Raw genomic sequence first — 144,179 nt, 5'->3', positions numbered from 1 at the left:
CTCTGGGTCGACAAAACACATAAATTTTCTTTTCGCATTAATCAGAAAATGTGCTGGCGGATTTCTAAACTAATATGTTTCACCAAGCAAAACGAATGGCAATTCCCTAAATGTAAATAAACAGTACAAGAAGCGAAAACATCAAATTATTGGAAACAATATAATCAATTTCTAGTGAAATTCGATTCGTAGATTGACCACTAAAATTTCCCCCAGAAATTTCAATAAAAAGAATCAAATTACAGTATGGAGAATATATATAAATTCGCAAAAAAATCGAAGAGAAAAAAGAATTTGACCTTCAGACTATTATCATCACTTGAAAATCACATAAAAGTGAGACTGGTTTATTTGGTGAAATCCATCGCAATGAAGTCAGTATATCAATCTGGAAAATCGACCAGAAAAGTCGTTGGATTTGGCTCCTGAAGGCTCCAAACCAATAAATTTCACAGTGAAATGGCCAGATAGCGGAGAAAAAAAGATTGGTTAATGGAATGAAGGACAATAACTACAAAAAATTTTATAGTTATGTCGATGGATATCCTTTGGAGAGTGTCTCTTTGCCATTCCATAAACTGATCTTTTTCTTACTCTTTCGCCAAATGGCCATTTTCTACACACACTCTAAAAAATTATTTCTATGCAAATGTCCCATATCAATAACGTGTAATTTTGTACTTGAAGAAAAACAAACTCCCATCGGGAGACATAAAAATTTGGTGGAAAAGTTTGGAATTTGTGAGGGACAGAAGGATTTTCAGAGAAGAAGGGTTCCCATATTTAAGACTCAATCTCGATAAAAAAAATTGAAAGTATCGAGAAAGTTGAATAACATCTTTTAATAACATTAAACTAATTGAATTCGAGAATAAAAAAATATATAATACAATTCAATCCAGCAAAATTGCTAAGTTTTCTGACTCAGCACTTTTGCTTTTCTCTAAGCGAAATATCCCCTTAATATTTTGTATGCAGATTAGAAAATGAAGGAAGACATAATTCTTATCAGAAATACAAAACTGGTGCAAAATGTTGTGCAAGAACCTCTTTAATCCCATAGAGCTTTCTGTTATATATATTTTCATTCTCTTCGGGTTCAATTGTACACAACAATGTGTACAATTTCCCATAATTTAGAATCTCAATGTATTTTATGGACAGATCAGTTGGAAGTAGACAACTTCATCAGGCATCTCGCCTTCGTTTTATTTCTCCTTCATAGATTAGTCCTATAAATTACACCATAATCAGTTGAAATATCATCAGTGTATTGAATATTCCATATTGATCGTCACTAACTATTTTTAGCTAGGTTCTTTTGCTCACCCATAGAGCCTGGGCAGAGAGATAATCTCTGTGAGAAATCCAGTTCCTCATCTCTTGCACCATTCGTTATTTGAGCATGATTATTTAGATACCTTGCATAAATTAATCCGTCAATTGAACATATTGAGGAAATTGTCTGGGAGGACAAATAGTTCTGGGATTGACTGTTAATTTCTACAAATAGCATATAATTAACTAAAGACAACAAATGCATTCACATTGTCCATATATTGTTATCTAAATTGCATTCACTGATTTTTGCATCCGCACGAATCCTTGGAATATCATATAGTCATTTGTGAGGCACGCATATTGGGGCTGTGCTCATTTCCAACCATCTCATAAGGCCTCTGAGATTCTATCAGAGCTGCGAAACAGCGAGACGAAAGGTAGAGATGAGGGCTGAAATACTTACAAGGGCTGTGATTGCAACATTGGTCGAAAGCCAAAGTAAATGTTGAAAATCAGCATCGTATCTACGAAAACGTTTACTTGAATTATGGAACTATGGTTCAATAAACTACCGTTTATTGAACTAAAGAGGGTGAAAAAGTGTTCAGGCTTTGAGGAATGTTTAAACTCTTGACGGTGATGCTATTCACCCTAAAAACAGATTGCTCATTAATTATTCAGTTAAAGAAAACTACCGTAGAAGTGGGTGACTTTGACTCCCTCTTTTGTTCGTAAGCTTCTCTTTAATTCTAATCTTTGATTTTTGGTAATTTCCGACGATTAATTTAATAGGTGTGGAAACCGGTGAGCGTCGGGTAAGAAGAAGCAAAGAAAATTTTAAATTCTTCCGAAAGAGCCGAAAGCTTTGGGAAGAATTTAAAATTTTCTTTGCTTATTCTTACCCGACGCTCACCGGTTTCCACATCTAATGTTTAAGAACGGTTATCGCTAATCAGATATGTTAGATCGGATTAGCAAAGACCATCCTTAAGTTATAGTACTAAAGAAAAGCTTACGAGTAGTAGGGTGTCAAAGTCACTTGAACTTATACGGGTTTCATACCTAAGGCTTGGCCATAAGGCTTAACTTTTCTAATTTCGTATCAGTTGCAAAATTTTGGATAATTTTGACTTAGAAATGGACTATTAAGGGGAATTAATCTATTTGAATCAGAAGAGCATATTAAATGGTTTGCTATTTAGAATTTTGGGACCTTCGGAAACTGGGCTAAACCTCTAGTCTGAAGACGGTCTTACGGTATTTGACTTTATAAGGTATAAGAACATCATGTTCAAAAACGTGCTCTTTTATGCCTATCGCAGTTCAAAACCGATTTTAGTCGGTTTTTTAAATCTAACAATAAACACTAAATTTGTCTTCGAATTTGTCTGGGATTCAAAGACCTTTCAAATGAGTCCAAAATACTATAATAATTAAAAATATTTCAACTATTTAGAATTAAGGGTAGTTTGATAATACTAATTTTAATTAACTTAAATTAACATAAAGAAAATATAGAGCAGAACAGTTTTTAGTACAGGGGCCTAATTAATATCCAGTGGAATGTTTTCGACCTAGTAATGTTTGGTTCTAAAAGTATTCTTATTCTTACCCTTCTTACCAGTAATGTTCATTATTACTAAATTCTATAGGATATAAAAACTAAAAGTGATACTTTGTTTACAGCGGAAATTCTTGAGTCACTTAAACTTTTTTCACATCCACTTTTCGAAATGAATTAAAAAGTTATAGATCACTTGCATATTAGAAAATTTAAAAATGTTGTATAATGTAAATTTATTCTAAAAAATTAATATCTTTTGCTCAAAAGTAAGGCGTAGTTCAAAACTGCGTATGTCTGATGATATAGGTCTATAGTTTTAAAGTTCCAAATTTTCAACCGAAAGCTAAAACGTAATATCCTTCAAAAAGGGGTGGTAAAGCGTTCAGATTTTGTGGAATGTTAGAACTCGTGGTTTGGATGATATATCTCAAAATATCGAGATAGAGCTTGAAGTTTCACTCCGAAGATAATTAATCAGTCATTTTTGGTATCTGGTGATCTACTTCGGTTTATCGAGGGTGACGTCGGTTTGTCCGACATGCAGATCTCGCTAGGAAAGTCACAACACCTAACAGATGGAACAAAAATTAAACAGATTGAATCACTCAAAAGATCGCTCAAAATAGCTTAGAAGTAATATAATTGAATTTCGAATAAAAATTAGTTATCGGTTATGAAGCGGTTTATTACTGACTCATAACCCAATTGCAACCGGTTCAGTCTTGCAAGAAATTCCAAGACCTTTCTAACAAGCCTATATATGACACCAATCGGTTAAGAAATAGCCTCTCTAGAGCCTTTTTGAAGCTTTAAACTTAAAAAATCGTTATTACGAATGATTCAACGGTATTTTCATATATGGACGAAATTTACGCCTGGGTAATTGCTAAAACGTATCTAAAGATAAAAAAATCACACAATTTTTCGACTCATATCGAAGATTCTCAAAAAAAAAAACAACATAATTTTGGAGGGGAAGAGGAGGGGTCTACCAAAGGGCCCAAGTCTCTATCTCTAACAATTTGACTTCTAGAGCTGACGACAACCGGATGGATCAGACGGACAGACGGGCAGACGGATAAACAGCGTCAAGACCTTATGTGAATTCTAAAACTTGGAAGAGAATGATTTTGACTCCAATTATTTATAAACTTGTAAGCTGTTTGACTCTTTCAACTTTTATTCTGTACGACGTTTCGGAGATCTATACAGGGGCTCCCAGGATTATGCATATAGAAATTATGCATATGACGGGATTATGCAAATACACTTATACATCTTCTCCTGCCATTAGCAGATCATTTGTGAAATCATTTTTGAAAAATCTCAAAATGTGTGCAATTTATTCGATGTGGTAACTTATGAATCGCTGGCGATGAAAATAGCCCAAGAAATTGACGCCAACAATATTTTGCATATTTTACGGCGTTTCCATAACTTATGCAAAAGAAGACTCCTAAAAATATGTAAAATTTCTATACGCATACGCATTCGCGCGCTTTTCTTGGTTCCGAAAATATGTATAATTCTGGGATCGACTGTGTCCCTTTTATCAGATCTACAAAACATTAATTAACAATTTTAGGTTACATACACTGAGAAAAAACCGGGGGTGCGATTAACTTTTTTCCTAATAAATTTAACATTTTTAGGTGTAAAAATATATTAACATTTTTTAATGTTCATTTTACACCTTTTTAAGGGTAAAATTAACATGAAAAGGGTAACTTTAACCCCTAATACAACTAAAAAGCATAATATTTACACCGATTTTGGATCAATACTGTAGGGTAAAATAAACATTTCCGGAATGTTATTTTAACTTTTCGGGATTTCTCTCAGTGTAGGAATCTTTTGTCATGCAACTGGAGAAATTTGTTAATTAATGTTTTGTAGATCTGATGAAGGGGATAATGGATTCCCGAAACATCGTATGGAATAAAAATTGAAAGAGACAAGACGGATCTTATCCCTAGTGTTATCCATTCACCATTTGTTAGACCCCAATAGACCGTACCTTATTAGGACTTAAGAACGATCTTAAACGACCCGATCTACTATTTCCAATCGCATTCAAACATCTTTCAGTGTTAGAATTAAAAAAAAAACTTATGAACAGCAGGAGGGCAAAGTCACCCCCAGAGGCCAATGTCAATCGTTTCTATGGAAGCTATTTTATGAACTGATCCGACTTAAAAACGTAATTTTACGTTACTTAGCAGAAAGAACCAATATGCTAGAACCCTCAAATTTAAGTAGTTCTTTTAGTATAAAGTTTAATTATTTCGGATATGCTTTAATGCAGACTTAAAACTGGAGTATCTCCTTGTCAACAATCAACAAATTTTGCGATATTAAGTTAATATAGCTTTTACTTAAAAAGTACATCAAACATTATTTTTTTTAAATCTTTATGTTACACTTTTTTGCCAAAGTCTAAACTAAAAGATACAAGAAATCTATTTTTCCATATTTTTCAGTCCCAAAGAAAGTACTAGGGGAAAGTGCTCTCCCTTCGAATGTTCATGCCTTCGAATAATGTGAATCTCTTTTGTTTTTCGTAAAGGATTTACACTAAATTATCACGGAATTATCAACAATTGATGATAAGTCAACTAATATTTAATAGAAATGTGTTAAGTCTCCTAGGAAAACTAAAAGAAAATTCACATTAATCGAAAGCATGAACGTTCGAAGGGAGAGTACTTTCCCCTAATTGTTTTTTATGAAACTGCAAAGAAATATTTAATTAAAAAAATCCTAGTATTTTTTCTTATCTCAGGATTTTTTGAGTGATCATTAAAGATTCAAAATCTACATTTTCCCATTCAATATCAATATCTGTGATTTGTGGAAAAAAATCAAAAGTAAAAATTGTTTGAGGAAAATTGCTGGGTGCGCACCTTGCGAGATTCTGTTTGTTTGCTTTCCGAGTACGTTGATTTGCTCATATTAATGTCTCATTCCAATCCAACAATCCTATTCACACTCTTGCAATTTGTCGCACGCTCGACAATGGAAGAAGGCATAACTTGGCTCAATTGCAATGACTCTAATCACTGGTGACAGTCAATATTGCATTTTATGACGATTGAAATATTTCTGTTAAATGCCTCTCGTGCTTCGAGGCTTAGTGGTTTCTTGTGAGACTTTGATGAATGCTCTATCTGCAGGGGATTCTGCAAAAAGTCGCCCACTCAACTGCCTGTCAGAACCTCCCAGTCAATGGTTGTCCAATCACATTATAACCACTGCAATTTGCTGTGATTAAGTTGAATTGCAGACGAGATTGCCTTTGTTTTGGGAGTTAAAGTTGTGAGGGAGCAATTTCTTCGAATTATTTCTTGCGGATGTTGGGGGCCAAATGGGGTTGAAATTGATTAAATAGAACAATGAGAAATATAATCATTTTAGAATTAGATGAAATAAATCACGACGGGCGACGTAGTTGAAAGAATGAGGTGGAGTTGTTGGCTTCCTTATTAAGTGAAATCTCTCACTTCCGTAGACTGAGTTTTGATTATGTATTTTATGATTTAGCCGGAAATTAAATAAAAAGTGTTCAATAATTTCTTTCTGGTATGGGAAATTTCTTGAAGAGAAATGCTTTGAAAATCTCATTACTTTCAAAAATTCTCAGATTGATTGCAATATCTGTTACTTAAGAAGTAAGTTTGACTCTTCAATAAGGAACTCAATAAGTTTATCAATCCTCTTTTGCGAGATATAATTCATTAATATTCTCCGAGATTTCTTCTTGCGTGATGTTCTTGCAAAATTAATGCCAATTCTTCTGCTAAATACCCAGATAAACCCACAATTTATTGTATTTTAATTGATTATCGCTCTCATATAAAATGATTTTTGCTGAATAACTCCAATTACAATAAAAATATAAAATGGAAATGTCATACATAAAATCCTTCTTATAAATATCACTGAGCTTTTTGCTCATTCTTCTTCTTTGGACGATTTCTGATGTCTGAGGAGAACGCGTGAGAAAATGTGCGATAAATATGCCAAAAAGGCATTTAGTAAGCCCTAATCCTTTCCGAGAAGCTGTCCCATCAGTATGGTAAAATTCTTGTACTTTTTACACACTTCCTCGAGCACCACATTCCTTTTACGAGACAGATCGTGTGACAAGGTCTCAGTGGCTCCAGTAGCAGGAGACTTCATCAACAATAAATCTTTTACAAGTTTTTCATTCATTTCCTGAAATTGGTTCCTCTCCACTCCCGAATGCCACAAATTTACTCTCACCTTTGTTGTGAAGTCGCCTTTCTCACCTTCCACTCCAGAGGTGGTGCTTTCGAAAAAGAAGCAGCTATTGCAATTAATTCTAATTGAGAATATATTGAGAATTTATTTTGTCTTACACTGAGAAAAAAAGAGGGTGCGATTAACTTTTTTTCCTCATAAATTTAACACCTTTTAGGTGTTAAAATATATTAATATTTTTTAATGTTCATTTTACACCTTTTTAAGGGTAAAATTAACATGAAAAAGGGTCACTTTAACCCCTAATACAACTAAAAAGGGTAATATTTACACCGATTTTGGATTAATACTGCAGGGTAAAATTAACATTTCCGGAATATTATTTTAACTTTTTCGGATTTGTCTCAGTGTAGGGTCGAATGAACATCTCTTCGACAGAGAACAGAGAACCCCTATTGACACTTTTGTCAAAATGTTGAAATTTATTTAATGTAGGGGAAAGTGCTCTCGCTTCGAACGTTCATGCCTTCGAATAATTTGCATTTCTCTTGTTTCTTTGTAAGAGATTTACATTAAATTATCACAGAATTATCAATAATTGATGATAAGCCGACTAAAATTTAATAGAAATGTATAAGTCTCTTAGGAAAACTAAAAGAAAATTCACATTATTCGAAGGCATGAACGCTCGAAGGAGAGACTTTCCCCTAATATGGCGTTTTTCATTAATCTACGTTTTCCGATGAGGATAAGATTTCAAATTTTGTATTCCAAATGGTACAGAGTAGGGTGTCAATAGATCCTGACACGAGTTCTTAAAGTCTCAATAGGTCTTCCTTTCACCCTAAATGAGAAATAAAGAAAACATTATTGAAAATTTGAGTTCATGAAGTCAAACTTGTCTTTATGAAACTATTCATTAGTTGAGTCTCTCAATACAAGTATTACAGCCCTTTTTATTCTATTTATTTTATTATTATTTATTTTATAAATTCAGTAGAATTTAGAAATGGTTAAGCAATGCTTAAACATTAACTGTTCGTAACTTTTTGATTTCTACTTAAAGTTTTTAGTTCCTGTTTTGCAAAATTTTTCTTTTCGATTTTGAATCACAGGGTTCAGTTCAGTATTCGTTTTTATGTTTTCGTCTTAAAATTTTCAGATTTTAATATTTATATATCAATCGTTAGATAACTTAAAAAGAGAGGAGTCTAAAAGTTGTAACATACTTTATTGAAATAAGAAAAAAAATTATGTTTATAAAAAATGATAAAACTTTATATTTAAAAACGAAAATTTAAGTTTACAATTTACGGTTGAATTCTTTTTTTTAAGATTATTTTACGGAATGACCCGGCAGGGGTAGGAATAGCAAGTAAGAATACGCTTACAAGTGCTTAGGCCGTGGTCCCTTTTATTCCATCCCTGTTCCGAGAAAATTCATATTTCCCGTCTCTTGCTTCAAGCAGCCTTTTACAGCCGGTTTAGTACTGTTGTCTGCCGTGTGAGAGATTGGCTGGCAGGGACACTGTTCCGTTAGTCGGTAGTATGGTCTGGAACAGTTCGGATCGGGGTGCAAAACTAGATCGCTACCGAGCAATTGGCCGTAATAAGACCTAGTTTCCTTAGGGAATCTTTAAGGGCGAAAGAGCTATCTTGGGCCATCTTTATGTAAGGGAATTATAAATCATTACAAAGCGATTATGAAACAACAAATCGTCGGTTGTGTCTTCCTCTGTCGTAACTGCATTCGCAGCTACAAATACAGACGTCCCCTCTTGCGTAAAATGCTGATACAAAAGAAATACAGATACTACAGAGGTAGACGTAACCGACGAAATATTGACAAAGGGACTGTTGGAAAGAAATGAGTTTATTAGTTATACCGCTAATCACCTTTATGAACCTAGACGACTGATGCCAAACAATTTTTGAGGTTTAGGAATTACAATATCGAGCATTTTGCTAGATTGGAGTGCTTTTTTAACTCATCATCATCATAATTTTTAACCGCTTATCCCTATTGGGGTCGCGGACCCATGACATTCAATTTTTGTAGCCCACGCTTGTCGATGCTCCACCACTTTAGGAAGATGTTCGGGTTCGATCCCAAGGCGTTTCAACGCAAGATTTTCAAATTTGATTCAGCCACCTTGTCCTAGGTCCAATTGGATGAAAAACTGGTGTGATGTGTATTGATAGGGGACTCTCCGGTGGTGGCCAGTGGATTTGAAGTCACTTCACAAAGAAAAACACTTCTTCAATCTTTCCCAAAGCTTTCGATCCTGGATGTGGACTTTCTTCAGTGGTCGACTAAACTATGTTTTTTGTACTTTATGAGGATCGTTATTTTGTGTGGGATTGAACAATATCATCACTTTCAGATTATCAATTAGGAAGGTTCTTTCAGGAAATTGTTTTCACTGATTTTCAACTTTTGAGCAATTTTTTCTTAGGTACGGATATGATGTTAATTAACAGAAAACGCCAAATCACATCATATCCGTACCTAAGAAAAATTGTTCAAAAGTTGAAAATCGGTGAAAACAATTTCCTGAAAGAACCTTCCCAATTGATAATCTGAAAGTTCAGCGATGATAGCTTACGATTTTGAATATAGCTACTAATTTGTAGATTTTGTCTTAAGTACCTTGATTTTCTGTATTTGATATTTGAACTTTGGTTTGAAACTTTCGAACTTCCTTTTAAAAATTTTTATATTTTCGATTTTTTAGATGCTTCGTATTTAGAGTTTAGGTTTTGATGAAAATATTAAATTTAGCATTTGGTCTTCGATTTCATCGAATTGATTTGATTCTCGAAATAAGATTGAACTATCAATTTCGCTACCATAGCTTGACTTACCTTAAAATCACAATTCCACAAAATCTTTCACATTTATGGGAATTTTTTCCTCTGTTCCAGTATTTGTGGGCAACAATAACAGAAAACGGATTCATTGTGCAATCATTCAACTTAAACTGTTCTTTTTTCCTCAGAACACTTTTTTTGCTCGTGTCTCGAAAAGTGAGGGCAAAAGACGAAGAATTCCCAAATGGCATACATTTCCGAAGATTATAATTGTTCAGGCTCCATGATTTTTGGAGAGACGTGTTAGTCACCTTGGCGAGGAGATTATCGCAATAAATAATTTAATTCTGGCCTAACTACCTAGCAGTTTCCGCAGTAAATTCTCCTGTAGGTGGAATTAAAGAAATTCTTTTTTAATGAAATTCACAAAATCTTCTTTGTATTTTGTTACAATTTCAATTCTTACAAATTGGTCGTTGTTCCTGCTATTTGAGCACCTCACGCGAAAAATATGCAGAATTCTTGAGAGGTTTCCTTTTATCAGCCATAAGTCATTTTAGCTCCAGCACCAGTGTGCCTGTCCCACCTGTCGGATTTTATTAAATCACCAACAATAAATTGGTTTTGAGTAAATTATATCGCTGTTTGCGAAATGGTTGACTTGGTGTCAGCAAGAATCCAGAGATGAACTCAACAATGTTGCAATTGACGTTGGGTCTCTAATGGAAGGGGTTTGACTTCATACTCGGAGGTATACCATAATTCCAGTCTATTAAACAGCCCCAGACGAGGAATTAATTAGCGTCGCCATCGATATTCTGGCCTCTTTGCACGACTTTTCCACTCTGATGTATCTTTTGTGCAGGAGGGGCCATTATGCAATTGTGCGCGGGTGAAAGTGTCTGAAATACAAGAATGTTTCAGTTGTTTCAAGAGATTAATGAAGTGGTTTCTGCTAATCGACTACATACTAACATTATGAAGCTTCTTTGAAGAGGTATTTTTTTTTTTAAAAATATATTATGGATTTTGAAATTTTACTTACAAAGAAGTTTAAAATCAATTTTTGAATAATATTGTTTCGGATTTTATAGGAAAAGAAAGGCATTTTTCATATGTTTTCAGTAATATTTTATTCTTTTGGTATCGTATACTGAAAACGTTAAGACATCGGTGGATGCATTAGTAGTTTCACTTCCTCATATTATGTTTTTCCATTCAATTTGAGTTCTATTTTACTCTCACAAAGAAATCCATAACAGAAAAAAGCAATATAACTTTAAAAAAAGCAAAATTAACAATAATATCAATAAATTTAAACTGAAGAGCCCCCGAATCTCATGCCCTGTGAACCCCTAGAACCCTAGATCAATTAACAAAGCAGGGAGATTCTAGATTTTAAATCTGAAGAATTCTTGGAGATCAAACCGAAAGCTTTGGGAAAATCTACTTTTTCTATAGAACTCCATCCCTGGACGTGCACGGGTTCCCTATCATTGAAATCACTCGTCGGTAAATAATGTAATACTAAAAAATGTGTGTCAATCGATACAAATTTTGGAAAGATTAAATCAAGTTTTGTACAGATATTTTTGAAAAACTAAATATTTTTCCTTTCGTCCGGGATTAATTTACCGTAAACGCGGGTAACTTTGTACCTTTTTTCGCTATTTTTCAACTTTACTTACAATTTTACGGATTTATTTTATAAAATTTTACAATGTTAAAAAAAAAAAGAAAAAAACGCTTGCATTTGGCATAATATGCGATTGACTTTGACCCCGTTATAGAAATACCACAGATCAACAATGTCTTTTAAAAAACAACAATGATGTTCTTGACATCTAAGAGCAAAATGCTCAAAATCTACAAGATGGCGTGATCGCCAACTTGATTTGACGTTTCTGTCTGCCATTTTAAATAACTGTCAAAACCTAAAGCTCGTACGATTGAACTGAAATTTTAGTATGTTGTATCTGATGTCGATACCTTTTGAGAATGTACACTCTTAGAAAAGTTTAGACGTGATGTGATTACTAATGAAAATTAGTTGTTCGGGCGATTATTATCAAATCTATTTAAAATAGTTCTTATATTCTTAAAACATTATACTCATAATAAATTTATTAGTAGTGAGAATATAAGACAATATTTACGTGGATAAGTTGCGGCAATTATTTCATAATGCTTTCATACAATTATATTTGCTTGTGTTAATTAAATGAAATCATTATCCCAACTAATATTGGTCACTAATTCCTTTTAGTTCTCACAACCAATGTAAATAGATGGGCCTATATTTTCATAAAGTTATGACTACTTTTCCAATAGTAAAGAGTGGTTTTATTTTAGTAATGCGTTGAAGCTCTTTCGAATTTTAAGCAACTAATAAGAAATATGCATCACAATGAATGCTATATAGTAACCACAACTAATATGATATAGTTATTACAGCCAATAAGATGGGTATCAATCCCATTTATTTAGTAATTGGAACTAATATGTTATAGTACCCATTACTATTTTGATTTAGTTGTGATAACTAAATGAAAAGGATACTTTAACTAACTGTGGTCCACTATTTCATTTAGTTGCCCAAACTAAATATATAGTTGGGTCTATATTTACTATATTTTATAGTTCTAATAACTGCATATGAGCTTGTACGAACTAATTTTTTCTAAGAGTGTATCTATGTTACGGTCTAGGTCAAGAAATTCGCTAGATACAGAGTACAAACTTTCAAATTTTGAACAAATAATATTTCCTCGGTCTTTAAGATTTAATCTTAAATATCTGCAGCCTAAATGAAATGTCTTTCTAAGAACTAATAATAGTTGAGGCTTTTATTTTAAATATTAATTTGCTTGTACAAAATAAATTTAATAATTATTTGTTTTTCATATTTGTAACCAATTTTTTTATATCTTCAAATAATATGCTGTTATAAGCAAAACCATCAGCTTTTTCTATGTTTGTTTATAGATCATATCTCTTAATGATAGGGCTGCTATATTTTTAATTATGGTTTCAATAAAGGATGCGCCCCAGTTCTGTATTCATAAAGGTGTCAAAATTTTTAATCTTGAGCCCCTGTATACAAACAATCGCATGACCTAGGTCAGATTATAAATATGTTCAGAAAAGGTCTTGGCATCAGCTACAACATACTAAAATTTCAGCTCAATCGGTTGAGTTTTAGGTATTGAGAGTTATTCAAAAAGAAATGTTCCTTCCATATGGTTTTATGATAATAGTTGAACCAAATTAGTAGGATTGTTTCTCAACCCAATCAAGATCACTTTACGTATAGTTGAAAAATAATAAAATTTTAATCCCAGCTGTAGCTAGTATATCCACTAAGTAATGAAAATGTAAAGTACCGGTTATGGAATGTGTACTGCAAATTCAACTTATATCCTCTCTGTTGGATTTTAAGGTGGTTTATAATAAACTGATGTATTTCCCATATGTAGCGTAAGTGTGCCTAATTCCGTCCAGCTTGTAATTTCGGCCACCTTTTTTGTTCCTCGAATTTCCACGAATTTTCAGTTTTTACATCCTCTAGAGATTATACAATGCAAAAGAATAACAAAAAATGTAGCTTCGACAAACGAGATGACGTGAAAAAGGCATTGGAAGAATTCCTGAAGGGCAAGGAACTATGAGAATGAAGGTGGCCGAAATAGGGCACCAAAGCTATGTCTACATTTTTATTCATTTTAAAATGTATTAAGAATGATTTTAGAGTAAATAAAGACGATAAACTGTCTACAAGGTTCTAAGTAATACTCCTTAAGTAAAAGGAATAAAAGAAAAATCTATTTCTATTAAAGATATTACATTTCAAACTTGAGACTTTTGTGCTTGCATGCAACTATGCCGAAATTAGGCACACTTACCCTACTGCCGCCGTTTTTGTGAGTTTGAGTATTCTGTAAAATTGAAAAGCTTAAAATAATATAGAATTGCGAACTTTGTAATGGGTATCTCAGGGGTCAATTTAATCATCTGGGCAGTACCATACTTTATTTAGGTAGATAAGCCTGCATCACTTACCAAATCATCTGCAGCATAAATTTGATGTGTGTCAAGTTGGACAAATCTGAAATCCCATTTTTATTGTGGATGCAATCACCATGGGAATCAGGGGAGAGACCAGCGAGGCACTTCTCTTGACGATGATATGCCTGGAGACGGCGGAGTCTGGACGATCGAGAGTCTGTCGTTGCTGCCGGCTAATGTTTTCAATGAGATTCACTCAATATTGTATTACATGCTTTTTGAAGAAGCCAAGCAGACAGGCGCCCACCGGGCCCACCTTTGGCCTGCGTCATCTCTCTATTTAATACGTCTCCTCCGTCTTATATACCCAAGTCATCTAACACAACAAATGATCTACAAATACATTCTCATACCAAAAAAACACGAAGAGGTCGAGAGGAATAACACATATTCAAGTCTTTTGTTGATTTTGCCCGAGAATTTTTTTTTAAACCGTGTATAGAGAACTGCTGATAGTGCTTTTGTGGTCCAAAAAACTACTAACTTAGTCAAATAGACCATTACCCTATGATATAGTCTATCGAAGAATATTGAGAAGAGACAGAGGGAAAACAAAGAACCACCCAACATCGTGTCTCGACTTCTTTCCATAAATTTCAATTTGAATTAAAAGGTATTTTTATTAACAGATATATCAAAAGATTTTTTGGCTAAAACGCAATAATTAGCATCAACGCGTATGGTGATGATATTTTAATATGACTCTTAATTTGAGACAATGCAGAGGTGGCAACAAAGATATCACCCAAAGTGTACGGCAGATTAGGAGCACGAAAAGATGCTGGACTGAAGAAACAATTTATTTCTGAGAGTGAGAGAAAGAGAAATGAGCTTCCCATAATACAGAAAATTATCAGCTTATGCGGAGATTAAAGCCATGGCGTTTGCTGAAGAAAACAGTAGTGTCTTGGAGAGCTCAGGTAACACGTGGGTAATGCGCCTACGAATCCTTCATTCGTCGGTCTCTCACCTATTAGGCCTCCTTCACTCTTTTCTCACACATCCGGTCGCACTGAAGGTGTACACTTTGGGATTTTACAATCGCGCTCTTTCATATTTTTGCATCTCGAAATCCCATTCATAAAACACTTCACGTGCCTCCAAAAGAGTCATTCAGCTCAACATGAAAGAGAAAAACAAACTATCAAAGTGCATAAAACCGTACAAAAGGTCTCAATATTTCGTGAAATTTTGGCTTAATTTAAAATGATGAAGTATAAAATATTTGTTAATGATTGCCCAGGAAAATTAAATGTACAAAATTCAGTCAATCCACCTGTTTGCACTTGCAAAGTGTCTAATATAAAACGTAATGTTACTAAATTTGAACAAAATATCTTTAAACTTTGGGAAAAGTCGTGACAATTTATGAAATGCCAAGGAAGGATTAAATAAAATTATATAAAAAAACTTATGTAGAGGAGAGTGGGACAGTTTCAGTTGTACGTGCTTGTATTCATGACTTTCGAAAATAATAAATTTTATGATACTAAATTAGAAGGTGGAAAACGGGCTGATTATGCAATAGAGTCTACTTGAAGTTACTCCATTTTTTACTACATAATTACTTAGACAAAATTAAAACCGCCACTATTGACATTCGATGCACTTCGAAATTGAAGAAGCCCCCATGCAGATCTATGCAAAAGAAAAAATGCCCTTTTTTCTTTACTAAATTAATTTAAATTAATACTAAATAATTTAAATTAATACTAAATTAATTTATTTGAAAGTGATTGAACAGAATCTGTTCGCTTGGTACGTAATCCCAAGAAGTTTTTGTGTTTATGCACAGAGAGCGACAATCAGAACAAGTGATTCCCAACCACAATTTTAACCCAAATAGAGACTGGAAAAAATCCTGTCTCCACCCTTTTTAAATTAATTTAAGTCCGATCTGTAAATTTTTTTTTCAAAATCGAATAAAACCGTATTTTCATTATTTTCGAAATACACCATACAAGAAGTAATGGCGGTCGCTGAAGACCAAAAGTCGATATATCGAGATTGGTTTTAAATATAAAACAAAAAGCGAGTTATATGTAGGATTGTTGCATTACTATTTCTGGCTCGTCCATATTTGCGGCTTCTTCGCAGAAAACTTGAATTTTTCTCACAAAATGTGTAAAAAATGTTACACACTATATGTTTCTCACAAAATGTGTGTGTGTTTTATGTTATCTCAGTTTTTGGTTTAAAACATCATAAAAAAGTATCTGAATACGTGTTTAAGTCTTTTTAATTTGTATGTCACTGAAAGAGTGCGTCATAATCGATAAGCCACTATCAAAACACTAAACCCTCGTTTTAACGAAAAGTTCGCTAAAGGCGTCTACACATTGGGAACAATTTTCGACAAAAATTACGTTTTTGACAGAAATTTGACGTTTCCCCCTACAACGCTGCAGGGAATTTCCTTCAAAAAAGCAATTTTTGACAAAAATTGCTCCCAATGTGTAGAGGCCATAAGTCTCCAAATTTTTCGGCTTACGACCTCTACACACTAATAGAATGCCTTTTTAAAGAAAATTTCCCCTATCCTTTTTAGCAGAAACGTCAGAATTTTTTAAAAAAGGCAATTTTTGACGAAAATTGCTTCTAGTGTGTAGACACCATTAGACACAACTCGATCTTTTCATACTATGACTTTAGCGCTAAGTCTCTAGTCTGAATCCCGTATAATACTTGTTTACCATTGCAAGACTTTTGAAATGAATCCGGATTAAAGCCAAATATGACCACAATTTTCGGAAAAATTATAGGGCATTAAGTAAGTTTATTAATGGGTATTCTTACATATCATATTCCTCACAAAATTCTGTGCTCCCTGAACAACCTTACACTTTGATAAATTGTTTCTCACAAGTTTCTAACCACGACTATAAATGGGTAGTTTAAAATTTTCTAATCAACTGCCTGTTTCATCTTTCGAAATTAATAACTCCCAAGGTACTATCGATTTATGATTTTTCGTTTTTTGGTCTCGATTATTACTTGCGGTAAAGATATTACTTGGGAGGCACTCAATGGGTCTAGTGGTAGAGTACTCGCTCTATGATGCTAGTGTTCCGGTTTCGAGTCCCCTTTATGTCACTAGGAATTTCTCTGGAATTAAAGGTGTTCAAATTGTATCCAGTGAGTCTCACTGCATTTGATTCCACGGGGCATGGGACTGAAAACCCCATCCCGTGTAAAAAAAATAATAATGTATGTATAGAAATCCCCTTTAGGGATGGCCTAGTTCCTTTATGGAATGTTGTGCCGTTGCAGTGTTTTCCTATCCTTAACTTATGAAAAACAAATTTTCCCAGTTTTTTTCGAAGTTAAATGCCCCAAGACGAAATCCCTCGAAAATGAATCGGTATAAAATTTTAGTAACTTTGTACCTATCGAAAGGCATCTCAGTGGATCGCTGAACAGAGTGTTGGATCTATGAAGAAGAGGTCCTCCAATTCAAACCACGCGCCAATGAAACCTCATGCAATCTTTGGTAAAAAGCAGTGCCATTGGTCACAATGACACTTGATAAAGGAGCACAGAAGAAAAGGTTAAGAGGTATCAATTTCATTAATTCTAAGAAGTGCATTACGAACAGACTAATTCTTTGAAATTAAATATAATTCGAAATAAGCGATCGATACCTATCAAACAAAAATAGCTTAACTTCTTTTGGATAACCGGACTTGAGTTATAATGGGTGTAAATTCAAAAATTTATCCGCCTGTATCTTCCGTACTAAATTCACATTTAGATATTCAGTTCTTCGTATGTCGAATTTGATGATCGCGAATAAAAGGTCTAACCACAAAATACTATAACTATCTGAAACATCAAGGCTATGGTTGCTAAAGTGGCAAAAAATGTTATCCGTAGGGGGAAGTGGGGTACTTTTGAATTGGAGTACCTGTGAAATAGGGCTGTTTGCGCAACTAAGGTTAACATCGATTTGTAAATAAGAGAAAGGTCCTATTATAAGGCTACCTCAATTCAAAAATGGTCCCTCCCCAACCGATTCTGATGATTGAGACACAATTATCGAGGACAATTCTGTCTAAATTACACAAATACATTTACTTCATTTCACCCTTAATGTATCCATTTGTCCGACGCAGAATTTAAATAAAAGTTATTTAAGATTAAATAGAGGGATGTGGGGCACTTTTGAAATTGGGATGCACTAATTTCTCCTATGTTTCAGTGGAACTGAGCCATATCATAATGTAATTTAGCATTTCAATCTATTTGTGAAAATAAATTAATCACGATAAGGCTTAATTTTATTTAAATATACGTGAAAAATCCCAATGTATAAGGTGCCCAACTTTCAAAGGTGCCCCACTTCCCCCTACTAAAATTGTGCTTATTGACAAATGTGACTTGAAAACACAAAATCACATCCCCAATCCAATTTTCACGAATTCACTAATAATCTCACGAATCGCACCAACAATGCCTGATCTAAGCTTATCTCTGATTTTTCCTCATACATTTTTAAACTCTTAAGTTATTTATTGAAATTTTGATCACCTGGACGGGTCCACTCTTTTCTTGCGAAGAAAAGCCTATATAGTAGACGTTTGAATATTAATGAAAATTTCACGGATTCAATTTTCTGAAACTGGGACTTTCTTTTTAATAGCCGTACAGTATAGAATTTCATCACAATTATACCGACAACAAGACTAAATTTCCAATAGACATGTAGTCTCACCGAGTTTTTTAACCTCCTCCATAGGTAATTACATAAATACCGACTAAATAACCTGCTGAAATATCTTAAGAGATGGTGTCAATTTTCATGGGATCCTTATAGGGTTAGATTAAGTATGAGAAGAGCAAATATATGTAAATTAGTGCCTAACTGTTTGGTGTTTGAAACTCACTGGAAAATTCCCTCATTTGTCTCTTGCAGATGAACATAACGAGCGGGGGCTTCGTGCTATTGCTCATGTATTGCCTTTCGGGCAGTTACATGGTCAACAGTCATCGATTGGGGCCTTCAGAATCCATTTTGGACATCATCAATACGCGCCACATCGACAGAGTTCTGGCTGAGAGGCGTCAAAATGCCTCGAGGGACGAGAAACGCTTTCTCCTGCAGAATGATTTGGATGATGAGGATGCAGATACAACTGGTGACTTTGACTTTGGACACAGACGAAGACCAACGGGTGTCTTAATGCAGTACAATGATAGTTCTCCTTTTGGCACCCCAGCCAGTCAGGACATCTTTGCGGATCTTCAGGCTTATAGGGCAGACAAACTACTCAAATCCAGCAAGAATGCCCTGGTAGTAACACGGAAGGAGTACCTTAAGAAAGATTGGTGCAAGACTGAACCCCTTGTCCAACGCATTCGCGAGGAAGGTTGCCTCAGTCGCACCATCATCAATCGCTTTTGCTATGGTCAGTGCAACAGTTTCTACATTCCCAAGAGTCCAAGACGACCACGGAGGAATCGTGGTCGACATCAACTTCGCAATGGGCATGACTTTGAGGACGAAGACCTCACAGGAGCCGCCTTTAAGTCATGCGCTTTCTGCAAACCCAAGAGATTTACATGGATTACCGTAACCCTTCGTTGCCCTTCCATGACCCCACAATTGCGAAAGAAGCGTATCCAAAGGATCAAACAGTGCAAGTGTATAGCTGAGCCAGTGAATTAGGATCTTTGGAAGCTTCACAAAATTATTAGGTAAATGTTAAACAATTTGAGTCCAGTACCATCATACTTCTCTAAACAGGAATATAGTTATTGAGATAAGTTTCACCGAAAAGTCATTTTGAAAAACCTTTGAAGTGTTTCAGAAAATATCAGTTAATTTAAAAAATTATTCACATCTAGAAATGAAAATTGTTAGTTAATTGAATATGAAGTTAAGGGTATCAAGAACTTTATTCTTAGTGCATTTTTGAACAAAGTTTTAAAAATATGCATTAAGAATTTTTATTATATATACGAATAATGATTCTTTTACCTTAAAAAAATATTTAAAAAAGAAATTCTATATAAGATATCGTTTGACTTATAGAGCAATTTGTATAAAAATAGTCAAGGGCAATACTTTTTTTTTAAACAAAATTGAATTATGTAAATTTTTAGCGCATATTTGGGATTACTCTATTCATCTTTTAAGAAAGTCACACCTATATTTTTTACTGCTCGAACTTCACGGAGAGAGCTGTATATAATCCATCGATTTTTTTATTTAGAGTCCTTTAATCGGGTCCTGGTCAAAATCCCGAAAGCCAAAATCTCGAACGTCATAATCCTGAAAGCCAAAATCCAGAATTCTTAAAAGTATCACATCTGGTCATAGCCACTCTCATTATTGCACACGCGCTTCCTGAAGGCAAAGGAAAATTTTCTGTGTCTTGAGAAATTATTCTACATATTATTCTCCATTGTAATTTCATCCCTTTCAGGATTTTGAACATTCGGGATTTTGGCTTTCGGGTTTTTGGCCCTTTCAGGATTTTGACGATCAGGATTTTGGCTCTCGGGATTTTGACTTTCGGGATTTTTGCTGCCTCCGCTTAAAAATAAGTCTCAAACTATTAAACGCGAGAGCAGCGTACCGAGCCGGTTCAGTACTATTTTTCAAAATTTATTGAAAAAGATCCTTAGAATTTTGATTGATATTTCATGAAACATTTCAAAGAATTCAAGCATTTTTTTTAATCTTAACCAATACAGCAGTAGATTTTGAGGAAATGCAAATTTCAAAAAATATTTTAGAGCAATTTGCTAAAATTCCCAAAATCACTTAAAAGCATTTTCCCCAACCACAATATTTAATAAAAAAAAGCAAAGAATGACTATTGCTTTGTCAGAATAAGTAATTTTTTGATGTTTCCCGAGGTATAAACTAAAAGCCGAAGATATTTATTAAGAAAACAATTAGAATATATATAATGAAATTTGAAAATCAAGTATTATTGTCCCTAGAGATAAATAATATTTAAAAAAATTTCCTCTAGAATTTACCAGGATTGAGAAACAATTTTGATAAAAATGTTGAGTATTTTTGTTTTTGGAAACGATTGCCTGAGAGATTTTTTGTACAGTACGGATATTTTGAGATGATGTTTGTTTTTCTAAAATTGCTTAGGAGTGATATAAAATATATCTTAGAATAGAATTTATATATTTTGCATATTAAAGAAAGGAAGAAAAAATTTATGAAGATTTGACAATTTTTGATAATTCTAGATAGGTACAGGAGAAATTAATTGAATTTAAACGATAAAAGAGAAGAAACTGTGTTTTTTTTAGCTATTTATAATTAACCATGTATATAATTAGAATACCAAAGTATATAAATATTTAATAGCCATTGGCAGAATTCCCCGCTTCTTTAATTTCAAAGCCCTACGTACTTCTTAATTTTCTATTACCTGATTGTCTCCTTCAGCTGTTTGATATTATCTCTCTGTAACAATTAGATTTTGAACTAAATTGTGAAATAAGTCAGCAATTTTTCAGTCAGAAAATGATAGTGCATTGAGCGAATGGGAAGTAAAGAGAGATCATCCATGTATATTCCAAGTATTACACAAGTCAATAAATAATGGGCATGTAGAAATCTAAGTTTATATAGAATTTACACTAGTATTGAATATATTTGTATATAAATAAGAAGTTTATGGAAATGAAAATATTGTTTTGGCGACTGTAATCGCAAATCTCAAGTGGTATTGCTTCTTGTTTCATCCACTAGAAGTGGATGGAAAAAACACCGCCCGCCAGTGTTGTATTTCGTACATTAGTTTATGGGAAGGATGACGTGAAATCAATGTAAAGGATGTATATTTTTTTTCTTTGGAAAAATTTAATTGATTGCTAAAATAAAAGTATATTGAAAGAAATTCAAAAGTAAAGAGCTACCGCAGCTCATCTTTTATTGTTCACCAAGAACCGTCGTGTTAGATCTTCAATCTTATTCTGAAGACTGGGTTAGCTGAGATTACAATTCTTTAAAAGTCACAGCTATTGAAATATTATGGTTCAATCAAACCATCTCTGATCGAGTTTATATTTACATGGTAGATGTTTTGACCATTGTTTTCCATAGATATAATCGATCGCATAACCAATAATATATGTCTTTTTCGTCCTTCGTCTCTTCGCACCCTCAGGTAACTTTTTTAAGGATCAAAATCAAAAATGTTGTAGTAAGACTATTCAGTCTGAAAGAGTTAAAGGAGGAAAACCCATCCTTATGAAGACTCTTCTAAGTCCACGATACTCCTATTAATTCTGAGTCCCCCTGTTCAGTTGCGATAGTAACTCTCGAGTGCTAAGGTTCTCCACTATAAGTGATATTGCAACATGGGAGCACTCCATGCTATTGCACTTTTATGGTCCAGGACACCATTAAAACACTGAATCGGGATGTGCTACCGACCCCGCTGTATTCTCCAGATTTGGCCACTTCCGATCATATATGTTCCGATCGATGATGAATGACACACCTGAAGTGCACTTAGCCAATATCAAAGAAGTGAAAAATTGGGTGAATATTAGGGCGTTTCAACTAGGAAACATTTTTTTTGGCAGTATTCTCACGGTGCTGTATTTGATGAGACAAGAAAGTTTTTCTTCTACGACCATCTGATCAAACGCTGTTTAGAGGTGGCTGAACGACCTTCTCTGTAGTGTAAAATCCGGTAAAATCAGAAATTTGTTCTACAGAGAGGGTCGTTTAGCCACCTCTAAACAGCGTCTGATCATATGGCCGTAGAAGAAAAACTTTGTTGTCTCATCAAATACAGCACCGTGAGAATAGTGCCAAAAAATTTTTTTCCTAGTTGAAACGCCCTAGTGAATATCTTGTTTTGAGTTGTAAACGGACTTCTGTTATCGCCGCGATATTCATGTAATGCTAAAAAGATAGTAAAAATGTGTAGCTAGCGAAAGGCGAAAGCCAATTCTTTGAATGAACTAGTTTTCGTATTTCACATAAAATTTTTAATGTTTCATCGGTTAAAATAGGCTTAAAACTTAGTGGAGGACCTAGTAATTAAGACAAACCTTTAAAGTCACGATATTGATAATCTACACACGCTAGTGAATTCCCGATGAGTTATTCAGATCATCTTAATCATCAAGAACAGTTACCCGGTCAATCGAAGTAATAAGTTCATCACCCGAAAGATCACGCGAGTAGGCCGATTATTTGAAGCAGCGATAAAGAGAAACACCAGACTTATCAGCCAAAGGAGTATATCAATTAGAAAAAGGAATATACTATTCAGTCGAAGCAGCAGAAGGATCAGTGGAAGCTGCAAGCTGATCAAGCGAAGGGCTCAAATTCATTCAGTTAGGCAGTAAAAATTTATCCCAAACGTCCTAAACTCATACATTGAGCCATAGCTTGGAATCATATGTTAGACGTCTTGCATAAATTTACTTTAAGGGAAAGTACTCTCCCTTCGAACGTTCATGCCTTCGAATAATGTGAATTTTCTTGTATTTTCCTAAGAGACTTACACATAATTATCACATAATTAGCAGTAAATGATAATAAGCTAACTAATATTTTATAGAAATCCGTAAGTCTCTTAGGAAAAATAAAAGAAAATTCACATAATTCTAAGGCATGGACGTTCGACGGGAGAGTACTTTCCTCTACTTCTACTTAGGGCCGAAGGAACAGGTTAATCAGTTGAATCAGTAGGCTTATTAGCCGAAGCTAATAAGCCTACTGAGACGATCAATCGAGGCAGTGGAAAGATTAATCGAAGTAGCATGCCGATCAGCCGAAGGAACAGGCCAAGTAGTAGAAGAAGTTAGATGTAGTAGGGGAAACTGGGGCAAAAAGTCACAAAACGGATATTTTATTGTTTTACAAGCTACTCGAGCGCTTCAAAAATTTCTAATTAGCGCAGTTTTATAGGAAATTTACCGCTCTACAACTTTGTGAAAGTAATTTTCCTCTATTTTGTAAGGAAATACGTTTATCGAGCCAATTTCTAAAAGGTAATTTTGTGAATATTCTCAAAAATGCTGGGGTAAATAGTACCAGACATTGGGTATTATCATATTTTGATTCGCTTCATTACGGTCTTACGTAAATTTGAAAAAATACCTAGACGACATATTTTCATAGAAAATTTATTCATCTACACCTTTGTAAAACATCGATTTCTCTGCGAGAAAAGTGGGAAAACGAGAAAAGCGCTTTTCAAGCTATTTTAGAAAAAAAAAACACACAAAAGACTGCAAATCGTTTGACCAATGCAAACAAGAAGCGGCGAGACATGATAATGGCGTTTCTTTTCGCCGTGAGGCATCAGAAATTGCTTCGCTTTTATGTTACTTTTTACCCCAAGTGGACATTTTTAATAAAATGATTTCTGGAGAAAAAAAAACTTTTGTGAAATTCTAAAATAGATAGCGGATTCGTATTCAAAAAATTCAAATTATTTGGAAAATATTCACCAGTGCATCAGTTTTGGAAAATAAGTAGGTAATAATTGTTATCTTCTGCAAGGAAAATATTTCAAAAATAGGGCTAAAAATTTCGATATTTTTTATTTTCTAAATTCCTTGTTCGAATTCTAAGAAACTTACGACATTGAAGAAGGTCTATGGAGGCTATCTATGGAAAAAATTTGAGCCGCTATCTTTTTTACCTTGGCAGATATTGAATTTTGAATTTTTCGATTTGTGACTTTTTGCCCCAGTCTCCCCTACACTAAATATTTTTAGAGTTATAGTAAGAGTTATAATACAGTATAGAATAGTACAGATGACTTCTAAATTCGATCACTTCGCAAAGCTGAGGTGCAATTTCGAGTTTATTCTTTTTTATTTCCTAAATAAGTTTCGGAAATCTACTATATTGAACTTAGATCTTTAGTTTAGAATTTAAGATCCTCAAAAATTACTCAAGGTTGCTCACAATCAAAATTTTCAATAAGGGAATCATATTTATCATAAGCTAAAATACGTCTATTGCTAGTTTAGTGTCTGGAAAACTGAAAGTGACACCACAAGTCTTTATGCAAATCCATCTCTTATCACATGAGATAATCGTCTGTGCGAGGTGATGCGTTCAAGTCATCGTATTAATTAATTCCGACAGCCATTTAACTGCATCCCTGTGATTTTGAAATATAGGCTGTCATCTTGTGATGTATTCATGAGAACTGACCAGGCGCCAGCCTCTAGCACGAGTCCATTCTTCAGTGCCAGTCACATTTTTATATGCCACAGCCATGTCACAACATACCTCACATTTGTGGCCATACATCGTGTCGCCTCATGCTACTTAGAAGGAGGACCCAAAGAAGGAAAAATAGAAGATTTTGCAGTTTGATAAATGAGTATCGTGTCACGGCTTTGAATTTTAATTTCTCCATCACACCCCAGCGAGCACAGTTAGCAGAATAAAATAGGATTTTCAGCATTTTTTTGCTGAATCGGTCTGCTGGCCAATCAGCAGCTCTCGAACAAAAAGTGCTAAGCAAATACATAAAAATGGCACTGTTTAGCGCTCGCAGTGGATGATGGCAGAACTAAATACTGCCGGTAGATGGCGCCAGGAAGCATTTAGCAGCAAATTTTCTCTTTCATTTTTTTTCTTTTTCTCTCAAAATGTCAAAATGGACTTGGAATTTCCCCTGAAATTATTTATCAACTTGGGGGATATTATAATCACGATTTTTATTACTTATATTATTATAAGAATTATGCTGCGGTATGCTGCCTATAGAGAATGGTCAAATAAGAGTATTAAACATACTCCCGACCAAAAATGTTGCATTTTTTAGTGAATTGCTTCATTATTTTCCCGAGAAAAAAAAATATTTTTTTCTGAGCAAATATTCAGTCGGGGGTTATAAAATTATTCATTATTTATGAAAAATATGTTTTTTCTTTTGCAAGAAGCATATTTTCCTCAATTTTTGCAATTAAATATTGGCATTTTTCCTGAAACAGCCATTGATGTATTATGCTCACAGTCGGTCACAACTATTGTAATTGATCTTGAAACAGGATTTTTCTACTTTTTTAACTTTTTTATGGTAAATAAAGTTGCAGATGCATTTAAAAAAATCCATTTAAAAGTTGTGACTCCCCCACTTAACTCTTTCGCCTCTTTTGGGACTCTGAGTACACAAAGCAGCATATGAATACTTTGTGGAAAACAATGTTTTTTTTTTTAATTATTCAGAACTAAAAATCCTATTCTTGTGAATGATTACAAACTATAAGGATATCTAAATGTAAAATATTTTTTTGTAGGACCTCAATTAATTTCTGAGCAAAGATATTTTTGATTTAAAAAAAAAGTGAAATTGGCTTACAGTATATGCTGCGGTCCGGAAAGAGTTAATGAGTTCAATAATGCCTTTTAAAAATACTACAAAAAAATTTCTATGGATACTACAAAATAAAATATAATTGTTTTATCACAATTTAAGTTGAAAAATTAACATAAAAGCGTTTTTGTTTGTTGCGGCAAATGCGGAAAATATATATTTTTTTATGTTATAAAACGTTTTATATTTTACAAGTGAAATAAATGTATGATCCGTGCACGATGCATATGCATAATGTATATGCTGCACTTTTCTATTTATAAATTTTCGATTATAAATTTTCTAAAGCGCATTTTTACGCAAAAAACTACTTTTATTATCGCGGTAAAATAGCAAACCAACAATTATCGTTTTTTTAATACTGTACGTATTCTTTTTTAAATGAAAAATTTATTCAATTTGATGATTCATTTTTTAAATTAAAATGATATGCATTTATATTTTTTAGAAGAGAGTTTTTAAATACCTTTAAAGTCAGGAAAATATGCTAATTTGTTGGAAATCATTTCAAATAATTTTGAGTAGAATGTGTATACCATTAAATAAAAATTATAGAGGCTCTAAATTCTATATGTTCTTGATCTTCTTGGTATTTCCATGAAGTTCCGAAGTTTTTTCAATATTTCTCGAATTTAGAATTCATTAAATATCAAAATATCTTGAGAATTCCCAAGAATTTCTTGGGTTATTAATTTTCTAAAATCACAGCGGACAAGAATTCTTGGCAATGCAATTTTAATTTAGGTGTAGTATATTTTTTTATAAATGAATTCACAATATTTTTTGATAAAATTAGACAAAAAAATTAAATTTATTGGTCGGAAAAGGTTTAAGAATACATATTATTCAAAATATATTATAAATATGATTTTTTAAAATTTTTGTGAATTTTAAATTTTTTGCTTTATTTCTTAATGTCAAATGTGGTTATTGTAAGAATCATAAAATTGTAATAATGGAAAAGGTTAACCTTAGCTTCTACTCAACTCAGCAAAGACAAAAACCAAGTGCATTAAAGTCTCTCACTCGATTGGGGAAAAAGAATAACTTTGACTAATTGCCACTACGATCGCTAGTGTAACTTCGAGGTCAGCAGAGCTCAGCTGAAAAAATATATGTTTTTAGCTGATTTGAAAAAGCTTAGCATTTGGTGCTCGCTGGGACACTGCCCTCTTGCCTCAATACAAATTCAGTTCCAAGCGATAGAGATCTCTATTAAATGTTGATGCCGTGCAAAAATACGAGAGAAAAATCCTTTTTTGACTATTCTGCTTGGAAATTAGACCATGTCAGTTGACAAATTTTCAGTTTATATTGACAGTGACAGCGGAAAGCGTTGGCTTTTCGCACCATATTCTCACTTTTCATGCCATAATGTCTGGTATAGCCCAAGGTGTATTATTTTTCTGCTAAATGCGTGAGAAGAAGAATCTGCTGTGTATTGCAGGGAGTTCAGGAAAAATCAGGTAAGATAGTGGAAAAATGGAAATCAATTTCTTTGAATTTTCCCAAATATTTCCATTATTAAACATTTATGTTATTTTTTACTTGCCAAATCGATATTCTGAAATCGGAGCATTTTGAATTTTAAAAACCTATAACGTGGTGGACAATTCGACGGTTCCATTCCATACTACATATCCTATCTCAAAATGACAACTTTTCAGGAGACCAATTTGAAATTAGCGATTTCCTATACTGCCCGGGTATTAGGTGAGATTCTTAATAATCTCACCTACTATTTTTTTTCAAAAATTTGAACATCTGTGTAGAGTAAAGTAGTACAAGTTGGACAATGGTACAATTTGGACAGGGCTTTTTTCTTGATAAATTTAGTACTTCATTTTTTATTTGTATATTTTTAATGCTTTAGTTTTATAATTTGGTTCCTTCTTTGAAAACAAATTTTGTACTGTATATATCAAGAAAAAAACCATGTCCAACTTGTACCGGCGAATTGTCCAACTTGTAACACTATGTCCAACTTATATCACTTTACCCTACTCGAACGTCGGATGATCATCAAATTTTCACCAGTTGTAGATCTCGATCCCAGGAATAGCATATCTCTCGGAGTAATATAATTCTAAGTCAACTTAGAATAGTATGGAATAATGGAGCCGTCGAATAGAACTGTTGCTTTTAAAAATAGAAACTATTTTTTATATTAAAAATGATTTCAAATTTCATTTGAGACGTCAAAAGAAAACAAAGAATAAAAAAATATTTTAGTTCAACATTTTGTAGTAGTTGGAAGGAGAGAGCCTGTCCTAAGAACGTCCGTCCTGGCCCTTTAAGGACGAATGGGACAGCGATGTCTCAAAAACGAAAAATAATTTTTTCTGGCTATTTAAAGGACAAAATAACTTTCTAAAGTCAAAGAATTGTTTTTGTTTTAGGAACGCCGGCAAGAACACCGTTGTCCAACTCATCGTTAAAGGGTTAAGCCAACTGTAACAATCATTGTTCAGTTGGGATAGTAATTCTGGGGGTGCTATACGGTTGACTTCAGAAGACAAATGCCTTCTGAAGTCCGATCAAATGATCGGTATTTTCTGCTACTACTGGATGGAGTAATAAGGGCCCAAAATTTATCCCGAAAGTATATACAAATCATCTCATAACGAAAGCAAAAAGGAAAAGGCAATTCCAGTATATTCCGGTCGTTCCGGTGCGTGGTCTGAAACATTCGTGTTTTTTTTTGTTCTTACACTGGAAAACGACGGTTGGCAAGGACGCAGCTTTTTTCGATCTTTACTACATCATTTTACAACGCTGCTAATTTTCCTGTATCGAGCTATGGTTCGAATTCGAAACATAAAAAATAAATATATCACTATTATCACTTTTCAGTTCCTCTTAAGTAATTTTTTCCGCAAAATAAAATTTGAAAATTCTTCTCAGGATCTTTCAACAACAAAATGGGCTGCCATTGGGTGACATGTGGCAAAAGAAAATTTTATCACCAGAAGTTTGAAAATTATAGTGAACTGAATTTCGCCGAAGTGTAATATTATCACTCTATATACAGTAATGTTTTTGTGTGAAAATTGTCAGTCATTATTTAACATTAACCAAACACTATTGCATTCAGTAAACTTTTCGAAAATTTAAGATCAAGACACTGAGTGAGAGAAATCCGAAAAAGTTAAAATAACATCCCGGAAATGTTAATTTTACCTTGCAGTATTGATCCGAAATCTGTGTAAATATTATGCTTTTTAGGTGTATTAGGGGTTAAATTAACCCTTTTTCATGTTAATTTTACCCTTAAAAAGGTGTAAAATTAACATTAAAAAATGTTGATATATTTTTACACCTAAAAAATGTTAAAGTTATGTGGAAAATAAGTTAATCGCGCCCCTGTTTTTTTCTCACAGTGAAGATACAAAAATTGAGTTCGAATTTACACCCTAATGGAGTCTCAGCTCAGTTTTAACGGACTTTTAGTTTTAAAATTTATTATTATTACTTCAGATTATTATGATTATTTCAAATGAATCAAATGAAACTATAAAAAAAACTTTTGTAACGGATTCATCACTTTTAAAGCCCGAAGTAGACACAGGGATCGGCTTAGGAATCAGCTTGAAATATGAGGATTGGTGTCAATATACCCAGGGATCACCTCAAAATTTGGGAGATCAGGCTGAGGTTTTAACTTCACAAGATCTAGTAAAATTTACGAGGATTAGCGTCATCACCGCCAGTAGCAAAAATATAAAATTTCACTTTGAGTAATTTTGGATACCGTTAGGCCGGCTTCAGATCTAAGATTTAGCTAAGTTTTCGATGGTCTCGAAATTCGAAATAGCAACCAATTTTATTAGTTTCTCGAAATTTAATGGATCACTAGCCCATGTTTACCATTCTTAAGTGATAGTTTTCCAAAAAATCTTGATTGATAAGAAATTAGAGAAGTTAAGCCATATGGCTAAGCTTTAGGTCTGAAGCCCGTATAATGGTACACAATGCTAAAAATTCTTAAAAGGCATTAAGATTTGAGTAATGGAAAGGTCAGAGTGCTTCTATCTGTATGAAATATGCATTGATATTGCACTTAAGAAGTTTTTCAGCAATCAAAGTGTGCACATTTAATAGAAATTTACGCAAAAAATGCTAATCCTTGATCCTAAATCCTCAGTTATATGATAGTACTGGCTGATCTTTTACCGCTAAATTTTTCGAGCTAAGTATTCTCGACGATCAGTCTGTGTTTATTTGCGACAGTTTTGGAGTCTGGACTCTAGAATGCAACTAATTTAACTTTTGACAGAGTCTTCTATTATTTAGTTTATTTTTAATAAAATTTAAAATAATCAAAAATGCCTGAAATGTATTTTTACGGTAATTTTTAATAAATTTTCTATATTCTGTAACCAAAAATATACTAGGTTTTGACATCGTGATGCGACACCCTGTCTTGTTGATTTTTTTTATATTCAAACCAATAAAAGACGCCTCTCTGTTGATAGTTTTATATGGTCTGAATCAATGATATTTTGTCATCTGCGCCTACCTCTACCTTCAAACCTAATTGGAAAATTAATGTAACACTACAAATAGAGACATTTTATCTGGAAAATATTCTTCTTACACGCATTAAAATAAAACTTACTTAGCATTCTGCCAGAAGGGATATTACATTATGAGGAGAGAAGAACGCAAATTGTTGATGATGACATGGTGTTAGAGTGGTGTTTGAATTCAATAGCTAATCTGGCAATTTAAATGCAAAGAACCCATGGCAAGAGGTAGAGAGAGAAAAAAAGAGCAAAACTTGCACAAACAATACAAAATAGTTGAACTAAATGTGTCCGATGATGACATTCTCATGCCATTTGGGTGATAAATTAATTGATGATGGCATCACTGGAGCTGGTTGTCTCATACTCGCGTGCTGATCTACCTCTCTCGATTATTATTGGAATTGTTGACGACAAAGAGAAATTCCCTGGGGCTATGCCGGTGTTGGGTGGCTGCTGGAATAATCATGGAAGTGTCCGGGCTAAGGTGGAGGGAAGGTCCCCCCCATTGCCTTTCTGAATCACATTACTTTTGCGATAGCATGCGGCCACACATTTGTAAAATATAAACAACAACTGAATTACTCATTCGCGCCAATACTCAACCAACGCGAAGCAATTCATTCACGACGGTCTCTTCCGTTCTGCCAATTCGAGATTGGGCCGTACGAGTGAGAGTGTTGGCAAAACAAACAGTACGATTTGCTGACCGGGCCGTGAGAAGTGTGCAATTTATTTGCCCATTGACAGTCCTCCTTCGGATTTTGTAACACTTTTTCAGCAACTTGGGAAAACGGATATCGAGTACTCAAGAATGGGAACACCGAAGCACTATATGAGAAATTCAATACAAGATGCAACTTCTAACATTTGTTTTGTTTAATCAACTGCAAAATTCTAACAAATCGCAAATGCAATTGACAAAACCAGAAACGGGAAATTTATTCAAATTTCAAAATTAATTCTTATTGATTTGTGGTTTTTATGAAAAATATTAAATGCATTCATATCGAGAAATATATTTCAAAATTTCTTCTTTGAAGACAACAACATCTAAAATTGTATATCAAATAAGTATTCACAATGCGATTCGAGTACTGTAAAACCGATCTTTTATGTTTTTTTTTGTTCTAAGTTCTAATGCAGTATAGTAATTTTAAAGGGTACTTTCAACTTTGACATTTTCTCACTATTTGAAATGGACAAAAAGAATTTAAAGAAATCACAGGGAAGTACAAACCCTATCAGCCCTGCTTTGTCTTTTTCAACTGCCCTTAAAACAATTAGGAAATATCACAGTTCAAATTTAGATTTTTTTCAAAATTACTTTTAAGCTCCCTTATAAGCTTTCCGTACGAATTTGAGGACTTATGATATCGGACGCCTAAAAATTTAACATTCAAATATTAAAATGTAATAAAATTATTCGTCTTAAAACAAAATTAAAAAATTATAAAAATTTAATATTATTATTGAAACGCTTAATTTATTAAATTTGCCTTTCTTACAAATAATTAACTTTCATTTATATTTTTAGACTCTAGTAGTGTAAAAAAAGCTCTTTGGCATTAGGGGAAGGCTTAAAGGATTCGCACACACTCTGCTTTTGAACACTTAATATTTTCCCATTTTTTTTAATAAATCCGACACTATTATTTTCAGAAAATGTGCGACTTAATACTAGCTATTGTCATTAGGTTAGGTCAGATTCAATAAAAGCAAGTGTGTGCAAAACCTGACAGTCTTCCTAGGCTTTCTCTAATTTGAATTCTTTAAGGGTGCAAGGAACGGCTATTGACACTTTAAGAACTCGTGTCAGCACCTATTGACACCCTACTACTACCCCCCTTTCGAATATGAAATTGAACATCTCTGTTTACAGTAAAAGGTATATTACAGAAAAAAAAAACATTATATTTACCTATATTTTACTAGATACATTAAATAATTTTTAACATTTTGACAAAAGTATCAATAGGGGTTCCCTGTCGAACAGACGTTCCTCCGACCCTATATTGGCGGATTTTTATATTTTCGATTAAAGAATAAGATTTTGGATTAAAACCGCTGGTTTTTTATGGGGAGCTTTATTTTGTCTTTTTTTTCTCTAAATCACATTTAGCAGAAAATTAATATTAGTTTACTTTTGTTCACTCCACTCTTGCATTGGAGTTTGAGGAGACTTCAATTTAACTGTCGCTAATATGCGTTTAATCCTTTAACAATATTGGAACACCGGTATCCTAATTTTTTTTCCTATGGCCTTTCTGGTTATGTTTTGCTTAGGAAGTCAGAAAAGTAATTTATTCCGATTTCCGATTTTGATCCTCTTGTCTTTAAGGGTTAAAAATGTAATTATTTTAAGTTTAATAAATTACATTGTTGAACTTTCATTAATTTAGTAGACAGAAAAGTTGAAGATGGGACCACATAATCAGTTTGAATGTAATTAAATAGCATATTATATGGTTCATAATGAGAATTAATAATGACAAACCCTTTATTTTTCATTAGAATCCACACTTCTACTCTTTAATACAACCAATTTTTGATAATAAGGTTTTATTTTTTATCATTAATTAAATTAAAATACTATACTAAATAATTTTCAGTCAGTAGCAGTGTTTTACTGTTCTTAATATCCAAAAATTTAATAATTTCTATTATTAAAAAAAGGGACAGATAATCCTAACCGGCTTATGTAGGTGAGATTCTTAACGTGAGCTAACTCGGAGTGCATGCAAATTCGATTTAGAGCTGAAGTTGGGAGACGCCATTCAGTTATCTTGAATCAAATTCGTGAAATTATACAAATTTTGTATTTAAACCAAAATATCAAGGATTTGGATGAACTGATAGAAAAGTGATATATGGATGAAATGTAGACCAGAATGTTCTCTATAATTTTCCTATAGAACATGATCTCATCGATTACTCAGAAGCCAAGATAAGCGAGGTTTTTTGTTTCTTAACTCGTTTTTTCATCCAGAGTGCCCCAAGTAGTCATTTGTTGAGCTTCAACTATTTCAAAGAATTGTTGTATTTTGTGAGACTCTTCATTTAAAACCCTATTTTAAGTGTCTTGGTGGAGTAGAGGCAGTCAAATTGGCATCTGAGTTATTTCAAAGCGTTATTATGGGAAAAATCAATTTTTTCACACTTAAACGGCAAAATCGGAGTGATAGCGTAGTCTGAGCGGAAAATGATGTATGGACGAAATGTAGAGACAAATGTCCTCTACAATTATGCCGAAGTAATCATCAAAATCGGTTCAGCGACAGTCGAGATAATTGAGGTTATGTGATATTGAAATTGGTTTTTCGACTGTGGCGCCCCTGGTGTTGGTCCCACGAAGTTCAAATATTCTAGAAAGTTGTAGCATTTGGTGAGATCTTTCGTTTAAGCCCTCACTCATCAAAATCGGTCACATAGAACCGGAGATATGATTTTTTGAATTTTGTGAACTTTGACCCCTCATATCTCCGGTTCTGTTTTAACCACAGCGCGCATACGCACCATTTTGGAAACGTCCTAGACTGGACTACAACATACTAAAATTTCATTAACTTGCACAATGCCGTTTTTGAGAAAAGTGACTTTGAATTTCGATGAATTTTGACGCTATCACAGCGCCACCTGTGGTGACTTTTTGAACTTCCATCTGAAAGTGCTCATCGAGACGAAACCAAAAAGGTAAAATTTAGGTCGCTATGTTAATTAGAACCGGAGATAGAGGCCGGTCAATGTTCGAACTTTGACCCCTTATAGCTCGGGTCAGGGGTTATGGATCGACTTAAGGTTTTTTTTGTTTGATAGGTATAATCAACGGCTACAACATACTAAATTTTCAGCCCGATGCACAATGGAATTTTTGAGTTATTTAACTTTTAAGATTTAAAAATTTTCTTTTTAAAAAAAGCGCCCCTAGCGGTGGTTTTATGAACTTGCGATGTTAGAAGGGGAAGTGGCATTTCACGAGAGCTTTCCAAAAAGCCCTCACTTTTTAAATTCTGACAATTAGAACCGGAGTTATGGCCATTTTAAGAAATTTTTTTTGGACCCTTATAGCTCGGGTCAGGGGGGTCGGGGGACCTTAAGTTTGGTATTGATGGAAAGCTCTAAGGCCCAGCTATAACATACTAAAATTTGAGTCCGCTGAATGCCATAGGGGCGGAGCTATTGAGAAAACAAAAAAAGGGGGGTCTTCAAAATGGCGGAAGGAGGGGTGGGGGGTGGGGGGTCTATGCACCAAGTTGCAATTTTCACCCGATATATAACCTTTGCCGAAAACCGCAAGTCGATATCTTTTTTAGTTTAGGAGCTATTAAGCTCCAAAGAGCGGCCGGCCGGCCGGGAACGTAAATTAGCCACATATATATTCGTGATCAGGAAGTGCTGAAACACGTTTTGGCCAAGTTTGAGCGCGATCGGACGACATGAAATTTTGTTAGGATTATAGTAGGTGAGGTTTTGTTAAGAATTTCACCTAATACACTTTTGTACATATACACAACCAACGAAATTCAATTAAAAACGGTGAAATCATTATAGAATGAAGTCGGTATAGATGGATGATAATGGTCGATAACCCTTAGAATTCTTTAAGTGCTCGAACACAAAGAAAGAGCAATTATAATAACCCATTTTTTCAAATTGGCATTGTTCTGGAACTAAAACAGTTATCAAGTTTCGGTTTTCCTTGACACATAAAAAAAACTTTATCTCCAGACATATTTCCTTTTTCCTGTCATTTCCCCTTCATGTTTTTCAATTTTTCACAAAATTGAAAATTGGCTCAAGCTTCTTTAATGATTATAGGATATGTTTTGGAGGTAGCCCAAACAAACATTTCGTCCAAACATACCTATAACCGGAAAATTCGCCATTTTCAATTTTTTGAGAAAGTTCACAAAGTTTAACCACGCTGGGGGGCTCATTTTTCAATAGATTTGGTTAGATTAAGATTCTTTGAAAAGGGCGTGAATTTTCCAACCTGGCTACGTTAAGCGGTCTTCAGACTAGAGTTTTAGTCCAGTTCTCAAAGGTCTCAAAATCCTAAATAGCGAGCAATTTTATTGCTTTTTGAGAGCCTAATAGGTCAGTTATCTTTAATAATCTAATTCTAAGTAAAATTTTTCCAAAAAGTTGTAATTGATAATAAATTGTGAAACAAATTTAATGACCTATTGACAGATAGGTTTGATAAAAAAATAATTCTTGTTTGTCTATTTTTTAAAGAAAAATAAAAAAAAAAAACAAATGATTAAAAATATTAGAATGCTTTTTATTGTTACAAACTCAGTGTTGAGTTAAAGTTTACTGAACTCCCAAATCCTTTTTCTTTATATTTATTGAAAAACTTCCCCAATAATTATTTAAATCTTATGGCATAATGCCAAATCTAACCCACATAACTTTTATGATTTTTTTGCACTATCACGCCAATTCTTTTCATAACTTTTTCAATATCATTCTTCAGAGGCGTTGATTTGCTCATAATAGTGAATTAATTGAGCTTGATGATTCACACTTAAGCCCATTTGTTTGTCCCTTTATTCTGCCATGAGTATGAAAATATCCAAAACTTTTGCACAAGAAAACATTTGATATGGTATTCAATATCACGAAATTGAAAGATTCAAAATTACAGAAAGCACAATCCCAAACCACAAGATTTTTTTTTCATGTGGCTTTATTTGTTTGTTTGTACTCAGCATATTCTCACTCCTTGTAAAAATTGCATGAATGCTGACAACGGTCCCATCGAAAAGGACAAAGAGATGGCATTTAGTTTGAAATTCGTGAAAATGCTGAACAATCAAAATGTGATTTTCGTGGTGGAATGACATTGAAATCAATTTTAGCAGAATCTTTTGGAATTTCCTTCAAGAACGCAAGCTATGGCAATTTCTCTCAATCTTCTTAAATGTCTTAAATTCTTTTATGACCCCACTTTCAGTGAAAGTCTTCCTTCAGCATCTCAGAAGGTCGCACCAATGACTGATAGACAAGGATATTGGGCAAAGGGTCTCGGTTTAAATAAATACTTTTATTTGTTTTGTATTTGCTCAAAAACCTAAAAATGATGTTTTGTAGGTAAACTCTAAATGCTGAACAGACGACAAACACCCTCAGACATTGTCTTTATGGAACAAATAGGCAAAAAATAGGCGCCATAGGAAATAGGAAACCAAATTGACCTAGTGGCGTAATCCTTTCTTATACACACACTTAACACTGTTGTTAGATATATCAAATACGAAATCTGTTACTTTAGGAATTGGTTATTTGATTGTGAGATAGTTCAATCAATCGCTTAATTGATTTGCTTAGCATTTATTAGAAATCGTGATTCAAAGTCGTAAATCTAGAATCAAAACAGGTAATAAATGTCGGTATCGGGGTGCAAGTGCAATTCAAGTGGTTATTTAATGTACACAGAAAAAAATATTTTATAAAATTGTTCCGAATTTGAACATTCAAGCCAAATTTTCAACACTTGTTCATTTTCCATGTTCATCGGTTTAATTAGAACCGACGATATAAAAGATCACTAAAACAAATGGCACAGATTATCCTAAAAGTAATACTATTTGTAAAAGTTAATTATCAGGATTCATTCCAGATACAAACCAGTTAAATTCGGGTTAAACTTACAAGGGTCCTAAAACCTTTGAAAAGAACCTAAGCTTGCTCAAATTGACTAAACAATATGATCTCCTAAAGACTGGCTAAAGCTTAGGTTTAGTTAGCTCCAAACGTTTTCTTTTTCATAGACCCTCTTCATCCCTTTCAAAACCATGATTTTTTGTTTATTTCGAAAACGGAACTATAGATTTCTCTTATTTTCAGATATGTTTTAGAGGTAGCCTAGACGATTATATCGTCCAAACGCACCTGGGGGTAAATTCTGTAACTTTGTGAGAACATGAGAAGTGCTAAAAATTAGAAAATACCGAAACTTATCACTTAAGTATGATTCTCCATGCCCATTTTTGTGACATTTCTCACGATATTTTCGTGACACTTCTCACAGAATGATGGTCCAGTGACTCAAAAATAATTCGGTGAACAAAGTGGTCGATTTTTTTTCGTGAGTGTCACTGGTGAGCAACTCACGAAAATTAGAGAATTTATTCCCTGGCCGGAAAAATCTCTATTTTTAATTATTAAAGGTCAAGGGTTAACAACTGTGGAGGGCTTATTTTTTAACCGAATCGCTTAACTTTGGATTCTTTTTCGAAAGATCTTGACATTTCTTACCCATGTCCCAATCGGTAATGAATTGATCAGGTAATCGTAATTGATCTATTTTTCTCGAATATCGCTTTTTATTTTGTGCGTAAGCATATTACTAATGTTAAAAAGATTCTTACATGCACACTTCTTAACCAATTTCCTAGTTCGGAATTGACAGATTTTTTGTGAATCAATTTAATCGGTAAATAAACGGTTATACATCCAAAATCATGCAAAAAGTGTTAATTCATGGAGAGCTCTACCTCGTGAGGTCGAGCATTCCGTAAAGGTGCAACGCTTTGCTAACACTTTTAACTACTCGAACTCCAAGAGAGAGAGCAGTTTTAACAATCGTGTTTTTTTTTCAACTTATCTCCATTCTGGCTGCCAAACGGTAAGAGATATTGACTTCCGGTCTTTGGTGACCCCCCACAATTCAACATTCTCTATCTAACTATCTTACCCAAATTACCCCCCACCCCTTCTGTCCCCTCCGAATACATGTTTTTTGACTTTGCAAAAAATTGGCCCTGATGATTTCCTTCATTATTGGATATATTTATAAGTTAATAATGGTAATGAAAAATAAATACAATACAATATGTTTTGGAGATAGTCTAACCGAACATTTCGTCCTTCGACAACTACCACCGGAAAAATCGCCATCTTGAATTATTCAAGGTCAAAGGTCAACCACCCTTGAGGGTTTAATTTTCAACGGATTTGGTTATATTTAGACTTTTTTGAAAGGCCTTTTAATTCTGAATCCGACTGCATCGGTCATACTCAGTGCTGGATCGGGAAAGTAACGGTAATAGCTCTATTTTAAAGATACTGTTTTTCGCACTTTTTCAGTCTTTTGACCCATATAAAATTCAAACGGTAAGAGATATCAACTTTCGGTCTTCGATGACCCTTCCGCAAATGACATAATATCGAACCCAACCTCTTTATTTTTTCCCCCTCCCCCTTCATGCGTTCCCTATCCCCCAAAAATTAGCCAAAAATGAGGTTTTTCCAACTTTGCAAAAAATTGGCCTTGGCGATTTCGTTCATTTTTGGAAATGTTTTGGAGGTAGTCCAGCTTTGACATCTATCACCGGAAAAATCGCCATCTTGAATTATGCAAGGTCAAATGCCTAATTTTCACCCTTTTCACCCGGTTTGGTCAATTAATTAATTAAAAGGTTAATGACTTTTTAAAACCCTCTTCTTAAACAATTTTCAACTTCAAGATGGTTTTGAGGTGTTTTATAGACAAATTTAATTCGATAATTATTTTATATACACCAGACAAATTTGTGAAAAGGAATATAAGACAGAGCTCTTTCTCGGGAAATTAAGCAGCTTGCAAAGCCTCGGACGCTTTGCCACTCGTTTTTAACTAATTTCTCAAAATTTATGTTTTTGCTAATAATTTGTATTATAGTAATACCAATCCATTTTCCGTTGATGTTTTTTGTAATTTTTTCCATAATTTCTTTTATTAAAAATGACACTGGAATGTAATTTCCCAAAAAATCTGCAATAAAAATGACATTTACTTTTAGTGAGATATTGGTTTTAGTGAAAAACAATAACTATAAGGAAAAAGCGAGAATTAAGGTAGGTCAAGATCGTAAAGGTTTATATGCAACTTTATAATAATTTCCCGACTCAACATTATTTTACTTTGTTCAGCTTTTATTTAATTCGATTATCTTTTAAGCTTTACTAGAATAAACAAATCTTAAGCTTCAAGTGTTGTGCATAATGAACTGCATCGAATTAATTGGTGTTTTATCACTGAAGAAATCAGTTTTCTCTCATTCTCTAAAATCATCATTATCAGTTTCAACCACTTAACCCTTATTGGGGTCGCTAAAATTTAAATGTCAGTTGAATTTGATAATGTGAAAAAGTTGGATAAATTCTCCAAACTACAACTGAATAATCACAACGACAATAATTAAGAATCATTGCTTCTATCTTTGCAATTTTAATTTTTTATGTATTTTTTCATATGATAATAGAATGATTTGAAAATAAAACAACAAATGAGTACTCATCGTAACGTTTTTTATTTTTATGATTTTACATAATTTGACAATATTAAATATATCGCAACAAAAATATTTCTTTTTGTAGCACAATTCGTAATTTTAATCATTTGAGCAGAACATCCCGAAGATAGCTATGAGGAGATTCTCAAAGGTTGGTCCAGTTAAATCCTTGGGAAGGGCGAAGTACTCAAGTGTTGATATAATCAAATGGTCTTCCTGGAGCTGCTCTTCGAAATTTAAATCCGCCTCACTCAGTGAAATATCAAAATCATCAGAATCAGTTGGCAGAGGAAGAAGCTCCTCTTTGAGAGGGATTCTTATTTCAGTAACTGATTCAGATTTGACTACAGGCTCCTGCTTCACAACAGCATCCACGGGTTCCGTTTTGATGGATTTCTGTAATTTGTTTGGACCGTACATTAGCTCAGGTCTCCTCGGTCTTCTGTATTTTTTCTTTTTCTTTGGATTACTAGCACAGGAGACGGAAGATCCCATCACTATTCACAATTTGACTTTGTACAGAGTTATAAGACCGTTGAATACGAGAGTTTTGAAGTTGAACATGCGCAACTGAAGATATCGCTGCCACCTTTTAGAAAAACAATAAACAAGAAACTCAGACACAAACTACTAGAATTTGTACAGAAATTTTACGAAATCTTTTTTGAAGCCCACACAAAAATTCAATTTACCAGAAACAGATAGAGTATATAGTGTATAGTTCCATATAAGTGGATCATGAAGCTCAATAATCATTCTTCAATATCTCTAAGAATTACATAAGCAACAATTCTCGCATGATATAATAATTTTTCCCCACTCGTAGTTGAGAGCTTATCAGCAATATTGGAGTCGCACAGGTGAATAAATTGCCATTTATGGTACAATTAGCAAGGTAAATTAATCAATTTCCAACGTTGAATTACAATTTGGAGGCGTTGTCTGAGTTAATAAACGCCTGGAGACCGCCTTCACGCAACACATTGATACATTTCAAGCGAACTTTGCCACCCACTCGCAACATCGTAACTGTGTGGTAAAATCGATAGAGCCGGGAAAAGTCAAATCTAGGAAATTCAAAATGCAGAAACTCAGCAGAAATTGCCACTACTTTCAACCCCCCAAACCCCCAGTTTTTGGATTGACCTTTCGTGGCCTTTAGATCAATCACGCATGACTCTGTGGGCAGAGTAAATAATCTGAAGCAGAACGATAAGTTATGTACACAGGGATTGATCTCAATTTGTGGGTGATAAAATATTTGAGATGATGAGGAGCTAGAGGGGACAATTTAGCTGATGAAACTATGGAAAAAGGTCAGAATGCAATGTGACATACGAGAACTTGCTGTCAACACGTATTAAGAACGTATCTATTTATTCCTGAAAGCTGTTAGGGGATGGAAAATAGTAAATAAATGCACAATTTTACTCCCAAAATTCAACTCACAATCGAATTGTGACGCATTCTGAGTTGCAAGCACTCCGAGTTGCATACATTTCGAGGTCGCCTGTAAAGAATCTCAGCTACCATAAGCTTATCTGGGCTTATCACTGGTCATTTTCTATTTTAAATAGTTTGAGTGGGGAAGGCCAATAAAAGAAAAAAAGTTCATTGGATTCGGTTAATAAACATAAGAGATAGAGTCCGGTCCATATGGATATAGTAAGGGTCGGAGTACACTGGGTTGTGGTAGATACGAATGGGATCCATTATTAGAAAGATCTTGCTCTCAGATACAATTTATGCTAAAAATTTCATCGGAATCACTTCATAAACACAGAGAATGCAGTCAGGTCAAGACATTTTTGGTTATAGCTCGAGCCAGGGAACGTCGAGGGAGGAATGCGACTGTGCGACCCACCGTTGGAAAGGTATCGACCCCAGCTACAACATATTAAAATTTAAAGAAAAAGCATCGTCCAGTTTTTGAAATATTCGAGATCGATTAATCGATTTAATCGGCTGAAATTAGTATGTCATAAGGGTTGTAGTATTCAACCACTGAGAGAAATCCGAAAAAGTTAAAATAACATTCCGGAAATGTGAATTTTACCCTGCAGTATTGATCCAAAATCGGTGTAAATATTACCCTTTTTAGGTGTATTGGGGTTTAAAGTTACCCTTTTTCATGTTAATATCACCCTTTTAAATGTGTAAAATTAACATTAAAAAATGTTGATATATTTTTACACCTAAAAAGTGTTAAAGTTATGAGGAAAAAAAGTTAATCGCACCCTCTTTTTTTCTTAGTTATGAGAGCTTTCCAAAACACCAAAATTTTTCGAATTCCGATAATTAGAACCGGAGATATTGCTATTCGAAAATTGAATTTTTGACCCCCTCTAGCTCAGGTCAGGGGTGTCGGAAGATCTTAAGTTTGGTATTGATCGAAAGCTCTTAGGCTCAACTACAACATACTAAAATTTGAGATCGAGCGATACCATAGGGCTTGAGTTATTGAAAAAAAAAAACAAAATTAAGGGTATTCCAAAATGGCGGAAGGAGGGGGTGGGCGGTAGATCTGACATCACTTATTTCTAGCCGCCCATCGACATTTAACTTCTGCCGAAAACCGCTTGCCGATATCTCTTTCCGTTCTCTCTCCAGAAAGGGTTATGCGACGGACGGACGGGACGGGCCGTCCACGAAAATCGATATTTGGCGTATATGATATTCGTGATCTATGAGTGTCCAAACGTGTAAATCCAAAATTTGGGCCCGATCTGACGAGGTCGCATTTCACTTGTGACCACAAAAGCTAAAGAATCTCAGCTAAAACTGAATACAGTAGACTCTTGCTAATTCGGCTCCTTTAAGATCGGTCTACTTTTTAATTCGGGCAGCAGTTAAATTTGAAAAAAGCTTGTTGTCATTTGTCAAGTTTGGTTATGATTATCACATGAATTAAATAAGATCAAATTTGGCATGGTTTATCTTAGTTTTGATGTGATTTTGAATTATTAAGAAGTTTTATTGCAATTCACATTAAATATGAGTATGTAAATTTAATGTGTGTAATGCAGATGAATAAAAAATCGTTGCACTTCAAAAAGTTTGTCGTCCGCTTTCTAATTCGGGTGGCATTTCGGTCCCCAAATACCCGAATTTGAGAGAGTCTACTGTATTAAACTCGTTCCATATGACGTTTTCAAATTATCAATCTGTAATTTCACACAAGATGGTCACAAACAACACGGTTAAAGTTCCACTCTCAGTGGTCGGAATATTACTCAAAGCATTGTTTGTATTGTTATTAATTTTTCAATATTTTAAGAATTGAGTAAAAGAAAATAATACGATAAACTTCTTTTCAACGCAATGAACATTTAATTAAAATGTGAAAATATTACATTTCAAACTAGGGGCCCATCAAACCTAATAAAAAGTGAAGATATTTTTCACTTTTCCTTGTAAAAATTTTGCAGATATTGCACCGCGACTTAAACAAATTTGCTCGTAGTTCTTGTATTATTTCGGCGGGCATTATGAAATATGTATTTATAGATAGCTTTTAATGCACAATTTCGAAATATATCAGACTGATAAGTCAATTCTCCTTGGGAAAAAACTTGCCAATAATCTTCAGTGCTTCTAAGCAAAAACGTATGGAAAAATGAAATGTCGAGAGGCCCCTGTTTCAAACCTAGGACTTCGATGCTTATTCGAAATTATGTACACTTCTGTAATTTTAGTCGCTTTTGGTTTTCTTTGCCTCAGAAATCACGGGATAACGCTCAAAAAATATACAAGAATTTTATATGGAATATTGAAAAAAAGATGGCAAAGCGTCGTCCCAGTTTTGCGAAATGCTCAAACTCACGAGATATAGCTCACCGTGAATTAGGTTTTTGCATGATCTTTTAGTGTGTACTCGTTTACTAGAGATGAAATTGATTTACAGATTACAAAAGCATTTAAAAACCAAAAAATCCGTACTTAACCGTTTCATTACCGATGAACACCGATGAAGCCGGTTTCGCAATTACAATACCTTTCCAAAAATCCAAATTTAATCAAAACGATTGAAAAATGAGCCCTTTAAAGCTTTGACCTTTGACCTCTCACCGTATAAACTCCAGAATGGTAAGAAGTTGAAAAAGAAGACGATTATAACTGCTCTCTCTTCGTGTTCGATCAGTAAAATATGCATTCACCTTGTGACTTCTAAACATTGTGAGAAAAATTTTTATCAAAAGGAGTAGGGGAAAGTACTCTCCCTTCGAACGTTTATGCCTACGAATAATGTGAATTTTGTTTTATTTTCCTAAGAAACTTACAGATTTCTGTTAAATATTAGTTAGCTTATCATCGATTATTGATAATTACGGGATAATTACATGTAAGACTTCTAGGAAAAATAAAATAAAATCACATTATTCGAAGGCATAAACGTTCGAAGGGAGGGTACTTTCCCCTATTTTGAATTTAATAGTTTGCACGAAAATCGCGGCAAAAATCATCAGGATGTGCTCTATTTTGATGAAAATGCGTCACAACCGTCACAAAATTTTCTATTGGCTTTTTTAAGATTAATTTTACAATAATAAAAATAGTTCTTAAACGGAATTTGAATTTTATTGTAAAAATATTGAAAACGATTTCATAATTGTCCAAGAGCTATCAGTTCTTAAATCGGATTTATCATAATATTCAATACCGATTAACAAGTATCTTAAATTTTAAATTATGAAGCCCTAATTGTCTTTTTAAAAGCTTTCTTGGTATGATTTATTGCTATTTTATCGGATTTTATGAGTTACAGTGACCAAGGGAGTGCATTTTCTCTGCAAGTGTGTCACAGCGAAAGAACCATTTGCCACCCCCTCGCGCATGGGTTTACCATCGTCACCCTTGGCTGGCCATTAAGTGTGGGTAGAATGACACCACAAAGGGGGTGGAGGACAGAATTAACTTGTGACACTCTTGCAAAAATGGTTTTAAACTCCCACACCCCGCTAGAGGCATCAGCCAAGCGGAACAGATAATATCCCCAAAGTTATATCCATGAAATGAAGTCACAAAATAAATGACGCATGAGTTATTCTCAATCGTGGGTGGATTTTTTTTAGTGGCTCATGGGGTGGATTTGTCGATGAGAAAAAAGAATTTAAATTTTATACGACATTTGAGAGGGTAAAAGATGCTCAAGATTTTGCACCAATTTTTTTTCTTTAGGATTCACCAAAAGTGTTTGCTTATTGCCACTTTGAGGATCAAACAACCCCATCCCCCAAAATCACCCTCGAAACATCGTCCGTCATTCTCTGTTGTATTGCCATTGATGTTTTGTTGGCAAACACGTCAGTGGGAAAAAGAATCTACCTAATAGACATTGGTTTGGGGAGGAATTTCTCCCAAGAGAGCTAGAAATTTGCGATTGAGTGAATTCTCAATGGCGTTATTATTGAATTCATCACTCCAAATGAGTCTCTATGGTGATCAAATGGATGGGAAGAATTTAAATTTCCATCTCCTTTCATCTCTTCGTTAAAAACATCCTCGTGCTTTAATTTCCTGTCTCTCACTCTCTCGTCATCCTGAACAATTTTTTAGCTCTTAAGAATCATCCAGAAAACTACATTTTGTATTTTGTAGGAACAAGTTAATAAATTTTCCAGGAACTTTGTCCTTTGAGTGAAAAAGCCTCATCTTAACTCGTCGTCAGCAGCAATAATGAGGACAAACAGTGGCATTAAATATACTTACATCTTCAGTGTAATGGAAAATTACAAATTCCAACCGCAAACTCTCCACAAATGCCCCCAGAAGACGTGTGGAGCTTCAACTTCAATCGTTCTAAGGAAGTCCCAAAAGCTCCGCATGGAGATGGAATTCTCTGTAGTGCAGTCCCATGTTTCATTGGAGATTCATTCTCCTTTCTCGTTGCCATGGTACGGAAATTCTTCAGCCAATTCAATGTATGAAGCCAAATGGAAATAATCAAGTCCACTTTGTAGCATTTTATATTAGGTGTTACTCGGAATATTGAAAACCAAGGGAGACATTTATTGATTTTCTTTTCCTTTCTTAGTAATGGAACTTCAACTATTTTATAATCAAAATGATATTTATGAATGCGTTGCTCGAATTCACACAGAGCGTAAAATATAATACCTTTAATTTTTCAAATTTAAGTACAAAATTGAAGAAAAACGTTTTGGCTAAAAGAAACTTTCGAGGCCATCCTTCCGGTTATTCGTAAAGTTATTTTTAATTGTAGGGTCGGAGGAACGTCTATTCTACAGGGAACCCCTATTGACACTTTTTTCAAAATGTTGAAAATTATTTAATGTATCTAGTAAAATATAAGTAATATAACGTTTTTTCTGTAATATAGCTTTTACTATAAACAGAGATGTTCAAATTTTATATCCCAAATGGTACAGAGTAGGGTGTCAATAGGTGCTGACACGAGTTCTTAAAATGTCAATAGACGTTCCATTCACCCTATAGCTCGGGTTGGGATAGAGAGTGGGCAAAATGAGATCCATCATTGGAAAGGCCTCGACTGAGTTACAACTTACTACAATTTCATCGAAGTTGAAAATGAAAGTTCCAAGATGTGCGACATCAAATTTTGGAAAATACATTTTTCGATTTTGAAGTCCTTAGCGATGGTTGTATAAAATTACTACGTTTAAAACACTTGCAACGTGTAAGAACTGTCCAAAACAGAAAACAAAATTAAATAAAAATGTAAGAATTTTACGAACTTTAGTTCAATGTTAATTGTATTTATGTACAGTGAAATCGTCAATCTGAGCAAATGACACTCAAATCATCCAGTTTTTTCCTCAGTGGAGATAGGAAAAATTCCTGGCACTTGTCTAGTTAACGAGAGGTCTCGAGTTCGATTCTGGGTGGAGGCAGGAATTTTTGCTATCTCCACTGAGAAAAAACTGGATGATTTGAGTGTCATTTGCTCTGATTGACGATTTCTCTGTTAAATAAAAATCTTAATTTCTTACCCCTTTACAGAAACGTTCCAAGTGGTCGGAGGATGTTAAGCTCGATTTTAATCGAAGGCTAGTAGGTCAAGCTATAATGTACTAAAATTTCAGCTCGGTTCATATATTGGGTCGCGATATTCAGAGCAAAAAAAATTGTTAAGTGTAGCCGGGCTTCTGCCCTGAAAGATTCCTTAGGGAGACCAAGGCTTATCGCGGCCAATTGCCCGGCAGCGACCCAGCTCTGTGCCTCCATCCGAACTCTTCCAGGCCATGTCACCGACTGACTGCCAGTGTCTCCTGTCAGTCAATCCCCCACACGGCAGGCAACAGAACTATACCGCCAGTAAAAGGCCTTGCTTGGAGCGAGAGGCGGGAAATATGAATTTCCCGCGAACAGGGAAGGGAATCCACCAGCCGGGCTCTATTTCGCTATCGGTGGAAAATCTCGACAACAATTCGGCCATCCGACGACTCACCGTCCTCGGTGTAGTCAGTACCAAAAGGGATGTATAGCACCATTGCCTAGGTGGCATTTACCCTTAAGGTGACTGTCACTGGCCTCAAGAAATTCGTTAAGAAATCAGCTATCGGACACAGTTGCTTCCTGAACATGCGACATGCAATAATGTTCTGCCCTATGAGCATAAGCTACTCCCTGCAACTTTTACCTTATTGCTCGGAACGTTTGCCTTAAGCAACTGTGCATCTGTTGTAGGTGAATACCAGACTAGCATTAAGTTAAGGAACTTCTGCTGTACTACACACTACTATCCTCCGCGTTCACTATCCATTTCGCCTCTCCTTAGATTTTACAAAACTACCCCAATCCAAAATTACAGTACTGTTAGGAACTTCTCCGCGTCCCATTATCAATAAACGCATCCCAGAATTCTAACAGAACTGCACTCCTGCCCGGAAGCTCCACCATACCATACAGAATTTTACATCAGCACACATCTGTGCTCCCTATGTGCAACTACTTACTCGACATCCACACAAATGTGCACCTGTCCATAATGTCCACCGGAGCTACAGAACTGCCCGAAGACTTCTGTGGCATAAGCCATTTCGATTGTCCGCGCCCCGCTTACTTCTGATTTCTTATCTAGGCTTCCGCAGATCTGTACCTCTGTCCGGAATGAGCACCAGACCTACAGAACTGTTCGGGGACTTCTATGACATTAGCCATTGCGGCCGTCCACGCCCCTTTACCCGTAACAGCTTACTCGGGTTTTAGCAGATCTGTACACCTATCCGGAATGCTCACCGGACCGACAGAATTGTTCGGGACTTCTACGGCATTAGCCATTGCGACCATCCGCGCCCCATTGTCCGTGACTGCTTACCCGGACTTCAAGCAGAACTGTACACCTGTCTGGAACGTCTCCCAAACCGACAGTACTGAATCGGGCTTCTACGGCGTTAGCCGTTGCGTCCATCCGCCGCCCTCTATCCGTAACTGCTTACACGGATTTCAAGCAAAACTGTACACCTGTTTGGAACGTCTCCCAAACCGACAGTACTGAATCGGGCTTCTACGGCGTTAGCCGTTGCGTCCATCCGCCGCCCTCTATCCGTAACTGCTTACACGGATTTCAAGCAAAACTGTACACCTGTTTGGAACGTCTCCCAAACCGACAGTACTGAATCGGGCTTCTACGGCGTTAGCCGTTGCGTCCATCCGCCGCCCTCTATCCGTAACTGCTTACACGGACTTTAGACGAACTGTGCATCTATCTGGTATTTTACCAGATCGACAGTATTATTTTGGGACTTTTACACATCAGCTGTGGTGTTCATCCATGCTTCTCCGCAGCTGATTGTCGGGATTCATCAAAACTGTACATAAGTCAATATACTTATTAGAATCCTCTATTATCACTGGTTTGAACACCTTCCAAAATTCCAGCCCCTCTTCGATCTATTTTCCAGCTCCATCATTTTTATCATCGATGTTCGAATCTACTTTTGTTCATTTTATCTGGACACCTTTCTTTATGTCTCTAAACAAAATGCAAGATGATCATAAGTATTAGAAAATCAGTATCAACTGAAAAAATATATATATATTTATATACAATAACAGTTGCATAATATAACATTCACAACATTCCATGAATGAACCAGGCCCTTTCGCAAAGGGATCCTACAGACATGCAGCACTACTCCTTTCCCTACGTGAGATGAGGTTGTCAGTCCCATACCCTCGGGATCAAACACATTAACCCACTGGATGCTATCCGAACACCCCTAACTCCAGGAAACTCCCGGCGACCCAAAGAGGACTCGAACCCGGGACACTTACATCATAGAGCGAACGCTCCACCAATTGAACCATTAAATACCCAACAACACAATATCTTTCCGTACAGAAGTGGATCTTGAAAATTCGAAAATCTATTTGAAGATCCAAAAAAAGAGACTTTCTTACTTCTTGATAATTCCGCAAGGTGGATGAGGTACATCCTGTTCGAATTTCGAAGTGCTCAAGTGTCAAAATGTGACGGTCTTCACATTGTTGTGAGGAAAAAAAAACAGAACAACGACGCTTGCTGCTCTTGTCCCACCATTTAATCACTCCATAATCACTGAGTAACCCTTTTGCCAGCTCTCCAGTCTGATACCTGACAAATTTCCCCACCTTGTTCGAAAATGTAGTATGAAAATTCGGAACTGAATTTGAACTCTTCGAACATCAACGACCCTCTGTGCAAATAGAGCTCAATCCACCCCTCATCCAAGACACCATTGGAGAATCGAAATCCACTTGTGATTAGGCTCTATAACTCAAAACGTTCTAAGTCACATTGCTCACTGTTCATGTATTGATTTAATCAGCAGAACAATACATAACACAGCACCTTAATGTATTTCAAATACTCAAAATTGACTTCAACCGTAACCAACCCATCCAACTTTGAATTGGTACCCTTTGAGTCAATAATAAAAACTTGAAAATTCAACTTAAGAAATTCAATTTGCCCGTTCAATTTCTCAAATAGCGTTTGTTAAAATCAGGAAATGCAAGTCGATATCATAACAAAATTTTCAACTCTCAAATTGTTAACCTTATTCTCAATCCTTGAATTTCATATCACCCTTACATTCTCGAAATTCTCTCTCCACTTGCTGCTACAGCAATTGAAAAGTTATCATCTGACGAATACCTTCGGAACCCAGTTCTTATTGTTTGCAATGGAAAGAGAACTCCTTTAATTCACAAACTATGGCTTCTGTTACTAAAATCAATTTAACTTTAGCCTTTCAAGTATTCCAATCCAACGTCAGTAACAGCGAATTTCTGGATTCTTAATTAAGTGAACAATTCTTTTGCTCAGTTGTGGCAGCCCCCATGGCACTTCTCAAATTCCTTTATAGCACTTCAATTCGTTCGAAGACGCCAAATTTCTAGATCAGCCGTCGTCGAATTGACTGCTAGCCCGCCTTCTTTTCGATTTATTTTTTTTTCAGGGTATTTAAAAGGAATATCTTCCGAGCCTTCTCAAGCCTCACCACAGATCTCGTCTCCCTGAGTTTCACCGTAAGCCCTTACGGCATTGATATAGCAGCCTTTTCCTCATATTGCAACATTTGATTCTGGTCACTGAATCTGTCATCTTCTTACCATCATCTGCACTGGTAACTCTGGCAACTGTATGCAATATATGTAATTTAACATGGACTTCCTCTCTCTCTTCTCTCTTGCCCTCATCTTTTGTTGGTTTCCGATCAAACAATTGTATTTCATAATGCTCCCAGTTCCGACGTTAGAGAAAAAAAACTCCCAATCTATCAATTCAGCTCTTTCCAACTCACAGCCATTGGAAGCTGAGCCCCTAACATCACATTTGGTCAGAAAATCATCGGAAGCCCGAATCCATCAACTGTGTAAGAGCGAGTCCAATTACATCTTCAATAAACCCGAGCATGCCACCAATTGAAATTAGAATGTCTCTAAATCCATCAATTCGATCCTTTTACAATCACATCTGTTCGAAGCAATAACCTCCAGGAAACCTCCTAAATTCTCAACAACTCCTTCGGTCCAGACCTCCATGGAGTACGATTGCTAGGCGATCTAGAACCCGAAGCCTTCTCCCCACTTTCGTGCAACCGACTCCGCTTGACAAAATTCGGGCACCATGTCCTTCATCTCTGAGAAAAAATAAAGGGTTCCGTGACCTCATCTGCTCAATTTTCCCTCAATGATCAAGCTGTCCATGGGGTTTATCATTTCTTCATCAAAAGCTTTGGTAGAGAATCACATTCTCCCAATTCCTCGCTATTCTCTGCGAAATCTCTTAAGAGAATAACTCTATTGTGCCTTCCCGTGACAGTACAGTCAACCCCAAAATTTCATGATTTCACCCAAGATTGCATCTGCACTTCGGTATAATGGAATGCTGAGGCTTTTTCCCTCATAGGAGACACGATCAAGCCAAAACCGGTCTAAAATTGCTATCCGCTATCCCTCTCACGTTCCAATTTATCCAGATGAATAAAACTCCACAAAGGGCTTCCTTTCTTGTTCTGTAAATCCGCAATTATGCCCAATTGAATCTTCTTCTTCTTCACTTTAAGGCTTTTGGCAGGACGTTCTGAGTTCTGACAACATCCACACAGCCTCCAATTGTATCCTTATACCCGTTTATTCCAGTCTATTCAAAATCACTTTAATAAAAAAATGACATTGACATGCACTTGATAACCGTAATCATTCATGAATCATCTTTTGATGTGTTTTTTCAATCAGCTGCATGTGCAAATTCTTCCAAGATTCGACACTCAACACATCTCAACCCGACATCATCAGACAATTCAACCAACTTCCAATATGCCCAACATACCAGTCCCAAAGTGACAAATCCACGCCTCACAGGATGTGAATAAAATCTCTAAATAATTTGGTTCTCAAAGAAAAAAATGTATGGAAGTAAATTTTAGAATTAAAAGTCTTCTGTCATACAAGCAGACACGCCTGTTGAGATATCATGTCTCTTACTTCAAGAATTTTCTTCCACACTGTGTCCCACTGCCTTTACATACATAGATCCACTATGCCTTCTCTGAGGACTACTCTATCTGCAGAATTCTGCAACAATTCCCCCCATAGAGTGATCGCTGGATCTGTCAACCAGACACCGCATCTTCCCATTGATGTATGAAGCTGTCACCTTTATCAATTTCTCTCGAAGCAGCCTCACGTCATAGCGCCAATTGTCCGTGAACTCTTTGCCCCTTCTTGGCCCTGCCATTATCTTCTGTTATATCTGTCCAATTGGTTGTATCTCCATTGATCCATGTGTATACCAATTCTCCAGAGTTTGGATCTGTCTCCGTGCTGATTATGTGGATAAGCTCTCCAAGCAAAACTTAATACAACATCTTTCAGCTCCAAAGAAGTCGATCTCCACTGTGGCCCTTGCCCACTTCTCCTGTGACACAGGCGTCCACGAAGTTCCTCATTCTCCTAACGCAATCGTCATACTCCCAGTGACATAAACCCATGGTTCCTTCGTGGACCTCGACTTTCTTACAATTGTGTGCACAAAATTCCGCATTTCGCACCCAATTCGCACTGAAAGATTTTTCTGTACAATTGCTTACGTGTTCCAATTCTTTTCTGACAGCAACTCGCATTTTTTATGGGCAAAACCACGAAATCACTAGACACTAACAAAACAAAATAAACACAATAAACAACATCGAGGGGGATTTTTTCCATAAATGTCAAAATCTTGCAATTTTAATCGACTCGATTTTAATCGATACTGCTTCAAACGCCATCTATCTTCTCAACACAATGAACTGTTATACAGTCTTGAGAGCTTTTTCTTAGAGTACTTCTCCTACATTTCCCCTACACTTGAAAATATGCTTGATCAAGTTACGCCCCAAGAAAACCAATAGGGCCCCAAAATAAGCCTCTCAATCGCCAGCAATATCCCCCCAAGCATACTCCAAAACCCCAAAACCAATGCCATCCGTTCATAGATTTAAAATATAAAGCCAAAACCATTATACTCATCTTTACTGCTCCGACGGCATCCTCCGCTGTCATCCTGCTTGCTAACTCACAAAATCTCATCACTACACCTGTGGGAGGATACTCATCCCACTTCTGACTTGTAGCCGGGCTTCTGCCCTGAAAGATTCCTTAGGGAGACCAAGGCTTATCGCGGCCAATTGCCCGGCAGCGACCCAGCTCTGTGCCTCCATCCGAACTCTTCCAGGCCATGTCACCGACTGACTGCCAGTGTCTCCTGTCAGTCAATCCCCCACACGGCAGGCAACAGAACTATACCGCCAGTAAAAGGCCTTGCTTGGAGCGAGAGGCGGGAAATATGAATTTCCCGCGAACAGGGAAGGGAATCCACCAGCCGGGCTCTATTTCGCTATCGGTGGAAAATCTCGACAACATAAGTAAAAATTTATTGAACAAAAAATATACCGTTTGGTCCTGGAGGTTGGAATCAATTCTGCGACGGCGGTGGACGCATGGTGGTTAAGATCAAGAATATTACTTTTCTCTATGTATTCTGTGTGTATTACCTTTCTACCTTCACATATATCACCATTTCCCCCTAAAACTATGTTTTTCGGTTTTTCTCAAACTTGGTCCAAGCTTTTCAATGATTTTTAGATATTTTTTAGAGGTATCCGAGGCAAATATTTTCTCAACACATATATACGATCTTCATCGATAAGTACTGATAATTGAATAATTTTTCCAGAAATTATTTTCCTTCATGACCTTAAGTTTGTTCCCGAGCTATAGAGGTCAAATGGTAAGAGATGTCAACTTCTGATCTTCGATGAACCCTTAGTAATTGGACATTGTTTCGAACGGACTTCTTTTTACTTTCTTCTTCTACCCTTCTATCCCCCACAAAACCATGTTTTTTTCGCTTTGGCCCAAGCTTTTTCAATAATTTTCGAATATATTTTAACCCTTTAAGGACGATTGGAACACCGGTGTCCCATAAAGAAAATAATGTTCCCAGACTACCTAACTTTATTTTTTTCTTATGTTTGTATGTAATTGCAAAGTAGAAGGTTGAAAGAATCTAGAATATTTTTTGCAAGTCTCCAGCTGTTTTCTATACAGTAATTTTTTAAGCTCAAAAATGACGAATTTTTAAATTCTCATTTTAAAAACTGATTTTATTTTTTTTTATACTTCCAATTTTTTTAAGCAAAACCGTTTTGGTAAAAGAAACTACAATACTCAAACATAATATTTTTCATTAGAGTGAAAATTATCAGTCATTGGTATCATCAGAAAAATTACTTAAATTTTTGGGCTATATTTGTCCCTATCGTTCATAAAGACAAAAAATACACCAAATCAGACTCTGTTGGATTTTCTAAGGCTAGATATAAGACCGTTTACTGATTTTGTTCATCGGTTTCATTTTTATTGCTGATTTTCGGTCAGCGAAAACTGTCTCGTCGTTAAAGGGTTAAAGGTTAGCTTAGACGAACAATTTGTCTTTACATACCCATGATTGGAAAACTCGCCATTTTGAATTATTGGAGGTCAAAGTTCTACCATTTTGGTTTGCTAAGTTTTCAACCAATTTGGCAGAATTTGGATTTTTTGGGAAAGTCTTGACATTTCTTGCATTGCTATATCAGTCCCAATCGATAATGAATTGATCAAGTAAGCGTAATTGACTTATTTTTCGCTGTTATCGCTTTTTATTTGTGAAAAGCATGTTACCAATGTCAAAAATATTTTTCAATGGAGACTTCTTAACCAATTTTTAATTTCAGAATAGTTTTATGATTTCAGAATGAATTTAATCGTTAATAAATCGGTATAGGAGAAAGTGCCAAGCCCATGCATTGTACGATCTAGTTTCCGGTATTTCTAAATAAACGTGACCCATAGAAACACAAGAATTTCGCACCCATTTATAAAAAAAAACTAGGGCAAAGTGTCCTGTTTCGAAAATATATTGTGGAGTCACATGTATTCAGGAACATTGGAAAAAATTAGCTATTACAAAGCTTGAGATTACACAGAGCATGGGCACTGTCCCCTACATCCAAGAAACATGCAAAAAAAATATTCACAGAGAGCTCTATCTTGTAAGCTAGAGCATTCCATGAAACTGGAGACGCTTTGCGGCTTTGGAAAGTAAATTAATTAATCTGGAATGTAAATTGGTATAATTGGTAAGAACTTTCAGGTCTTGGTTGTTGTGAGCACAGGTCCCGTTCGATCCAAAAGACTTAAGCATCTTAAGGAACACTTTGCACGATACATTGTAAATCAAATAAATAATATTTTATAAACTACATAATGTACAAAATAGCAAAAGTGGCCTGCCTTTGATTGCGGCAGCCTTTGAATATTTCGATTTTTCTCTTATTTCCCAAAGCAAAAAGCATATTCTCTAAACTATAGTCAATACAACTAACTATTTTCTATTAACTTCAATTAACAAAATAGAATTTTTGCTTTCGGAAATAAGAGAAAAAATAAATGTTCAAAAGCTGCCGCATTCAAAGGCAGATCACTTTCCCCTATGATTCTAATGATTGTTATGAACAGCCCGAGATAATAATTTTTATCACGATGAATACAAAAAAATCCGAAAATAAAAGAACACATGTGAGCTTATTACGAGTTATATAAAAAGAACGATTTTGGAAGAGACTAAGTAATTAAGTAAAAGCATTATAATAAGGTCTCAAAAGATTGTCTTATAAGGTCGGGGACCAGAAGTCTATAACATTAGGGTAAGTGTCCCAAATTTCGGCATAGTTGCATGCAAGCGCCGAAGTCTCGAGTTTGAAATGTAATATCTTTAATAGAAATTGATTTTTTTATTCCTTCTACTTAAGGAGTGTTGCTTAGAACCTTGTAGACAGTTTATCGTCCTTATTTACTCTAAAATCATTCTTAATACATTTTAAAATGAACAAAAATGTAGACATAGCTTTGGTGCCCTATTTCGGCCACCCACATTCTCATGTCCTTGCCCGTTAGGAATTCTTGCAATGCCTTTTTCACGTCATCTCGTTTATCAAAGCTACATTTTCTGTTATTTTTTTGCATTGTATAATCTCTAAAGTATGTAAAACTAAAAATTCATGGAAATTCGAGGAACAAAAAAGGTGGCCGAAATTGCAAGCTGGCCGGAATTTGGCACACTTACTCTATATCTTTAAGGTTCCGGTTCATTATTATAAAAAATCTTCTTATTTTTATTTTAATATTTGTGTTCTGGTTTTACAAATTAGTTTTATACAATAATAAGCATCTACTTCATTGATTTAAATATTTGCAGTGTCAAATTATTAAATTAAAAGCGTTTACTGGTAAAATATGTAAAGTAGCGAAATCAGAACAGTAGGTAGGTATTTTCACGCTCTAATTTCCAGCGATAATATTAAACCTCTTTCATGCCGAATTTTCCATTTCCAATGACGAAAGGTATAAAAGTAATTCAAATGAGAAAGTCCGTATTTTTGCTTTGTGTACAAATTGCTTAAAATGTTTATACAAATGTTCTAGTTTTAGATATTTAAAAATTTTGAAGCTCATATTCAAAACCAAAATTAATTTAGAGATTTCATTTGTTTTCTCAATAAATAGAAAATGCAAGTATAGTAATGCCTCTAACATGGCTTTGGCCAGAGAGTCACTTCAGGCGAGCTTTCGCGCAATCACAAAACAAAATGAAGCTTTCCCCTGTGCAATCAATAAATTTCATTATAACGTTTTTGGGATGAATTAGACACAAGAATATTAGAAGACTGGCGCAAGTTCGAGTGGGGCTGACGGTAAGAGTGTAAATTGGAAGAAAATGCTGTAATACGTCCGTAATCAGATAATAGGATCAGTGGCGAGTGCTGAAAGATGAGACTTTCTTCACATTTTACCAAGATGGCTGACACATCACGCAGAGCTATACCTCATTTCCGGGCTTGGGGAAAAAGGGGGTCCTTGTAAATGTCTGGCTGGGGTATGGCAGAAGGTACTGCTGTATGAGTGAATTCAAGCCATTTCGGAGGATTTAAATCCACACTGCAATTTATTTGAGTCAGATGTCTGGGAGCTCGAGTAAGGGGGTATCCTGGCTCCCCATCTTCCGGGACGAAAAAAGCACACTTCCGTCGCTCGAGGAAGCTCCTCCTCTTGACGCCATTGGAGGATGTGCCAGCACCATCCTCTGACCAGGACTCACCACAGACGGCCACTGCGTCGGCGCTGCTCCAGAGAGAAAGGAACAGACGATGGCGACAACTACGTGGGCGAGAGATGTGTTCAGGAGTGTGGAAAAGAGAGGCAACGCCAGCAGATCCCAGTCAACTGCTAACTGTGACGAACCGTGCTCCAAATTCCTGGACACAGACAGAGCACAGCTTGGAGCAAGGAACCTCTGTCTGCCTGTCTAGTGTGTGGTGTTACTCAGTTCAGTGCTTATTGTTATTGTAAATTTTTAGGATATTTTTAGTCACAGTTTTTTTTTTACTTTAATCCACAAGCATTTCTGACTTTGCACCAAGTGAAGTGTTTCTTTAGTTTATGATTTTTTTTTCTGTTTCGACCATTCTTTTCCACCCTAGATCGATCAGGCGCCATCTAATGTGCCACCTAAAAGAACTAGTTCATTGATAGGGGCTGCCAGGATTTGCACAACTCTGCGAACGTAAGTTATGTAACAAGCAATAAAGAAAATTTTTGTTAATTTTTTTTGGACACTAAACTAAATAAAATTTAAATATTAAAAATCTCAAATAAAAGTGCATGGCCCTGTTGCTATTTATTATTAAATAAATCAAATTTTTCAAATATTAAAAAAAAAGTTTAATATGGCGCAATTTTATCGAATTATGGAATTTTTTTATGGCTTTGAATAATATTGTTATCAATTTTGAGCGATTGAAAAACATTATTCGAACAGTAGTTTTGTTGAAAATAAGCTTTAAATTGAAAGTATTGCTTTTAACAATAAATTACTACAAAAAATATGTGCATTTTGCATTGGGACAATGAAAGCATGTAGGGACAATGAAAGCAATATTAGGGACAATGAATTAGCCCAGGAAAGTCACACAATTCTTATGTTTGTTAAAAACAAAAAATAGAATTCGATAGGGGGAAATGGGGCACATTTGAAAGTGGGGTACCTTTGAAATTGGTATTTTTCTCCTATGTTTAAGTGGAACTGAGCCATATCATAAGTAATTTAGCTTCTCAATCTGTTTGTCCATCTAAATTATACCACGACAAGGTTCAATTTTATTTAAAAATGGGTGAAAAATCCCAATTTCAAAGGTGCCCCACTTCCCTTTATACCTTTATAAAAACCATATTTATTTTTTTAAAGTAACTTCGCTTACAATTCCCATGTTTTATTTTTTTAAATCCTATTTATTCTTTTATTAAAAACATGTAAAGCGAAATTACGGAAAATAAATCTTACAGAATACAAGATTTTTATCCTATAATGATTGACTTTTACCTTACAAGGAATATAAGCTTTGTAGCTTTTATAAAATTAAAATGAGTTCGAATATATTACTGCAAGTATTTTTTTTTAATTAAAATAAGGGTTTTGAATTATAACTGAATGCGATTTTGACGGATTTGAAAGATAGATTATATCAGACTTTTTAAAAATTATAGAAGCTTGAAATTATTTAAAAAAAAAAATGTATTTAAGACCGAAATGAACGTTTTTATATTAAAATAAAATATTTTAATTTTAGAACGTTTAGCAATTAGAATGTTTATCAATTAATTAAACTTAATTTTGTTTTTCTACATAAATTACTATAACGAAAATGTATTTGCGAAAAAGTCGTGACCTTAAAGAAATTTCTTGCAGTAAGAATAGACATCTTACTTGTTAATTTCATTAATACGATTGATACTCTGATCTTAAAAATTACATAGTTATTATGATAACTTCGAAAACCAATGTTCAAATAGTTATTATTAATTAACAGTTAATGATTTAAAAATATTAGGTTTCAATTATTATTTAAAAAAAAATATTATAATAAAATATTCACTAGGTCCTTATCTTGAAATCCGCGGTGTTTTTTTTTATCAAAAACAAACATGAAAAATTTCAGAAGAAAATTCAAAATTAATTTATTCAAAATACCGGTTTTCGCTAATTACACTTTTTTGCCATTTCTTTGGCAATAAATGGATACCCTGAAGTTATCATGAGACATTCTTTGATCAAAACCATTCATACACCCATTTTTGACTTCTTTGAAATTAGTAAAGTGCTGCTTTGCCAAACCATATACCATCGACCGGAACAAGTAATTATCAGAAAGGGTCAAGTCTAGAGAATATAGCGGGGGCAGTAGGACATCCGAATTCAGCGTATTGATGTTGACCTGGATCATAAAAGTGCAATGCCATGGAACGTAGTCGTGTTACAATATCACTATCTCGTGTTTTTTTCTTACCTACTATGGTCGTTTTCGTTAGTTTAGTTTACGTTCTCGATAGTTTCTCCAGGTAATGAGCATTGTCTTCTTCTTGGAGATTTATGGCCGTTTTGCAGATTATTGCCCTTCAGGTGAGAGCAACAACGTTTAGGGTTTAGGATACTTGAATAGAGGCCATTTCTTATCACTTGTGCCACTTCGAAGCTGAAAAATCATTCTTCCATACCGCAAAGACAAAATTTCGGAAGTGAATTTTTGAATTTTTGCCCGTTTTTTTAGTCAATTGATGCGGAACCGATTTTTTTTTCATTTTTATTTTTCCAATGGAATACAAACACTTGAAAATATTTTACCGAGGCCCGTTTAATGTTTCTTTAATTTGCCGAAAGCTAATTTAATAATCTTCATTCAGAAACGGTTAAAGATCGGCGCCAATTATTGTTTTTGGTCTTTTGGTTCTTTACATCCAAATCACCATTTATAAAGCATCCAATCAATTTTCTCGGATGATTCTCAATGGTACATGATGTCTGTGGACACTTTTAATCAAATAACGTTCCTTACTTATTTTTTTTTCTTAATTGAAAGTGGTAAAGTACCACTTCCCACAAATGGTGCCTTTTTGGAACAAAATTCGACACTTTCTTAGTTAAAAACATAATTTTTGAGTTGCGATACCTGTCGGAATTCTAACTGGATATTGTTTGTAGATTACAAACCTCTTAAATAAACACAACTTCATATATGTGTCACTAGCGCCATTTATTTAGGGGAAACTGGGGCACCATCAAACACGGGGTAGCACCAAATACTAATTTTTATTTCTAAACTACTTGGACTATCCCTAATCATTTCTTCAGTGAACAAGCATTCCTATAGCGTCTATAAATGTCTATAAGTCTTGTCCTCTGAAGTCGAATATTTGATTAAAGAATCTCAGTGTTTGGTGCTACCCAGTGTTTGGTGGTGCCCCAGTTACCCTATGATCCGCGGATTTCAAATTGAGGACCTAGTAAAATATTATTTCACAATATAAGGAAAGGCTTTCAGGCTTCGCACACGCTCTGGTTTCGAACACTTCATATTTTCCCATATTCCTGTAATAAAATGAATCTGACCTAGTCTTAAGACTAGTAATCGTTAGTCTTAAGTCACACATTTCCTAAAAAAAAAAACAAGTTAGATTCATTAAAGGAATATAGGAAAAATATCATGTGTTCGAAGCCAGAGTGTATGTGAAGCCTCGTAATCCTTCCCATACTGATAATAAAAGAAATGATAAAAATTATTATATGTCGTAAAGAAGTATTTTTTTTTTGTATATTGTCTTATATTTAAGTAAATATTTTAAAATTTTGCAGAAAAGATTCGGAACCTTTTATAAGAAAATAACCACAAAATTAGCTTAATAAAACTTTTAAAGGTCAGTTGTAAGTCCTTTAACAGATTTCCTTTTCCGAGACAGATTTTTTGCTAATTGAACTGCAAATAATTTAAAATTTTCAATAGATGATCAAGTTTTTGTCCAAATTGTTATAATTTTCAAGATTAGGGTAAGTGTGCCAAATTCCGGCCAGCTTGCAATTTCGGCCACCTTTTTTGTTCCTCGATTTTCCATGAATTTCTAGATTTTACGTACTCTAGAGATTATACAAAGCAAAAGAATAACAAAAAATTTAGCTTCAACAAACGAGATCACGTGAAAAGGATATTGGAAGAATTCCCGAAGGGCAAGGAACTATGAGAATGAAGGTGGCTGAAATAGGGCACCAAAGCTATGTCTATATTTTTATTTATTTTAAAATGTATTAAGAATGATTTTAGAGTAAATAAAGACGGTAAACTCTTTACAAGGTTCCAAGCAACACTCTTTCAGAAGAAAGAATAAAAAAAATCAATTTGTATTTGAAATATTACATTTCAAACTTGAGACTTTGACGCTTGCATGCAACTATGCCGAAATTTGGCACACTTACCCTATATAGAGAAAGATAAATAGAAATGTTCATTGTCTAAACTTTTTTAAATTAATTAAGTTACTAATTTTGTATTTTTTTAAATTTTGTTCGTAGGAGTTAAACACTCAAACTAAAAAATGGATAAATAAGACTAGACAGTTCACCATAAGAATCATCTTAAAGCCAACTCTCATATCCGGCTCTCCCCAGTAACATCACCAGTTGGACTAACCACAGAAGATGCAAGGATTTTCGAATTTTAAGGATCGTGCGACGGGAGTTTTCGGCGGGTGAGTCCCCAATTAAATCCAAAAGTGCTTCACAGTGAATGAGATCTGCTCTTATGCGATAAAAGGCTTCAAAGGACATAAATTCGCCTAATCCGCATTTGATGATGGTGCCTGCAAAATAATTCCGTATCAGAGAATTTGTCAGTGCAGATTTTAAATACCCATCAAAGCGGATTTGAAAAGGGAGAATTGTCGGATTTATGTTTTTGAGTTTGAAAACCATTCGTGAATGCCTTTTTGACGCACACAAATTGCATTTCTATCAGGTGGAAAAATTTTTGTGAATTACCCTCTACAGCAGAATATGCTGCCTGAGTCTCCCCGGGGAATTACCATAGATTGCTCCCTGGGGATCAAATTAGATCCAACGACGTTAACATTAAGTGTGCTTCCGAATGCTATATTTGCACACAACTTCTTCAGATGGTGGTTATATCACCCTCATTCCTTCGCGTTGGAATTCCTGCGTGTTCAATTCCCGACTCACCTTCCATACTTTCCCCATTTTCCCGGCATTTATATGTCAATTGACTCTGTGATCTCTTCGGGGGTGGCAAAAAGACCCAGAGAACTCCGAAGGGACATGATGGTGAGCAATCTTTGTGGCTGTTTATTGATAAATTACGGACGAAATTGATGTCTACACATATGAAGTATTTTCCCAGTCCATTTTCCCCTTTCCACGTTACATCGTATGGTTCGAGGGATGAAGAGATAACGAGATTTTTTTACGCGCACATGACAACCATCAATTGAGCTGCAAGAGAATTCTTCGAGAGGATTCAATTAATGACGATATTGAATGTGACATTCCATTAGATGCTTTTTGTGCTCTTCTGTAGGATGTTCCGTATAATTTATATTCCAATAGATAGTTCCTATCTAAACCAATAAAAAATTATCGTTTAATTAAAATTGAATGCAATAAATTTACAATTGAATTGATCGAATAAATCAAAATATTTTTTTTAAATGATTCACTAAAATAAATTTAAAAAAAGGACAAAAACGGTGACATAACGTTCCAGCTTTACGTTAAAGACGAGACCTAAATATTACACCTCAAAATTGGTCATAATTGTTTCTTAATCGGTTCAAACTTATCAGACATTAATAATCTTTCTAAAGAGTCTCAAATTGCCCCAGTAGATTAGGAAATATTCTAAAAAATCTTATTTGTTGTTTATGGACAAAAACGGGCTTAGACAGCATACAAACATATCAAAAATTGAAATAAAAAAAAATACTGTGTTTGGTGTTTTATAACCTGTTAGTAATTTACATACAACGTCTCGCAAAATAGCATGAGAACAAGTCAATTCAGTTTATAACAAAATTAGAACAGTTTGAAGAAATAAAGAGCTAATCATTTCAATAGCTATGAGAGATCAACATTTAAAGAGGTAGTACACTCTTGGCTTTTATGGTTTCTGTGTAGAGAACACTGTGATATTCCTGACATAGAGTTTTATAACTTCTTGTAAGGATTTATAAGCTCAACTGGGGCTCTTCTGAATAATAAACTTATAGAGGGAAAAGGAGAACTGAGGCTAATACTTTTCTTTCAACTTCTTTTTTTTGGAGTGAACTAATATGTTTACTTACTGAATTACTTGATGTTAATTAACATGAGTATCACGTGCAATATATTATATAACAGCCTTCAGCATCTGTATAGATATGGTAGGGGTTGGGAATGTCAAGGAAAGATAACATTTGAATAGGTGGATACGACCGTCAACAGGGCTGACATGTGTCGAATAGGTCGTACGCTCTACAATTAAAGGATTAATATCGCTCCTTGGATATTACAAGGGGTCAAGCCATTCCGAGACATTTTTCAGGGGACAACATAAAAGATTCAATTTGGTGTAAACAATGCCCAAATAGCAATTTGGAGTAAGATTACCGTTGAATGTATGTATTCTGGATTCCAAAAACGGGTCCTATGACGGTCGTCAGAGAGTCGAATGACGGAAAGTGGGGAATAATATGACGGTAATTACGGAAGTCATTTGGTGTCATAATAACTCTGAGATTACCCGCCTACGACTAAAATATGACGCCGACTTCCAGTGTACTAATAAAAGTTCTTCTCCTCACTGGATATATTTGAGGGGAAATTTCACTTGTCAAATGGCAAATAGAACTATTCAGAGCTGTGAATTCGCAAAGTAATTGATATTTTCGCGTGTTTTCTCAACAATATAATAGTGTGCATTGGGAGGAAAAGCTCCTTCAGTAGAGATGTGTGTTGTGGTTCGAAAAAGTACAGTACCGACAGAAATTAAGTGAAAATTAGGCAATTTTTGGCATGATAAACACACAAACATTTTTTTGCAAAATGAAATTTTGTGATTTAGGAGTTTGCTCCAGTCTCTGGAGTGTCCTGTGATTAAAATTTTGTGTCGAAAAGACCTATTTAGTGAAAATTTTAAAAGATTTTTTTTGTGTTGTTGCCATCCAATGGGAAAATTTTCGACATGTCGGATGGCTCATTCAGCAATAGGAACGGCAAAAATCTTCGCAAATGTGTGTAGTGAATTAGGGAAAAATTAGAGAAATTTACATAGAATATAGTAGAAAACGATGGAAAATGTGAAGAATTGTTGAGAAAATATTGTTTACAGTGGTAATGCAATACAAAGTTGTGAAGTGCACTTAACGTTCATTCAAAGTGTGTACGTCGATTTCGTACCTATGCGCTAGAGAAGGACGCCAAATGCATTGTTTTTGGCGCGTCATATTTTGTACGAAAAAATACCGTCATTTGGAGTCGCTTTTGTTACTGCATGGTAGAGTAAATTTTAAAACCGTAAAATAACGATAATATTACTAATTCAATCTTGAGTAATGCTGTGACCAAAATTCGACGCGAATACGACTAATTTTTGAGATTCCAATTATGAGTAATTTTTTGACCATTTGTTGTAGAACGAAACCCAGTGATTTTTGAGTCGGAGTAATTTTTTACCCATTGGGCATGAACGTTCGAAGGCAGAGTACTTTCCTCTAATGGCTTAAGTTCAGAGACGTGGTGGTGGAAAACTAATGGGAATGTATAGTTTAGATATTATTTTGATTATAATTATTAAGTCGTCTCTTGGTTTAAGTCAAGCGCCTGGCAAGTTGGCCTTTTTATATGGAGCTATTTGAAGCCAATTCCTAAATTGATCTCGAACTCAGCTCACAGTGCTCCAAGGAAAAAAATTATTTAAACAAAAATTTATTATATTTATCCCTCCATAGGGAAAGGTATCTTATAATATGGAAAAACTTCTCACTCTTTAAATATTTAGCATAACTATCACGAGTGCAGAAAAATTCCCATACGCATTTGTATGTGAAAGTAAGCAATTGGCTTCAACTTTGAAGGCTACTCGCCGCCGGGGACTAGGTTTAAGCTGTAGGTCTGTCCAGCACATTAATCGTTATACGTGAGTCAGTCTTGTGCATGGCTTATGTATAAATTTCGAACAAGATAATGTGCATTAGACTAGGTTCCGTCGCAGCTTTATAGATTTTAATATATTTTCACACACTCATCAAATTCATTTCGAATTTTGAATAGATTTAGTCTTAAAATAAGAATCGAACCCAGGATTTCTGTATCACAGAGACAGTGGTTTGATCTGTAAGCTATTGGAGAAATGGGGAGTACCATAAATTATTTAAAAAAATGTCTCTAGAGAATGTTTATTATTGGGTAACTGGTGGATACCGGTAGCAACATTCGGGAAAGCATATACAATCTTTGGTACGTTTTTCATCAAATTTTAACAAATTCGAACAATGAAGAGTCTATAGTCTAATGGTAACACTTTTCTTGACCACTCTCAAGGGATGCACTCAAGTTGATTGGACTCTTGGACATACTCTTAGAAATTAAAAGTCACCACTTTGTTTCTGCATGTTTCGCTGCAAATGTGGTCGCAAAAATATATTGTCACAGCATGAGCAAATTCAGATGGCATTTTTGCCAATTCAACACTTTGCATCCCTCCCTTCTCTGATCATTTTCCATTAGACGGTATTAACAGTGAATTCCGAGTATTCAATCCATTTAAATGGTTCTCCTGTGCAGAATAATTTGTCGCTCCCTCTTTGCATCCCTCATGAGGGATGTTTTGGTACTATGGGGGTGCCGAAAGGGGTGGTGTACAAATGGATGAAACAATTATTCCCCAGAATCAGCAAAACATAATGTATTCATTATTCTTGCTCATGGTTGTGCACTTTTGGCAAAAGGGTCGCCTCTAAAAATGGAACTTTAAAGTCTCATCGTGTTAATTTGAATTATCACTGAAATGCTGCTTGGGATGAAGATTAGTGGCCGCAAGAAGTATACCAGTGAAATTGTAATAAAATTGTGGCGAAATGTCCGCATTAGTGGCGGCTAGTGGAGGAAGTGACTATCTGACTTTTTTTCCATCTTCTTTTCCAACTTTCGGATGGCAATTTGACGCCAGCGAGACGCACACGTCTAGTCAGTTTGTCTGGCGGCTGCTTTAGTGATTTCGTGGAGGGTTGCTACCCCTTGTCTAAATGGAGATATCGTGGCGCCAGTCGAGATGATAGATGGTCCCTTTCCCACTTCACTTTCTCAACACACAAACACTCAATCGGCATGAAAGTCAATCCTACTACTTTTTCCATCCAACTTGTCCCCTTGGCCTATTTTCCGGGACAATCTTTTGGCTCTCGCGACGGCAGAAAGTCTTTAAAGAACCCAACATCGTTCTAGATTTTCTACCCTCAAAGCAACACCACAAAAGTGCTCTATCATTTGGACGAAACACTGAGGAATTTTATTCATGATATGCAGCACCTCGAAAGGCAAAACCCAATTTCTCGCACTTCTTTTTCCGCAATATCAAGTCTCAATGAGTGGCTCGTTGGCAGATCAATTTTCTCATCAAAAGGCACAGTACAATAGAGGCAAATCGATTTCTCTCCATCCCCGCACTGAGGACGCATCTCTGTGGTTTTTCCTCGGCACTTTTAGTCATCCTTTTCCCATTTCCATGGTGCTCTCAAAGCGCCGCGATGGAAAAGTGGGCGCGTGTGTGTGAAGTGCATGAATAAAAAGTCGTGTGCTAAAGAGTGGCTAAATGAGTTGATGCTGAAGGAATATTTCCCCAGCAACAGAGGGTTAGGGATGCCATCGAGATTCCCAGCACGTCCTTGAAACGCGCCACGATAATGTCTTCACGATGTGGTCGCATACTTTCATGAACTCTGACCTCGAATATTCACGAGACATCTGAGCCGGTGTAATTGCCGACAATATTTTCCGTGTAAACTTTATGGCATTGCTTAAAGTATGACAGTACTATAACTGAGCCTTTGATGCATTTCAAAATTATATACCGAATAACTTACGACTGGAAATTAAATTTCCAGGAATTACCATACGCAGATTGGAATTTGCGGTCTTTAATGAGCTATGAGCCAAAAAAAAAAAATTAGGAAGAATGACGAAGAAAAAAACATTGTAACCCTAATAAACCCTCTATAACTTGGAATAGTTGCTTTTTCGAAAAGACACTTGCAGTGTGCGAAAATGCATAAAATAATACACATCAGAATTACGATTTTAGGCCCATTTTTTATCGTTGTCTTTTGGACCCAGGAAAAAAGGCCTAGGCTTCCAAGTTTGTCAGGAAATGTGAGATGTAGGACTAACTTTTAGATTATATGTCCATGGATGAAATTCATTTAGTAACTTGGAGAAAAAATCAACTTTTACGAAGCTGCAACATTACGAAGCTGCAAAACCTTCCCCTACGGTTCTTAATTCGATTTAGAAAGCCTTTGAATATAACGTATTTAACATATGTACGATGAGCGTTGATTTTAGTTGTTGTATAAATATACGACGTTTTTCACAAATGATAGAAGAGCCTTATGGAAACCGTTTAATTTTGATATTATATAGATAAGATGGATTTCAGAAAGAAAATTTAATAAAAATTTCTGTCACATTTTATCTAATTTAAATCAAATGAGTAGAGGATGACTTTAAAGTTTCGTAGAATGGAAATTTTGTACCACTAGATTTTTGCTGCATTCCTTAATAAATCTTCACATTTCCTGAATTGAGCCATAAGTCAAATTAATTAAAGGAGAAAGAAAAATAATGAGTAGTACATTCCCCTACAATCCCTACAATTCATGAGAGACAAGGCTAGACATTTACCAAAATTGATCTTACCAAGATTGAAGTTCATCTGTAGAATTTACGTTTTACACACAACTTAGAAATTATACGCAAATCTAACATCACTTACCTGATATAAACCTTTGATAATTTTTTTTAAATAAATCTCCTTTTAGATGATCAAACGATTATTTTAAGTCATTAAATAAATTAGCTCAACTTACAGCATTAAGTTTAAAATAAAAAAAAAATTAATATATTTTTTAATAATATTAGAACCGATACTGCTGAAAATTTCGAAAACAAAAATACCTAGGAGGAACTGGGGTAGTAGTAAACAGGGGTAGTTGTAAACACTGTGAATATTTTCATTAATTTTAAGACTCTAGAGGATAAAACCCATAAGCATTCATAGATACCATGGGGATGTGTGTCCACAGATGAATTGGTCAATAAAATCCTAATACTTTAAAAATAAAAATCATTTTTCCCGAAAATGATGATATTTCGATTATTTTGGTCATTTGGATTTCCACCTGGAAATTAAAAACTGTGTAAAATAATCGAATTGTAGCAATACCAGTTCTTTCCTACATCTTTTAGGATTATATTAATGCATTTACCAGAGAAATTGAGATTGTCATTATTTTAAAAGGATTAATAATTAGTCAGAAAACAGCATTTGGGGTAGATGTAAACATGCAATTTCCCCGTAATTGTAGATGTCGCGAGTGTAGAATGAATTGCAAAATACTTTTCTTGGTATTGCATCTCATGGCGGGAAATTTTTCGTTGGCTGTGTTCAATAAAAAGTCGCATGATATCAAAATATGGGGAAAATAAATTGAAAAATGTCTTTGATTTGCATGCTTTTAGTTTTTTTGCTATTTTAATTATTCTTTGTAAAAAGTGCAGTGATTTTTTGAATAATATACAGTCTTTATATATCTCTTACGTAATTAAAATAATTGAAAGTGGTGCAAAGTTAATTTCAAGGGTGGAAAAAGGGTGTTTACATCCTCCCCAGAAAGTGTTTACTTCTACCCCAGGTATTTTGTAAAAAGAGAAAAATGCACAGTGACACAAATTTTATTTTTATGGAAAACTCAATTGTTTTTCAGCATTCGCATTACCCTGGATGTATTGCCCATACCCAAGAGTAAAACATGAGCTAAGAAAGATTTTCCAAAAAATCACTGTGTGCTTGGAAAATCACCTCAAATTCGCATCTGTGGAAAATGTTTACATCAGCCCCAGTCTCCCCTAAGGCCAAAATCGTAAAAACCAATATCCCGAATGGTTCAAAATCTGAAAGGACGAAATTATACGGAGGGTAATGCGTCGAATAATTTCCCAAAACATAGAAAATTTTCCTTTGCCTCCTGCAAACGCGTTTGCAATCGCGGAGCTATGAGACTTTTGAGAATTCGGAATTTTGTATCATTAGATTATGGCTTTTCGAGGTTTTGACTTTTCTGGATTTTGGCTTTCATGATTTTGACCGCAACCCATCTTCCGTAGTTGGAAATTGAATATCAATATTTAGAAAATGTGTTTTTATTTAATTTTATCAATGGCCTGAATTCAGAGACCAATATCAAGATCAAAATACAAAGATGTCAAAAGTTTCGAAAATAAAGATTTGATATTCTTGCGCGCTGCAATTGTGGAGCATAATTTGTCTCGGCTAAGAATCAAGAAATTAAAATCATCCACACTTAACGAAACGCCATCCGTGTTAAAACCAGTCAAAACATTTTATGGTTTCTGTGATCTTCTCAAATGTATCATCAAAAAAGCAAGAAAATTGATTGTTCTGAGGGTTTTCTAAAATAAAAGTTAACTAATAATCATTAATTGAAAGTCGAGGTGAGAAGAGAAAAGGTAGAAAAGGTGGAATATTGAAGAAAATCGGTCCTAAGAGCCCTAACTCCATATTTCAGAATACCTTCCAAGTCCAAGAATACAATGAAGTTATCGATTTCCATGTATTCTGATGATTTCCCACCAGTACTCCATTTCAGCTAAGAGCAGATTCAAACACCGCAAAAGGATCAGAAATGTCTCGGAGTAGACGATATTGTTAAATTATTAAAATCAGTAAACAGGACATCAAAAATTAAAATTCAAAAAAAATAATAATAATCCATTTATCCTCCTACTATTGTTTGTGAAAAGATAGGTCGTACTGGATCCAAATGTAGAATAAATTTTGCATTTTTAATCAATTTAGCAGCAGAAGTATTCTCTCTTTACAAAAGTTTTTACTAAACTTCACTATCTTGATAATTCAAAGTACCTCCGAAAGTGCTTGGAATTATTTCCTGAAATTTGACGTTTTGAAATCTTCAAATATTGGTTTCAGAATTATAAATCTTGAAATCTACACGGTTTATGTCTAGGATTTTAAGATTTCCAGACATTTGACAGATTTGACATCTTTTATCTTGGTTTTTTGATTTCAGAATACCAAAATCTTAAAATTTTCTTGATCTTGATCTTTTAGTCTCAAAATTGAGGCAAATGTGCACTAAATCAAAGAAATATTAAAATCGAAAGACTTCGATTTTGCATCAGTTTAAAACAAGTTAAAACCGTGGTCAATACTGCATTAGTAAATTATATTTATATGCCACTCATACAATTAATTAGTTTGATCTGTACAAATTGAAATATTGGAATACTGAATCTTCCGGCTAATCCTAACATACATATCCAACAATTAAAGAAAAATAATTTAGCAAATTGCTTACGTTTATATAGGAAAAACTATCAAATATGCACATAAACTTCTCTAGTGTGTAGAGACCATTAGACTTGAGATAGTAATCAACGATTTCAAATACATTAAAGAGAAATTACGAGTTAAAGAAAACAATCTTAAATTGAAATTCTATAAGAAGATTAGCTCGATGATAAATTGTCAATATAACTTTCTGTTTTCCAAATAATGAGATTTCTTGAGTAAAGACTAAAGATTTTATTCAATGTATATCTGATATTCCAATTTCAAAGGTCTGTCAGAAGAGTTTTTCTTGATTGTAATCTCATTTTTCCAATTCAAACGCCCCTGTCTTGAAATTTGAGATAAAAACCAGTTGAATATCGCTAGAATGCTGATTTCTTTTATTTCTTTCTGAACGGAAAAGTTATGAACGTGATTTGTGTGCAGAAGATATTTAAAATAAGACACCCACTCTATTGAAAAATCCCCTTTAGTTTAATGAAAAAACATTGTCTTTAGATGCTCTACCTAAAACCACTTTCTAGAGACAATGGTTCAAGGGGAAGAATTCTGTGTGATAAAATACTTTTGTGGTAGATGACCTTTAATACACCCTGGCAAATTATGTCTACGTGCGTGTCATTTATCACAATTAGTCGATAGTCAAAGAATGTCTGGAATATGGGAAAGGAATTTCTCCTCTGAAGATAAAATCGATAAATTTAATTTTTCCCGCCAAATCAGTTGCTAAGAACTTTCAATGAAACACGACGGCATACCTTAAAATTCCATCTGAAGCACTCACAAACAATTAAATTAGAAACTTTAGTGAGGGGTGGCATGTCTCTGAAGCGAAGTTGCAATTGGCTGCGAGAATTTGAAGTCAATTTAGCAGGAAAGTCATGAAAAAGTTCATTGTTTATGCTAATTAATGTTATCAATTATCTAGATTAGATGGAATCTCGGCAAGGGTGAAGATGTGCTTCTGTTTGAATAATCCTTGCAAATGTGAAGGGTTGGGGTTATGCATTTTAAATGTTACGGAAGATAAAATTCATTAGATTCTCGAGTGTTGGAAGATTGAAAGACACCATATAGGGGTAGAATCAAGTTAAATCTTCACCCTATTATATCACGGGAAAACTGCTAAATATTTTTCCTCACCTTGTTTTTCTTGCTGGACCAAAAGAGTCCTTCGATAAGGTTTCTTTTTTCGATGGGGGTTGGAGGACTAACTAATAAGGATGCACATGTTGTGATACAAATCTCGAGAAAAAGATCATTTTGTGAACGATGAAATCAGAATGTGATGTTCAAGTGGGAAGCACCATAGCAACTAAGCCATTGACGATACACAGGGATAAAGTAGCTGGAAACTCCTTACCCTTACTTCTGAAGGGTTCTCTCACTAATACGAGACACATTCAGGTTCTCAATCCCGAGGTACAATGGGATGTGGAAAAATATGAAAAGCTATTTTCTATTGAATCGACTTCATAAAGCACATCATCCCCCTATTTTCTCCACCCTATAAAGACCGAGGTTTTGAACTGAAGTAGCTTTCAATGAATATCAGACTCATCTTATGAAAGATTTTAGAGATTTTCAACTATGAACGAGGGGCTATTTCGCGATAATGAAGGAAAATGTGATGACACAAAAGAATTACAATTTATTTTACTGCAGGATTTAATTCATTTACTATATAGTTTCATACCATTTGAGTGGAGTAACCACTTATCGCCATGTTTAGGAAAAAGAAGAATTAATTTTATTATAACTTTTGAACTCTTATTACAAAACAACTCAAATTTGACACAAAACGACTTAGATGTATTTGCTTTTGATTCGTGAAAACAATGTTCCTAGAATTTAACGCCGGACTACTTAAAAAACTAATTTTTATTAACAAATGCAAAAATAACCACTTCGTCGCCACTTTTCACCACTTTTCGACAGTTTTGTGACCACTTCTCGCCACCCACTTGAAAATGCCCAAACTCAATTATTTTGGGCAATGTTATATAAAGAATACATTCAGCATTTGTTTTTCCTCATGGTCACCTTATTATTACTCACTTTAAACGATTTTTCATCACTTTTATTTGAGAAATCAAATTATATATCTATTGCAGAAAGTAAACAATGCAGAATTGACAACTGACAAAAGAGATTACTGAGATTATTGAGACTATTGAAAAGAGATGGCGACAAGTGGTAAAATAATTCCAAAATATTACCATTTTTCGCCATGCCTCATTTTTATATAAAAATAATATAAAATGAAATATTAAGTAACTAAATACAAATTTTATGTATTCCACAAGTGTAATTAAATATTCAGTGAACAAATTATTAATCCAAAAAGGTATTTTTTGCTTGATGAAAATTCGATGACACATAGCATATTCGGTAAGAAATATTGGATTCGATCCACTTGCTTAAAATATTACTCTAGAAAATGCTCAAAATCGTAAGTCCAAAACGAATAATAATTATTTTTCGACTCTATACGTAGCAGCAGTAAAAATACAAAGAACTTTGCGGCTCATTTTTTCACAAATCGCGAAAAATAGCGATTTCAATATAAATGGCCAAAAGTGGAGCACTGAGTAGTGTCAAATCTGAAGCAAAGACTAAATGCTGAAAATTAGCAAAATAGTACTAAACGTCAGTAAGGTCTGACTTAAAGTGCTGACTTTCAGCACTTGATGTTTGCTGGTTTTATCTACCCAGCAAGCACCAAATGCTTTCAATTTAGCTGTAAACACTGAAGACATATGTATTTTCAGATGACTTCTGCTAACCTTAAAACGATACTCGCGAGGCAGTGGCATTTTCATATATTTGGTTAGCACTTTTTGTTCGAAACTGCTGACAATGCTGTTTTCTCAGCTAACAGTGCTCATTCCCAGCGAGCACACTTAGCTGAAAAAAGTAGCGTTTTCAGCATATTTTTGTTGAATCGACTAGCAAAAATTTGCTGACTGATCAGCAGTTGTCGAACAAAAAGTGCTAACCAAATATGGAAATGGCACTGAATCGCCAATTTTGTTTCAAAGGTTAGCAGAATTCAGCTGAAAATACATATGTTTTCAGTTGAATTGCAATCGGTTAGCATTTGGTGCTCGCTGGGTTGGGTAATAACATTTCAAATTTGAGTTAAACAGTATTTTTAACAATCTTAACTAAAACGAGTAAATAAAATGAAATATAAATTTACTTTTAACATATTTGACATGATTCCAACAATCTACTATGTTTCAAATGGCACTGTCTTTTTTTTTCTAAAATTATCCCTTGTCTCTTTTAGAGCTCAAATGAATCTCAACGGAAACTCCTACTTCTCAGCCTCATCAGCACTTTTAATTCTCTCTGAGACGCTGAAAAATCAGGACATTTTCCTCTGCAAGCTATTTTTTCCACATCCTCTTGAGTGTCTTTCTCAGAGAGGAATTTCCTTTTATATGCCTCTATGGTCCATTAAAAATTTCCACAGGATTTTCACATCATTACCAGTTGTGAAAGAATGAGGAAATGAAATTTAAACTGACGCTCCGTCACAAATTCTTTCTAGATAACTCGTATATTTGCAGAATATACAATTCTTTTCTATCTTGTTGACAACAAAACATTTAAGGGGGGAATCATATTTGTTGACAGGCCTGTTCCTCCCGCCTTTAGATCTGTGGCAAATGATGAGTAATAATCCGATTGTGTTTTCGGGGAGATTTTCCGTTGAGAATTAAATCCTCTGGAGGATTTGTACTTTAACCAAAAAATTGAGCAACACACACCAACAGTATCAGTGCAAGAAAAATTGCTGTTTTGGAGGAAATTTGAGGAATGAAAAAAGGAAGTGTAATTAAATCAACTTGATATAGAGACGCAAAGTTTTTGAGCCTCAGTGGAGGATACACAAAAGAAAAGTCTGATACATTTCCACTGTGTAAAGGGCTGTCTTCCCTCCAGGGGGTGCCTTCTCCTGCTCCTTGCTATCGCCCAGGGGTATTGTCAGCAAGCCATTAATGTGATTAAAATGCTTCAATGGCGCGCTACTGGGTTTGGGTAGACAATGGGGATGACAGGATTCCCCGCAACTTGGTTTTTCAGCAGAGTTGAGCGTGTAAAATGTGTGACGAATTGTGTGGTTTGGGCTTTCCAAGCCATATCAAATGGCACAGGGACTCAGGGTGTAGGAGATTTTCCAAAGAATGTGGCTCATGAGTAGGAGTTCCTTAAAGGAGACAAGTTAAGCAGTAGGGATTTCGAAAATTTGTTCTTTAAAAAATTTCTACAATAGGGTAATTTTGGACAGTTTCTAAATTTGGACACTTTGAGGGTAAAATTGGACAAACAACCCTTCGGAAAAGAGAATAACAAAAAAAGTCAATTAGTATTGAAAATATCGCACTTCAAACTTGGAACATCGGTGCTTATAAGCAGACTGTCCAAAATTATGAGCCTTTACCCTAATTGTCATTAATAATAGAATTTTATTTCATTATGGTATATGTATGTATTCTGATGTTAGAGTAAAAAACAGCTAATCTAAATGCATTAAAAGAAAACAAAAAGAGTTTAAACAACTCAACAGCCGAGTTGAAGTAACTTGCCGCATACTGATACTCTTTTTCGATGTAAAATTTTATCTCGACTGAAGTATATGCTTAAAATTTTTCTATTTAAGAATATACTTCAGTTGAAATAATTTACATTTGACAAATTTTTTATGGAATATTAAATACAGATGTGCTTAGTATTTCGTAAAGACACGTACATTCAAATTCAAAAAAATAATAATATTAAAAAAAAATAATAAAAAAGTGAAGTATACAATAATTAAAATTGAAAATAGATAAAATTGAATTTTCAGTTTGTGTTGTTATAAAAAAGCAATTTTTTAACTCTTCCTTTAATATATCAAATTAGGATGATTACATTGATGACACTTACATTAGTCAAAGTAATTTATCGTTTAAATTTTTAAATAAAAGCGTTTCTTTTTTGTAGAAAAATGTATAGATTTTAATGATACTTCCCCCTTTAAAATTATGGCACAGTACACAAATATTACATTGATAATCCCTTATCGATATAGCAGAACAGAAGCAGGGAGACACTTTAAAAATCAAGGATATTCTTTTTGGATGAATTTCTCTTAAATTGTTTTGAATTTCTAGTAAATTCAATATTTCTCTGTGTAAATCCTACTATAGATATTTACGCTGTTGTTGAAGAGGATTTTCCGGATTTTCCCAATTCTTCAATTCATCCTTCTCCCGTTTCCACCCTACAAGGGATGCCCAAATGTGTGAATTCACAAATCCATTTAGATGCTATCACTATTCTCATCCTCTACCAATATCTTATAAAGGTTGCTTGGGATATCAGGGACATCTTCCAAAGGTGATAATCTGAAGTGAATTGAAAAAATATATTCCCATCTTCAACTTCATTAATCCACACTGAAATAATCCCAGCTATTAATGGGAATTTATAATTACAATATCTAGGAAAAGTTCTCTAGGGAACGCATTTCGCGATAATTGAATTTGGATTCCATCATTCTTAAGGATGATTTATGACTTGTGTCATTAGTAACTTTGCTAATCAATGTCATTATCTCTTCCTATCTCGCATCTGATGACACACTTTTTGCCTTTTCGTTCTATATGCATTTATCAGTCCGGGAGACACACTGTCTGCCGGGTTTCCCCTCCCTGAGAAGCAACCGAGTCCAGAGAGGAATTAATATATGGGTGTTTTGTCGCCTCTTTTGAGCGGAAAAGCCACCATAAAAGCAACACAGCATGTAAGAAAATCAGTGGAGTGGAAAGTCGCTGATGTCTCCATTGAACAAACCAGTCTTTTCGATGGCACATTCATGGAGATTTCCATTGAGGAGCATTTTATCCCCAAGGGAAATCACCAGGAATCCCACTCAAAGTGATGAACGTTTAAAAAATAGCACAATATCCGTCGGTATGAGGGAAAAATCTCAGGACTTCCACAAAGTAACAAGCAAGGCAAAGACGATGAAAGGACAATGTCACCTAAATGACCATTCACTCAACACTACGCACCAAGATTCATCAATTCCCATTTACTCCGAGTACTTTCTCTTAGCTTGAACCAAGTAAGAACTGAAATGGTGCTTTGAGAGAATTATGGGGTCCTTTAGTAGACACGAGATTCTCATCTTTGAGTTAATTTTTCACAGTCGCTTTGATACACTCTTAGAAATTGTTGCTTTTGCAAAATCAATTTTGAAGAATTTACAAAAACTGCTTAATAGGGAAAATGTTCATAATTCTGGACAGCTTCTAATTTTGGACACTTTGAGGGTAAAATGGGACACTAAATATAAATTGATTAAAATTATGGAATTTTCTTACAATATTTGATGACTAATGTATTTTATCTAAATATTTTTTCTTTTTGGAAGATTTTAACACTAGCTTTTAAAACACTAACTTAAAGTATCGAAGTGAACTCACTTTAATAAATGATATGGAAAGTTTCCGGGCTCTTGTGACATTCTACGACTCTTTTTCATAAACAGGAAAAAGACTTGATAAGAAAAGTTCTTGAAATGGAGAATAATGAACATCCTATTGAAGCGGATTAACTCCCCAAAATTACAAGCAAAGTGTCCAAAATTACAAGCAACGTGTCCAAAATTAGAGTCAAATTCATCACTACTTATTAAATCATTTTTAAACGTACTTATTAAGGCTAATTTTAGTAAAAACAAAGAAAATGAACAACTCTATTTTGTAAACAACTCTTCTGAAAAGAGAGGAACAAAAAATGAAATTAATTATAAAAATATTGCACTTCTAACTTAGGACATTAATACCAATAGGCCACTTGTACAAAATTCTTAGCACTTCCCTTATTTTGTGTTACAATTTAAAGGTTTCATATTCCAAGCCAGAGACTAATGATGTTTAATGTTATTACCATTTATTATAAATTTACCACAAAAAGTTCTGCATGAAATTGAAGTTTCGGCAAGGGTTTTGGTGTAGTTTGGATTAATTATCGTGACATCAGCACGTCAGCACTGACCTTACATCGTAATTTGATTGGTGTCAAATTAGTGAAATGTTAGTCATTTCACTGAGGTAGGCTTGAAAATGTAGAAACAGACTGGTCGTGATTCTAGTCAAACAATGCTGATCTGAAGCTAGGGTTGAAGCTTTCGACATTCCCGGCAAAATCGTTAACTATTCTAAAAGAATATCTTTTAAAACTACATTTCCAAAAAAAAGCATTAAGTCTACAAGAAAAACTTGAAGATGTTTTTGAAGTATTATCATTTTATTATTTCATTCTATAATTCTCTTTGTCAGTAGCATAAGATCATTTCAAAACCTCGCTTCCATAAGGCAGCTACTAATTTGCTAGTTGGGTGTTTTTATGAGATCTTGAAATTGTCAAATCGACTGTTTTAGCTCCAACCTATAAAGAATCGGTTAAATTCTCGTAGGGTAAAGTGATATAATTTGGAATTAGTGTTACAAGTTGGACATTTCGCCGGTATAAGTTGGATATGGCTTTTTTCTTGATAAATACAGTACAAAATTTATTTTTAAGCAGAAGGAACTAAATTATAAAATTAAAGCATTAAAAATATACAAATAAAATTGAAGTACTAAATTTATCAAGACAAAAAGCCCTGTTCAAATTGTACCAATTGTCCAACTTGTACTATTGTCCAACTTGTACCACTTTACCCTAATTTATTTCGGTCAATATGGGTTTTTCACTTGTCCGAAGTTTAGGTATTGAAATATAACTCAATCGGTGAGAGATATGAACTTCCAGTCTTTGATGACCCGTCCCATAAGTTGACATTATATTTCCCTCCAAAATAATACAGTTCTTTTTTTTCGAAAACATTAGTAACGAAACATTTTATTTTCGGATATGCTTTGAAAACCAGCAAAGGCCAACATTTCGGCCATATAAGTCAATGACTTAAGACAAGATTTTGCAAGGAGACAGTTCTCCATTTTGGATTACCAATGCATCCAGGTCACAATTCCTGGATCCGCTTTTATCCTGTCTTGTCCCCTAATATGGGTAGCCGCTTCATATCATAGCTCTGTGTGCGGTTGTCTCACACATAGTGACGCTATTATATCACAGCAGCTCATCTCGGTGTGTGTTTGGATCAGTGACAGTGAATATTTGTATCGATTGAAGTACCACTTTCATGCCGAAACTCGTTCTCGTACCAGCCTTGTAAAAAGTCAAACCTTTCGAAAATATGCACTCTGTTACATATTTTCGAATAACCAGTTAAAAAAGGTAAGACACTGTTTTGGATTAAAAAATCTACGATGGATTCACGGATAGTTCTATATCATGAGTTCAAGCATTCCGCAAATCTGGATACTGATCTGAATATATTTATATTATTAAACTCATTACAGTAGAAATCATTCATCTTTCTGCTATATGAGAGTATGTTTGCATTCTGATTTCTTCGTGACATTCTTCGACAGTTATGCTTTACACAATGAACCATCCAATGGAAAGCTCTTTAAGATCTTTTGGTACTTTAGGCAAATATCCAAAATTGCCGAATCGTCACGTTTTTTCCGAGTTCCAATGTGTTTTCTTATTTGCTTTGAGATAATAAAGAAAATATCTTTCGTACGGTTTCAATCTCCATCGTGATTTTCTCCATATTCTTGGCTGTTGATATACGTGGTGGTTCATGAAAGAATCATTTCAATTTTTTCCGTAGGAATGAGGCAATGTAATGTCTGGGCGATAAATGGACGAAATCATGAGTATCGCAGGAAATCAATAATTTATGAATTAATAGCACAATAATGTCCTTATGTCTCCTTCTTTGAATTGTCTCCCGCAGTCGATATGGAAATTCATTAGACGTCGCATTCGCAGTGAAAAGTCTTATGAGATTCTCGCATAAGGTTTTGCAGGAGGGGTTTGAGTTTGAAGATGAACTTCCGCAATAAATGCCATGAACGACAAGTCGAACAAATATTTGAACACAGCAATATGATGCATAGCGATTTGCTTCACCCTCCAAAGCCAGTGTGTGCACCAAACTTTTCTATTCCAAACGAGAGGGTGGATAATATTGGGTTCTCCAGATTCATTTGATGCTAGTCTAGATCAATAGCCACCGGCAAAAAGTATCATTCAATATCACCATTGACCGAACTCTCATCAAATCCTTAGTTCATAATCTCCACCTCCGGCAGTTTCAACTTGTTCCACAAATTTCTCTCAGTGTAGAAACTTTCCCTGCAAGAAAAAAAAAACAATTTTAAATTCAGCGAATGTTTTAATGGTGTTGCGCGTGATACTTGTAAAAAATTATTTAGACCTTTTCCTTGAATGTTTGTACAGCGAAAGCTAAAACTTTGTCACCCTCGCTTTGGTGGAATGTAATCAACAGCTTGATAATGGGTCACGATTAAATAAATTCAATTCCTCAATATCCACTTTTTGTATCACCCAGAGAGAAATTGAATTAGGAAAAAAAGAAAATTTTCCTATAAACTTCTTTGGTCGCAATTGGAATAAAAGTGGTAGGAAGGGCTAAAGACGAAAAGATAATGATCACCATGAGAATTGCGAGAAACCACCCTCGCAAAAACTCCTATATTAAAGACTAAAGAAGCACATAATGAAGTTTTTATATAGAATGACTATTTAAAAATCTTTGATAGTCTTTATTTATTTTTTCGACATTGAATACTTAACAAATATTTTGGCTTGTTGTTAATTCCGCAAGGTAATGCCTCTAATTTTCTGTTCGAATGCTGGAATGTAACATGTGCAAACCAATAGTGCCAATCTTCACTTTGACAAAATACTCCTGTCTAATTTGCAATTTTCAAAGTAATATTCGATCAACTTACTTAATTTGCTTAAAAATTCTGTTTTTATATATAAAAATCAGTCAGTACTTTCGTCGAACACCAATTTCGAACTAACTGAAATACTTTTGTTAGGAATTTTATTATAAGCTTGAAAAACTGTAGATGCAGGTAACTTTGTACCCCTGTTTTTTGTAAACTTTTCTTCAAAATACTTGAGAAATGGCCTTTGAGAACCATCCTCAAACGTCCTTAGGGTCTTAAGACCATTATTGATTCTAGAATTTAAAAAAAAAAATCTGAGCGAAAAGCAGGAGTGTAAGGTCACCCGCATCTACGGTAACCTAATTGAATTCCTTTTAAACTTTGTAAAGGACTCTAAAAATATTTCCTTTTAGCTGTTGTTAAGTGAAAAAAAATTCTTCGACAGTGACTTAAAAAGATCACCGAAAGCGAAACGACCATACGTCTGATCGTTTGACCTTAAGCCTGAAAAAATCACCACTAAGTAAGAAAAAAACAATATCCAAGAACCTAAATTAATATATCAATACTTGATCGTTTCATTTGTGATTGGATCCAATGCGATCGAGTTGGAAATTTCTAGATATATCAGCTAAGCCTTATTTTAACCAAATCGATTAAAACTAAACCCTATATGGTGATTACCTTTTATTTTAGCCTGATATAATTTTATTTAGAAACATCTCTCTTTAATTTCTTTACATCAAGTGTCGGTGCTACTAGTAGAAATCGTTTACAAAGGGGTAAATGTATATTGAGTAAAGTTCGGTTGTATAGATATTGATTAAGAAAAGGATTTATCCTTATATTCGACAGTACTGGGCATGATTTTATATTCTAATTTAATTTAAATTTAAATTTATTTCAAAAATTCATAACAAATAGGGTTAAATCCTTTTACAATTGCATAGCAAGAACAAAGGATTTAATAAAGAAAACTAAAAGAACCATAAAGTACAATTATGATAGGATAAGAGGGATAAGAGAGAAACAAATTAAAAACAGAAACTAATTAGTTAAGTCCAATTTAGAAACGTTTTTGAATTCCTCGTACAGAGCTACGTGCCTTCCGAGGAAGAGAGTTATACAAAACAACTCTTTTTACAAAAAGAGTGCGACAAAAAAGTCTTGCTCACCTCTAGGCACTATATACCTGAACCCTAGCCTCACCTCCTTGTCAAGAGGTAAGCCAGCTAACCAGGTGATCCAGTTGCTACCAGGCGATGTATGTAGAAGGAGAATGACATGATTTTGAAAAAAAGACGGTAAATCGGAAAGAACCAACTCATCCTCATGAGGGCTAATATGGTCATGGGGACCAATTTTTTGCATTTTGAAATAATTGAGTACCTAGTATTTTAATCTTAAAACATCCAATATTGAAAGACTATTTTTGTGCATAGGCATGTAGAGACAAAATTACAGCCTAGATTACATCCAAAATAAAAACAAAAATTAAATAAGTGACTAGAGTCATTTTCGTAAGAAACTGGTCAAGATTACTTTAAAAAGAAATAGTGGAATAAGAGGAAAGTATTTTTTTTTAAATAATATCGATTTATGCGGGGGACGTGTCACTGAATACCAGACGTTGATATCTTTTATACGGATTTCAGACTTAAGACTTAGCTATATGGCTTAATTGCTCTAATTTCTCATCAATCACGTTTTTTTTTAGAAAAATATAACTTATAGGATTTGATTATAAAAGATAAATGATTTATTAGGATCTTAAAAAGTAATAAAATTGCTCGCAATTTAGAATTTTGAGGCCTTCAGGAACTGGGCTAAATCTCTAGTCTGAAGACGGCTTTACCGTTTGACAATTAGTTCGATAAAGTGCAGATAAAAACCGACAAATACCTTGAAGTCGACGAATTGTAAACTTCAGAATTCCAAAATTTTGTCAGAACATAATTTCTTGCAATATGAGGAATTAAAGTGAATAGCAGTATGGATAATATCCATCATGATTTTGTACCAAATACCAAATAGAGATACTAAAATTATTTTCATTTTTGTGGAAACAGTGAATTAATTTTATTCCACTCTAGTAGGGGAAACTGGGGAAGTAGTAAACATGGGGTAGTTATAAACACCGACATTTATGTGTCCACTACTGGGACTTATGTCAAATATTTGTTCAGGGGACAAGGATCCCTATACTATATATAAATTCATATAAGGTAAAGTGCCCTGAAGTCGACCGGTTCCTCAATTCGACCGGTAAAGTTATTTATACACTGAGAGAAATCCGAAAAAGTTAAAATAACATTCCGGAAATGTTAATTTTACCTTGCAGTATTGATCCGAAAACGGTGAAAATATTACCCTTTTTAGGTGTATTAAGGGTTAAAGTTACCCTTCTTTCATGATGATTTTACCCTTTAAAGTTGTAAAATTAACATTAAAAAATGTTGATACATTTTTACACCCAAAAAGTGTTAAAGTTATGACGAAAAAAGTTAATCGCAGCCTCTTTTTTTTCTCAGTGTACAATTTATTGATATTTTCACTAATATTTGGCGTATGATTTAACATTAATAGGTCAATTATTCCATAAATAAATACGAATAAGTAACAATTTTATACAAATTCACCATCAAAAATTGAAATATTGACCACCGGTCGAGTCGAGGAACTGGACTCGAGGACACTTTACCTTAGATCTCGTCCTCTAAAACTATCTCGTTCACAACTATCTCGTGTTTACTACTGCCCCAGTTTCCCCTAAATATTTAAAATCATTCCTTAATTCCCTTAATTCAAAATTGTTTAACAAAAACTCGATTTTACTTGTTCCATATTCGCTTAAAATTTAATGCAGTAAGGATGGAATTCCCATTGGGAAATTTTCCAGGGAATAGATATCCCATTCTGGTAATTCATAGCTCTACAATCAAAAAGAGAATCCCTTCAACCCATTGGAAATATAATTTGACGAGAAAGTGGATCTTTATTTGAAAAGTAGGAATATGCGGATACAATTTTGATATGATTTATTTCGCTGATTGAATTTCCGGTTCAATTGATTTCCATTTGTTTGATACTCCCATCTCTGCCAAAGTCCTCCGTGGTTAGAGAGGTAGTTGTGGACTGAAGCAGGAAATAATCTTTAATAGGTTTCTCCTGTGGAGAATGCTACTGAAGCTTCACACAGCAAAATAACCAAGAAAACTGTTAATTGAATAAAAATTATATTTCTCTTGGGGTTGGTTACCCAAATGGTCGTTGGAAATCATATAAATGCTTCTTTCTTGGTTGGTATTTAAAAAAAAATTCTCGGTGGTACTTTCATCAACAATGACTGGGTGTGTCATGATTTAATTGAATTTTATAAGATTTCATCTAGATTAATTCAATTTCTCCTCACACTGTGCCTTGTGCCAAGTGCCGACGGATTTTACAATGTGCTGAAAGAACGTTACTATGCATCCATTGAGATCCATTAGAATCAAAATTTTATTTGCATATAATAAAAGTGGAATAAGTGAGTGGTTACATTGTTTCACCCAAAGCACTTCCAATGGGTGGGCAACATGCAAACAGCAATCTCCAGTGAATTTGCCACCGTTTTAGGAACCCTCTGTTTGTATTTAAATGTAATATAGATTCGAGATCAAGAGATAAATACACAACATTCAGTCGGGGATATGTTTACCTTTTTACCCCATATAAAACATGTAATTAAACGGTCTTCTCCCATCTTCCACAACACACTGAATGATGATGAAAAAGCAATTTCAACAAATTAATTTTATACTGTATCTCATACTTATTTTTTCCCCTGAAAAAAATCTTAATTTAGAATTGCAATATTACTTCAATTGAAGATTTTTGGAGGTGGACAGGCAAGGTAAAATAAATTTTGCTTTTTTCCCGATCCAGGAATCCCGACAAGAAAGGCACCCTCAATCCAACCCCACGGATATTGTCTCTAAAATGTTCTCTGTCGCTTAATGTACTTCTTGTACACAATTTAGGGGTTGATTATTAGCGACGTGTTGTGGATTTAATGGACGACGACAAAAGCGTGACGTTATATAATATTTTCCAGGGGAAGGGTGCCAAAGAGACATTTCATTCAGCAAATTTGTTGAATATGGATAGAAAATCATCAGTCAGAGGGTGAGGAAGGGGTTCGGGGAACGTTTGAAAGAGGGTTGGGGGATGGGTTTTCATAATCAGAAGGGTTGACAATATCACGTTCCATAAACGCCTGTGTTCAATATATTCAAGCCTGATGACTCCATAGTGATTTGAGTAATGATATTGTTTTATATTTACCACACAAATTACTTTAATGATAGCATTCACGGGAACACATGATACTTTCATCAACAGTGATATGGGATACCGTGAGAATTTTTGAAGGGTAAAGTATGAAGATAAGTCCTTAAGAAAACCAAAGACTTGAAAGATTGTTAACATTCTCTAGAATATTTTAAGATAACACCCAACACCCTTATTTAGCCGCTTGTCTGAAGATGAGCTCCTGAAATTTTTGAAGTTGTTTTAAATTTCTTAAAAGTGAATTATATTTCAATTTAATTAACCTAATCTATAAATTAAAGCAGAATCACACTGAACGTCAAATCTTATTAAGGGAAAGCGCGCTACTTTCGGACGACACAAGCTTTGGACAACTTATTTTTCTTTCTTTGTTCTTAATAGATTTGACACATGGCTCTTTTCTGAAAATTTGAGCCACTCGACTAGCTATTCATATGTAATATTATAATGGATCAAATTCATTAAAAACGTATTGAAAATATGAGTTGTTCAAAACTTCAGTCGTCCGAAGGTAGCGCGTTTTTTCTTATAGCATCGCCAAACTAATATTTATTTCTCTATATTTTTCGGTTTAGAAATATTCTTTAAACACGCAGAGTTTGGTGAAAAAATTAAAAGTTTGGAAATAAAAAACAACGATTAATTTAATTATTTTTTAAGCATCCATTACAAAAAACTGGAAATATTAATTGCTATTTGTGTATCAGAGAAGATTTCGGTAAACAAATTTATAACATTATTTCAAAAATTGGGTTTTTTGTACTGTAAAACAATTTTCAAATTAGAGGTATAGCTCATTTATCGAAAGTATTGAAATTCGAAATAACAAGTAATTTATTTTTTTTTTCAGAATCGAATGAATAATTTGTCCTTAATATTCAAGACACCACGATTTTGTAAAAATTCTTGCATTATAAGAAATTATAGATCTTAAGCAATATAAACATATTTTTATTATTAAAAGCGTTTCGTTTCATTTTTAGTTTGGATGTGCTGTGCATCGATTTATTAAACTCAATTCAAATTGTTCTCAATTAACTAAAAATCAACCTAAATTAGCATATAATTTATACAATTAAATAAATAAAAATATTTTGTAATTATTTATTTATTTATTTATTATTTAAAAAATATGTAGGTTAAGTGTACCAAATTCCGGCCAACTTCCAATTTCGACCACATTTTTTATTCTTCGAATTTCCATGAATTTTTATGTTTTGCATACTCTAGAGATTATACAATGCAAAAAAATAACAAAAAATGTTGCTTCGACGAACAAGATGATCTGAAAAAGACATTGGAAGAATTCCGGAAGGGCACAGAACTATGAGAATGAAGTTTCCCGAAATAAGCCACCAATGCTATGCCTACATTTTTTTCATTTTAAAATGTATTAAGAATGATTTTAGAGAAAATAAAGACGATAAACTGTCTATAAGGTTCCAAGCAAAACTCCTTATAAAAAAGTTACAAATATATTCAATTTGTATTAAAAATATTATATTTCAAATTTGAGGCTTTGGCGTTTGCATGCAACTATGCCGAAATTTGGCACACTACCCTATCAAGATTTAACACTTTTTTCGAGAGCACATTCGGATAGATTTTGCAGTACTAAGAAAAGCAAGAAAAGAAAAGTGAAGAAAAGTATAAACAGTAGAAAGAAAATCTTTAACCGTTGTAATGCAATCTAACCCTGATTGTATACAGAGGCTATAAGCCTAATTTACAAATATGACCAACAAATTATTATGTTATTATTATTGCCTCAAAATCTAAAAATTTGATATGTCAGTCTCTTTGAATTCGAACAATACAAATAGAAATATCTTTAAAGACTTGTTCTATCACCATGTTTTAGTTTTCTTTGAAGACGATGATTCGAGTAAAGTTACGGAAAAGAAAGTGTTTTTTTTATCTTGGAATATAAAAATGTACCCAAGAATTCCATTTCATGAATCAAAATTCCAGTAAAAGAGACCTTCTGGAATAAAAGTAGCAAAAATAGCTTTCAATGGTTCAATGAAACCACCAAAGTAAAATACTTGCTGATGTGGCTTCTATCCTTGATTGACATGCAAGAGTTCTTTAGCAACATGACAAATGTGAGTTTGAGGGTGTGTGAGATTTTAGAGGAAGTCACAAAAGGGGTTCTTTTCACATCTTCCACCGAAGAAAGATGAAAGCAATTCAACAAATGTGTCACCCCTTCCTAAAGAATTGATATGGTTGCAATCACAACAATCTCTTTTCTTCCCCCAAATCTTTTGGGGTAGGAAATAATGTGATACGATTTTTACTGCCTTTGTATCACAAAATGTTGTTTTTCTTACAGAAACCCTTCAGCTTCTCGAAGGCACGGTTTAAAAGAATTTCTACAGTGTTCTTTAAGAGAAAGCCCTTTTGGTTCATGTGGTGGAATTTGAATTTGTTCGCCGTTAAGAAAGTTGAACGTGATGGTGTTTCCTCCTATTCCAAAAAAACATCGAACAAATCTCTTGCTTAGTCACATTTCACTTAAATTGTCTTCCACTTTATCCCTTAATCCTGTATATTATGTTCCAGCATTAAATCCTCGAAAATCGTTCACAGTCTCGTAGATTATAGCTCCGCAACTTCACTCAACATACACATCTTCGTCACCCTCAACATCTCAAGAGACGCTTCTGGAGAGGGTTTTCCTTGGGACAATGTTCTCAAGGAGAATCCTGCCAATTCCACAGATTGTTTCCCACCTCAAATATCCCCCTTTCAGCTCCCTGAAACAAGACACTCAGTGGGTTTCTGGAACTTCTGAATTGGGGGTGGAAACCAAGCAAATATTTTTAAGCAAAACTTCTTCTGAGGTTACAGTAGTTCAGGAGGAATGGGATGCGCCCAAGTGATGATTTTTCGTTCTTTCGTTCCAAATTTATTGATTTCTTGTTTATCTCTGACTGTTTTTTTTCCATCACTAGATGCTGAATTGTGAAGGGACGTGGAAATTAAAGGGGGAAATGGGTAAAGTCACTGCAGAATACAATAGAACATGCTGAATTGATGCGTGGTTAATTTCACATCATGGAATCAATCATTCGGAAAGTGATACGATTATATTTCATGATTTTTCCTCTAGTGATTCACAGTCTAGATATCTTGATCATTTACGGGCATTAATGTCCAAGGGTTGATTTTTAAACCCCTATAAAAAATTTAATGAAATAAATATAATATTTTTCAGAGCTAAGACTAACATAGAAATTTTATAACTCTCAGTAAATAAACGATAAATCGTAAAATTTTAATTTTAAGAAAAGATCACATGCACTGACCGATAAATAATCAAAAATATATTCTTGACGATCAAATTTTATTTTGCAAAAAAACGTATTCAGTCAAAAGAAAAGTAATTATTTGGCACAAGAAGATTAAAATTTGAAAATGAACAAATATAATATAAAGTGTTTAGGGTAAGTGTGCCAAATTTCGGCATAATTGCAAATAAGCACCGAACTCCTAAGTTTGAAATGCAATATTTTTAATTCATATTGATATTTCTTGTTCCTTCCTTTTCAGGAGGGTTGTGTGGAACCTTGAAAACTAGTTTATCATCTTTGTTTTCTTTAAATCACTTCCTAAAATATTGAAAAATTAATAAAAATGTGGACATTCCTTTGGGCAGTATTCTGGCCACTTTGTGTGAAATTCCGGCCACCTTGTTTGTGACCACCTTTTGTAAAGCAACGGATTGAAAATTTCAAAACGTCAAACGGAACGAGTTTAATATTTAGTTTAATACGTTTAAATGTCTCACAAGCCCAGAGATCTTCCATGTAATTTGCCCTGAAGATCTGAAGAGTAGCATCTCAAATTTACGCGCAGATTCCCTTAGCAATTTGCCCTTCCTGAACTCTTACAAGGCCTTTTCCACATCATCTTTTTCATGGAAGCGAAGGTTTTTTTTCTCTGGACATTGTAGAACTCAGAAATTGAAAATGAATAAAAAATTTCGGAAAGCAAAAGATGTTGCCGGAATAGGCAACCCCACCTCACCGAAGAGACGCTAACAAAGTATATACTTTTTTACGCGAAATACAGGATCCAGCTGGGAAATTTTACCCAAAATTTAAAGATTGATTCATTATTAACATAAACAGAAACAATATTTAATGAAAACTCATCAATTTTCATGAAAAATACCGAAGGAAAACCTTTCGCACTTCACCAACAAATCGCAAGACTGCTAGAAACACAATCGATCTGTCACATTTTTTGTAAGACTCTTTCCACATTGAGTTTTTACAACGCAATTTAAATTCAAGTTATACCTAAAATTTAACGATCTTTGTGTTAATACATCCAAAAATTAATAAATATTTAAAAGCAAAATGAATTCATTGACTATTCGAAGATTACAACATAATTTTAATTAATTTATTTCCATGGCCGAAATTAAGCTCAAAGTGGCCGAAATTAGAAGCAGGCCGAAATTTGGCACACTTCCCCTAATTCTCTTCAAATCACTTAAAATTCTTATTTTAAGAAAACCTAGAAAACCTTTTATTTGTTCTAGCTTAAATAAAAAGCAATTAATAAGGAGAAGGCTATCAAGCTTCGCATACACTCTAGCTTTGAACACTCTATATTGCTCCCATATTCTTTTAATGAGTCTGACCTAATAGCAATATATTTTAAATTAGGTCAGATTTATTAAAGAAACATGAGAAAAATAAAATGTTCGAAGCCAGAGTGTATGCGAAACCTGAAAGCTTTCCCCTAATACGTTTTTTTAAACTTTGCCAGACTAAAGATCAAACGATACGAGGTAACAACTTTCGGTCATTAGTGATCTCTCAAAAAACAAAAAAACATAGAGATTTTGCTCCAACTCTTTACCCTAATCCCATCCTTCCTCTTTGAACGCCACCTTTTTTTATAATTCATTTTATAAACAACTCGAACGATTTATTGAAAAATTATAACAAATCGTCTCTGAATTAAACGAAAAGGAAACATAAAGATCAGATCAGTGATTATGATACCAATAAAAGGTGTAAAAATTTTATAAAATAAATCTCTCATGTCTTCTTTTTCGAAAATTTAGTAATGAGCTTGCGCTTGAGACAGTTGAGAGAAGGGAATTATATTTATAATAATAAAATTGCACTGAACATTAATTTGGTAAAAAGTTTTGAACAGAGTTTCGAAAGTAGAAGAAGAGCAATGCTGCACCTTTCACTGGTAATCCCTCGATAAATATCATTTCTCCCAAGAGAGATGATCTTCGGCCAAAATTGAAAGCTCAACGGAGTCGTGAGTTTTTCAATTAAAAAGTAATTTGTTTATAAATTACTTCGTGCAACAATAATCTTACTTTTCTATATAAAGAAACCAGGAAGAGATCGTGTGTCAATGTAATTTATGAGCAGATCATAAATTGAAAGTAATAAAGACGTTCGATATTAAATCATATTTCTTCGTTGCATTACAGCATTTTATTGACAATTATTTTTATAGCATATTACAGATCTCTAAAGTACAAATACTTTGTGAATGATCATAAAAGTTGCCTTTTCTTGATACCTCATTAAAATTTTAGCCCAGATGACCCAGATTGAAGAAGTGTGAAGTTGTTGGTGCAATTTTAATTATTTTATTGATCATTTCTCAATCAATTCCCTTTAAATAAAATTAAAGTGCATGTTGTGAGATCATAAAATCATATTTTCCCACATAAATTGAATAAGTAAATTATTAAAATGTGAACTTATCCATGTTCAGCTTGAAGTACAACCCTCAGTTACTGCCTGGCACAGCTCCGAGGGGAGAGATATGCCTCAAACACCTTGTTAAATAAATTATGCACTTGTTTCCCACATCAATTGGATGTGTTTCAATTCCCTGTGGACGTATGAATTTCCACCAGTCTTCAGACCAACCTGTTGAGTGTTTTTTTTCCTGTGATTCTCTGCCGATTTCCTCCTTCAAACTCAATTTTCTCCAACCACCCTTGCTCTCCTGATGGTCACAGACTGGGAGGATTTTGCCGGCGACAGGTGGTTCATTCGAATTCATAAATTGACATCAGCTGCGCTCTCAGATGAATGATGATTTTTGCCCTATTTTTCGCACTTACTCTCACTTTTTCCAATGGACAGAACATTCTATAAACTTCATGAATTTAAAAAAGAAACTGCCCCCGCCCTTTCTGAATAGATAACGAGAAGGAAGACCATATTATCACTCATAAATTTTGTGAAATTCAGAGCTTAAACAGCAGATATGTAGTCAAAGGAACACCTCTTCGACAGGGAACCCCTATTGACACTTTTGCCAAAATCTTCAAATTTTGTATTCCAAATGGTACAGAGCAGGGTGCCAATAAATCATGACAAGTTCTTAAAGTGTCAATAGGTGTTCCTATCACCCTAAACTAATCGACTAAAATCCTTGTAATTTCAATAGATCGCTCAATAGATCCTTTAATTCAACAACTTGAAAATGTATCAATATTTATGTGTTTCGAATGCAATAAAGTTGTCTATATTCTTAGTTACATTTCTGATAAAAAATATTCTAATTGTATCTAGAAGATGGTTTTTATGACAGAGCGGAATGGGGCACTTTTGAAGTGGGACAGCTTTGAAATTAGACTTTTTTCTCCGACTTTTAAAAGCAATTTAGCCATATCATTATGTAATTTAGCTTCACAATTGGTTTGCTGAGCTAAATTATATCATAATAAGGTCCAGTTTTATTTAAAAATTTGAGAAAAAGCCTAATTTCAAAGCTGCCCCAATTCAAAGGTGCCCCACTTCCTGCTATGACATTATTTGATGTGATTTATTTTGGATTGATACACTTGATAATCTGGAATAATGACCGGTCCGCACTATAAGACTTTGTATCAAGTAAAATCTTAATTATATAATGAAATATATGGAGCATTTTGAAACATAATTAACCACAAGAAAAATAAATAAAAAAGCAAACTTTGGGTCAGAACTACAAAAGCTGAGATTGTAGAGAATCTCAGATAGGCTTTAGTAACCTTCTAACGTTTAAGAATCACTGCAGGGTAGCATCACAAAAAACGAATTTATAGTGACAATTAAGGTTTTATTTATTTAAGAGTGCTATAGTGTCCTCGGCAATAGTCTTACTGACATCTTCTGAAGGTTTGAACTCACTTTGACTTTTTGTTTCGTTGCTATCCCCAGATTTTTGTGTGACAGGTCAGAGAAAAAGTAGGATAAAAAATTATGCAAAGAATTTTATTTACAAATTCAATGCAAACACCGATTTAAAGTTATCAGACTAAAATAAATTTGTTTTTACTAAAAGGTATGTCATTCTACTTCATAAATTTTAATTTAGAAAATTGAAAAAATAAAAATGTGAATTTTAAGAGCGAAGAAAGACTGAAACATTTTTTATATTTTCGCATTTTACGCCTAAACTAAAAGAGATAATAAAAAACGGATGATATTTTTGATTTTATTGGACCATAATTAGCATAGAAAAAATATTTTAATACTTTTTTTGCATATTTAAAAGTTGGACATTACAGGGCTTATTTTATTTATAGATATTTCTTGTTCAACGGAATTCGATTAAACAGAAATTTTCTGTGCTAGGCTAGTTCAGGCTAGTTTCATTTTTAGTTACTGTGGAGAATTACCTATAAATATATTGTGGTGTTATAAATCTGTCAGGGACTGTGTGTTTCTTGGGCTTCCTTCTACCGTTTGTGATATTCACGTACCTGTGGTAAACAATAATTTCTCTGTGATAGGATTCTGTGATATCTAATACCCTCTTCTTCCTGCCCAGTTTACCTGGAAATATATATTCCTTTAGTAAATGTCTTCAACAGTGATCCGGAACGTAGGCGGCTGGATTTTCCAGAAGACGTTTCCTCGATGACCGCCAAATGCCCTTCACCAAATCCACTGAGGCAGTGAAACACAATTTTCACCTTCACCAATTATTTATTTCCACCAAATTCTCCACTACTAGACTGAACACAGTTTAACTCTACGTCACTGTCGTTTTTCTGTATTTTAAAGTTAATATTTCTACAATAATTTCACAAATAAATCTAATACACTTCTCCTCACGTCTCTTTGATTTTCAAATCTTCTTACGTAACGCCCAGACTGGTTCCCGCTCATTCCCCTACTTTCTTTCCAGCTGATCTTTTTCACCACTTTTTCCTCCTTCTCTCTCCCTCCATACATGTTCAAAATCCAACCGTCTTTTGTCTCTTATTTTTAAGAGATCTTATAGAATGGAAATTCTATACAGTTACTAATAATAAATATTTTAAAAGTTAAAAATTAATCCTTAAATTTAAAAACAATATACAAAACTCAAAATTCAAAACCTTTTTTTTGAGAAATAAAGCATGAATAATAGAAATAATTAAAAAACATGACTTTTAGATAGCCATTTAACAAAATGAAATTTAATACGAAATGGCTTTTTAGAACCATTTGCAATACTTAGTGATGCAAATACGCTGATTTTTCTTCAAAAAAATGGTAAATACTATCCAGAAACGCCTAAGCTTTGTGTGTTCTCACTAACGGTGTTTTTAAACTTATTCATTTAAATGTATGATTTTAGGTCTTTTTGAGTCACTTAACAATAAAAACTTGATCTATTTATTTATAATTATAAAATAGTGGATTAGGCCTACAAATATAGTATATTTAAATTGAATTATATCTAGAATATGTTTTAACATTAAAAATTAATGGAATTTGGAAATATTGGAATATTTAGAAATACTTGTGCAGCTTTATGAAATTTTTCTTTGCCGTTTGGATGAGTAACCAACCCTTGTAAAGCATAGAATAAAATCACAAAGCACAATGCTGTTACGTATAATAACTTAAAGAGCTTTCAGATCGTTTCTAAAATCTTGCTTTAAATAAATTAAGATTTATCGTGAAATCGATTTAAATTGACCTCATTATTGTATCACGTTTTGATACTAAAGAATCCATTTAAAAACCTGATGATCCCTCTGCATTACCTGGCCTACAGAGAAAGGCAAAAGTTGTGATTGGAGACGGTGATTCTTAAAAAAATAAACACTTCTTAAGAGATTTATCTATCTTTACCCCCAAGTCAGTGGCTTGTGTTCAAAGGAAGAACCCAGGCAAACATCGTATATATATATACTCGTATATCGTTTATCTCATCCACATGAATTGAAATTTAGATGAATATCGTGGGGATTTCACTGAGATCCCGCACTATTATATTGCGATTTAGATTGAGTCCTATTCTGTGAGGGGAAGATTTCCCAGATAAATCCTTAAGGGTTGTTGCCTTTATTCCTGAATAAATGAAAATTCATGGATTTGATGCTTCTCTTGTGGACAGAAAATATCACCAATATCTACTTTCTGCCACATTCATTCAACATGAAAATTTTTCTCGTGCAAACTTTAATTAAAATATTGTGACTTCTCATGCAGAATCGCCTTGGAAAGGCATATTTTTTCCTCCTGAAAATCCCATTGAAGGACATGCGGAAAAAAAACCATAAAAGCATAGAGTCATCAACATTTAATCGGATCATAATTGGAAAGTTGTACAAAACTCTCTGCTGGGTTTCCCTCAAAGGGAAATGAATTTTGCTCCAGTGCTATACGGGAGGCATGATCATGCTAAATAAATTACTGTCCGTTAGTAGAGTATGATGCCTCCTTTTTTTGTCTCCATGCCGTGAAATACTATCCATAATACCGGGAAAATATGAAATTGGGGGAAGTTATTCATGTAGTCAAAAGTCTGTGGGTATTGATGAGACAAGAAGTTGAGGGTGGTTTGAAAGGGGGAGATTGCAGCTTTATGGTGCGATTTGAAACTCATCATTATGGAGATATAGAGCCATTGATAAATTGCTGACTAAAAGCATACTAATTCACTGGCACGAGGACGCGGTGGTGTATTAAAGTCAGGAAAACATTGACGACAAATTCGTGACTAAATAGATATTTCCTTTTAAAGAGTAGACGACAACCAAAGGGAAAATGGTTTTTTTCCAAGGCAAATTTGAAATTAAGATTTGTTTTTGTAAAATGAAGATTATTGAGGTAAATTTTCCAAAATATATGCTTTTAGTTGCGACTGCTACCAAATTACATTGCATGTTTTGCAGAACGTTCAAAATCGAATAGAATAGGTATTTCAATCCTTTATCCATTGAAAATTGAAAATGTTATTATTAAATAGTACCAATTGGTAAGACTGTCTTCTCCAAAACCTTTAGAATCCCTCTCAAAAAATTGTACCACTTTCCAAGAAGCAAATGGCATTTGACATAAAGTGGATTTCTCCTTACACTTCCAACAATTTGCATGAAAATTATATTGCAGAATACAACACTGAAAGGACTAACACTGAAAAGTAGTATCATTCAATTTACTTGTGCACTAAATTAAGGGTCCTCTCAGCGAAAGGAAATTAATTAAAATTGAAAAACGTCTCAAACTAGAACATTCCAAAAGGACTTCTTGAGATATTTTTCTGAAGAAAAGAAATCTCATCTTTTATTGTACGACACCAGTGAGAATTTATCGCTGTGCAATTTGTTGGGCACCAATTTGTTGAAATTGGATAAATATTTATGAGTAGTAGACAATGAGGGAATCGCATTTCTCTTATGATGCCATATTTTATTGCAGCACTCGTTATGAGAACTTCGAGATGCCAAAACATGGGTACGAGCAGATGGAAGAAGGCACAGGGGCTATTGGAGGTGGGTACGCAGATCAGGTGCCGGAGTCTCCAATGTCCTACGATGACTACGAACGTCCTCCTTTGCGGCACATAGACAAATACGTGAGGGCCGAGTGTCCCTGCTTCAAAACAATTCGCTACACAGTTGCCCTGATGACGTGCCTGGGCTTTATCATCTCCTTCGGAATGCGCTGCAACATGGGGATGGCTAAGCTCAAGTCTGAGGTGAGGATCAAAAAAACTAAAGACGCAATTGTCATAAGAGTGCAACGAAGTGATAAGAGACTTTTCACCCTAAATCAGAGATTCTTCAACAGAGGCATTCAAATAATTGGCGTATGTTTTATTGAATTCAGATTAGGGTTTGAAAACTTTAAGAAATTTTGGAAATATTTCATAACTAAAAATTTTCGAAAGAACTCTACTGAAAACTCTACTCTAGTAGTTTTCAAAGTATTCAATTGATCCTCAAAATATTTTTTGGTCTTACAGCTAATATTTTTAGTAATTACAAATAATATACGTGCAGGTCGTGTTTTGTAGGACGTGCTGTCTCGTCACCTAAGGCTACATTTTTCTCTAATCTGCTACCCCATTAACTTAAAGAAAACTACAAAAAAACAATTTTTTTAGGAAGGAAAATCTCAATGTTCTATTTGTTTTTGCAATTTTTATTAGTAATATTTTTTATGTTGAAAAATTTATTGAGGGGCTTGGCCTAATGTTTATAAGAAATACGGTATTTATAAAGTCAAATATTATTTACCAGTAAATAAGAAGAAAACAAGGGAAAATAGGATTCCAGTGTACTGTAAAGTGAAATCGATTTTATGATTGTTTAAAAAAAATTCAAAATAATAGAACAAATTGTAAACTTAAGTTATTTTTAATTGTTATTGTGTCCGGTAGGGGAATTCTGTAATGATATGACAATGTCATATGACAAATTTACGTGATAAATTCAGAAGTACGATAATATTAAAGTCCAGTGAACATTGAATGATCATTGCAAGGTGCTCTGTGAATCTCTTAATAACTGATACGATTCTATTTTTAATTTAATTTTTCCGAATATACCACGTTGATATTTTTAAATTTGCCATATGACATTGTCATACTCTTACAGGATTCCACTACAGATCACAATAAACTATGTTTTTAAATATGTTTTTGAATTACCCATGAGAGTGAGAAACATGACTAGATCTAGACCTTTCTTGTTCTCGTTGAAATGTTAAAGATATGTTTACAAAACAAAACTTATTGTGCGTTAGGCATTAGTGTCAAAAAAAAAACACTTATTGGCACTTTAATAAAACGTATCATAAGCTATTGGCACCGTATTTTTTTACTGTTTAGGATACGATATTTAAACACCTATACTTACAGCACAAGGCAGATTAATGAGAAAAGCTTCATGTTATCTGGATTTTACTAGATAATTTAAACATATTTTAATACTTTGACGGAATTTCCAAAAAATAGAAATATAGGCTAAAGTGGAACAAGTTGAACAGGGCTTTATTTCTTAATAAATTTAGTACTTCATTTTTATTTGTATATTTTTAATGCTTTATTTTTATAATTTGGTTCCTTGTGCTTAAAAGAAAATTTAGTATTGTATTTATCAAGAAAAAATCCCTGTCCAACTTGTACCGGCGAATTGCCCAACTTGTAACACTATATCCAACTTGTATCACTTTACCCTATATAAAATTATCAAGATTTAAACACGTTCACTGTATACACAAAAATTTAATAAAAGTTTTATAAATTTAATTTAATAAAATTTAATAAAAGTTTTACGAATTAATTAATTAATTATTCCTAGTTATTTTGGAAAATCCAAGAATTTTTACATACAACTTCAATAAATCGTATAAATTTATTATATTTTCAATTTTTAAGGCGCTGGCACACCTTTTCAATCGGGCGAATTTCAACCGATTGAAATTTTACCTCTTACTCTTTCAAGGCGAAATAAGATATATGTGTCTCTTTCTGTTAAATGAAAATTGAAATTTCAATTTCCATTTTAAATTTGATTTGACAGAAAAAGACACCTATATCTGATTTTACATTGGAAGAGTAAGAGGTAAAATTTCAATCGGTTGAAATTCACTCAATTGAAAAGGTGTGCCAGCACCATTAGAAAAGAGATCGTAAAAGGTAGGGATTATCTAATCCGGAGGTGTGCAAGAAACCGTTGAAACCGAATTAACGTCAAAATAAGTTTGTTATAGTAGCGTTTTGACCACTGACATGTTTCATTTGACGTTAATTCGGTTTCAACGGTTTCTTGCACACCTCTGATCTAATCTATACTCAGAAATCTTCAAATCGCATTACCGGAATCAAGCGTGAAAATTCAGCGATCTGTAAATTTCTTGAAATTTTGGAAATATTTGATTTTTTAAATCCGTTTTATACAACTTTGTCATCATTCACTAACCTGTAAGTGAGATTGTGTCTTCCTGGAAATTCATCTAAAATTCATTTTCTTGCCTTTTCCCATTTTCTCGCTCGGTCACTTCCTAAAGAGCTAACTTGAGAAGCAAGTGGGGGTAAAATTAATTTACGGGGGAAATCACTGAATGAGAAGAACATCGAGAAATGTTCCAATGTGGAGAGTTTTGTATGCAAATTAGGGGTGTGTCGCATCAAAGGACTATCGACGGGGTTCTAAAAGGGGTGGATCTAAATGAAATCAGAGCCACAATCTCTATTTAGGATCGATGAGTTTCTCTGATTTACTCTCCTACCACTAAAAATGTTGCTCTTTTAATTAATATCAGTTTTCTTCTTTTTTTTCTCTTTCCAGTCTGCCAATGTAAGTATAATGAGAATTTTTATCATGATTCTTATTTTTGCTAACAATGGAAACAATTGAAAGTATCAGGCCCTTCGGGAAATTTTAATATAATCAGTCCTTTTGTGTCGTCATCGTCTAGCACTTTGTCCGGAATCAAATAAAATATGCTGTATGAGGATAATATATGTGGATGGATTCTATTGAGATTCAGTCATCGTCGAATGACTTCCGGTTTGTTTGACGGGAAATGGAGATGCTTTTGTACGTCCCCTTGGTAATATGGCTCAACTCCTCGTAACATTAAATTCACGGTAGAAGCGTGAAAATATGAAAGATTCCCCAAATGCCAGGAGTTTTTTTTTTGTCAAGGGGAGGAAGTATCTATCCGAGGGTGTAGTAGAGGGAAAAAGATGAATTTCCTCTCCCTCATTTGCAATTTCTTTTTTTAACATCTTGTTTAAGGTGTCCGTCTTCAATTGGACCGTCGGCGTTGAGAGTGCCGTTGACTCATCGTTCTTCTGGGGTTATCTCGTAACGCAAGTGCCTGGTGGATTCCTGGCGTCAAAATTTCCCGCTAATCAAATCTTTGGTACGGCCATAGCTTGCTCCAGCTTCCTCAATCTCCTAGTTCCAGGCGCCACAATGCTCCATCCTGGCTTCATAATCATCGTCCGAATGCTTCAAGGTCTCGTTGAGGGTGTCACTTATCCCGCCTGTCATGGTATCTGGCGCTTCTGGGCTCCACCCTTAGAAAGATCCCGTCTCGCTACAATGGCCTTCAGTGGATCCTACGCCGGTGTCGTGATCGGAATGCCCATGTCCGGAATCTTAAGTGGCTGGATCAGTTGGCAAGCTGCCTTCTACTTTTATGGCGTAATGGGCATGATATGGTATACCGCTTGGTTATGGTTGGCCTTCGAAAAACCCCGTTCCCATCCAGCCATTACAATTCAAGAACTGAAATACATTGAGAAAAGCCTTGGCGAGACTAATCCATCACCCTCAATGCCAACCATAAGTTCCACACCCTGGATGGAATTCCTTAGATCGATGCCAGTCTATGCAATAATTGTGGCAAACTTTTGCCGATCGTGGAACTTCTATCTCCTAGTTCTGTATCAGAGCGCCTACCTTAAGCACTCCTTTAACTTTCGTATTGAAGAAACCGGAATGCTAGGGGCACTTCCTCATCTCATCATGACCATAATTGTGCCCTTTGGAGGTATTCTGGCAGATCGTTTGCGGAAGTCTGGTGTCTTGTCTACAACGAATGTAAGGAAGCTCTTCAACTGCGGAGGATTTGGTCTCGAAGGCGTCTTCTTTCTCGTTGTAGCTCATGCAAAGACAGCTGTAGGTTCTTCATTACTTTTATATTTTACAGTCATATAACTAAGGATTACTTTACTTTTGCAGACTGGTGCTATTACAGCTCTTACCATTGGAGTAGCTTGTAGTGGATTTGCCATTTCGGGATACAATGTCAATCATTTGGATATTGCACCTCGGTATGCAAGTATTTTGATGGGTCTGTCCAATGGAATAGGAACCATCGCCGGACTGATTTGTCCTATAGCAATAGACTACATTACAAGAGATAAGGTTGGTATTTTCAAAAATATTTTCTAAAATACTCTTTTGGTTTTCGAGTTGAAACGGTTAAGGTTTCTCAACCGTTCTTAGACTTTAGAGGTTCCGTAACCGCATATTAGGTGATATTCTTAATCATTTGAATAATTATCACAAAATCTAGAAAATCTTATGCCCCCCGATCGCGCTCAAACTTTGCCAAAATATGTTTGACTACTTCCTGATCATGAATATATGGGTGACTAAAAAACTTTCCCGTCCGTTTTATCCAAAAATTGAAGACGATTACCAGCAGTTCCTTCGTATTTCTAAGTAAATTTTTCAAATTTGGATTAATTTAAAAGGTTTTGGATACAGGACAAGTCTAAGTCATTTTAAACCTGCAATGAACCGCTAAATTTATAGATAATTAATTCCTAAAATAATTCTGTTAAAATCGGTCATGAACCGGTAAACATAAAAAGCATGAAATTGAGAAGCGAGATCTCGTGTTATGAATCAATTTTATATTTCACAGCGCTAATAATAACTCACTAGCATTCTGCAAAGTAGAGACGCTTTGCTAACCCTCTCTCGAGTTCATAAATTCATTCATTTACATGACGAAATGACTAACCACATTCAGGTCATCAAATATAGTAATGCTTTAAAAATTGCCATATCCAATAATTAAGTCATTTCATAGTCACAGACGCTGTTATATTTCTCCATTTAACATTTTAAAATGCATCATTAAGTCATCTGTAAACTATAAACTATTCACACCTTTCTATTGATAGCTTTCTCGCAGAGTGTTGAAAAATAAGCAATTTTTGAATAACAATAAAAGATCAAACTAGTCCCTTGTTCGGGCAGTATTGTAAAAATTCACCCAAATTACGTACTTAAGTGGAAAATGATATATATTGAGTTTTAAAACGAAACGCTTGCCTCAGTTTCCAAGTATGGCTATCAATCTTGACACTTCACACCCTCATTCATGATACTTTGTAGGGTGGGTAAGTCAGGAAGCATTCCCCAGGATTGCCACAGTCATATTTCAGCACGCACGAATAACCATGGAAGATTTGGAAATAAATGAACTTTTTCGTTCTCGTTTAAACTCAAAAATTCATTTTTCATCTCACATCATCCCCTCAATCTCTACTACAGATTTTCTTGCAACTTTTCTATTATACAGCCAAAGGAGTGTTGGTCCACGGTATTTACAATAGCTGCAACAGTTCACTTAATTGGTATTACATTCTATGGAATATTTGCATCGGGTGAACTACAACCATGGGCTGAACCTGTTGTAGAAGAGAAGAAAGTCTGGACGCCAACAACTGCCGGGTTGACCAAGGAGACCACCTTTGTAAGAATTCAATTTTACAATACAATTATTTTACTTTTATTTATTATTTTAGAGCAAGTTATTAGGTAATATTTTAATTGAGCTGTGTGCAAGAAGAATATAATGTAATGCTAACTTCAGAAGGTCATCGGACCATTAACCTAGTTTCCTCTGTTCTTTGGATAAAATATAATAAAGATCGGGTGGTAGAGAATGGTAAAAAATCGCGTCGAGTGAACTGTTCTTGTCGGTCGAAATGAAATAAATTGGCTCGACGTGATTCTTTATGCCTTCGGCACACCTTTTAAATCAGGAAAATTTCACGAAGTCGAAATTCGGATCCCTTTCTTTCTCACATGTTTTGAATATGTCTATTTCATTCTCCCGCACTCTTCTTCTCTTTAACATCACTCCAAATTCAATTTAGCTCAATCGAATTTGGTATGCGAAAGAATGAGATGGTCATATGCAAAACATGTGAGAAAGAAAGGGTTTCGAATTTCGATTTCATGATATTTTCCTGATCTAAAAGGTGTGCTGGAGCCATTACCCTTAAAATTCAACTCACAATCGAATTTTCACGCATTCCGAGTTGCAAGCACCTCAAATTGCACGCATATCGAGGTCACCTATAAGGAATTTTAGCTACCATAAGCTTATCTGGGCTTATCAGTGGTCATTTTCTATTTTAAATAATCTGAGTGGGGAAAGCCAACAAAAGAAAAAAAGTTCATTGAAATCGGTTATTAAACATTAGAGATAGAGTCGGTCCATTTGGGTATAGTAAGGGTCGAGTACAGTGGGTTGATGTAGAGACGTATTGGATCCTTGATTAGAAAGATCTCGATCTCAGATATAATATATACTAAAATTTCATCGAAATCGCTTCAGAAACACTGAAAAGATAGTCCGGTCAAGATATTTTCGATTATACCTCGGGTCAGGGAACATCGAGGGAGAATTGCGACCCACAATTGGAAAGGCCTCGACCTCAGCTACAACATACTAAAATTTAAAGAAAAAGCATCGCGTCCTGTTTTCGAGATATTCGAAATCGAATTTTCGATAATCAATTTTCGATTAATCGGACCTTCGATTAAATTGAATGAAATTGGGGTGTCATAAGGGTTGTAGTGGTTGTAGTACTCCACGAAAGCTTTCCAAAACACCAAAACTTTTCAAATTCCGGGATTGTTCTGCATTATACGTTATACTTGTATATTGGATGGTTATGTTACTCTCTCCTTTATCTCCTGGTGACGCTTGAGAAATCCTAATTACCAAGAATTTTCTGGACGTCCGATCAAAAAGGCTTCTGTAAATTTCAAACATACGTGCTGTACTATGGAACAATTGTATTTCTTAAGAGGTTACAACTTCTAGCACATGTCAATACCCAATATTTCCTTTTTCACTTGCTTTGGGAGTTTCTCAGAGGCTCCTCTTTGTCTTTCCCCAGGTGTTTTTTACGGTTTTTAGTAACCACTCTGTTACTAAAAGTGGTCTTCGGAATCTGGTTTTGGCAGCTCTCTTAAATTCTTCCGGTGTTCGTTAGAATCTACTTTCTTTTTTCCAAAATAAAAAGATTCAGCTTTTCTCCAGAGCTTTCGACCTTTAGTGTGGGTCTTCTTCAGTGGGTTGAGAAAATATTTTTTATTTGAGAATCATTTTAACAATTTTACATCCTATCCACTTACTCAATTTTTAAACTTTTTAATTTTTTGAAAAACGTCTAACGTCTGATTACTTTCTACGCATCGCCACATTCGCTTTTAATTTCGCGGGGATATTCACTACTTTAGCAATTTTCAATAATTTTTAATCATTTTTAAATATTAAAAATTGTTAAAATTGTCGAAAAGGGTCGAAAGCTCTGGAGAAAAGCTAAATCTTTTTATTTTGGATAAAAAGAAAGTAGATTCTGACGAACACCGGAAGAATTGAAGAGAACAGAATATCCGTCAGATCCTCGTAAAAGAAAGGTTTTGGCTGCCTTTCTCCGGAGGATTTCCTCCTTAACATCTACTACTGTTGTTGCATTTGTGTCTTCGGTAACTAAAGGATCTTTGTATTCCTCTTTGATACGATTTCACGGTCTAAAAACACCAAGTTTATTCACAGATTCCATTTGTCCAAGATTTCATAAAAGTTGTTTTGAATGCAACATGAAATAAAAGCACGTTTCTTTTAGCGTTAATATTTCACAAATAGTTTTTATTCACCTTTTAACTGAATGTGTGTCTTTATATTTTAACCGCAGGCTTAATAGTATTTCGCAAATTATGCCGAAAAATCAAGTAAAACCAGGGGCCCATCAAGCCTAATAAAAAGTGAAGCTATATTTTTCACTTTTCCTTGTAAAAAATTTGCAGATATTGTACCGCGACTTAAACAAATTTGCTCCTAGTTCATGTATTATTTTGGCGAACATTATGAAATATGTATTTTTAGATAGCTTTTAATGCACAATTTCAAAATATATCAGACTGATAAGTCAATTCTCTTTAGGAAAAACTTGCCAATATTCTTCTGTGTGTCTATACAAAAAACGTATGGAAAAATGAAATGTCGAGAGGCCCCTGAGTAAAACACTTTGATATTTTCTTAGCAACTTCCATAATAAACGGAGAAAATGACAACTACCGTGTTAATGTTACGAATATCACGCTTGCAATACATTTTTCAAATTCGTGCAAGTCACTATTTGATTGTTTAGTAACTTCTCAAATAATCACAAAATTAGGATTAATAATCTTCTTTTTTTATTGGGGGTCCATCTGGAAGATGATTGCCCCTTTAATAATCTTCTGATCTAAAATTAAAAATTTAATTAATTTATTCTTAAGTTTATAGGGGGGTGTTTCACATTCCACACTGCTTGGTTCCACTTTCCAAACTATCCCGCTTTACAAATTTTACCCTAGTCTAGCAATAAATTTTTGGTAAACTTTCTAACAAATCTGTGTTGCTTTCCAGAATGATCCATCACAGGAAATCAGTAGTACAACCAAATCTGTCAGCTATGGTGCTGTTGAACATGTAGCGGGTAATCCCTTTGCCTACCCGAGCACAATTGCAGAGGAACCCGTTCAGCCTGAACCCAGGGACACCTATTTACACGGTGGTGTCGACGAAAGGACATATTAGAAACGATTTCAAATCATTGAACCATAACACAACACAACTCATATCTACTCATTAACCTCACTATTTGAGTTTATCACATGTTAATCCCCTTTTTACTCAATGTTAACCTCCATTTTATAGTTTAAAGAAAAGAAAAAAAATAATGAAGAGATGTATTTATATTTAGGACATAAATTTAGATTTTTGTGATCTCATCGCTGTGGTGACAATATTTGATTCAATTGACAAGAAAATGAATATATGCAGAAGAAAAGAATATTTTAAATGTGTTTATATTCTGTATCATACTTATGGTTAAAGGTAAATAGATGGGAGGATGTAGGCTGGAAGACATATAACATGTGTTAATGATTTAATAAAAAAATGATGAATATAAAAAAAATCGATATAGAGAAAACATGAATTATAAGGAAGAAGCACCCTGCTTAAGCAATTATCTACTTAGATAGTACATAAATGATAATATTATGATTTCTGAAAGGAATATACAACTTTAGAATACTTGAGTAAATGTACATTAAATAGCAACTTGTATAAATAAATTCAATATCAAAATTACAAAGCTCACAATAATGACTTCTAGATACAAGGTAAATATGCACACAAATCACTGTTACAAATTCTGACAATAGACAAAAAACCAGGAGACAGATACCTACTGCTACACAATATATCCTGCCTCTAAATATTGCAGAAATTACAAACATGATTGTATATATACTGTCTAAGTATCTTGTTCTAGATAGTCCTAGTATTAAGAACTATTTATTGATATGAAGTAGAATAGCATGACAAAGTAGCAAAAAATAAATAGTATTAGAAAAAGATGAAAAGACATTGTACTAAAAAAATGCTGGATAATAAAAACAGATGCATTTGTTACTTAAAGCACTCTGATAGGTATGTAAAATGTAAATTTAACAACTAAAGAGTCAATTTGGAGCCATGTAAAGAGAGTATAGCCATTATTTGACTATATTTCTGTGTTAAAATCTTCTTTTTGTAAGATACACCCCCCAAATAAACATTTTTCATTTAATTGACAGGTCGGGCTTAGTGTAATATAATTAGTACTAAAAAAAAAGTTCGAAGATTTTAGATTTAATTTTTTTTTCAGTAAAGCGCACACATCATTCAATGCACTAATTCTCATCATCATTTTGCACATTAGACATAAACATTGTGTTCTCGATTGTTAATGAAAGCAAATGACGGTAGTATTAAAAAAAAATATATGTACTAATGATAAGGTTATAAATATTTGAGGTGTTCTCACTCTCAAAGGCTGTGTTGACAATAAAAAAAAACATAAAGTATCGTGGAAAAGATATTATAGCTAATATTGAAAGGGCCACTTACTTGAGGCATAACAATAAAAAAATGACGAATGTAAATTTTACAAGTAGATGTAAAAAAACAATCAATAATATTTATGTACTAAAATTTTTAGTACTTAGAATTTATTTATATTTTTTATTCTTGTTAATGGTTGCATATCTGTTGATTTTCTTTTTCGATTTATATTAGCAAATTCTACTAAATTTAGTACATCTTTCCAGGTTTTAGTACTGCATATTTTATTTTTTAGAAACTAAAACTTGAGATTTTAATTCGAGATATTAAAAATTTCTCATAATTACTTGATATTTGTTTATTGAAAATTCTCATGACTTATTTTTTTAGTTACGGATTCAATCACATTCGTGTTACAGTTCATTTGGAATAGTTTAAATAATACCTCCTCTACTGTTCCAAAATACAAAAATTGCACTTTACGGGTTATTGAATTATTTAACATCTTGTTTATACATATGTAATAATACTATAAAGACTTTGAGTACTAGGTTAATGAGTGTAATTTTCAATGAAAGCGTGCAGTGACGAGACAATAAACTACCTTGCTGTTTTGCCAATAAACTGATACCACAAATACATGAAGAAGAAAATCAAATTGAAAGCAAAATGGCAAGGTCTTAAAGTAAATCTAGTTGATAAGTAGAAATTGGTGATAGGCGTAATTATGTTTCAATTTCGTTGACTTTAGCTAAGGTTAACCTAAGACAGAAAGAATAGATTGTAAGAAAATTGTAAAACCAAAAAACAGGGTGCAAATTAGTATCACCCTCCCTAAATATGAAGCTTCCTTCCTAAAAAACAAAATTATAAAATGTAAAAGAAATCAATTCAAACTTAAAAAGAAAATTTCAAATTGGACATAATACTGTACATTAAAATAAAAAGAAAAAAAACAAATTAATTGTCCATTGTTAAAAAATATATCTGGATTATATCACTTAAAATTCACAAAAAATATATGTAAATTAAAATAAAATCAAATTCAATAATCACAAGAGATGACAAAAATATATAAAAGCATTAATTGTTCTTCGCCATAAACTCATAGTAAATTAATCAAGCGAATAATGAGCAAAGGAGAAAATCTATAATAACAAAATAGACAGTAATAAGTAAAAAAAACAAAAGAAAATACATTAAATAAAAATATATTATACTGTTACAAGAATTTTATTCTCACATCCAATTAAAACCTATATAATTACTAAAGACACTGTTTCAAAATTTTCCTATTTTAATCACAACCATTTCTATGAAGCTCAACTTTTTGTATTTTAAAATGTCTACTTCAACCCAGCATAAACCCCATTTCGTGAAGACCTGCGCCCCTTTCCAGGAAAGCCCCGAGCATAGGGTGGTTTGGCGTTTGTAGTCACATAGTAGATACCTCTGGCTCTATAAATAATTAAGAAAAAATCAAGTAACTTTTGATTTTCTCAAGAAACATATTCTAGTACTAAAAAATATCATCTCTAAATCATGAAGAAATAAATTCCTTAAGATTTCACAAACTTTTTCAGCAAATCCCTCTGCCGAACGTTGAAAAGTTTAATTTATTCAAAACGCATTTTAAAGCAACATTACGTAAATGCAGAAAATATGAGAAGCATTTGTAATATCTTACTGAGAAATTTCCCTCTCCGTCAGAGAAAAAATCAAGGTTTCACCATGCTTTATCACACATAATCACTATTTAATAATTTCATTTCATTTGCAAACATGCAGAAAAATCCATGCTTTTCGAATGCAGAGAAAAACAAGTCTGCGAAAAAAAAACAGCTTTTTACACACCTTGCCCAAAGCGAGATTGAGCGATAAATTTACACATCATTAATTGGAATTACACTACGAAAGAAAAATGGATCCTAATACGGCTCAAGAATGCACTTCCGACATGTTCCATAACATTTTACAGATGATGTTGATGTTGGACAAAAAATAGGATTAAGAGCTTTTACTTATGGCACTGCTAACATTCAACTGCTTTTTTTTTTAAACCTAATAATTAGTACATGGAAGTACTAATTTAGTGAAATTGAATTTAAAAGAAAAATAGTGAAACACGCAAAAAAATTCCCTTTTAAAAGTGTAGTTTTTGTAAGTCCAAGAAGAGTAATTAAACTATTCACTGACAGAAATCCGAAAAAGTTAAAATGACATTCCGGAAATGTTTATTCTACTCTGCAGTATTGATATGAAATCGATGTAAATATAATGCTTTTTAGGTGCATTAGGGGTTAAAGTTACCCTTTTCCATGTTAATTTTACCCTTAAAAATGTGTAAAATTATTATTAAAAAATGTTGATATATTTTTAAACCTAAAAAGTGTTAAATTTATGAAAAAATGTTAAATGCACCTCCGTTTTTTCTCAGTGTTGGAATATTGTACACAGTTTATCGTCATTATTTTTATTTATTTATTTATTTAATTAGTCACTCTTCAAAAATATCTACAATATAAAGCTATTGTTTTTCTTTATAAATGAAATAAAAAAAAAGATGTTCATTCATATACAAAAGCTTAAAAAAATTGTAAGTTTACATAAACAGAGATTTCTTTTCTTTTCCTACTATTGCGTCCACCGCCGTCTTAACCTTGGTGACCAACCTCCAGAGGCAAACGGTGGAAATCCTCTTTCATAGGTTGTATAAGCCATTGCAGAAAAATCTGCTATCTGAACATATCATGATAAAACCCCATCATTACAAATGATTGAAGGTTTTTTTTATTAATTTCGTTTTGAACTGTACATTGAGAACAGTGGAGGGGAGTTTAGAGACCCAGACGAGGTTCGAAAAGAACACGTTTTGTCTGGGTCTCTAAAATCATTCTTAATATATTTTAAAATGAATAAAAATGCAGACATAGGTTTGGTGGCATATTTCGGCCACTTTCATTCTCATATTTCCTTGCCCTTTCGAAATTCTTCCAGTCTTTTTCACGTAATCCCGTTCATCGTAGCATCACTTTTTTGTTATTTTTTTGCATTATATAATATTCAGATTTACCAAAAATTAAAAATTCATAGCAATTTGTGGAGCAAAAATAGTAGCGGAAATTTCCAGCTGGCCGAAATTGTCAGCTGTCCGAAATTTGGTACCCTTATCCTATTCTTAGATAAATAGAACTTCCTAAAAATTTAAGAAATATTCGTTATGAAAATTAAAGATTTTCTATCCTCATTTTAAAAAATCTCTGTAATTAAAGGTTTTGAGTGCCTTTAGACGGGTTTTAAAATTAAGAAAAAAATCTTAAAGGAGTTTGACATTTACTTTCGTATTCATAATTTTGAAGTTTTAATTTTTTTAAAGTTTTTTTTAGGTCTAACGTTTAAGGAATTTTGGCATTTTAAAATTTAAGTTACCTATCTGTGAATATTTTTAATGCCGAGTTCGAGAACTCAAAATTGAGGTAATAAACCGTTCAATCTATATAACAATGAGACAGACAGAAATAAATATACTTTAAAAATTTTCATAGAAATCACGAAATTCAGAAGATAATCATGCCCCGTTTCGAGCAGTACCTATGATATTGATAAGAATAAAACCGACCAGAGCTTATTAATAAATATATGACGGCGGTATTACTTATGGCCTCTTCGCAAAAAACTTTTCAATGTCACGAAATAATTTTGAAAAACCTCTAAATTGAAAATATTTAATCTGTTATGATAACATATCACGTTTTGTTTGATTTTCGGAATCATTTTTTGACAAAAATTGCGATGAGGTCAGAAGTAAAGACAGGCCATAAGTAATGCCACCATCCTATAAAAACTCTTTTCTAATACATTACTTACTCGTGACTAACATGTTCACCCATGAGAACATATTCGGAATCCTTTGGTTCACACCATCCTAATAAGTAACTTAGTAGATTCGGACAAGGTCCAGCATAAAAGCCCTTAGGGCTGTTGATGGACTCGATGAAATAGGGGGTGACTTTGGTGTGATCGCAAGCCAAAGTGTCTAAATAAAAACAAACAGTCAGTTAAACCAAAGACTTTTTGCGTAATCTGACCGTAACTTACCAAATAAGCTGGTCGTTGCACATCCTGGCTGACTTGTACCACCGTTTACGTAAAAATCAGCATGTCCACTTGGACTCCATTGACCCAGAATACCCGCACCTGTGTGAATTATATCAACAAAGTGCGCATCTGATGGGTCAAGGTCGCGACTGTTGTTGCTTCCTGCATAGAAGAAGATCGTAGGATCTAGCCCTGTTATCCGACCCAGTTTCCCTTCTTCCGGACTGAGGTAGTTGGCCACAAGACCGGCGAAGTGAGCTCCAACACTGTACCCAATCAAGTGCAAATCATCCGGCTGGACACCTCGGGGGTGATTGGCCAGATATTTCACCAGCTGAGCAATACAAAGGCTACCAAATCTAGGTGACCATTCCATCTGGCTGAGGCACGGTTCTCGCACAGCAGAACTGTAATCCACAATTATGATGTTGTACTCACCACGGGTAAAATATGCCTTCCGGATGTCTGGACTTGGAGAAAAATTTCTTCCACCGCCAAATCCATGAATAACAATCTTTGTGGGATGTGTAGGATTGAAGTGGGTGTAGTAGAAAGATTCAGGATTCAGAACGTTGATCCTATCAGGGTTCTCTTGGGTTCGTCGGGTGTAGAGGTAGAAGTTTATTTTGGGATGGGGACAACGGTAGGGCTTTTCCAGGCATGATGAGCTCTTGAACAAATCCTGTGTCTTATTTTCTTCCGCTGCTGCAACTACAGGAAGGAATTTCACAGGTTATTGAATAACCCTAACACGTTCAATTTCTTATAAGACTCATGTTCTCATAAATTTATTGTTGGGAATGTTTCATTGTTTAAACTCGCTTGGTTGCATCGCGAGAAGACTTTTTGTTTTCAATTTTAAAGTGGAAATTATAACATTCATAACAGAGGTTCGATATTTAGTTGGGTTTTTTTATCTGTTGCTCTTGAATGGTGTTTTGAGAGATCTTTAATAAAAATTAATCAATTTTAGTTTCTTCAAAACTAGTCGATAATCTGCTTTCTGTGTTCTGATAGAAATAGCGCGATCAGAAATCTACGATCTTGTCGTTCTCGAATTTTATTCTTAATACGGCTCATGTGTCCCTAAATTTATCTCCAGTTAATTTTCGTAATTTTATATATCGCGTTAACTGTTGTCAATCGATAAAAAGGCATCCCAAAAGCTTTTTTCTCAAAATCTTTTTTTTAAACCTCTATCTCTAGTACATTAAAGCTTGCTATCATCTCTCCATATTCTGTTAGAGTGATCCTTTTCTAACGCACCGATAAAGAGCTTGGAAACTTATACAAAATTCAATCTATAATTTTCATTACAAATCTTTCAGAGTAGAATTAGATTATTTTTAATATTTTTAGTAATAATAATAAATTAGAGACACCTATAAAACAAGGGTGGAATGATAACTTTTCGACATTATCGAATCGATAGTATCGATAAATCTATATCTGTTAGATTAAGTGAATGTCGACTTTTCACGCATTGTTGGGCCACTCATTCTGACATTCTTAATATCAGCTACAGGAAGTACAGCTATAGTTTAAATTTTTCAGAATCGACAGTCGATAGTATCGAAAATAAGTTATCATGTCACCCTAGGTCTTTGACTTGAAACTCAGAGAGTTCTACAGTAATCTTAACTTATTGCTAGAAGTTTTACTACTATTCTGAGGCTTTTTAACGCTGTACCTTCATCGTAAGCAATTCAAGGATCCAAAGGATTAGCATTGGCCTAGAAACTCAAGGCCTTATTTAACCACTTCAAGCATTTCGTTGAAAATCATTTAAATACCAATTATATTATTAGGGTCGGAGGAACGTCTGTTCGACAGGGAACCCCTATTGACACTTTTGTCAAAATGTTGAAAATTATTTAATGTATCTAAAAAATATAAGTAATATAACGTTTTTTCTGTACTATACTTTTTACTATAAACAGAGATGTTCAAATTTCATATCCCAAATGCTACAGAGTAAGGTGTCAATAGGTGCTGACACGAGTTCTTAAAGTGTCAATAGACGTTCCTTTCACCCTAGGTATCGTAAGTGCGAGTAATTTTGTACCCTGAGGCTGTCTTTGACACCCTCCTTTTCGTAAGATTTCTTTACTTCTAGAACGTAAAGATGGTCTTAACCGATCCGATCTACCATATGGCTGATCGGTGAAAACCATTCTTAAACATTAAAATTAAATAAAAGTTCACGAACATTAGGGGGTCAAAGTACGTGCAGGGGACCAAATTCCCTGTGGGTTTTCAAGTAAAAGCAAATACCTAAAGGACTAGACCTTGACCTGCAACTCAGATACTATATTTTAATAAAAAAATCCCGATTTTTATTTATTTATTTTCGAATAAAGTAGCCTACACCTTGCGTAAGCAATACAGGGGTCCATTTTTTTTGTTTCCCCCCTTACCTACCCCCCCCATACTAAGGTCTTAGACCTTGAGGCCTATTTTGACCAAAATAAAATGCTCATAGATCCGAAATACATTCATCTATGTATTCAAAAATTCCAAATCGTCGATCAATAAAATTTTTTTTCCTATCAACTGGTAAAAATAAATAAATAAATAACAGATATAAATTAGGATCTTACACATCACTAGCCGTGTTATACAGGGGTCCAATATGTAAAGAAATAGTCTCTCGTGTAAAATACGGCGAAACCTTTAACATTTACATCTAAAATTTTCATTGCAAACCTTTCAAATGCCATTTAAAGATTTGTCATATTTTGGTTTTATAAGGAAATATGTTTCTTGTTTAATAAAAAAGTTTATAGGACTAGTCTTTGACCTAGGATTCGGGAATTTCTATTTCCATTACAAGTCATTTCATATCCATTTAAATAAGGTAGTCGACCGGTTCCTCAATTCGACCGGTAAGATTATTTATTCAATTTATTTATGTTTGCACTAATATTTGGCGTATGATAAGTAAAGTATTAATAGGTCAATTATTCGAAATACGATTCAGTGACAATTTTATAGAAATTCACTATCAAACATTCAAATATTGACCACCGGTCGAGTCGAGGAACCGGTCGACTCGAGGGCACTTTACCTTATTTCTAAAATTTCAGTATAACAGCTTGCTTTTTTCGTATAAACAGTGTAGTGCAAGGATCTAAAGGAATTGTTCTTGACCGAGATATTGGTCACTTTTGCAACCATTTCAACATTAATTATTTCCAGTTTTTTGTGAATGTTGAATATTAGATTTTTTTTTTTTAATTTTCTTACTATAAAGAAGTTTAGTTCTTGATAAACTTAAAGATCTATTGCTAGTGTGCAAATGATTCATTTGTTGTTTAGAACTCAAGAACTCCTGAAACCATTGCAATCTTAAATTTACGTTACAAATCTTGCGAAGGTTAATTTCAAAGTTTTGATTCTATAAAACTACTACTTGCATAATTAGCATAACGCATAGAAGTTGATCTGAAAATCTGATTAGTCAGCTGTCATTATTTTAATCTAACACTTGTCCCAGACTAGAGGTTTATTTAAATAAAAAGCAATTGAAATATAATGGATCATGTGCCTTTAATATTCAATCCTTAGTTATAATTTTTTTTTTAAATAAATCTTGTCTGGATAAGAAATTCCAGGAGCTAAGTCATATCGGTAAATGAACTAAACCGGCCAAACTATAGTTCTGACCGTATTATAAGATTTTCGTTTCAAACTTTTTTTGTTCCTCCCCTTACCTAACCCTCTTATCCAGGTTTTAGGCCTTGAGGTCTATTTTGACCAAAATCCAATGTTAGGAGATCCTATATAAAATTAGCTATGTTTTCAAAAATGACAAATCATCAATCAATAATTTTTTTTGTCATTTGATAAAAATAAATAAATAACATATATAAGTTTGGACCTTACACATCGCTATCCGTGTTAGTTTCAAGCTTATGAAACATTGATTTCTAGACTTTGAAGACTTTGTTTAAATCTTACAAGACAACCTGAATCAATGCAAGTGTCTAAAGGACTCATCCTTTATACCCTTGTGATACTTACGAAACTTCCGTACTTAGTTCACCTACACCACCTACACTATTTCATTAAGAAATTAGCAATAAAACCATTAGCCTCGCCCGGGTTGACTAACTTCCCTTTCAATTAAAGGCCAAAATAATAATGCCTGTAAATAAATTTCGTTTTCTCCACATTTAAGGCGTGTTTGTAATTGAAATTGAATTATAAAAATTTTCTTTAATCATTTTGTCAATCTCAGTACCGCTATTGGCCACTAATATGCTAATGTGACTACATAAACATCACAATAAAATTGTACACGCGACATAGACACAATAACATGCTGAAGAAAAGGCTTTGGTGTAATTGTAAAAGAAATCTTCAAAACAGACTGCACAAAAATGTTTGTGTTGACAAGCTTTTTTTGTCTCATTGCTAATATTCCGTTTAGTGAAAAATTAATTGGACAATTTGTGTGATTATCGTGTTGCCAGCAGACCATAAAATCCATTGATCGCGAGAAAAAGTTGGCTGGTATGCCAAGAATATTGCAGCAAGAGGAATTACTTAACAAAAGTGACTATCGGAGGAGTCGTTACACTTTGAGACGATACCTTGGTGATACCTATACAATTTATATGCATATGGAAAGGCAGTGAAAGTTTATCCAACATATTGGATTGTAGGTATATATACGTAAATTCTTGCACTGGACTATTTCACTTGTGAGTATCTCAATTTAAATGTTGGAACTGACATGGGTTGGACTTTAAAATGTAACGATCACTTACGTTTCAGCAGAAGAAGAAGAAATATCACTGGTATTCCATTAAGAAGATTCTGCATTTTTATCACTACAGAAACACTTCACAAAATCTGTGTCAATCGCGATAAATTTGCACAGAATTTAGGCATTATTTAGCTTATTTATTATTTAGCGCCTTTTTTTGTTGTACTTTCAATCTCCAAATGCTTTTTCACCTGCCAAGAGTTTGTGAAAGACTGAGGTAGTGGCACTTCAGAGAAGAAGTCTTCGACCGTAGTGTCGGCCTTCGGTGGAATGCTACACTGTTGGAGCAACCGTCGAGGCGTCGCTGTTGAAAGAGAGAGTGTCCCCACCAAAAGCACAGGGCACCTCAACAAGAGTCCCCGCAGCATATACCAAGATATTGAGAGAAGATCACGATCTTCAGTGATTATATTTCATATAAAGAAAAAAAACCTCTGTGGATCACTCTGTAAGCCAGAAAAAAGCATTTCGCCAAAAAATCTCTCATCGAATACATAGCACTATTTCGAGAAGATGTAGTGGTCCATCTTTAATATACATCTTACACTTGATGGATAGTTGCTGAGAAAGTTTCAAGATCACATCTTTCAGACAAAAATGTGATTCTCCAAAACCGTCAATTTGGGTTTTTAGGTATAGCCGCAATCAACGATGTTTGCAGATGAGGTTTTTACAATCGCCAAAACTGTGAAGTGCTAATACACTTTACAATGCAAATATACAATTAATTTTTCCTTACTGGCCTAGTGCAATTGTGACATAGTTATTATCATGCATTACAACGAATTGTAATTAATTTCATTTCGGTTTCCATGTTCGTGGTCACTTTCAAAATAAAAAAAAGACGGACTGAAGAGCCAAACCACCCACTTCGGTTGTATTTTCGAAGCCATCATCCACGGTTAGGTATATCGAGACGAGGAAGTAGGAATGAATACTGCAATTATAACCACTCTTGCATTTACCGTGACGTGTGTGAATTTCAATTCACTTTCAAGCTCTCGTTACACTCATTCACGCTCAATGAAGTTCAGGTGCAGTGATATAGCAACTGACTGAATTCGAAAATTTTCTATTATAAATCAAAACAAAGGTTTATTGCCTGCAAAGTTTTCTGGAGGTTTTAAATGTTTCAAAAGACTTAGTATTAGTACTCTCTTAAGTATTTGATGCCATAAAATATTTTAAAGTAGCATTTCTGGTTTTTTTTATGGAACTTGTGTAAGTCCCAGACTTGCCGACTGCCAGCCAAATCCAACGGACATTTGACCGTTTTACATTCTTCGATGTCACCCAATCATCAATGGAGATGGCCTACCCGTATAGGTCAGGACCAGCATATGGAGATGCACGCATACGCGATTAGGGTTTGACATTAACACCACTGGACTTCAGCGGCGATCTCTAATATAAAGAGAGTTAATAATAAAGAGACGGACAGAGAGAGAGACAATTAGTTAGTTAGTGACTAGACTCGAACAAATAAAGACGTGCGCGTACAGACCAAAGGGAGTGTCTGTTTGAAAGAGGGGAACGGGTGTTAGGTTTAGGTCTAGTCTCTAACCCCCTTTCCAAGAGCTTTACTGTGTTACCACACATGCACATTAAAATTTTAATATGATTCACATTAATTGTCGCTGGTGAGAGTCCAAATGTGTAATTTGTGTGTTTGAATCATTTTATATTCAAAATGTGATCTATTTGTTGATAAAAAGGTAGACTTGACCCACAAAATTTGATATAAATTGATTTATAGCATTAATGTGAAAAATTAATGCGATTTTCTCTTTAATTTTTTAATATGAAAAATATTTATGCTTTAGGTATATTTAAACTTATTTTTGCAGGCCAAGTCCACTTCTTTATCGATAAATAGAAAAACCCCAAATATTAAGTGACTTAAAGACACAAATAACATATTTGGACGCTCACAAGCGACAATTAATGTGAAGCACATTAAAATTTTAATGTGCAAGAGTGATAACGCCGTTAGATCCTTAAATAATTCCATTAGATCCTTAAATTATATGATAAGAGCAATCAAAGCTCTGGCTAAGCAAGAACAGCAATTTGATCAAGAAATTCTCCAAATTTGGACCGTCATATTTCTATTCCAGAATTCATAGAATTTTTGGAATAACTCTCTCTCTCTCTAAGAGGTCGTTACGGACACAAATACCTTCATCATTCCCATTTGGTTGCAAACAGTAAGTTTGAGATATAGGAAATTTTCAATATAGGAATAAAGAAAATCACAGATGCAGTACTTAGGAATATTAGGAATGACTTCAATTATTCTAGTTATTTTAGTGTAAGTCGATGTACATTATTTACTATAGTTACCCCTTCAGATTGAGCTGAATCGTTTTATCGTAATGATCGTAATATACATTCGATTACAGTGGGTAGTAAAAAACTATTAAATGAGTAGAATATCTTGTATAAGGACAGCGTACCTGGTGGGAGGCAGTCGCTGGAGACCCCGGCAGATTGTTAATGTTCTAACCGGTCACTGTCTAAATAAACATCTGAATCGGATGGGTGTCCAATGTAGCATAATGTGCAGAAGATGGAATCAAACTGAAGAGACGGTCACTCACTATGTGTATGACTTCCCCAGCTTTTGCAACATCAGACGTGTGCTGCTAGGTAAAGCGGTGCTGTCTGATGAAGACCTATCTAGATTGAAGCCGCCCTGTTTAATGGAGTTTATCCGAAAAATGGGCTGGCTTGAACCATCTTGCCCTTAACAGGGATTAATCTAACCGGGGATGCATAATGGGCCCAAAAGGAGGCCTGGGTGCAGCGGTTCCGCGGGGAACTGCCCCCGCACTGTAATCTAAATCTAATCTAAAATATCTCGTAGAGGAACTATGCCTTCTAGCGAGAGATATTTCTAAACATACGAATTGTGAGGAAATTATATTCTGCGGCCTCTGCGGCCACAGAAAAATGGCCGGACTTTCTAGTTCCTTATGACCCATTGTGACCCCTGACTTTAAACTATAAATCAAAGCGATGATCATCCATCATTCGCCAGATTTAAAACCCGGACATACTGAGTATATATGGAAATAGTACTACCTCGTGAGTGTGGTTTACGGTTAGAAGAATTCTACTGAAAATACATATGCTTTCAGGTGAATTGAAATCGAATAGCATTTGGTGCTCACTGGGTTGGTTCTTTTAAGATTGAACTGCTCTTCAATTCGGGCGGCAGTAAAAATTAAAAAGATTCTGTTGATATTTGTTAAGTTTGTTTATAATAACCCAAACTTTGTTTAGACCCGATCCCAAATTACCGAATTTGAGAGTTTACTCGTTTACTATACTATCTAATGAGGAAACCTCCATTAAGAATATCATGACATCTAAAACTAGTCCAGTTAGTGAAACTTGATATTAAGCAAGATTTTTCTGGATGTCGAAATTTTACGAGTTAATGATCAACTTAAAAGAAGCAAAGCTACAAATATGGCTTCGAGGAATATCAGATAAATTGTGAAAACCTACGTAGATACTAATCTTGTCGCTGATTGTGTAATGAGCCGAAGAGCTGAGGCAAAAAGTTAATGCATCTGATTGAGATTATGCGGATTGTATAAAAAGCTTTGAACTCGAGCACTGTGAAAAGTGCTTCATGCTTTGCACTCCATTTCTCTCACCAGTTCTTCCGTCGCAATTTCCAACACCACCACCAGCAACTTATTTTGAGAGACTTTTTTCTCTGCATTTCGCAAAAATTGATAAACGCGAGGGAAAGATGTACGGAAGAGAAATGTACGGCTAAAGGTATTCAATTGATTTTCCCGCGAATCTTTCACTCATGACGAGATCTTCAGTGATGTAGTTTTGTACGTGAAATATTTCTTGCACGTATGACTTAATCGTATGGGGATTGCTAAGTGAATTTCCCACAAGAGTTGCATAATTTTCCAACATTCGAAGATATGGTCATATGAATCCATCTGCACGGGCTGGTTTTAGATGAAAACTAGTCATATGGTTCATGATTATACCAATGTAATTTGTATAAAATATAGTTTTTGGATGAAAATATCAATAATCGGGAAAGGCATTATCCCAATCGTTGAAGATGTTGTAGTCGTAGTCGTTGTAGGCATTGTAGGTGCTATGTCCTTGCGTATCGTCCTGATATTCATCATTTTGACTGTTACCTTTGGCATATGGCGGTTTACTGTTTGTCCTGACAAAGTACAAGCCTCGCGTGCTGGAACGATAAATGGGGAGTAAAATTGCAAATTACTTGTGTTAACAACGCATTTTTTCAGTTTTAAATGCTATAAATGATTTTGCAATTTGGACAAAATTGCAGAGGAATGAGAGATAATCATATGAGTTTTGGAATTTAGGCCATCAAAAAAAGCGCCACATAATGTTTCGGATGCACTACGATCTTGACCTCAATTAATGATTTTTCTCTCGCATCTCCATATTTTGCGTCAATACTTGAGTCTCGTGTCACAGAAATGCGTGTTGGACAGAAATTATTTACCAAATCACTCTCTTTTTTGCCAAGTAACAATCAGTATTATATATTTGTTCAATTAACCATGACCTGCAAAGTTTCACTGGAACCTCTACATACGGAGGACCTTGACTTGAGATTTGAAGTACTCTGATGGACATTAGGCCACAAGCTTGGTCATATTTTCTGGGAATAGCTCAAGACTCGTTGAGGCCCCCGGTCAACTAGTCGAAGAATTTACTATCATGGTCAGCATTTAACATTACTTACTTGAGGCTAATTACTTTGATTTCCAAATCAATAATCCTATCATGATACAAATTTACAAAAAAAAGTTCAATCATTTTTTTTATGCATTCAAAGAATTAAATAAACATTAAATTTGCGAAATAATCATTTTATGGAAACTGGAAGCATAAAAATTATAAGAACTAATTAACAATAACTTTTAAATTTTTATATTTCGCTCATGAAGGCTAAAAATGTATTTAATTATGAATACAAATGTCTTGACAAGAATGGCAATCTTGAATAAAGGATCATTTAGAAAATTAAATAAATTAAGAATTACAGAAATAGCCAATGCAGTTCTAAAGCCAAAATAAGCATGGATTACTGAGGAAATAAAGAGTATAGGGTGGAGTCTACACTTATGAATGTTATGGACAGCTTGCAAAAATCTTAAGTTGTTACACGAAACTGATTTCGAAAACCACACAAATTGTTAATTACATCATAAACTAATGTTTTTATGACTTTTCGAAATCTGTTTTAGGTAAGAACTTAAGATTTTTGCATGCTGTCCATAAGTGTATAACATCCATAAGTGTAGACTCCACCCTACTTATAGAAAATGATTAGTAAAAATTGAGAATATAATTTTGGGAACTTATCTAAAATTTAAGCAAATCGGTTGAAAAATAGACCCTGCAAGGTGGTTAAAATTTGATCTTCGAAAATTCGATATCGAAATATTTGCGAACGTAGGTGTCCAAGGACAAAATACTCGCCTTGACTACCTATTTAAGGTAGTAAAGGGGGTGGGGGGAAAGAAAAAAGAAGCTCCTAGATAATGTTGACTTATTGGGAGGAGGGGGGTAGAAGACCGGAAGCCGTTATCCCTTACAGTTTAGCCTCTAGCCGTGTCACAGGCTTTCGAGCAAATATAAAATATTTTTGAAAAATATTTGAGAAAGATTCATCAATTTCGGGTACTATACCGACTCATAACCGACTAAGTCCGATACAGTCGGATTGGAAATTTCAAGATCTTTTAAAAAAGTCCAAATTTAAGCAAATCGGTTAATAATAGGCCGTTCAAAGTGACTAAACCTTGATCTTCGAAAATTCGATATCGGAATGATTTTCGAACATGGGTGTGCAAGGACGAAATATTCACTTTAACTACCTCTAAAACATATTCGAAAATTAAAGAAATCGTTGGATCCGTTTTCGAAATAAACCAAAAAACATGGTTTAGGAAGAGAAGGAGGAGGCTGGAGGGAAAATAAAAAAGACTGTCTTAGATAATGTTGACTTATATAGGGGGGTCGTCAAAGACAGGAATTCGATATCTCTTAGCCTTTGGCCTCTAGGCGTTTCACAAATTAAAAATTAAAATGGATTCTGCTCTTCATCTTTGAGTTCAAGAAGTAAAATTAAATGTGGTCAATGAAAATTAAATTTGAGCAGTATAATTAATCGAGCACACCTCTTAGATCAAAAAATTTTCATAAAATCAAAAGTTAAATCTCTTTCTTTCTTAAACGTTTTGCACATCTATTTCTCATTCCTTCGCACTCCAAAATCGGTTGAGCTAATTTTAGTTTGTTATGATGTTTAAAGGAAGAAGAAGATTTCGAAAGAGTGAAATAGACATATGCAATTGTATTGACAATTGGAAGTTAATAGATGTAGTTCGGTCAGTTTTTATTGATGAGAATTAAATGAAGAAGGGGACAACAATCCCCGAAACGTCGTAAAGAGAAAAAAGGAATAAATCCTAACCAGGTCAAAACCCGTGTTTTAATTCTCATTGGAAGTTAATTCAGACTTCATGAAATTTCCCTGATCAAAAAATGTGCCGGCGGCAAAAACTAAGAAATTTTGGTCAGAGAAAACTTAAATCAAGTAAAATAAAAACCTGTATATTTTTTCCTCACCCTAATATCCATGAAAATTTCACAATTTTTAAAGTTCCAAATTAAATTACAGTTAAAAATTGATTTTTTAAGAAGTTCGTTAAAGTTTGTACTTTTTCACAAACACTGTTCGGAAATCGTTCTATATTCGATCGCTCAGAATAAAAAACGAATAACTCGCAGTATGCAAATTTTACAGGAGAGCGATTTGAAGCTGAGATTTTACATGCAGGTTATAGGATTTTTGAAACTTAAAAACTCTGTAACTTTGAAAATAATTATCTTTCGAGTATAATATTCATAGATAAGTTTTAGGGTATAAAGAAGTATCCAAAAAGCGAATAAAACGAATTTTGTAAAAAAACGGATTTGTTCGATTTATATTCTGAGTCGTCGATTTGTTCGTAAAATTTTGTCAAACAAATGTTCGTATTTTTTTGACAAACATTGCAGCAAATGTTCACAAACGTTGTTCTAAATATAATCAAATTTCGAACATTTCTTGTTCTTTTATTTGTTTGTAAATATTCGTAGGCACATAGAAAATTGTTTGAAAATCTTGTCATTTGTTCGTTATATTTTGTCAGACAAACAAAAATCTACGAGCAAATATTTGTAAAAGAACAAGAAGTGTTCGTCATGTGATCATGTTACGAACAAAGTTTGTGAAAAAATACAAACTTTTACCAACTTTTTATTGGAACATAGGAGTTACGATCATTTAGTAAGTCCCTAATGGGAATTTACAAATATTTACGAAAAATTGTATGAAATATTTTTTTCCGTGTAGTTTATGAGACTTTCTCAAGAATTGCATCAGGAATCTCGGAATTAACATTTTGCGTGAATTAAGAAATTTTTATTATAGAGAAATTCAGGGAAGTAAATTTGTCAAATTTCGTAACATCATGACTCATCATTTATCACGTTCATGACATTCACTTCCAAACAAGATCGCAAATCGCAAAGTTCAATCTCAAATCTGAAACAACAACAGACCAAGATCTCTTAAGATAAAAGCCCCTTTTATTAGATTAAATTACTTGATCGTTAGATAATCGCCAAGCCCTCACTTTAGAAATTTTATTCCATGAAAATTATTGTTATTCCATTGTGTTAATGTAAAAACATAAAGCTATTATTTTATGTCTGTGATAGGAAGTGTGAGGTGAATTATGTGTCACCTCCACTAAAATCTTTCCACCAGAGTCAAGGCATTGAAAGTCACGCATCACGTTACTTTCTCCTGGCGAATCATCACGATCTCGGCCAATAAAAATTCCCGCACTTACTCATTTGGTGTGTGAAATCCCATTAGGGCTGTCTCCCCGTACTTCCGACAAAATCCAAGGATGTAGGCATACCAATGGGGACACTTGTAGCCCCAGAAACCCCGAGAGCTGTTGATGGACTCAGCAAAATAGATGGGAGCCCGGACGTGATTACAAGAGCCGGGAGTCATTTCTGCCTGGCTGTAGCATCCAGGTTGACTGAATCCACCGTTCATGAAGAAGTCCACATGCCCCGTGGGTAGAAAGAGACCTCTACCGAAGCTATCTGTATGGATGACATCCACAAAATCCGCATCACCTGGATCAATGCGATCTTTGGATGAGGCAGTGATAAAAAGTGGCTTCGCTGGATCTAATGCTGTAACGCGTCTTAGTTTACCAGACGTCAGGTAATTCCCAATCATTCCAACCACATGGGCTCCTAAACTAAAGCCAATGGCATGAAAGGCATCCAAAGGAACAATTTCATCGTCCACAAGATAATCGATCATCTGAGCTGTGCAATTGGCCACAACTTGGAGATTCCTAACGGCCGTTAGGTAGCAAGGAAACCTCGCAAGGGGTTCATAGTCAACAGAGATAACATTGTAGTCATCATGCTCAAATAGTGCTGGTCGTATTTCAGTATTTGGTGAGAAATTTCGATGTCCAGTGAATCCGTGAACCAGAATAATAACGGGTCTTTTTACAAAATCTTCCTCGTAAGCCCCTTGCTCCTCTTTGACGATCTTCAGTTCAGTAGGATTATCTTGGCTTGACCTGTAATATTTATAAATCCAACTTGAAATCCCACAGCTTTAGGTTTAAAAACCCTATAACTTAATTTTTATCGAAAAATGCAATGAACTGTCAGGCAGCACTTGCAGAAATACGGTATCATATTTGAATGTTTTCAAGTTCAAACACAAGTTCATGTTCTTTTACTCTTTTTTTAGCTTCAAAAAAATTTGCATATTGTCTTGTCTGCGAGGTTGATATGCTTGAGTAAGTTCAAATATTGAATTCCTGTATTGAGCGTTGAAAATCAATTAAATACATTATTTAAAAAAATGAAAAAAATAAGGTCGGAGATTTAAGCAAATGTGAACCCATGGGTGATCTTTTTAAAGGATCTTTTCTGAGTTATGTATTGATAAACGATTTCTATCGCTAGTCCTCTGAACTTTGAACACATTCTATACTCTACAATTTTTATATTATACTTGTTTTTCTTTCAATTTTCAGATAAAAAACAAATAAAGATTTAAGGTCAGGATCAATTTTACCGTCAGCTTACCATCACTAAATTTTCAATGCTTCTCAAATGTTCAATTCTTATTTAAGAGTAAGCATTACTTAATCTAAGATATAGAGGAAAGTACTCTTCCTTCGAACTTTCATGCCTTCGAATAATGTGAATTTTCTTTTATTTATTTCTATATAAGAGATTTGACTTTATTGTCACATAATTATTAATAAAATCGATAATAAACTAACTATTATTTAATAAAAATGTGTAAATCTTTTGAACAAAATTAAAGAAAATTCACATTATTCGAAGGCATGAACGTTCGAAGGGAGAGTACTTTCCCCTATTATAAATAAATATTATGCAAATTATTTAGGAGAAAGTACTCTCCCTTCGAACGTTCATACCTTTGAATAATATGAATTTCTTTTGCTTTTCCTAAGATACTTCAACATTACTTATCACGTAATTATTATTAACAATGTTTTTTATGGAACGCGTTTTATGGCGAAAAATCATTGTTGTTTGGTGTCTGAAAGGATCAGCATTCCCAACGAACCCGGAAGGATACTTTATCTTACCTTATCTTTCTTCTGAAAATATTTATTTTCAATCAAAATTTGTCATAGAGGAAAGTGCCTAAGCTTTATAATGACTAAATTTTCCTTATATATTTTTTTTAATATGTGTGACTCATCGCACACATATTCTAAAAACTAGGGCAAAGTTTCGTGTTTTTAAAATATTGTACGGAGTCACATTTATTCAGAAAAATTTAGTCATTATGAAGCTTGGGACTTTGCAAAGCATGGGCACTTTCCCATATGAATTGTCGGGTCCAAAACATTTTGAAAAAAATTATAATAATTAAATAATATTTGTAACTTGTAAACATTAAAAAAAACACTCTACAAATGTATTTTATGTTTTCTGTATTTTTTTTTTATTTTTTAGGATTTGGTATGAATTATATGTTTTTAGAATTTAAAAGCCGATATTCTATTAATTTTTTTTTTAATCTTAAAACAATGCATCTTGATTATACACCATTAGCACATATTAAGTTAGGACCTATCTCACTTACAATTTATTTAAATAAATATTCTTGACGTCACTTGACGTACCTTGTGTAATGCCAAAACGTTACGTCTTTATTTGGACAAATGTGCTCAGCATCTTTGCATCCAAATAAAAATCCATTAAAATCATCTTCTGCGCGACATTGTGAAAAAGACACTGAAAATGCAATCAAAGGTGCACAAAATACAGCAATTATCGAGTTCGAAATCATAAGAAAATATTTCGAATATTCCAAGTTTTTTCCAAAATATTACATAAATAAAACTTTTTTTTTTTTAAAATTCACTATGCCACATGAATTTTTAATTCCAAACGCTGATTTTGAAATAAGATTAAATTAATCCACTGAAAAGTCAACAGTTCATCTTAGAAAGATCACACAATTATTTAACACTTTAAACTGTACCTGACAATAAATAAAAAATAACAATAAATATTTCACTTTGCGCTATCATATTCTTACACTTTAACGAGACATTTAAATTCTGATTTATTTTACGAGCAAATGTACGACTTCCTTTCCTGTCTTTATTTACCAGAACACTATTTACAAGTACTGGCGAGAACCGATTTATACTATCAAAAATTTTCATATCAGTAACTTTTCTTTGCCAATTAACATGGAAAAGGTGATTTGCGCATTAAATGATAGCTTTTTACACATGTATTGCGATGTCTCGTAGGGTTGTTTGACTTTAATAAAAAAAAAACATCGAGAAAAGCGGAAAAGCAAATAGAGAAACAATTAAATAGGTTTTCACTGTATTGGAAATACGATTTGGTTTTCTTAATAATATCACTATTTTATCTGTTCCGTTTTATACTATTATTTTATCTAAAAATGTCAGCATTTACAAATTAGAAATTCATAAAGGGGAGACTATGGCAAAACTTGTCAAAACGCATATTTAATTCTTTACGAGCTCTGAGAAAACTTAAACATTTTATAATGAGCATATTCTTATAGGAAATTTACTGCTCTACAATATTGCAGAAGACTATTTTCCTTTATCTCGAAAGAAATGTGATTTTCGAATCATTTTCTAAAAGTCGATTTTGTGGAGATTCCCAAAATTGCTGGGGCAAATTTTGTCAGCCTTCGGATAATTTGTGACGCAAATTCTCGCAAACGTTAAGAATATCAAATAGACATATTTATATAGGAAATTTATTCCTCTACAACTTTGTCGAAGACAATTTTTCTCTATCTTAACGAGAAATGTGCTTAAATTGAGCTAATCACTATTGATATTTTCTGTAAGCCAAATATTCTAAAAATAGGGCTCAAAATTTCATTATTTTTTATTTTACATAATCCTTCCTTAAATCCCTTGAAACTTTGTAAGTTTAAGAAGGTTTACGAAGGTTATCTATAATAAAAATTTCAAGCCTCGATCTCTTTTATTTTAAAAAATAGTGAATATTGCAATTTTCGTTTTGACAAATTTCGCCCCAGTCTCCCCTTCTTGCGAAAAATTTTACAGACAAACCTTAAGTAATTTGCATAGGAAGAACTATTCCTGAAATTTGTCCATTATATAAGACTTCATTATCATCATCATTTTCAACCACTTATCCCTAAAACTCCATTGAACTCGGCAAAAATCTTTTGCAGCATAACATTTCATAAAATTGGTTTTTTAAAATCAAGTAAAATTCATATTTTTAAAAATTGTTTAGTAGTGTATTAGCCAAATTCTCCTTATCGAAATTTCAACTATCCGTAACTAAATCTTCTATTTTCCTTTCTGGAAATTTTTAAATAATGCTTTCTGCCTCTATGTAAGTGAATAAATGAAATTATTTATTTTATTCACATTGATTACTTAATATGGTGTTATGTGAAATTAGTCTTTATAATTTTTTTTACGCGTGCTTTGATTTTTTTCAAAGAAATCTGCTATAGTGACAGTTGTACAAATATTAAATCTAGCTTGGATACACTGAAGAGGATTGAGATCTTTTTCTGAGTAAACTCGAAATGCATGCAAATAGATCTGAAGTTGAAGGGTATAATGCAGTAATTTTGAGCCGAATTTGTGGATAAGTGATAAATGCAAAATTTGTTTAAATTCAAAACTGCTGATAAGCCTAAGTTATGTCCTAGACACACTTACGACTTAAACCGAGAGACGACTTAATGGAAAATGATGAACATGATGGAAATGTAGTATAACCATTATTTCTAATATAATTCCTAACTACATTAAAAAAATTTCGTAAATGTTTAAGCATTCCTGTCGGGGACTTACGAAATGCTCGCAAATCGTATAACCCACAGACTAGTTTGTAAAAGTTTGCACTTTTTTCATAATCATTGTTCCTAACATGATCACTTGACAAGCGTTTTCTGTATTTTTTACAAACGTTTATCAGTAAATATTTGTAAACACACAAAAATGTGCGTAAAATTTTATCATTTGTTCGTAGATTTTTTTGTCTAGCAAAAATTTACGAACAAATGTCAAAATTTTACAAACATTTTTTATGTGTTTGCAAGCAATTACGAACAAATGTTAGTAAAAATACAAAAAAAAAAAACGCTCGTCAAGCGATTTTGTTACGAACACTGATTGTGATAAAAGTACAGACTTTTACAAACTTGTTTGTGAGTTATACGATACGAGCATTTCATGAGTTCCCAATAGGAATTCCATAACATTTACAGTAGAACCCCGCTATAGGCCATTGCTCTATAGTCCACAATTTATCGACCATTGATTTCAAAACACATTTTGTCATAGCTATTTTAATATTTTTGGCAAACTTTATTGAGTAGTTGTGATAATTGTGATCTATAATGAAGAGAGCGAGGACAAGTACCATAATCGCAAAGAAAGTGGAAGCCGTCGAGCAATTTCAATACTAAAAGTCGTTGATAATTTTAAAAAATGACATGGACTATAGTGCGACCCAAGTGTCAAATCTGGTACAAAATATGGCCTATAGCGAGGCTCTACTGTACGAACAATTTGATTCAATTTTTTTCACAATTTTTTTCTGTGTAGAGCCAGCTCAACATCGAGAATCAAGACGAATTCAATTTAGAGCAGAAGTTGCGGATTTGATAGAATAATTTCGAGTCATCATTTTTAAATAAATAAAAATTTTGTGCTTTAATCACAATATTAAGGATTTTGATGAACTTCCAGAAAGATGATAATAATAGTGGAAAGTGGACTATAATACCCTCTATAATTATTTTGCCCAGGAACTTGATCTTATCGGTTGCTCTGGAGCCGAGATAATTTAATTTATTTTTTGAGCTCAATTTTTAACCATCTTAGAGAGCGTATAATTTCCATTTACAGACCATTTATAATTTCACAACGTTATTATGGAAGAACTTAACCTTTTTTTTTACACTAAAACGACAAAATCGAACAGATTGCATAAATTCGTTAAGCGAGAGTAGAAATATCTGAGTTTATGTGTTATGAGAATTGTTTTTTTCCTAGTATGGTGTTTGTAATGTTGGTCCCCAAAGTTCACATATTCCAGAAATTTTTAGTGTTCTGTAAAAGCATCCATTTGCGATCTTACTCACCAAATTCGATCATTTTAGAACCGAAGATGCAGTATTTTGAATTTCGTAACCTTTGACCTCCCATATCACTGGTTCTACCGCAACCACAAGGAATCCACACCATTTTTGGAATTTTATTTACCTTGACTCTATATTTTGATGAACTTGCACAATGGCATTTTCGAGAAAAAATAATTTGATTTTTTTAAACTATTGCAACGACCCCAGTGAATTTTTGAACGGTCTTTTGAAAGTTCTCGTCATGAATAAACCGAAAACAACAATCTCATCTTACAAAGAATGTTTGTAAAAAAATACAAGCTTTTACGAACTTTTTTGTGGGTTGGTTATACGATTTATGAGTATTTCGTAAGTCCCCAAAAGGAATTCACAAACATTTACGAACAATTTTACGGAATATTTTTTCTGTGTAGGTCCACTTATTAAAAAAAATGAAATTTTCTAACTCGAATCAGGGGGGTCGGTAGTCTTGAGTATTTTTTAATCGAAAGCTCTAAAGCTCAGTAAAAATATTAAAATTTTAGCTTAAGCTATGCCATAAGGAGGAAACCGTTGAGAAAATGAAATAGGAAGAATCTTCTAAATAAAGGAAGAAAGGGTAAGGGTAGGGATTAGTGCATAAAGTTGTAATTTTCATCTAATAAATATTTTAAATTGTATCGAAAATCACATGTCAATATATCTCTTATTTTAGTAGTGATTACTCTATAAAACTCGTCCATACGATTAGTGAAAATTTGATGCATCCATATATTCGTAATCAAAGAGTCGCAGGAAAGGAGTTTGGAAAAGTTTCAGCCCGATCAAAGAACAATAAATTTGGAGAGGATACTCGGGATCGGGAATATTGTAAAGTTTCTCTGTAGTATTTTTTAAAATTCCTTATGGAAGTATACAAAAATAAACTTTTTATATCAAGAAGTTACAGGACATTGAGAAATGTTGAACTATATCCTGAACAGTCAATTAATGCGACCACTTTTTTCGTCTTGTTAATTTTTTTTCGTCTTGTTGAACATCTGATTGTATACTTTTTGTTGTAAACATATCTGTCTTTTTATATTAAAAATGTATAATATTGTGTAGTCCCAATTTGTTGCATTCAACCGGTGCATTAGTCACCAAATTAATATCTTATTCTATTCTATTCACTTAAGGATAATAGATCTGAAAATCAAAAGAATGACCTTGTACATTAGGTAAAAATTTGCGAAATCATTGATAAAATAATTCCTATAAATATCGTCCTATACAATTTAACTTGTCGGTTAAAAGATTTGATTTAATTTCAATCAAAAGAGAAACGTGTTTTACTAACTTCAGCGTTATCGACATTGTCGTGGATTTTTGTTTGTGCTCTTATCAGTAATTCTTCTCAGACACTTCAAAGTTTTGTGTACCCCGACTATGTACAAGAGTGTGACTAGAATGGAAACCGTGCTTAAGAATATTTTTCTCAAGAGTGTAGAATCAGTTAAGATTAGAAATTTATTTGAACGCCAAAAATGCATGAGAATGTGCCGTGAAGAAGACCGATTGTTTGTGGAAATCTCGCCGGTGATTGACAAAAGGCTTCCCCTTCGGGTTGATATCACCGATAAGCAATGCCATGTTGTAGGCTTCGGTAAAGCAGTCTTTGGGATGGCAATAGAAGTGGAACGTATTTTAGATACTCACCTTAAATCCGGTATTCTTAGTGTACCTTGTGGAACATTGGACAAATTCAAAAATACAGATACGCAGCTTAATTCCAACGGTCGGATTGAAGTGTTTGAGGGAGCCAAGAACAATCTTCCCGATAGAGATGCCCACAGCACGGCAATTAAAATTAAAGACTTTGTATCGCGGCTTTCGAATGATGATGTGCTGTTTGTGTTGATTTCTGGTGGAGGTAGTGCTCTGCTTCCTCTTCCTGATCCCTCAGTGACGCTTGAAGAGAAAATGCTAGTGGTGAAGATGTTAGCAAGGAGTGGTGCTACTATTAATGAACTTAACACCGTTAGAATTGCAATATCAAGTATTAAGGGTGGAAAATTATCTGTTGCTGCTAAAAATGCTCATAAGATCGTGTCTTTGGTGATTTCGGACATTGTTGGGGATCCGATTGATCTTATTGCCAGTGGACCAACTTACATTTCCGGAATGAATTATCAAAAGTCTGCAAATGACATTATCGATAAGTATGGGCTAAGGGGACAGCTTCCGAAAGCAGTTGAGGATCTGTTAGCGAAATTAATTGCAAAGGAAGAAATGAAGATCACTAATAATCATCTTGCGATCATTGCAAATAATTCAATAGCTGTGAACACAGCTCTGCAAGAAGCTGAAAAGTTAGGATATCACGCGGTCTGTTTGTCAAAAGTCATTGAGTGCGATGTAGAGAGGCTAAGTGAGGTTTATCTTAAACTGATCTTTGTCTTAAAGGACTATATGACATTCGGAAATGAGAAAGATTTGCAGACTAAATTGAAGGCGATTTTAGAAGATTTGAAGTATGAAGTTGGATTTATTGATCAGATTCTAGAGGTTCTGAAAGCAAGGACCAAGTCTGGGATCTGCATTGTTGCTGGAGGTGAGACAACCGTTGAAGTTAAAGGTTCAGGGATAGGTGGCCGAAATCAGGAACTTACTCTTCGCGTCCTTAAGAAAGTTTTGGATCAGGATCAATCTTACGATTTCGGAGACGTAGGCTTCCTTTCAGCTGGAACGGACGGGATTGATGGACCAACTCCAGCAGCAGGGGCTGTGGGGACTCTTTCAACGTTTCGACAATACTCAGACTCTTCCTTGCAAGCTTACCTCTCATCAAATGATTCCTACACCTTTTGGAATAAAACCTGCCCCAGAGGCCATATTGTTATAGGACATACAGGCACAAATGTAATGGACCTGCATGTACTCCTCTTGCCATTCTCATAGCGCGCAGTGCGATGGCGATAGCATCTCGATGTCGGAGGAATGTGAGGCATTAACATTCATTAATGATGATGATACCAGAGTGAAATTAATTCAATTCCTGTTTATGGGTGTCAATTTACAATAAATGCCTACAATGACGTGGTTGTTTGAAAGAAAAGCCAAAGCGGAATAAAAGTAAACTGCACACACTTCCAAAGTGCGAATAAATATGAGATGGTGCCTCCATATAATGTTATTTTTGAGCTGATTTACTCATATCCGGTTTTCCAAGATCTCAATCCACCACCTACAATTTTTGCGCCATTGTACAAACCACAACAAGACTGTCGTGGCCTGATGCTGGGTATCTTTTAATTAACAATTAGGGAACTTACTTTGCCAGACTAATAGACGGCAATGATGCTCTTCGCATTTTTTTCTCTCATTCGCTCAATGTTTAAACTTCTCAGACCAACACAGGGAATCGTCAACAGCTCTCCAACTTGTGATATTTGTGTTGAAAAAAAAGTCTTTTACTTTTTTTCAGTGTGCGTGCAACTAACAAGTCCTCTTGTGTTGTTTTTCACCACAAAAATTTCATTTCTTGTAAATTTCACGCGAAATGCAGTGATGGTTTAACTAAATGTGGAGAATAAAATTTGAAATTAAAACGGTTTATTTACCTATTTTTTTAATTGTTTAATTATTGTCAATCCATTATAAATTATCTCTATGATTTTATGTATAATGCTTCATGACGTATACACATAAGTAAATATATAAAATTTTGCATCTTTTTCTAAAATTAAATAAAAAATAAATAAAGCGATAACCTAAGCGGTAAACTTTTTTTAGAACGTTTTAACTTTTGTGTACTAAAACATGTATTAATGGAATTATTTTAATGGAAAGGTAAGTTTTACTGTGTTATCACACTTGCACATTAAAATTTTAATATGATTCACATTAATTGTCGCTGGTGAGAGTCTAACTGTGTAATTTGTGTGTTTGAATCATTTTATATTCAAAATTTGATGTATTTGTTGCTAAAAAGGTAGATTTGGCCCGCAAAATTTGATATAAATTGATTTATAGCATTAATGCGAAAAATTAATGCGATTTACTCTTTAATTTTTCAATGTGAAAAATATTTATGTTTTAGGAAAATTTACACTTATTTTTGCAGGCCAAGTCCACTTATTTATCAATAAATAGAAAAACCCCAAATATTAAGTGACTCAAAGACACAAATAACATATTTGGACGCTCACAAGCGACAATTAATGTGAATCATATTAAAATTTTAATGTGCAAGTGTGATAACACAGTTAGAAATGTAAATTTTACTACAATGATCTCTAAATTATAATATAAAGAGACTACGAAGCAAGGCTCAAATTTAGATGGCAACTTAATGTGAGTGACCAACTGCGAATGTCTCGAAATACGTGATGGAGGTATTGTTAATAATTTTTTTTATTTTTGGTAAACGAAAATATCTGGAACTTACATGAGTTGACAGAAAAATTTAAAAAAATATAAGAGAGAAGTTGAGCACTTTTGAACCGGGGTACCTTTAAAATAGGGCTTTTGTCTCCTATTTCTAAATGTAACTCAGCATTATTATAATTACACAGCCAATGAAGAAGCATTTCTGCCGTTTGGCTTCGGAGGCTGGTCATCAACGCTAAGACGGCGGCAGACGCATGGGAGGGTGGGATATGTAGAGTTTGAATAAAACATTATTATTATATTATTATTATGTAATTTTGCTTCACAATTGTTTTGTAGTGCTGAATTATTTCATAATAAGGTCCATTTCTATTTAAAAATAGAAAAAAAGTCCAATTTGATTTGAAAAGTACGTGAAATGTGTTTAGACCTTAATGCTTTTGACTACTTATTTTAAAATTTCTGACACCTTATCGGTAATGCAGGAGCCATGATATTTGAGGTTACGCATTTTAAAAATTATTCCTTAAAATTCTGTTTAAATTTGGACAAAAACGGACTATATATCTATATAATAAGTCTCTAATAACCTTTTTATATGTAATATATAATAATAATAATAATAATAATAATAATAATAATAATAATAATAATAATAATAATAATAATAATAATAATAATAGAATTCAGGAAAACTGAAGTATGGTAGAACGACGTGAATGTCTTTGTACAATGGAAATAGGTTCATATGACTTTAGGAACCCTAGTGTCGATTCTATGAATATCAGATTTTGTAAAAAGTTGTTGAAATTTAATAAAAATGATGCACCACTTATTCGTAACCACACAGCTAAAATTTCTTTAAAAAAAAAACGAATAACTAAACTAATATAAACATTTAGGTAATGAGTTTGATTTCCGATTTTTAAGGCTATCATAGCGACATTAGTTTTTACATTTTGTTGTACATTTTTTAAACATTTTTATAAGAAAGCCTTCGCTGAGATGCACAAATTAAAAAAAATGGCTAAATATTTATTTAAATGGAAGGACAGTAGGGCAATTAATTTTTAAACTTTAACTTTTTATAGCTCGGGTCAGGTACGTCAAAGGTGTAAAATAAAGTTACGTATTTCAATTTATATTAAAGGGGCTGAGATTTCTCTATATTTTATGCTTAGTTTTTTAAAAAAAATTACGTGTCTAGTTATTTTAGTACAACCATGTGCTAAGAAAATCGATTATCTCAGTTATGTTCATCCAGCATCACGTGTTTGTGATTCTGAATACAATAAATTATTCAAAATAAAAAACAACAATAAATTTTCAAAATTAATTTTAATTAAGTTCTATATTTCATTCAAACTATATGTTTTAAAATGATTTAATACAGACATGTTCTATAAATGAAATAGCGGACAGATAAATAGATCTCTTGATTTTAATTTTTTATTTTTTCACGCCCGCCGTTTCAAAGATGGATGTCCTCTTCATCCGGTTTCGAATTGAGGGAAAAATCACGTATAGGTAGGAAAATTTACTGCTGAATTTGGACTGTTTTTTTCATAATTTCAAACTGTGAAGTTCACCATCCAAGACACAGGGCTGACATGTTTTTTTTTTTTAATTTTTCAATTGTAATTTTATATAATTAAAAATAATTAAATTCATAAAACAAAGTATCTGAAGCTGAAGATTTGTTTCTATTTTACCCTTGGATTTCCTCTAGACCTATCATGTGCTAAAATTAATATGAAAAGCTATCTATAATTTCGCGATGGGGCACTTTCAAAATTTGCGCATTTTGTCTCACTAAAGGAAATGTGGTAAAACTTTTATGTTATCAATCCAGTACTTTTACAATATTTTATTTATTTTGAACGTTTTAGATCAAAAAAAATCATTTTGTATGCAAAGTCAGAGCGAAATTTTTTTAACTTCTGACTTTCAGACTAATTGCTCATGCTCATGGGCCAAATTCTTGTAAAATACTTTTCCACAGAAAAAGATTTAAAGTGGGAAACATGAAATTCAAAAATTCCCCAGGGAACCGGAAATTGCTTTTATCACCAAATCATTCCCCGTGGGAGTTTCCTGAAGTCTGCAAAAACCGGCAAAATCCACAAACAGCATGTCGAATTGGGATATTTTATTACATAAACTTTTCTACACTTTCGCACCCATTCAGCAGCTTAAGAATGATGAATTGCATCAAGATGCTAAATTAGAATAATGAATCATACTTCTTTTTTTTTGGGTCCCATATATCTCTCAGCGGCATTTAAGCCATCAGCAAGGAGTCCATCCGCGAAAAGTGGCTCAAAGAGACCGAGGACTGATCACTTAATAAGGTTCATATTCGGCATATCAAATTTCTTACGTGGCCTGAAGAGACATCTTTGTTATATTACCTTCTGGCCGGTTGCATTTCATACTATTGCATGAATTGGCGGTCAAGCAAAAAGGACGAAAAATGGCGCGAAGACATCAAAAAAGTGCGACGCATCGAGGAGGAAATTGTGCTTGAATGTGGATTTCCTGTTTAAACAGTGCATCAGTTTTTTTTTGTAACTTCAACGTATTCTACGGCAAGTTATGTGGATGTTTAATAAATAATTGGAGAATTCAATTGAAAATCAGCATCGGTGTGGATGCAAGAGGCACGGAGGTACTATGGTGAAAAAGGCCAACTGTCCGTCATGGACGTTTATTAAAATATTTATAGTGTTATCCACGAAGCATATTATTTGCTCTTCTTGGCGAAGAGATCTCAAACACTCCACTGACTTTGGATTGAACGCAGAAAGGACAGATAGATGGACAGACAACATGGAGAATAATCAACTTGGTGGGCACTATTTCTGAATTCTGTTACACTCTCGAGGCGAATAGATCGAAATTTCACATTATTTTTTAAAAATATTATTCTTTCAAAATATATCTAGACTTTATGTGATATTATGAAATTTTGAAATCGGACTTGCAGGATGAACCATTCTTAATGTGACTCACTGAATCCCAAGTGGCACAGTATAACCTGAACGACAGGGTTAGGTCATGATAATTTCTTTTCAATGTTTTTAAATCTACCTTATTAGAAAGACCAAACTTGTACTACTTTTTTAGAAATCAAAATTAATGTAAGTTTAGTGTAAAAGTACTAATGCCAAGGTGAATATTAATTGTGGCATCTTTTACGGCCTTTAAAAGTTGTGAAAAAAGTATGCTCCAGACACTTATGAAGGCTTGGAGATCGAGCCGAAAGTTCTGGAAAGAGTTGATATTTTCCTAGAGTAACTCCAAATCCCCCGACGAACTCCGGTACCCATATATTCTGGTCTTTAAAAGGTCAGACGTATTTTCATTGAATGTATGACAGAGACTAAACTTTTATTAAAATAATTATTAATTGAGAGGTTTAGTAAATAAATTATATATTGGGATATCAATATACACAAATAAGTAGTTCAATAAATACAAAAATTAAGTAAATATGATATAATAAAAAGGGGTGGCAAAGCCTCCCAGGCTTTACGAAGTGCTCTTGACTTAGATGGCATCCTTCAAAATTACTTTCGCATCATTTACTGTTTACTGGTTCTCAACAGATTTAAACCGATTTGTAAATCATTAAAAAAAAACCCACAAAATAATTTTAATAATAATAAAATTGATTTTCGAACAAAAATGACTTATCGGGTCATAACTGGCTTATTACCGGTTCACAACCGATTTGAACGGAATCATATATCACTCAAAACATAGCAAAAAATAACTTAGGACTAAATATAATTGAAATTCGAATAAAAATTAGTTACCGGTTATGAACCTGTTCATTACAGGATCAATACCGCGATTGGAACTAGTTCAGTTTTGTCGAAAATTCCAAGACCTTTCCAACGCGCCCCAATATAACGTCATTCACCTCATAAAAGCGCTCTAGAGCCTTTTTAACCTTTGACCTTTGAACTAGAGAAATTTATGAATATATTGATTCAAATTGTCTTTTGCAGAAAAAAACTGTCAAGTATGGACATAAGTTTATCTAGTGTGTACAGACCATAATTCACCAAGTCAGACTTATTGAAATATCGTACATTGCATAGTATCGCTCCTTGGAAATTACAAGGGGCCAACTAATCTTCGAACGTTTGTCAGGAGACAGCATGAAAGATTTAACTTTGTGTAAATAAGTATCTCAATTTAATGACTGAACAAAAATAATTTATTTATTTTCTATTTGTAAGAGCACTAATATAAACATCGAAACTTTTATATTTTTACCTTTCAAAATATGTCTTTTAATGAGTTAGCTCTTTGTCGTTCTAAATGATGCGCAAATTTTGCTGAAATTAGAATAATAAGGGATCAACTTGCTTGAGTTATCCCCTGTTTCACAAAAAATTGAACGATCCCCTTTACTTCAAACAAAATTATGCAAGTAATAAAAAAGATTAAAATTTTGAAAAACTTTTCTAACAACAATAACGAAATTTAATGACTTATATCATCTAAAAATTTATTAAATTGTCTTTCTAAAAGCATTAGAATCTCAAAACCGCAAAAAAGTGAGTTGACCCCTTGTAATTTCCAAGGAGCGGTATGATAGGTTTTGCTATTTGAGATCAAACTGTGACCCAAAATTCATTGATCCTATAAAATTCGAAAAACATCCAAATGATTCTAAATGGGCATTCAATCTACGTCTACGTTATTGGTCCGTTCGAGGTTTGATCGGTTATGTTCTTTGAAAAAATATGCTTTATACTTGTCTAAGTTAACCAGATGATCAGCCCACTAAAATGGTTTTGACGCATTTTCTTGGTTATTCCGGTAACTGTTATCCTTTTAATGATTACACTGTGCAACAATTTTGAACTTTTTTTTTGTCCCTGGGTTCTCATGCTACTTTTTCTATTGCTAGGGTCAAATGATTTACGAAAATACTTATCATTTTGACTTCATTTGGATTTTGCGCCTGGAATCTAGGCAAAACCGTTTTTGCCGTTTTTTGATACTTGGGGGCCTATATCTCCGATTCTGATGAACCGATTTATTTCTCACTATGGAACAATTTGTTGTCCATTACATGCCCGATAAATCCTCTGAACAGATGAAGTTCGTACAACTGACACCAGGGGCGCTGTAGTCTCATAAATGTCAGAAAACATGGGAAAATCGAACTTTTTAGCAACTTTGATCAAAAATATCTCGAAAACTAGGACTGTCCCTAACAATCTGTTTTGTGGGTTTGATAGAGAATTTAATCAGCTACATTTTCGTCCATGTTCAACTTTTCTCTCAGATTGTTTTTTAACCTCGATATTGAGGTTCAAACGAAAAATGAGCATTCAGCCAACTAAAGAAAAACTTAACTATTTCGCATATTTTGACTTTTTCTTTTCAAATTTACATAACTCAGAGTATTATTTTCACTTTTCTTACAATTGTAGGACTTTATTAATACTTATTGCATTATAAAATGTGTTTAGGTATAATACAAGGTAATAACTCAAACAATATCTTCAGTAAGATTTCAGTGTTATTTCAATCTCAAAAGACTATTACAAAAAAGGCATATTAACTGCATATTGCAAAATTTTAAATATTTCAAAAAATATTTCTTGTTAAATTTATCTTTTAGAATCAATAAGTATCTATTTTACCTTTTACATACCAGTTACATATGGAAAACTTTGCAAAAAATCCTTTTTCTAAATTCATTTCTTTTTTATAATTCTTTAAAAAATTTTCCTACATTTATCTACAATCCTACAATTTTAACCTCATACTTTATGTTAAATTACTTTATGTTAAAGTTTTATACAAGTAATAAAATAATATTTAAAAATTTAAAATGTCATATAAAAATCACCATAATATCGATATTTAAGTATTAAATAATATAATAAAAGCTTGTACTGCCTAATTGCGAGGAAAGAAAGCAATAACACTCGAAATTGTGAAGGATTTATTAAGTTGGCTGAATGCTCATTTTTCGTTTGAACCTCAATATCGAGGTTTAAAAATAATCTGAGAGAAAAATTGTACATTGACGAAAATGTAGCTGATTAAATTCTCCATCAAACCCATAAAACAGATTGTTAGGGACAGTCCTAGTTTTCGAGATATTTTTGATCAAAGTTGCTAAAAAGTTCGATTTTCCCATGTTTTCTGACATATTTGAGACTACAGCGCCCCTGGTGTCAGTTGTACGAACTTCATCTGTTCAGAGGATTTATCGGGCATGTAATGGACAACAAATTGTTCCATAGTGAGAAATAAATCGGTTCATCAGAATCGGAGATATAGGCCCTCAAGTATCAAAAAACGGCAAAAACGGGTTTGCCTAGATTCCAGGCGCAAAATCCAAATGAAATCAAAATGATAAGTATTTTCGTAAATCATTTGACCCTAGCAATAGAAAAAATAGCATGAGAACCCAGGGACAAAATCATCGTTGCACAGTGTTATAAAATTCTTAAAACTTCAAAATGATTCATTATTGCATAACGGGTATAACGGGCCTAGAAATATACTATATGATACTTTTTCATACAATATTATCTATTAGCAAATAGAGAGAGATAGCACTACATTGAAAACGATATTTTTCGCGTATTTCAAAAGAAAGCTGTGTTTCAACGCAATGTAATTTAGATACACAAAACGAAGTAAGGATCTAGATTTAGATTAAATTGTTAATAGGTACAACTTCATTTATAAATATTCGAGAAATATCATTTTCAATATAGATCCAGCTCAATTTGCCCCATCTCCCCCTACTATTACTTAATAAAACCTATTGGTATTTTCGTTGACCTATACAGTAGTGGTAGCAAACCACTCGGAATAATTCAACTCGATTATTTTTTTTCATTCTTGTAACTTCATCTCTTAATTCTTAGAATGTGATTTAATGATCTAAAAGTATTAAATATTTTTAAATAACAAAATAACAAATATAAATAATATTTTTATTTAAAGTTAAGGGCTAATCACACTTTATACAATTTCCAGATCACTATTAAATGGTTCACGGTTCCTTGTGATCAGCTTTATAAATTAAGAGGAATTAAGAAATTTTTTTCCATATATTAAAAGCTTAAAAAATTTAACTTTAAAATTAAATATATTAAAAAGTAGTATACAAATTAACTCTTAAGACCAATTTAGAAATAGTGAGAAAATTTAGGAGTCTCATGTTTTTAAATAAGTTTATTTTAGTAATTTCCGTTACTTTAAATGACTATTCAGTTAAACATTTCTGGTTTTCCAATCTAACTGAAAAATGTCAGAAATATAAATTTGAGTCAGGATATTCACCACTTTTTTCTTTTTAAATTCAACTTTAATCGTCTAAAATAAAATAATTTAAATTTCATCTCGAGTGTGTACATATGGATGGCCTCTTGATCATCTTCCCATATGTGAATATGGTCAAACATGTGAAAAAGCAATATTTGGGCGAGGTGGCACCAATATGTCTACTGCAGCAATTCACATTCATTATATTGCCTTTGAGAAAACATGAGAAAATGTTTCGGGTGTTAAATTGTGATGGAATTTTAAACAAGGCATTTTGCATATTTCTCCTAAATTGAAATATATCACGAATTAATCCGTAGATATATTTGACTTGAAGATAATTACATATTTTAATGAATTGCAAATATATTCGCGTTGTAGAGTGAGTGAAAGAATTAATAAAGCGTAGAATGGCAAAATGTGGTAGAAATGAAGATGATCTCAACGAATGCGGGACTCAGGTGTTCAACCAAGTTATATTATAATTTTTTTTCTTCTTTTTGCCACCTTCACACAAGCGGCGAACTAAATTATCCATGAAGTTGGGATTCTATACCCATGGCACTGGTCATCTGTGTCTCGTACAGAAGTATCTGATTACAAAATCTCAACCATGCAAACACCGCAGATTGCCAGTTGAGATCAAAATCTCGTCTACCTACCAGTTTATATTATTTATGATTATTATTCGTAATCGTGGAAGAGAGGAAAAAAAAATTTGATATTTTCCAGGTGTTCGCAACACCTCGATCACCAATCGATCTCCCCTCATGCATACGGCTCTCTTTCTCTCACTCCGGTATGGGCGACCTCACCAATATTGTACCAAAGCTCCCCCAACCGTCTTTGCGTCATGCCGATCACAATCCTATATAGCAAGTTATTTTGCATAACAAAAAAGAGACACATTCGAAATATCACTGTCCGAACCATTTGAAGGTGCTGGCCATTCGAGAAAATCTCAAACATGATGCATATTACAACGAAAACTGTGTTTCCCAGGAGAACCAGTACTTCTAAAACTTTAGGTCTTTTAGGCTGAACAGTTTCTTTATGGAAAATATACTATAGGGGAGTGTGGGGCAGTTCACACTTTTCGAAGATGTACATTTTTGGATACATAGGGATTAGCTGGATTAGTGTGTACAGTGTACATTTAGAAGAATCATCTTCCTGAAGTGATGTATGATCGAATGGCGTGTTTTGCCTATCTAATAAGCGGTTGAAAGTGAATGAATAAATAAATCTGCATAAAGCCACTATCCAAGAGACACTAGCTAAGTTGACATGATTATAAGGTAGAGTGTCCTGAAATCTACAATATCGAAAATATAAGCCCTTATAATGTTTTAGACAGCTTAGACATTATTATAGCAATCATCTTCATCATCATAAGTTTCAACCGCTTATCCCTATTGGGGTCGCGGGCCCATGACATCGAGTTTAGCAACCCACGCTTATCGATCCTCCGACACTTCATGAAGATGTTCGGGTTCGATCTCAAGGCGGTCCAAGGCAAAAGCAAATTTATAACAAATCTAAGTAAATTGAATATATATAACTCCAGTGGTCGAGTTAAGGAACCGGCCGACCTATCCTGGCTAAAAGTAAATCTGGATACCTGTTACAGACCCTCCACCTCACTCATGCTAATAGTGGGAACATTGAATATTGTTTATACTGCCCCTGGTGGTGTTCAAGTTTAGTTTTAATTCGGGATGAGTAAGAATATTTCGAAGGAGGTAGTGATTTGGCGAGAGATATGCAGACCTAGAAACAAAACGCACCCTTTCGTCGAACTTTCAACAGTAGCGTCAATCTTTACATCGAAGAATGTTTGGAGAAACGGATTATTTTACGTCAACACGTGGGTAAGGTTATGTTTTGACCCGATTTTGCTAGTTGTTACTACTTTATATCGGTTGTACAGCGACATAAGGCTAATATGGTCGATTTCGTATCATAACTTATAAACCCACCAAATTGTTCTGAGCTTCGATCCATTAAAAAATTCTGAGTAATTGTCAGAAAGCGTTTTCGGATAAAAGGCAGAGCAATCAACAACGGCCAATAAATACGTTCAAAATGGAAGAAATTTGCTGATTCCCTGTCAATTCAACTTGTGAATATAAAAGTCGAATAAATCTATTTTTTTTTTTTGCAAAATTCGTTTTTTTTCGATTTTCGGGTACTCCTTGACATCTTCTACTACCTCTTGTGAATATTATACTGGAAAGTTAATAATTCTCAAAGTTATAGGAGTTTCAAACCTTAAAAATCCTATACTCGGTAAATCAAATCTCAGCTTGTAATCACTCTCCTGTAAAGTTGGCCATTCGCGACTTATTCGTTTTATATTCTGAGGCTTTTGAGTCGTCGAATTGCAACTGTCCTGAATTTTATTCCAGATTCTTTTAGCACAATTTAAAAAAAAAAAAATCAGCTCAAAATAGTTCTATTTCCCAGCCTCAGCTAGTACTAGGTAGGTTATAAATTTTAAGACCTTAAAATTAAACTCAACTTTCACCAAATTGGTTAGAAAATTAGCCTTCCAGTGCGGCTAAACTGTGATTTTGAAAAACTCAAAATTTCGAGTTTTTCGTTAATGTGTATTGAAGAAATGTTTGTCTAGGCCAGCTCCAAAACGTGTACAAAAAATCGAGAAATCTTTGAAGCCATTTTCAAGGTAATTATAAGGTTTTTTCTATTACAAATTTTACAGTTTCTGTCTAGAAATTCTTACCAAGTATCCTTCAAGTTTTTCTTAAAATTAAAATTTCAAAAATAAGGAACCTGAAATAAGGACTCCTTAGAACTCTAAACTCAAAACTATCTATGTATAGGAAATTTCTTATTAATTATTCTTAGTCATCAACATTTTATAGCAATGCTTAATGTGAGAAGTATTTATTTTTTCATGTTAGCACAACCTAAATTTATTTTAGAGAATGTCCTCTTTTAAACAGTTGTTGGTTAAAATGATTTAGGAAACTTACGTCTTAGACACATTAACGATTTAAGAAAAGAGACAGCTTAACGTATTTACACATACATATTTATTTGACTAAATTTTCATCAGTTTCCCCAGTTTTACACTCACTAAACAGTTTCTCAGCCTAAGCTGAAAGACGGATTAGTCAAAAACTGATGGAAATGTAATGAAGACAAGCCTTAATTCTTTTCATTTGGTCAATAATTTTTTAGTCATCTTTCCTGCCAATTCGTCTTAATCGTAAAAACGAGACGTGCGGAAAAAATCGCCTCAAAGTTTTGAATACTCGGCCGAACGCTTGGACTTTGAATTGGTTTGTGAAACTTTTATAGCAGGGGAGACCGGGGTAGATTTAGCCAGCAAATTAAATTTTTGATTGCGTATAATTTGTACAAAAAATGTTTGTACCATGGTGAAAAATATTTCAATGAATAGGATGGGATGTATTTACTTCGAATAAGTAGTGGTAGTATCCCGGTCTCCCTACCATTCTTAGATAGTTTATCGATGTAGGCAATTAAAATATGTGTGATATTTAGGAATCACACCTGTACATCGATTTTTTTATTTAAAATTTGGGAAAGATTGGTGGTGTTACCTGTTACCTGTGACCTGCGACTTTTCTTATGGCCTTATCGGAAAAAAACTTTAAAATGTCACAAAATTATTTCGAAATACACTGTCCGCTTTTTTTATTCGGATGATTGGGAGACAATATGATAGATGTTCGCTTCGTTATCCGGATGGATTTTTTTAATTTATTCAACGTCTCAAAAATATAATACAAGTTTTTTTGTAGTACTAGAATAAAAGTTTTAAAGAAGATTATAAAGACATAATTTGAGAATTTTATGTGTTTAAAGATGATTACCTGCAGACAGAAATAATTCTATCAATAAATAGCCAATATATCCGGCTTGGAGCACCCGGTAGAATATTGTCTTCGATGAATGTCCTCTTGTTATATTTATCACTTGAAAGACACTTTTTTACAATTAAGTTACAATTTATTCTCAATTTGAACTTGTCTTTTTCACTGCTCCTTACTTACTACTTTTTGTAATAATTTTTTACTTTCTGAAGTTATACTATTTTAATCACTAAACTGCAACACTATGTTATAATAATTCATTTTTCAAACAAAAACATCACAGGATAATTTATTTTTATTGCTGAACACACATGCATACATGAACTCAAAATT

The 144,179-nt window shown here is 34.0% G+C and overlaps 5 protein-coding genes across 7 annotated transcripts in view; 3 read left to right on the top strand and 2 right to left on the bottom strand.

Moving 5' to 3' along the window:
* The window catches only part of LOC129807189 (gremlin-2-like), a 26,007-nt gene extending 4,190 nt beyond the window's left edge, over positions 1 to 21,817 (top strand). The window contains exon 2 of the mRNA XM_055856284.1: positions 18,855 to 21,817. Within this exon, the coding sequence (XP_055712259.1) occupies positions 18,855 to 19,607 (753 nt within the window). The 3' untranslated portion in view covers positions 19,608 to 21,817. The remainder of the gene's footprint in view (positions 1 to 18,854) is intronic.
* Positions 21,818 to 57,144: 35,327 nt separating this feature from the next.
* LOC129807184 (vesicular glutamate transporter 1) lies at positions 57,145 to 106,588 on the top strand. Of its 2 annotated transcripts, XM_055856273.1 has the most exons (9): positions 57,145 to 57,457; positions 57,613 to 57,695; positions 61,530 to 61,705; positions 95,453 to 95,732; positions 98,329 to 98,337; positions 98,782 to 99,669; positions 99,733 to 99,918; positions 101,087 to 101,260; positions 104,216 to 106,588. In XM_055856273.1, the coding sequence occupies exons 3-9, from the start codon at positions 61,656 to 61,658 to the stop codon at positions 104,384 to 104,386; spliced, it is 1,758 nt and encodes a 585-aa protein (XP_055712248.1). In that variant the 5' UTR covers positions 57,145 to 57,457; positions 57,613 to 57,695; positions 61,530 to 61,655; the 3' UTR covers positions 104,387 to 106,588. The 2 variants fall into 2 exon arrangements, with proteins under 2 accessions (XP_055712248.1, XP_055712247.1); XM_055856272.1 differs by having other exon boundaries at positions 57,145 to 57,695.
* Positions 106,589 to 106,896: 308 nt separating this feature from the next.
* LOC129807188 (pancreatic lipase-related protein 2) lies at positions 106,897 to 114,863 on the bottom strand. Its single transcript, XM_055856283.1, has 4 exons — positions 114,550 to 114,863; positions 109,778 to 110,488; positions 109,547 to 109,715; positions 106,897 to 107,137 (listed from the first exon to the last, which is right to left on the bottom strand). The coding sequence occupies exons 1-4, from the start codon at positions 114,602 to 114,604 to the stop codon at positions 107,026 to 107,028; spliced, it is 1,047 nt and encodes a 348-aa protein (XP_055712258.1). The 5' UTR covers positions 114,605 to 114,863; the 3' UTR covers positions 106,897 to 107,025.
* A 3,688-nt stretch (positions 114,864 to 118,551) lies between these two features.
* Positions 118,552 to 125,333, bottom strand: LOC129807187 (phospholipase A1-like). Of its 2 annotated transcripts, XM_055856282.1 has the most exons (4): positions 125,185 to 125,333; positions 124,823 to 124,934; positions 122,471 to 123,229; positions 118,552 to 118,779 (listed from the first exon to the last, which is right to left on the bottom strand). In XM_055856282.1, the coding sequence occupies exons 1-4, from the start codon at positions 125,231 to 125,233 to the stop codon at positions 118,608 to 118,610; spliced, it is 1,092 nt and encodes a 363-aa protein (XP_055712257.1). In that variant the 5' UTR covers positions 125,234 to 125,333; the 3' UTR covers positions 118,552 to 118,607. The 2 variants fall into 2 exon arrangements, with proteins under 2 accessions (XP_055712257.1, XP_055712256.1); XM_055856281.1 differs by having other exon boundaries at positions 124,823 to 125,333.
* Positions 125,334 to 129,645: 4,312 nt separating this feature from the next.
* Positions 129,646 to 131,381, top strand: LOC129807185 (glycerate kinase). The gene has a single exon (XM_055856274.1). It carries the CDS (start codon positions 129,733 to 129,735, stop codon positions 131,242 to 131,244), a length of 1,512 nt encoding a protein of 503 aa, XP_055712249.1. The 5' UTR covers positions 129,646 to 129,732; the 3' UTR covers positions 131,245 to 131,381.
* Positions 131,382 to 144,179: the final 12,798 nt, after the last annotated feature.

The sequence above is a fragment of the Phlebotomus papatasi genome, chromosome 3 (assembly GCF_024763615.1).
Source record: "Phlebotomus papatasi isolate M1 chromosome 3, Ppap_2.1, whole genome shotgun sequence".
Lineage (NCBI taxonomy): Eukaryota > Metazoa > Arthropoda > Insecta > Diptera > Psychodidae > Phlebotomus > Phlebotomus papatasi.
This window is presented reverse-complemented; position numbering and strand designations above follow the sequence as displayed.

Bases quoted from the DNA above. Each gene is read 5' to 3' on its own strand.
- LOC129807184 (XM_055856273.1), top strand. From the start codon at position 61,656: ATGCAAGGATTTTCGAATTTTAAGGATCGTGCGACGGGAGTTTTCGGC. The intron at 61,706-95,452 runs GTGAGTCCCCAA...ATTTTATTGCAG, and splicing joins GCGACGGGAGTTTTCGGCGG to CACTCGTTATGAGAACTTCG. The intron at 101,261-104,215 runs GTAAGAATTCAA...GTTGCTTTCCAG, and splicing joins TGACCAAGGAGACCACCTTT to AATGATCCATCACAGGAAAT.
- LOC129807188 (XM_055856283.1), bottom strand. From the start codon at position 114,604: ATGCAGAATCTTCTTAATGGAATACCAGTGATATTTCTTCTTCTTCTG. The intron at 110,489-114,549 runs GTAAGTGATCGT...TCCTTCCTGTAG, and splicing joins TCTTCTTCTTCTGCTGAAAC to TTGCAGCAGCGGAAGAAAAT. The intron at 109,716-109,777 runs GTAAGTTACGGT...GTTTTTATTTAG, and splicing joins TGCAACGACCAGCTTATTTG to ACACTTTGGCTTGCGATCAC.
- LOC129807187 (XM_055856281.1), bottom strand. From the start codon at position 124,989: ATGATTTCGAACTCGATAATTGCTGTATTTTGTGCACCTTTGATTGCA. The intron at 123,230-124,822 runs GTACGTCAAGTG...TAAATATTACAG, and splicing joins ACGTTTTGGCATTACACAAG to GTCAAGCCAAGATAATCCTA. The intron at 118,780-122,470 runs GTAAGTGCGGGA...TTATCGTTCCAG, and splicing joins GGATTTCACACACCAAATGA to CACGCGAGGCTTGTACTTTG.
- LOC129807185 (XM_055856274.1), top strand. From the start codon at position 129,733: ATGTACAAGAGTGTGACTAGAATGGAAACCGTGCTTAAGAATATTTTT.